Source organism: Mustela erminea, chromosome 6, assembly GCF_009829155.1.
Source record: "Mustela erminea isolate mMusErm1 chromosome 6, mMusErm1.Pri, whole genome shotgun sequence".
In the NCBI taxonomy this organism is placed as follows: Eukaryota; Metazoa; Chordata; class Mammalia; order Carnivora; family Mustelidae; genus Mustela; species Mustela erminea.
The window spans coordinates 63,156,122-63,300,300 of NC_045619.1; the positions used below are offsets into that span (position 1 = coordinate 63,156,122).

A 144,179-nucleotide genomic window follows, 5' to 3' on the forward strand; every position below is an offset into this window, starting at 1 on the left:
TTCTCATTTAGGTTGTGGCAACCATTGAGGGATAATTCATTAAAACCTAAATTCTGGCCTAAATACCATCTCACAACACTGCCAAACATGGTATATTAATGCCTGTTCCCCCACCCTAAAATATATAGACTAACCACTGGATGGATAAGATTAAACAGGATTCAGAAAACTATGCTTTCACGCCACATCTGATCTGTCACTTGCTTTTATAATCAAAGTTTTATTGGAATACTGCCACACTCAACCATTTAAATTTTATCCCTGGCTACAATCAATAAAAGCATTGAATAGATGTAACAGTGATCTTATAGCCTGTGAAGTCTAAAATGTTTAGGTTTAGTCCTTTATAAAATCAAGTTTGCTGACCTAGTATAGAATAATGCTTTTGGTGGCAGCAATGCCAGTGTGGAATCATATCAGCAGAAGTTCTGATAAAACCTGGGACTTACAGCTATCCAGATACCAATGTGAAGTGTCGGAATGAATCTGTGTGTGGCTAGTGACCCACTACCATCCTTGTCTCAAATAACCTTTGAGATCATCGTTACATCACTGTGTCGTAAGGTTCAGAAACTTCCTTCAGAGTCTGTACATCCTGCTCTCTCTGAACTTCAAACACATGATGTGTGTTCTCTTCACTCCATTGCACACATGCATTCCTCTCAATGAGCACTGTTTAGTCAAGTAGCTCCCTCATAACTATTTAAAATCTATTGAAATAGTACTTATTTATTTTTTCAAGTTTTATTTAAGTTTCAGTTAGTTAATCTACAGTGTAACATTAGTTTTGGGTGTACAACTTAGCGATTCAATGCTTACATAACACCCAGTGCTCATCACAAATGCCCTCCTTACTCCCCATCACCTATTAGCCCATCTCCTTACCAACCTCCCCTCTGGTAACCATCAGTTTGTTCTCTATAGTTAAAAGTCTGTTTTTTGGTTTGCCTCTCTCTTTTTCTCCCATATGATTGTTTTGTTTATTGAATTCCACCTACATGTGAAATCACACAGTATTTGTCTTTCTCTCACTGACTTACTTCGCTTACCATAATACTCACCAGCTCCATCTGCATCATTGCAAATGGCAAGATTTCAATCTTCTTTTATGGCTGAGTAATATTCCGTTGTATGTGTATAACACATCTTCTTTATCCATTCATGACCATAGCAATTTATTACTAGATATGTCTCCTGGGGTAAGGAAAACAAAGGCAAAAAAAATAGTGGGACTTCATCAAAATAAAAAGCTTCTGTACAGTGAAGGAAATAATAAAACTGAAAGGTTTTAGGAATGGGAGAAGATATTTGCAAATGACTTCTCTGATAAAAGGTTGGTATCCAAAATATATAAAAACCTTACATAATCCAACACCCAAAAAACAAATAATCCAATTAAAAATGGGCAGATGACATGAAGAGACATTTTTCTGAAGAAGACATACACATGGTCAACAGACATATGAAAACACGCTCAACATCACTCATCATCAGGGAACTATAAATCAAAACCACAGTTAGATGTTACCTCACACCTGTCAGAATGGCTAAAATAAACAACACAAGAAAAAACAGGTTGCAAGGTTGCAGATAAAGGGGAAACCTCTTGCACTGTTGGTGAGAATGCAAACTGGTGAAACCACAGTGGAAAACATGGAGATTCTTAAGGTTAAAAATAGAACGACCTTATGATACAGCAATTACACTATTGGGTATTTATCCAAAGAATAAAAAAAAAAACTAATTAAAAGGGATACATGCATCCTTTATAATTTTTTTTTCTGTGCTCTCTTTTTAAAAGGTGGAAAATAATTCTTTTAGGAAATCATTCATTTAGACAAAAATATATTTTATGGGCCTCAGGAACACAATTACTTTCATCATACCTCTTTATTTACTTGTTTCCATATTTGTCCATGCATGGATGCTTTTATTTGCAAAACCTAAGACCTTATCAATAAACTGCATCTCACTGTCTGATTTTCCCCATCAACCCACATCTCCTGTTTCACCCAGTTCAAAGTAACCATTCACTTAAATCCGGTGTTCACCATGAATCTTTTGTTCATCATTCCTTTACTTTCATTTTTTATGTAGTTTGCATTTGTGCATATTCCTAAAGAGGGAGAGAGTGTGTACATACCCATGCATGCATGTGTGTGTTTAATTGTTTTAAACTTTATAAAGAAAGTTTCAGGCTGTATATAATTTGAAGGGACTCAGTTTTTTCACCTATTACTATGATTCATTTATTTTGTTGGATATATTATTATAGTTAATTTGTTTTTATTGCCAAGTAAAACTCCATTGGGTGGATGTACCACAATTAAGTCATCTACTTTCCCATTAAGGACATGTAGGTTTGTGAAATCATAGAAAATATATATTGGTTTCTGCTCCCTGTTCCTGCCACAGAGCTCCCCAAACCCTTATAATTTCCTAAGTGATAAGAGCACGAAGAGTATCTTGTTATAATTGTTTTTACCCCATCCCTGACACAGGGTTCCTGGATATTCTATCGGGGGAATTCTAGGTGAGCCCCTGGGATGGGTCCTGAATGGGGCCTGGTCACCAGAAAGACTAAACTATGATTAGAAGCTTGGAATTTTCAGTTTCACCCCACACCAACATCTTCCAGTGTGAAGAGAGAGGCTGGAAATGGATTTAACACACCGATCATATTTATGTGAGAAAGCCTCTATAAAATCCTGATAGCATGGGGTCCAGAGAGCATCCAAGTTGGAGAACACATCCTCATACCCGAAGGGTGACATATCACAATTACATGGGGACAGAAGGGCCTGTATTTGAGACCTTCCCAGACCTTGCCATATGTATGTCCTCACCTGGCTGTTCATCTGTGTTCCTTACCATATATTTAACAAACTGATAAATATAAATATAAGTGCTTCCCTGAGTTCTGTGAGCTACTCCAGCAAATTAATCAAACCTGAGGAAGGATTATGCGAACCTGCAATTTGTAGCCAAATTAAATAGAAGTTGTGGATAACCGGGGGTCTACTAATTGTGATTGACATCTGAAGTTGGGGGCAGTCTTGTGGGACTGAGGCCTTAGTGAGATCAGATGCTATCTCTAGGTAGACAGTGTTGAAATTGAGTAAAATTGTAGGACACCCAGCTGGTGTTACAAAGAATTGCTTGATGTGGGGAAAACCTCTCACAACAACAGTGTCAGTCCAGTATTCTATATGCATGTGGTAGTGGTATCAGAGTAAAGGAGACACATAGGGAGAAATATGGGAGGAAAAAACTGGATTTTTTCACAACTCAGAAGGGAGCACTCTAGTTTCCAAACATAGAACTGCTTCTCTGGGTTTTGCTATTAAGAAGAACTCCTGTGGGGCATCTGAGTGGCTCAGTGAAAGCCTCTGCCTTCATTCAGCTCAGGTCATGATCACAGTGTCCTGGGATCAAGCCTCGGATCAGGTGGGCTCTCTGCTCTGTAGGGAGCCTGCTTCCCCCCTCTGTCTACCTGTCTCTCTGCCTACTTGTGATCTCTGTCTGTCAAATAAATAAATAAAATCTTAAAAAAAGAAGAAGAAGAACTCTTGTTATACAAGTGAAAATACTTCTTTTGAAAATAGGCTTACCTGCAGAAGGGTAATGAGGTAACCGGTAACAGGTAACTGAGGGGATGTGAATGTTCAAATTTAGGAGGTAAATCCAAATTCTTTGCTAGTACTTATGTTACTTTATACTCAGCAGAAATGCATGGAAGGAGTTATTGAAGTACAGACTTGGTATTTTCAGACTTTTTCATTTTTCTCGAAAGGATGGGTATAAAAATTATCTCATGATTGTGATGTGTAACTCCTGATTAATAAAGAAAATTGAACATTTTCTTTATATGTTTGTTGGCTATATGTGTATCTTCTGTGATATGCCTGCTCATTTCTCTGGTCTATTTTTCTATTGGGCTGTTTGTGCTCTTCTTACTGATGAGTAGGTCTTCTTTGTATATTATTGATCCTAATCTATTAGTTGTAAGCATTGTAAATATTTTCTCCCACTTTGTTACATGTCATTTCATTCTTTATCTTGGCCTTTGAAGAATAGAAATTTTTACTTTTAGATAGTATAGTCAATTTTTTCAGTTTTTAAAAATGCATTGCCAATGCCTATTTGTGACAAGAAAACCCTGTCCAAAAATATTTTTTATTTAAATTCAATTAATTAACATATAGTGTATTATTAGTTTCAGAAGTAGAGGTCAGTGATTCATCAGTTGCATATAACACCTAGTGCCCATTACATCACATGCCCTCCTTAATTCCCATCACCCAGTTACCCCAACCCCCTCCAAAGTCCCCTCCACAGCCCTCAGTTTGTTTCCTATGATTAAGAGTATTGGGGTGCCTGGGTGGCTTGGTCAGTTAAGTGGCTGCCTTGGGCTCAGGTCAGGACCCCAGGGTCCTGGGATCAAGCCCCATGTCAGGTTCCCTGCTCTGCAGGGAGTCTGGTTCTCTCTCTCCCTCTGCCCTTCCCCCTACTTGTTCTCTCTCTCTCTCTCTCTCTCAAGTAAATAAAAACAATCTTTTTTTAAGAGCCTCTTATGGTTTGTCTTCCTCTCTAATTTCATCTTGTTTTATTTTTCCTTCCCTTCCCTTTGACCCTTTGTTTTGTATCTTAAGTTCCACATATGAGTGAAATCATAAGATAATTGTCTTTCTCTGATTGACTTATTTCAGTTAGCATAATATTTTCTAGTTCATCCACACCATTGCAAATGTTAAGATTTCATTTTTGATGGCTAAGTACAGGGTGGTTCGGTAGCTCTACTTTCAACTTTTTGAGGAAACTCCATGCTCTTTTCCAGAGTGACTGTACAAGCTTACATTCCCACCAACACTGAAAGAAGGTTCCCCTTTCTCTGAATCCTCACCAACATTTATTTTTTCCTTTCTTATTAATTTTAGCCATTCTGACTGGTGTGAGGTGGTACCTCATTGTAGTTTTGATTTGTATTTCCCTGACACCAGTGATGTTGAACATTTTTCATGTGTCTGTTGGCCCTTTGCATGTTTACTTTGGGGAAATGTCTATTCATGTCTTCAGTCCATTTCATGACTGGATTATTTGTTTTTAGGGTGTTGGGTTTGAGAAGTTCTTTATAGATTTTGGATACTAGCTCTTTTTCAAATAAGACATTTGCAAATATCTTCTCCCATTCTGTTGATTGTCTTTTGGTTTTGTTGACTGTTTCTTTTTTTTTTTTTTAAAGATTTTATTTATTTTTCTTGACAGACAGAAATCACAAGTAGGCAGAGAGGCAGGCAGAGAGAGAGGGGGAAGCAGGCTCCCGCTGAGCAGAGAGCCCGATGCGGGGCTCGATCCCAGGACCCTGGGATCATGACCTGAGCCGAAGGCAGAGGCTTTAACCCACTGAGCCACCCAGGCGCCCCTTGTTGACTGTTTCTTTTGCTGTGCAAAAGCTTTTTATCTTGCCCAATAGTTCATTTTTGCTTTGTTTTTCTTGCCATGAGAGATGTGTCTATCAAGAGTTTGCTGTGGCCAAGGTCAAAGAGGTTGCCGCCTATGTTCTTCTCTAGGATTTCAATGAATTCCTGTCTCACATATAGGTCTTTCATCCATTTTGAGTTTATTTTTGTGTCTGGTGTAAGAAAATGGTCTGGTTTCATTCTTCTACATGTGGCTGTCCAAATTTCCCACACCATTTGTTAAAGATACTGTCTTTTTTACATGCTTTGACAAAGATTAGTTGTCTATAGAACTGAGGGTCCATTTCTGGGTTCTCTATTCTGTTCCATTGATCCATATGTCAGATATATGTGTCTAATGATTACAATTTTGTAATATATGAAGTCTGGCGTTGTGATGCTACCAGCTTTGGTTTTCTTTTTCAACAGTCCTCTGGCTATCCAGGGTCTTTTTGGTTCCATACAAATTTTATGATTATTTGTTCCAACTCTGTGAAAAATGATGATGCTATTTTGATAGGGATTGTATTGAGTGTATAGATGGTTATACACATTTTAATAATATTTATATTTATAATATTTAATATATTATATTTATAGTATAAATAAATTTATAATATAATATTTAATAATATTTATTCTTTCAGTCCATGAGCATGGAAACTTTTTCAATCTCTTTGTGTCTTCTTCAATTTCTTTCATAAGTGTTCTATAGTTTTCAGAATGCAGATCCTTTATGTCTTTGGTTAGGTTTATTCCTACATATCTCATATTATCTTTAGTGCGATTATAAATGGGGTCAATTCCTTAATTTCTTTTTCCTCTGTCTCATTGTTAGTGAATATAAATGTAACTGATTTCTGCACTATTTTGTATCCTGCCACTGCTGAATTCCTGTATGAATTCTAGAATATCATGTTATCTGCAAAGAGTGGGAGCTTAATTTCTTCTTTGCCAATTTGGATGCCTTTTGGGTGCCTTTTGTTTCTTTTTGTTGTCTTTTTGCTGAGGCTAGGACTTCAGGTACAGTTACTATGTTAACAATAGTGGTGAGAGTGGACATCCCTGTCATTTTCCTTACTTTAGGGGAAAAGCTCTCAGTGTTTCTCCATTGAAAATAATATTTGCTGTGGGCTCTTCACAAATGGCTTTCACGATATTGAGATATATTTCCTCTATTCCTACACTGTGGATAGTTTAAATCAAGAAAGGATGCTATATTTTTGTCAAACAATTTTTCTGCATCAATTGAGAGGATCATATGTTTTTTGTCCTTTTATTAATGTAGTATATCACAGTGATTGATTTGCAGATGTTGAATCACCCTTGCAGTCCAGGAATAAATCCCACTTGGTCATGGTGAATAATCATTTTAATATATTGTTGGATCCGATTGGCAATCTTGGTGGGAATTTTTGCATCCATGTTCATTAGGTATAGTGGTCTGTAATTCTCCTTTTTGGTAGGGTCTTTGGTTTTGGGATCAAGGTAATGCTGGCCTCATAGAAAGAGTTTGGAAGTTTTCCTTCCATTTCTATTTTTTGAAACAGCTTCAAAAGTATAGTTATTAATTATTAATTATTCCTTAAATATTTGGTAGAATTACACTAGGAGGTCATTTGGTCCTGGGCTCTTGTTTGTTGTGACATTTCTCATTAGTGCATCAATTTCTTTGCTGGTTATGGGTCTGTTCAGGTTTTCCATTTCTTCCTGTTTCAGGTTCCATCTCTTCCAGATTGCCTAATTTGTTGGCATATAGTTGCTCATAATATGTTCTTATAATTGTATTTCTGTGGTGTTGGTTCTGATCTCTCCCCTTTCATTCATGATTTCATTCATTTGTGTCATTTCTCTTTACTTTTTGATAACTCTGGCTAATAGTTTATCAATCTTATGAATTCTTTCAAAGAACCAGCTTCTGGTTTTGTTTATCTGTTCTACTCTTCTTTTGGTTTCTGTATCATTGATTTCTGCCCTAATCTTTATTGTTTCTCTTCTCCTGCTGGATTTAGGCTTTATTTGGTATTCTTTTTCCAGCTCCTTTAGGTGCAAGGTTAGATTGTGTATTTGAGACCATTCTTGTTTCTTGAGGAAGGCTTGTATTGCTATATACTTCACTCTTAAGACTGCCTTTTCTGCATCCCAAAGGTTTTGGAGAGTGATGTTTTCATTTTCACTTGCTTTCATTAATTTTTAAAATTCTTCTTTAATTTCCTGGTTGATTCATTCATTTAGTAGATTGTTCTTTAACCTCCAAGTGTTTGTGTTCCTTCCAAATTTTTTCTTGTAATTGATTTCAAGTTTTAAAGCACTGTGGTTGAAAATATGCATAGTATGATCTTAATCTTTTTGTACTGGTTGAGAACTGATTTGTGACCCAGAACATGATCCATTCTGGAGAATGTACCATATTCACTCAAAAAGAATGTGTATACTGTTTGTTTAAGATGAAATACTCTGAATATATCTGTGAAGTCCATCTGGTCTACTGTGTCGTCCAAATCCCTTTTTTTCTTGTTGGGCTTCTGCTTAGATGATCTGTGCATTGCTGTAAGTAGTGTATTAAAGTCCCCTATTATTGTATTATTATCGATGTGTTTCTTTAATTTACTAATTGGTTTATATAATTGGCTGCTCCCAAGTTAGGGGCATAAATATTTACAATTGTTAGATCTTCTTGTTGGATATATTCTTTAATTATGATTTCAAGTCCCTCTTCATCTCTTATTACAGTCCTTGATTTAAGATCTTACTGGTTTGATATAAGGATTGTGACCCCAGCTTTCTTGTGATGTCCATTAGCATGATAAATTGTTCCTCACCTCCTCACTTTCAATCTGGAGGTGTATTGGGGTCTAAAATGAGTCTCTTGTTGACAAGATATTGATTGGTCTTGTTTTTTTTTTTTATCCAATCTGATGCCCTGTGTCTTTTCATTGTAATAGTTAGCCCATTTATATTCAGAGTAATTATTGAAAAATATGAATTTAGCACCATTTTATTATTTGTAAATTCTGTTTCTGTGTATTATCTCTGTTTTTGTTTTTCTTGTCATTGTTACTTTTAGGCTCTGTCATCCTTTAAATTATCCTCTTTAATACTTCTTAAAGGGCTGGTTCACAAATTGTTTAAGTTTCTGTTTGTCCCAGAAGCTTTTTATTACTTCTATTTTGAATGACATCCTAGCTGGATAAAATATTCTTGGCTGTATATTTTTTGCATTTAGCACCTTGAGTATATAATGCCAGTCCTTTCTGGCCTGCCAGGTCTCTGGGGACAGGTCTGCTGCCAACCTTATGTTGCTTCCCTCATATGTTAAGGTCCTCTTGCTCTGAGCTGCTGCTGCTTTCAGGATGTTCTCTTTATCTCTGAAATTTATAAGCTTGACTATTATATGTTGGGGTGTTGATGTATTTTTATTGATTTTGAGGCATCTTCTCTGTGCCTCCTGGACTGGAATGCCTATTTCCTTCCCCAGATTAGGGAAGTTCTCAGCTATAATTTGTTCAAATAAACCTGCCCCCCCTCCTCCTCTCTCCCTCCTTCTTTAACTCCTCCTCCTTCTCCTTCTTCTTTTTTTTCTTCTTTCCAATTATTCTAATATTGTTTCACCTTATGATATCACTGATCTTTTGAGTCCTCCCCTCATGATCCAGTTGTTTACCTCTCTTTTTCTGAGCTTCCTTACTCTCCATCATTTTGTCTTTTTTATTACTGTCTCTCTCTTCTCCCTCATTAATCTAGCAGTAAGAGCCTCCATTTTTTATTGCATCTCAGTAACACTCTTTTCCATTTCGAACTGATTAAATGTTAGTCCTTTTGTTCCTCTGGTAAGGATGCTCTAGAGTCTTCTAGGTTTTTTGAAAGTCCAGCTAGTAATTTTATAATCATTGTTTTGAATTCTGGTTCTACTTCTAACACCTTATTATATTCATACGGATTAAATCCCTGGCAGTAAGTACTATCTCTTATTCTCTTTTATGGGGTGAGTACTCCCATCTTGTCATTATGCCCAGAAAGGAATAGATGAAAGAGCGAGAAAATACAAAAATAGCAACAATAACACCAGAAAAATATACACAGAGCAAATTGGGAAAGAACAGAACCCCCCCCACCACCAAAAGAGAGAGAGAGAGAGAAACTGAGAATAAAGTCAAACAGAAGGTGAACAGAACAGAACAATAAACTAGATCCTGAGTCTGTATGTTAGAAGAAACTAGATTCCAAAATAAGAAGGAAAGAAAAAACATATATACAAAAATAAAATTGAATAAAATGAAAAGAAACCAAAAATGAAAAAAAAAAACCATAAATGTGAAAATGACAACTTAAAAAAAGATTTGATAGAATAAGAAAAATAGGGGCTGCCTGGGTGGCTCAGTGGGTTAAGCCTCTGCCTTCAGCTCAGGTCATGATCTCAGGGTCCTGGGACCGAGTCCCGCATTGGGCTCTCTGCTGGGCAGGGAGCCTGCTTCCTCCTCCCTCCCTCTCTCTCCCTCTCTCTCTGCTTGCCTCTCTGCCTACTTGTGATCTCTCTCTGTCAAATAAATAAAATCTTTAGAAAAAAAAAAAGAAAGAAAAATAACTGGAAAGGAAAAAAAAAAAACCTGAAACTGAAAGACAGAAGAATCATAAGAAAAATCTACAAATGCGATATACTGTTTTCCCCTAGTACTGGAGTCTTACAGTTCCCTATGACTGGTAAACTTGGCATTAACTGGATATTCCTGCTGGTCTTCTGGGGTAGAGGCCTGTAGCTCTGATTCTCAAGTGTCTTTCCCCTGATTGGAATTGCATCACCTTTCCAGGGGGCCAGGCTAAGTAAGTCGCTCCAGATTGCTCTCTGTGGAAGGATTTCAGCACTGATTTGAAGGATATAAATGGCTGTGCCCTGATATTTAGCCCCAGAGCTGAAAGTTCACACCCCTTACTCTTCAGTATACTCTTGCAGAAAAGCAGTCAATCACTCAGCTCCCTGGTTTTCCTCTGAACTCTATGTTCATCCAGCTGTAACCATGTGTTTCTATCTCAGGCACGCATCCCCACTTTGAGTCTCTACACTTTACAGATTATTATGGTGCACACCCATTTTGCTCTTCCTGAGGCAGGGAAGGGGTTCTCACCATGGTTCTGCCTCTTGGTAGGTCCCTGCTCAGAGAGCGCTTACCCAACCATGTAGCAGTTCACGGTTTGTGGCAACACCAAACAAAAAGACAGCACCTGGACTCACTGTTTGTGAGTGGTGTCCTGGCTCTAATGCTTGGGATCTTTGCTGCACTCAGGCACCCCTGTTCTTTTTGTGATTCCAGGGATCCTGAGATCATGCTGTCCCACCCGGGATTCCACTCCTCTTCACCACCTGAGCACGTTTCAGGCATGGATTCTCCCACCGGAGTAGATTTGAAAGTTCTGATTTTGTGCCCTGTTGCTATATCACTTTCCAGTAGCTGGCTTATGGAGGCTCCCTCCCTCACAGTTTAACTTCCGATATATCACCTTGGATTCACGTCTCCCTACCTCTTACCTTGGTTACTCTTCTATTTGTATAATTGCAGCAATTCTCTTCTCATATCTATGGTCGATTTTGCAGGTGTTCAGAATGATTTGGTAACTATCTAGCTGGATCCCAGGGACCAGACAAAATTAGGGCTCCCTATTCCTCAGCCATCCTAGCTTTAGGTTCCCCAAAATATATATTTTTAAAAAACTAATTTTTTTAAATGAAGCTTTAAAATTCTGGTTTTGATATGTAGATCTTTAACATACCTGGAATTGATTTTTCTATATTATATAAAATACTAACCCAATATATTTATTGGACAATTTCTCATTTCCCCATTGATTTCTCAGATATCACAGTTATATACCAAAATTCCAAACACATTTGGGCCTCTTTCTGGACTCTCCTTTTATTCTGTTTGTCAATTTAGTTCTGTACTATTACCACACTGTGTTTATTACCATGTCTTTATAATAATTATTAGAATAATAAACCCCCCATACCCCACAGGCTTTCCTTAGAAGCACCTGTTTGTAACCTTTTTTTTTTTCTTAAGATTTTATTTATTTATCTGACAGAGAGAGAGATCACAAATAGGCAGAGAGGCAGGCAGAGAGAGAGAAGGAGAAGCAGGCTCCCTGCTGAGCAGAGAGCCCAATGCAGGGCTTGATCCCAGGACCCTGGGATCATGACCTAAGCTGAAGGCAGAGGATTTAATCCACTGATCCACCCAGGCACCCCTGTTTGTAACATTTTACTTGGTCATATAAAATCAGAATAATCATCAAGTTTCATGTCTATGAATTGTATTAAATCTATGGATCAATTTTTAGGGGAAATGTCATCAGCATGGTATTTAACCCTATCTGTGATCATTGTATCTCTATCTGGAACCTTAAAAAAAATTTCTAAATAAAGTTTTGTAATTTTTTCTATAAATATACCAATATATTGTGTTAAATTTAATAATTTTGTAAATAATTTTATAAGTTTAAGATTCTTTTCCTTCCATTCCTAAGTTATTTGAAATATTTACCATGATTACCTGTTGGATTTTTTCAACCATTAATCAAATGATAATATGTTTTTCTCTCTTAATCTGTTAATGAGTTACATTCATGAATTTGTTTTGTTGGTTTTCTAAGAAAATAAATTTTGAACTTTCTCCCTTTTTTTTTTAAGATTTTATTTATTTATTTGACAGACAGAACACAAGTAGGCAGAGAGGCAGGCAGAGAGAGAGGGAGAAACAGGTTCACCACTGAGCAGAGAGCCCGATGTGGGACTCAATCCCAGAACCCTGGGATCATGACCTGAGCCGAGGGCAGCTGCTTAACCAACTGAGCCACCCAGGTGCCCTGAACCTTCTCCCTCTTTAATAAGTTAGAGTTAATTTATCCAAAACTAATTCTCTGTAGCGTATCCTTGCAAAGCTCCACTGGAAACCAGCTATTTTTTTAGTTCATGAGGCAATCATTCTTGGTAGAGTTTTAAGGTGAAGACTCAGGCCCCTAGTTCTGTAAGGTTCGGATCTCAGTCCCTGAGGGCTGGTGCCTTCCCATTAAAAATGCCATAGTAAAGGATTAGGGATAAAGACCAAGATTCTACCATGTTACTTGGTAGCATTTTTTAAAATTCCCAAACATGTGGGGATTTTGTATTAATGTTTTGTTGCCAAGTTCTAACTTCTAATTCATTCTAACTTGTTCATATATTTTAAATCTTTCTAACTTTCTATATGTTTGACTTATCAATAATCAGAAGAGTGTACTGACATTCAGTACTGTTAAAATTAATTTGTATGTCAGGACCCAGAAAATGAAGGTCACCTCAGCGACCTTGACCATGTCACAAATGTAAACTTAAATAAGCCTGCACTCACAGAAAACACCTCTCAAAGTATCCTAACATACACCAATTACAGTTCCTCAGCTTAGCTTTAGTAGGTTACCATATCCTAGAAATTGAGACCTGCTACCCTAAACTCCCAGCCAATCATGCCCGTTTCCAAGTTCCCTCCTCTAAAGTTCTACCAAACTCCCTCTTACCCCAAATCCCTTGGGAGCAGCGTTCCACGGCTTGTGAGTTACTGTAATCCTCCAACACATGAACCGCTTTTTTCCTTGAATACAAGTCATCACTTGTCATTAAATTGTTTGTTTTATCATTTGACAGTACAATACATTTGACAGTACAATGGATATATCAATGTCTCTAATGTCTATTATTTAATGTCTAATGTCTATTATCTAATGTCTCTAATGTCTATTAATTGTGATTCATGTAATTTAAGGTTTAAAATTTCTACATTTTCCAAATGTATTGAAATCTTTTTATCATTATGTGATGATTTATTCTATTCTTTTGCAGGGGCGGGCAGAGGGAGAGGGAGAAAGAGAATTTTAAGCAGGCTTCATGCCCAGTGGGCAGCCCAACACAGGGCTCAATCTCACAGCCCTGAGATCATGACCTGAGTGGAAATTAAGAGTCAGACACTTAACCAACTGAACCACCGAGGCACCCACCTTTCTTAATAGTTTTTTTTTTATCTTGAAGTCTACTTTATCTGATATAAGTAACTATACCAACTTTATCTTGACTAACATTTGCCTGATGTAATTTTTTTTTCATATTTTTACTTTTGATCTTTGCATGTCCTTATATTTGGTGTTTCTTTTGTAAAGATTATACATTTAGATTATTTGCCCTATTGACCACTTCTGTATCTTTTAACTGGGGAGTTCAGTCTAATTGTATTTCTTTTAATTACTTGGACCTGCTTCTACCATCTTAATTCATTATTTCACTTTGTCTCCCTTTTACTAAGTTTCTTTTAATTCAGTTCAACTGGATCAGGGTAAATGAATGGCTCAAAGAGGGAAAATTCTAAGGACAAATAAAACATTACTGATGTGTTTGAAACTACTAAGCTGGAATATTAAGTGTTGAACTTACTGATCTAGGATGTTAACTTCATGAAGACAGTAAGTAGCACATAGTAGGTACTTACTATGTTAATTTGGTATATTCCTGACATATCTTCATTCTTTGGACAGTTTGGGAATAAGGTAGGAATAGGAACAAAGAATACTAAGCAAATAAAAAAGCAAGGCAACTATGAACTCCAGGAAAAACAAAAAACATTGTATAAGACGAGGAATGTAATCATAGTATAAAAGCAGCATTGAATAATATTTATATGGTCATAACTATATAAACATTGAATACATATTTAATGAAAATTATACTTGACTATACTGGGGTGCTATCAAAAGGAGTATTGTGTGTGTAGTTGTATTTATGAGGGATTATTTAAGAGTTGCATCTTTTATAGGAAGCAATAGATAGAAAGTATAAAGCCAGTTACTTAGATTAAAAAAAAAGTGATGCCAGTAAGAAACAAAAAATGATGTTTTTATTAAAAAAAAACCTTCTTTAATGAAGGGTTATTTGGAAATGGGGACAAGTGACAAATACTATTATTTTTGTTGCAAGTTTTGCAAAATTATTGGCATCTATATATACATGATTTTGATATTGATAAAAACAATTTATTAAAAACAATTTATTAAAACAATTCATTAAAAAATTTAAACAAAACATAAAAAAAAACTGTATGAATTAGTATACTTACTCAGCGACTAAAACTATGTGTAAAGATGGGAATTGGTGCATATCAAAGAGAAGTTAAATCATGCTAAATTTCTTGAATTGTTTGGGAGGTTAATGGAAGCATACACATTTTAGAAAAGTACAATGCACATATGTATTGAAATTTAATTGCAGGGGGAGACAAACCATGAGAGACTGTGGACTCTGAGAAACAAACAGAGGGTTTTGGAGGGGAAGGGGGTAGGGGAATGGGTGAGCCTAGTGGTGGGTATTAAGGAGGGCATGTGCTGCACGGAGCACTGGGTGTGGTGCATAAACAATGAATTTTGGAACACACACACACACAAATTAAATTTAATTTTAAAAAAAGAAACTTAAGGATAATCAACAAACTTACAGAATTAGAATGTTAAGCTTTGCTTTGAGCCTTATGTCATATAAGAAAGATGAGAGACTATCCCACTACACAATATCTTCTTCAGAACACCTCCAGCTTCCAGAAAAAAAACATACTTTTTTCCAACATATCATGGGTCTCCACAGAAGTAGGGGAGGGTTTTGCCAAAGAATGGCAAAACTTTATGACCCCACTCCCACTCCCACCCTTTACCTAGATTACTCTAAGGATGAAGACAAGACCAATACTAATATTGGAATGCTATATCTTAGTCCAAAAACAACAGAAAGAAACTAAATATGAGTCTTCTTCATTCAGCCAAAATTCTAGATGAAGGTTCCAAGTCAGTGGTGTCCCTGGGTGTCAGCTGAAGAAGGATATCCTACCTGGAGAAAAAAATGTATCTTAATTTAGTTTCATGATTAAGATAAAATAATTAGGTACACAAACAATGGGAAAGCAGATCTCTTTGAGTGAGAGTCAGAGGAAATAAACAGAATCAGACCACTGAGAACAACAGATACTGGAAATTTCAGTCACAGAATATAGAACACTTATTTATAAAGATTTAAAAAGTAAGGGAGTTTCTATTTAAAACAGAGCACTACCGGGTATCTACCTTCAAGATACAAATATAGTGATCCGAAGGGGCACGTGCACCCGAATGTTTATAGCAGCAATGTCTAAAGACAACTATCATATGATCTCCCTGCTATGAGGAAGTGGAGATGCAACATGGGGCGTTAAAGGGGTAGGAGAAGAATAAATGAAACAAGATGGGATTGGGAGGGAGACAAGCCATAAGTGACTCTTAATCTCACAAAACAAACTGAGGGTTGCTGGGGGGAGGGGGGTTGGGAGAAGGGGGGTGGGGTTATGGACATTGGGGAGGGTATGTGCTATGGTGAGTGCTGTGAAGTGTGTAAACCTGGAGATTCACAGACCTGTACCCCTGGGGATAAAAATATATTATATGTTTATAAAAAATAAAAAATTAAAAAAATTAAAAATTAAAAAAACAGAGCATTTAACTCTTAATACATGGAACAACCTTGTTGATTCTCTGGAGAATTATGCTGAGTGAAAAAAGTGAACCCTAAAATGTTACTTATTGTTTTATTACATTTATATAATATTCTTTAAATAATGAAATTATAGAAGTGGAGAACAGATTAATGGTTACCAGCAATTAAGGAGTAGATGAGGGTGGTCTGGAAGGAGAATGTGGCTATAGAAAGGAAGCATGAGTGATCCTTGCAGTGATGGAAATGTTCTAAATGGTTGTGATAGTGTACTGTAGCTTTTCAAAATACTACCTTTGGGGGAAACTGAGAAAAGGGTACATGGATCTTTCTGTATATTTCCTACAACTGCTTGTGTATCTTCCACTATCTCAATATAAAGTGCATAAATTTTTAAAAAGTATGAAACTACTGGGGCGCCTGGGTGGCTCAGTGGGTTAAGCCTCTGCCTTCGGTTTAGGTCATGGTCTCAAGGTCCTGGGATCGAATCCTGTATCGGGTTCTCTGCTCAGCAGGGAGCTTGCTTCCCACACCCCGCCTGCCTCTCTGCCTACTTGTGATCTCTATCTCTCTCTGTCAAATAAATAAATAAAATCTTTTTTTAAAAGTATGAAACTATTACATGGAATTCAAATTTCTGTGTCCATGAGTAAAGTTGTATGGGAAACAGTCATGCTAATATGTTTACATATTATCTATGGCTGTTTTCAATGACAGAGTCAAGTAGTCATGAGAGAGATCATATGGTCTGCAAAGCCAGTAATTTCTAATTTACTTTTAAATATGAGGAAGACCATTACATTATGATTCCATAAGTCATGGCTATCTGATAATTTACATTAATATTCCTTTTCAGATGGAGCATTGATAAATTTATAAAAAAGATAGTGTTGGATCCTGGGGAAGATGTCTGGGACTTAACAAAAGAGAAAATAAATAGGTGTTCAATTTTCTACAAACACCAGATGCTGTAACTATTCTATAACTGGGAATACATTAGATTACTTCAACATGTCAAAAAATGAATCATTGCACAGCCAGCTAATGTGTCTCTTTAAACACATGTTTCATCCTCCTGAAGAAAAGCTTTTCCCTTTATGAATGCAATTTCATAACCACAATATTTTTTGATGTTATACAAAATGTTTTTTTTTAAACAGTTGCCCTTCAAAATCGTTATTCATACAATAAATAACCTCATCTGAACCAAACCAGAAATTGGTTAAACTTTTATCTCCCAAATCTAATGAAGACATGTGAATTTCCTTATGGAATCATTGTTGCTAGAAAATATTCGGACTGAAGATTATTTTGATGGCTAGAATTCAAAGACCCACGAAAACCTGAAAGTATTTTCAAGACTAAAATGGAGAAATTTGGCTAAATTTTCATATAAATTTGTTTTGGGTTAACGTGAACATAGAAACAAAATTAATAGGAAAGATAAATAGTATTTGCAGTATTATTTGAAACAATTAATTTTTTTCTTTTTCAAACATAAAATTCTTTGATACAACTATTTCTAATGCCAGTATTTTATGTCAACTAAAATAAACTGAATCCATTTGATACTATAATTTAATGTTTTTCTCATTTGGAAGGAAATATGCTAGACCTTCTTTATATTTCCATTTATTTTATGGGATCTACAATTTCAATAAACAAAAGGTAATAATACAGAGTGTTGTTCCTTTCTCTTCCCTTAGTATAATAACTAGCTGTGGGAAATATACTTATTCATCAGAAAACAATCTGAATTTCTCTTGCCTTCAGTATAGCTGATGTTAAAATATTGTCTTATACACTAAAATGGAAAATAGTTAAGTATCAAGATAAGTAAATAATAATTCCATTCCAGAGGCCTTTCATTTCCTCTGAGTTCTAGGCTGTTCTCTTTGCCCTTCCTCAAGGGGATTTGCTTTCATAATACACAGGAGGATCTTGACCCTGGAAAATGAATCTAAAGGTCTTTAGAGGACTTCCTGGCAGTTCCATGCTCCACCTAATTACTAATTCATTCAGGACATCTACACTGAGCACTCACTACTAATTGAAGATTGAGGATATAAAGGGAGACTAGTAATAATCCCTGAGATTAAGGAGTTTATGGTGGTGGGGGGTAGGGTCAGGTGGGATAGTAGGTAGTTTCAAAATAAGGTGTTATAAGTCTAAATTCAGAGGTTGACAAGGTGCTATCAGAGCATATAGAGAGAACACCTAGCTCAGTCTTAGAGACATTTGATAAAGCTTCTTAGGGAGGAAGGTCAGTGAAATCAAAGGTCAGTGAGAATTTAGCTAGGGAAATCAGTCGGAGGAAAAGCATTATAAAAAAAGTTATGTGCAAATGCTCAGAAAAAAAAGAACATGGCAAATCTTGGATGCTGCCAGCATGGTTCAATATAGATAGAGCAAAGTGAGTGAGATCATGTGAAAATAAGAAGCTACAGGAGTAAACAAGACTAGATTTCAATGGGCTTAAAATACTATTTCCTCTTTCTAGAAACGTATTGTTTGGTTGTCTAAGCTGGTAATAAGAATTGGAATCACTATTGAACTCCCTACTATTTACTTTATTAAAACACAGTAATTACTAGGATATCAGTAAATATCTGTAATTACATGGTAGGTTTTCCTATTTATATAGAATGGTTATTTCCAGAATTTAAAGCATTAAGGGGGGGGTCGTAATTACCAGTTTTAGAGTGAGCCATTTAGAGAAATTGTACCTTCTTAATATTATAGTAAAGCACTAAGGGAAAATATTATATGGGATAGTAAAGGTAATATAATTAGCAAAATAATGAAAATAGTGAATACTGTAATGTGAATATAGTAAAAAAATCTTTAAAAAATTTAGTCATTTCTCAAAATAAATGAAACGTATTAGCAGTAAAAATAAGATTGGGCATATTTATAAATTTATTTTTAAATTGTTTTTACTAATACATAATGTATTATTTGCCAAGATTGGGAATATTTAATTCCGCCTTCACACACACTATTTACTAGACATTTTGGAAGAATGTTCATTTATTTTGACAAAATGGCCAGCAATTCTCTATAGTCCTGGAAATTTTCGCTGAGGTCAAAACTGTAAATGGAAATAACTTCTCAGAACAATTCAGTAGTATTGCTTTACTTTGCTTTAATATGCCATGACGAATGTGCTTCTAAAATATAAAATCTTGGATTGCTAGGCGAAAGGTAAGAAAGGATGATACAGCCGGTGACATAAGAGTTTAAAAGCTAAGTCTTTGTCAAGTTTCTCCTAAGAATGAATAGTGAAAACCGGGGCGGTTCACTTATTCTGAGAATGCTCTGTCCTATGAGAACTCTGGTTTGTGTTTAGAGAATTTGCTGAGCTTCTCTTGGCGACCCATCCTCTTTACTTTCTCTTCTTTTATTTTGTTCTGTGTCTTGTCCTTATCAAACTATGTGGAATAACCACATCCAGGCGACTGGCAGTAAAAGAAAACTCTGGAATCAGAGAAACGTCTTTGGATTTGGGAATCGCGATCCGAACCGCAAACTCTAGAGCACTAAGTATGAGCTGCCGGGCACCCGTAGCTCAGTCTCAGGCTCGGCACCGGCACCGGAAGTGGCGGCCCAGCGTGACTTCCGCTCCCGGAGGACCAGGGACGCGGGTCGCCCACTGGTTGTCGGTAAGGCAGTGGGAGTTTGAGAGCATGGAGGCAGCCGGGCCTGTCTCAACGGCTGGGAAGTTTGTGGTGGTCGGCGGTGGTATCGCGGGTGTCACCTGTGCTGAGCAGGTAGGCTGGCGCGCAGAGCCCCGCCGCTTTCCCGACCCCGGAGTCCCTCGTTGGCCGCTTCCCTCCCGCCGCACTCCTCCTTGCTCTCAGGTGTTAGAGGCTGCGTGGTGGTCCCTGCGTGGTGGTCCCTGGTCCCTGCGTGGTGGTCCCTGGTCCCTGTTAGAGCCTCTCAAGCTTCGCCCTGGGCTCAGGGAGGAGTGGGGAGCAAGGTTTTGGGGGGGACCCCAAAGCTGACTGAACCAGATTCTGGTCCTGGTTATGTCAGAGTAGCAAGAGGGCTTAAAACTAGTAAGTACTTGGTCAGAAAATTCAGCCCTTTTTCTTAATTAACTGATTGAATTCAGCTTCCGGGTATATGCCGGATTCTTAGTTCATCGTAAATAACTGATAAACTCTTAACGTTTTCTCTTATACTTTCTCAGACTATACTTCTAGTCTCTACAAGATGGAAGAGATTTCATCTCCAGTAGTGTTTTGTAAAACAACCAGCAAGAGATTAAATGTAACTAGGACTGCTTTTCTGATTCTAGTGAATAATCAGACAAAATAAATACCTGTGTACATTCCAAAAAAGGACTGTTTCGTTGATACAAAGTAAACATTCAGCAATTACTGAAGTCACAGAAGTAGAGCAAGAAATTCAAGAGATTTTTGCAAACTTTTAATTTTTAGGGTTTTTAAAATTTTCCGTTTTTTTTTTTTCACCAAGTAAACACCTATGATCCAGGCATTGTACTAAGGGCTGATTAGTTCTATATAAACAAAGCATGCAACCTTACAGTCTAGTGGAAGACATGTAAATAAATCGTTCCAATTTAGGGGTGCCTGTGGAGTTGGCAGGGTGTAACAGGGAGGGAGTGGCCTTTTGTCTTAGTGTGGAAAATTGAGTAAAAGTTCACCAGAGAGACAAGAAAAACCAGAGGGTTGAAAGGGAGGCAAGGATAAAATCTCAGGTGGAAAAAGTATGGCATTACATTAGAGCAGCAAAGCTTAAAGAACATGGTGTTTGGAGGAGGTGACCAGAGATGAAGGTAGGAAGATTGACAGAGACTAGATCATAAAGGGACATATAAGTCTTGCTAAGAATTTAGCAAGAAGTTGCAGGTAGTGAGATGATTTGGAATAGTGGCCTAATGTGGTCAAATGAAATATTACGAGAGGTGGTTTGTTCCAATGCATTTGGGCCAGGGGCAGCTGGTTAAAATGTGACTGGAAGGCCAATTGAAAGGTGAATTTAGTAGTATAAAGAAATTTTGAGGGCCAGGTGTACCAGTGCAAACAAAGTGGGGAAATAAATTACAGAATATACAAAGAAAAGAAAGATGGAGTGAGTGGTCATATTATCAAGTATTATAGAAAGTTCAAATGAGATGATACTGAAAAGAATCTGGTGAAGTTTAAAGATGTATAGATGAATTGAAGATGTTCTTTTTCCCCCTTATTATTGTTATACAGTATTATCTTAGGTATATGTCATAGTGATTGGATATTTTCATACATTATGAAATGATGACCTCAATAGGCATAGCTACCCTCTATCACTATACAAAGTTATTACAATATGATTGACTATATTCTTTATGGTGTACATTATATCCCTATGACTTACTTATTTTATAACTGGAAGTTTGTTTTTCTTAATTCCTTTAATCTATTTTGCCCAACTCCCCTCCACCCCCAACCCCTTTCCACTCTGGCAGTCAGCAGTTTGTTTCCTATATCTATGAGTTCTGTTTTGCTTTGCTTTATTCTTTTGTTTCCACAAATAAGTGAAATTATATCGTATTTGTCTTTCTCTGACTTACTTCACTTAACATAATTACTCTCTGGGTCCATTGATGTTGTCACAAATGACAAGATTTATTTTATCTTATAGCTGAATAATATTTCATTGATATTTATACCGCATCTTCTTTATTCAGTCATCTATCAGTGGACAGTTAGGTTGCTTCCATATCTTGGCTATTGTAAATAATGCTGCAGTGAACATAGAAATGTATGTATCTCTTTAAACTGGTGTTTCAGTTTTCTTCTCCTAAATACCTAGAAGTGGAATTGCTGAATATATGGTAGTTCTATTTTTAATTTTTTGAGGAACCTCCATACTGTTTTCCATAGGAGATGCACCATTTTACATTCCAAACAACAGTGTACAATGGTTCCCTTTTCTCCACATCCTCACCAACACTTATTATTTCTTATCTTTTTGATAATAGCCAATTAGACAGTAGTGAGGTTTATCTCATAGTTTTGATTTGCATTTCCCTGGTGATTAATGATGTTGAGCATGTTTTCATGTGTTTATTGGCCATCTGTAGGTCTTCTTTGGAAAGAATATCTTTTCAAGTTTTGCCCATTTTTAAATTTTTTTACATTAAGTTGTGTAATTTTTTATTATATTTTGGATAATAACCCCAGTTGGATATGTGACTAGCAAATATCATCTCCCATTCAGTAGATTGTCTGTTTGCTTGTTGATGGTTTCCTTTTTTCTGCAAAAGCTTTTTAGTTTGATTTAATTTCGTTTGTTTGTCTTAGCTTTTTAGCTTTTTGTTTTACCTTGCCTGAGGTGAATGGTTCAAAAAATATTCCTAAGCCTGGTATCAAAGAGCTGATTGCTTATATTTTCTTCTAGGAGTTTTATGGTTTCAAGTCTTATATTCATGTCTTTAATCCATTTTGAATTTATTTTTGTATATGGTATAAGTTAGTGGTCCAGTTTCATTCTTTGGCATGTAAGCTGTTCAGTTTTCCCAACAGTGTTTACGAAGAGAATTTTTTTCCCCGTTACATGCCTCCTTTATCAGAGATTAATTGACCATCATATATGTGGGCTTAGCTCTCTGTGCCATTCCACTGATCTGTGTGCCAGGGCCATACTATTTTGATCACTACAGCTTTGTAGTAGGGTTTGAAATCAGGTAGCATAATACCTCCAGCTTTGTTGTTCTTTCTCAAGATTGCTTTGCTATTTGGGGTCTTCTGCAGTTCCATACAAATTTTAGAATTCTTTCTTCCAATTCTGTGAAAAATGCCACTGGTATTTTGATGGGGATTGCATTGAATTTGTAGATTGCTTTGGGTAGTGTGACATTTTAACAAATCCATGAGCATGATAGATCTTTCCATATATTTATGTCTTCCTAATTTTCTTCTGTCAGTGGCTTATGGTTTTCAGAATGTAGGTCTTTCACATCTTTGGTTAAATTTATTCCTAGATATTTTATTCTTTTTTATTCAGTTGTAAATGGGATGGTTTTCTTAATTTCTCTTTCCAGTAGCTCATTTTTAGCATATAGAAACGACCACTTTTTGTGTATCAGTTTTGTATTTTTTTACTGAAATTTTACTGAATTCATTTTTTCATTCTAAGAGTTTTTTGGTTGAACATACTCAGTTTTAATGGTATAGTAGAGAAAGAGCTAGAAATCGGTAGAGTTTAGGAACCAGAGTGTGATTTAAGAAAAGTCTTCCAAGTTTGGAGAGAGTGATGTTGTAACCAGAGGAAAATGATGAAACAATTAGCAAGTTAAGCCTCTGAATTCTGTTGAAGCTAATACTAAAATGGTTTTGTTTTCCCAGAGTGTATACTGGTTGGGCATTTGGAAGAGGCACAATAGCAATGCCAAAGCACTTGGGAAAAGTCAGGCTAAGATTCTGAGTGTTTATTAGTAAGGATTTGCTGTAATATTATCCTACTGCACGGAAGTGAAAATATTATTTTAAAATAAATAGAAGTTGAGTAAAATGGGTAAGCCTGACAGTTCACAGACCTGTACCCTGGGGCAAATAATACATTATATGTTAATAAAAATAATTAATAAAAAAAAAGTAAATAGAAGTTGGTTTAACTGTTATTTAGGAAAATATTTTCTTCTCATTCTCTGCATGACAACTTTGAATTGGCATTAAGATAGTTTAAGTAAATAAGGAATACATCTTTGTATCATTTTTCTTGTTCAGGAGGCTTTGTTAGTGTTTAGTGTAAATGTATTACTTGTTTTATCAGTATCAGTGTTGAATATTACTCACCACTGCCCCATAAATAAGAAGACAGAATAATGGAGACCTTTAGGTGTGGAAAAATGAGTTTATAGTTTCCTAGGTTAATAACATTATTAAAATTGCATTATCCCCTCTCAGCCTCCATGGTATATATAATAATACCTAAAGTTATTTATCATGTATTTTCTCCCAACTTTTTTTTTTTTTTTTAATAAGTTGGCTATTCAGTTTCCATCAGAAGATATTCTCCTGGTAACAGCTTCTCCTGTTATTAAAGCAGTTACAAATTTCAAGCAGGTAAGAACCTTTGTATAACTTTCTTAGTATTAGTGTTTTTAAATTTCAGTATCTTGCATAGTAGTTAGTGTAATTATAGTTTTTAAATGTTTAAAATGACAAATGTTCTTTTGATAGTCATTTTATTTTTTTATTTTTTTTTTAAAGTTTTTTTTATTTATTTATTGGACACAGAGACCGCAAGTAGGCAGAGAGGCAGGCAGAGAGAGGGGGAAGCAGGCTCCCCGCTGAGCAGAGAGCCCGATGCGGGGCTCGATCCCAGGACCCCGAGATCATGACCTGAGCCGAAGGCAGAGGCTTAACCCCCTGAGCCACCCAGGCGCCCCTTGATAGTCATTTTAAAATCAAAGCTCAAAGTTTAGAATTATATATTGAATATCGAGAGCACCCAAATGATGTTGAATTTCTGGTCCTTTATTTTCTTCCCATCTTTTTCTCCCACTCAGAATTACTTTTGAGAAAATTTTAAATAAAGTGTTTTTGAGGAAAAATGTTATACAGATATGATTACAAATGTATTTGGATATCATTTTATACACACACACACACACACACACACACGCAGTTGTATATATACATACATATACAGTTGTACATGTTTGCAAATCAGAAAAGTGCTTCTCAGCCAAGTTTACATGTGCAGATGTTTCAGATGTGTAATAAGCATCTGAGAACACTTTGTAGTTCCATGAATTTACATTACACACATCATAACATTACATTGAGAGTCTGAGATCATTTGGCTAATAGTATCATAGAAGAGTTAGCTCTAAACATTTTTTTAAAAAAATTTTTTTATTTATTTATCAGAGAGAGAGAGGGGGAGAGAGCGAGCACAGGCAGACAGAATGGCAGGCAGAGGCAGAGGGAGAAGCAGGCTCCCTGCTGAGCAAGGAGCCCGATGTGGGACTCGATCCCAGGACGCTGGGATCATGACCTGAGCTGAAGGCAGCTGCTTAACCAACTGAGCCACCCAGCCGTCCCTCTCTAAACATTTTTGATGTGGTACCTCACATCAAAAAAAGTTTTGATGTATGTCCTAATATACATATATTTATATATTTATAAATTATGCATATATTGTGCTATAATTAGGTTATAATGCCTATGCAAAAAATTAAGTAAGTCTTTTGTTTCCGTACCTCAGTGAAGAATACTACCATAGTCTTTAATACAAATTTTCCCTTACATCCTGATAATAAAATAAAACTTTCTCATGTTGTAAACCGCTAAGACCAAGGATAATTAAGCGCAATATATTGTTTGTTTACAACCTGCTTAGAGATACTTAAGGTATCTTACTACTTAGGTACAGCCAAAGCACTTATGGGCTTGGGAGAGCCAGAGAATAAATTATGACTATTAATCTCTTAAAAGAAAAAAAATATACATTCAGCTATAGGCTTAGAGCACATACATAAGAGAAAGATATATAGCTGGGTCTTATAAGTGTTTTTCCAGAAGACTGAATTTGGTGTAACTATTCCACAGTTGTAAGACTTGAGTTCAATTTTTGCTTATTTTGTAAATTTTGTACACTAGAAGGAAAACAATCTTGGGTTCTAGGCCTAATTTATTTACTGGCTATGTAGCCTTGGCAAATCTGTATCTCAGTTGCTTTACTTGTAATATTAAGGTAATTATATCTTCCTTGCTTAAGAAGTATTAAAGTTGTATAGGTTGGGAGTTTAAGATATACTAATATATGTGAAAGCGTGTTAGAATAACAAATATTATGCAAGTGTTAGTTATTCGTAATATTAAGAAGTAGGAACTTGCATCCTTTTTATCATTTATCAAACACTTATATATCAGCCAGTGTGCTAGGTACCCAGAATACAGAGATTGAAAGAGCTTATACCAAAAAGTCACTAATGGTTATCTCTGGAGTCAGGGGACAGCAGTAGTGGTGATATAGTGTGAGATTCAGAGAAGAGGCACATTTTATTTTATCAGGAATTATTTGTTTAATGTTAAAGAACATGTTTTTGTGGCTTGTGTAATTTTTAAAGGAGAAAATACTAATTTTTACTAATAACTCATAATACTTATGGAGTATTTACTATGTACCACTCATCTAAATGTTTTAAATGTATTAATTTAATCCTTAAATAACTCTGTGAAGTAGCTTCTTATATTATCCCCACTTACAGATGAGGTAAATGAGCCACAGTGAAGTTGGGTAAGTTTCTGAGATATGTATAGATAGGTTTTGAATACAGGCCTTTTGGCTCCATAGCCCTCATGGTTAATGAGTAGCACTTTATTGGAATAATTCCTCTCTATTGGGGTAACAAATCTGTAAGACATAGTTATCATACAGCATGGTAATTATGCTGATAGTGGCAAAAAAAACTGAGGTCATACTACAATATATGCATAATTATTTTTATAAATATATTATGAATGCGTGCCAAAGCCTGACTTTAAGAATCCACAAAGGCTTTACATAGGAGGGTGCATTGAAACTGAGACTGAAAGAATAGTAGGCTTTCCCATGTTTGTAAGAGGTTGAATGGAGGCAGGCATTTGCCAAGGTGCATCAAGTATATTGCTATGTAATACACTCTAACAGGTACCAATTCAGTGCTGCTGGAGTGTGAAGTGTGAGGTCGAACCAGTAGCCAGGAGCCAGACCATGATGGGGTTGTATGCTATGGTACGGAATTGTATTTTATCAAAATTTAGATGTTACTAAACTTTTGGAGCATCTTCAGCAGGCAAGAATGCTGAATTGGAGATAGAAATTTAGTATTCATCATAGTCTCGGTGTCAACTGAGCCATAGGCATGGGGAGCGATCTCCCAGGAAGAATACATACAGTGAGAGAACCCAGCAGCAGTGCCCTGTGGAACACTGATATTTAAAGAAGATCAGAGAGAAAGGAAGACCTGAAAATGGCCACCCTTATTAGTCTAGATTGAAGAGGAGAACTATGAAAGAGGGGTATCCCCTGAATCCACAGAAAACATAAGTTTAAGAGGAGTGGTCACGAGACACCTGGGTGGCTCAGTCAGTTAAACATCTACCTTTGGCTCAGGTCATGATCCTGGGATTATGGGATCAAGTCCAGCATCAGGCTCCTTGTTCAGTGGGGAGCCTGTTTCTCCCCCTGCTTGTGCTTGCTTGCTCTCATTCTCTCTCTGGCAAATAGATAAATAAAATCTTTGTTTAAAAAAAAACGGTCAAAGGTGTCAGATCCAGGGAGTAGTCAGGAAAGACAAGGACTCAGAAGTGCCCCTTTCTAGTAAATCATTGGTGACTTTGAGACAGTTTACACTATCTTCAGAAGTTAATAGGGGGTTAACTCTAAAATGACAGTAAACATAAACTTTTCTCCTTTGACATTTAGCTACGAAGAAAGAAAAGATAGAGTGGCAGCAAATCGAGGACATGAGGACTAGCATTACATTGAGTTTTAATCTTGAATGGTGGAAAACACCGTTTTAGCATGTTTACCTGTTGAGATTAAGAAGCCAGTAGGGAAGGGCACCTGGGCGGCTCAGTTGGTTAGGCCACTGCCTTCAGCTCAGGTCATGATCCTGGAGTGCCAGGATCAGGTCCACATCAGGCTCCCTGCTCAGCAGGGAGTCTGCTTCTCCCTCTAACCTTCTACCCTCTCATGCTTTCTCACTCAATCTCTCTCAAATAAATAAATAAAACCTTAAAAAAAAAAAAAAAAAAGCCTGTAGGGAAGAGGGAAGGCCGAAAATGAAGGAAAACAAGGAATACATAATAAAAGTCCTGAGGAGGTAAGTCACGATGGCATATAGAGCACAGATTACTGGATTCACCTTGAAACAGTAGAAAGGGGTCAAAGAAGGCAGACTATAGCCAAGAATTATATAGATGGTGGGAAAGAAGTAGTAAGAGTTCTTAGTAGTCCCTTTAAACCTAGAGGTAAGGTGATTTGCTGGGAATGCAGAGAATGTAGTGTGTTTGGGAAACATTAGAATAATGAACTTTTGGAAAATTACTTACAGATGGAAGATGTTACTTAGATGTTACTCTTCTCACTATGTTGATGCTTAAACACCGATGATATAAGAGTAACAGTGGCTAAACTGGATTAGAGGTCATTGTATTCTTCACTGCCACACACCCAGTTAAATAAATTAGAGCCAGTAAAAAATGTTAGTTTTATTAAATCCTGGCTTTAAGTGTACATCTTTTTCATACTCTGTATGATGAAATGGGCTGCATGCGTAAAGCACTTGTTCTGTGCACAGGAGTAGTATTGTCTCAAGGAAAAGCAGATGTGCAGTTGCTGAGTTGTGAGAGGAACTAATTTCTCTTTCATGGACACCAGCTTTACTTGAAAGAACAATCGACACATTATAGTAATTCATATTTGGAAAATGAGTGAAGTGAGTCTGTCACTTCCAGGAAAACAAGCGACAGTATTTGCTGCCAATAGGACAAAATTAGAGCTTTCCAGCCAGAATTAGAATTTGGAAAATTCATTTCCTAACTGTGAGTCTCATGGTACTGAAAGCCTTTCCTAATGAGATTGTTGGTGATAGTAATGTGATCTTTTGATACTGTAGTGATATAAAATGTGTTAACATTGGGAAGATCTCCATAACTTAGGGAACCACTATTGTCCACATGATGAACGTGATGTTACGAGATCCATTCCAAGTGTAGGATAGACCAGCGGATTTCACAGTTAGAGAGGATGAAAAATTCTTTGATATGGTTTCAAATTCTACGTTGCAACTAATCTTTAAGAAAATGTGCTTGTTGAGTTTGTGTAACATCAAAGAAGAATATACAGTTCTGAAAGGCTGCATATACTTCAACCAAATTAATATATTGTAATAGTTTGAATGGAGAAGCAGATCTTCTTTTAAGACCAGATATTAAAGATATTTGCAAAAATTTGAAACAATGCCATTCTTCTTAATTTCTTTTGGAAAAATTGTTATTTTTTTGTTGAAAGGATACTGTATCTCTTTAACATGTATTGATTATATTTCTAATTGCATTGAATATTTTACATTTTTCTCATTTTTCATATCTAAGGTAGCAGATATCACTGAGCTTAACTCACATGGATAAAAGTTCTTTGGGGTCCTCAGGTATCTGTAAGTGTGTAAAGGGGTCTTGAGACTAAGTGGTTTGAGAACCACTAGGGCCATGTAATAGGATTTCCCAGTAGTATTTAGGGAGCAGCTGAGGTCAAATGCCAGTCTGCAAGGCCCAGTCCTTCCACAGCAGACTGGGTATATAGGGCTGGAAAAAGTAACAGTAGTTCAATCTTTGTTGGGGGTTTTCAGGGTAATTAATGGTTAAAGATTAGAAAGCAAGGAAGTAAAAGTTTGGGCAAAACATGAAATTATCTACAACAGAGTTATGGCTGCACAGGAAGAGAAGGGAGTCCAAGAAGATACTAATGGGTTTGGACAGCAGGAAAGAGTCTAAAGGCTAAATCACCATAAAGTTAGCTAGTTAGTAGACAGAGAAAACTGTAAGGTTAAGGAGGTCAATAAGCTGTGTGGTCAAAGTATGCAGAAGTGACTAGAGTCGGACCTCATTTTCCAAGAGAGGAGACTAAGCCGTAGTGACCTGACTGACTTGCCGGAGTGGTAGGACTAGTATTTGAGTTCAAGTCTTAAAATGTGGAGTTAGTCCTCTTTACGCTGTTTATAGTACAATTGGCCGACTTCGTTTTATGAATATGAAGTAACTAGTATATAAACACAAATGCAAAGGTTTATTATTTAAAATTCTTGAAATATGGGGCACCTGGATGGCTCAGTGGGTTAAAGCCTCTGCCTTCAGCTCAGGTCATGATCCCAGGGTCCTGGGATTGAGCCCCACATTGGACTCTGCTCAGCAGGGAGCCTGCTTCCTCCTTTCTCTCTCTCTGCCTACTTGTGATCTCTGTCTGTCAAATAATAAGTAAAAATCTTTAAAAATAAATAAATAAATAAATAAAATTCTTGAAATATTTCTTAAACATACATTTTTACCTTTATGATCTATTACAGGTTTCTAAAGTATTGGAGGAGTTTGATGTTGAAGAGCAACCAAAAACCATGTTAGAAAATCGCTTTCCCAACATTAAGATTATAGAATCCGGAGTAAAGGAACTGAAGAGTAAAGAACACGTAAGGGATTTCTTTTTCTTTCTTTCTCTCTCTCTCTCTTTTTTTTTTAAGATTTTATTTATTTGAGAGAGAGCATGAGAGAGGAGAAGCAGACTCCCCGTGGAGCTGGGAGCCCAGTGCAGGACTTGATCCTGGTACTCTAGGATCATGACCTGAGCCGAAGGCAGTTGCTTAACCAGCTGAGCCACCCAGGCGCCCAAGAGGATTTATTTCTTAATGACACCCCCTGTTCAATCTTGACAGGCTTTTGCCTGCTTTCTTTTGACCCCGACTCTACCACCACCACCACTAAGGTCCCTAGTTTAGTGATACTGGTTTATATTATTACTGGGAAAATTTATACTTCTTGTGGGTTATTGGGATTATATGATTAGTTTGATTTAGCATTTTAGGTTTAACATTTTACATGAGCATTAACATTTATACAGTGTCTGCTGTGTTCTGGGCACCCCGCTAAGTGCTGGGATATTACAGGGCACCTGCCCAGGGAGCGTTCAGTGTCATAGCAAATATACACATGCGCACCTCTAACTATAGGAACACAAAAGCATAGTCACTGAAATCTACCAAAGCTCTGATATTAGGGATTTGGGAGGACTTCACAGAGGGAGTAATATTTGAATAGGGTTTAAAAGGTGGGTAAATTAAGAGTTCTTAATTAGGGGCACTGTAGGAAAAGGAGGAGGCTTATTCAAAGGCCCAAAGAAAAGGAAGGGGGCACGTGGGAGAGTGACGCTGTCAGAGGAACTGTGATGGGGACAAGGAAAGAAGATTGGCAGATGAGGCCAAAGAAATGAGACTGTGAAGAGCTGTTTACATCATGCCAAGAAATTTATTTGATAATCAAAGGAGGAATGAAGAGATTTTAGGTCGAGGCAGCGTGATATTGTATAGGATACGCTTTTAGCAAGGTAGATCTGACAGCAGTGTTGAGGAGGAAGTGGGGGGAAGTGAGGGGCTGCTGGCCAGCCGCCAAATCGGAAGGTGGTTGCAGTCCAAAATGGTAGAAGGCCTGAACCAAGACAGGGATAGTGTAAGTTGGGAAGAATGGCCCAGATATGAATGAGATTTCTACTGTAAAGTCAGCAGGACCGAGTAACCCATTGGACATGGGACTTACTAAGGCGGGCTTAGGAAAGGGTATTGTCGGATGATCAGCAGTATCCTCAGATGAGCTTCAGGTAAGATGGGAAGTAGAGTTTGCAGTTGTTTCCCTAGAGTAGCTCTCCCTTAAGTAGAAAAAACACTTATAATACATTCAAAACACAAATAATTTGATAGGAAAAAATAAATAAGTACTGAATTTTATGAGGAAAAAAAATTAAAAATCTGAATCCCAAAACCAGAATAAATTTCTAATGTTTACATAGTACCTATGATATATAATATCCATGTCAATTAATTTTCAAATAGAAGTGTGCTCAGATGTGTAAATAAATTGAGGTAATTTATATTTGGGCATTTGAGTAAATCTGAGTGCCTCCCATTACCATTTGAAGTGTCCTAAATGAGATCATGTCTGTATTATCTGTCCTTTATATTCTTTTTTTTTTTTTTTTAAAGATTTTATTTATTTATTTGACAGAGAGAGATCACAAGTAGGCAGAGAGGCAGGCAGAGAGAGGAAGGGAAGCAGGCTCTCCGCTGAGCAGAGTGCCCGACGCGGGACTCGATCCCAGGACCCTGAGATCATGACCTGAGCCGAAGGCAGCGGCTTAACCCACTGAGCCACCAGATTATGTGTCTTGTCTACTTCCAAAAATTTAACAGTAAACAATGAAAAGAGTTCTTGTGTGTGTTTTTTCAGTAGCTAAGTCCAAATTATTTTTAAAATTTGGTCAGGGTCTATAACTAATGTTCGCTAGATAAAATTCTAACCATATTATCTTCAGGAAGATTTTATAGAATTTCTTATGTATGTTACACTGTGTGGAATTATTGGCTTTGTTTTTGTTAAGCAGCTGAAGAGTTACAACAGGTAACAAATGTCTCCTTGAGTATCAAGTGCTACAGTTATGAGTTGCCATGTTTTATAAATCAAACACATGGCACAGTGTTAACCTCTAAACCACTCTGACAAAGTCTGGCATCTCTCATAGTCATATGTACTTACAGATACATGCTTTCTAAAGGCTACTACTCAGATGTAGGTTTTCATTCAATACTAAGGAACAAAAACAGTGGATCTCAAATATGTATTTTTATTTATTTTTTAAAATTTCTTTTCAGTGTACCAGAATTGTTTATGTACCACACCCAGTGTTCCATGCAATACGTGCCCTCCATAATACCCACCACCGGCCTCACCCAACCTCCTACCCCCCACTGCCCCTTCAAAACCCTCAGATTGTTTTTCAGAGTCCATAGTCTCTCATGTATTTTTAGACTCAATGATGTCATTAAAAATTAATACAAATAACTTTAAAGCCAGTACATGCTAGGAATTAAGGTTAATATATTTTTTACTTTTATGAAAATATCCCCAAAGAGCATGTTTGCTGGTAAAGTGATTGTTATTTGTACTTAAGAATATAAATACTATTTTTTAGCACTTCTAATGTTTTTAGGTAATGTACCCTTTTCTACCACACTCTACCCAGGTAATAAGGTATGATATCATTAGAATTACTACATCTTTCTTATAGTAATTTCCATTGAGATTGGAAATATTCATTAAGGCCTACCCCAGGTATAATAATCAGAATGTTCATTTTTTACAATTTCTGAATGTTTAATTTTTAATCTGAGGTCAACAATACCCCACTGAATATCATGAGTTTTATGTAAAATCTGGTGTGAGTATACCTTTTTTCCCAGGGGAGAAAGACTAGTTTTCACCAGATTCCCAGTATGGCTCATGGCCCTGCAGTGATGGTAATGACGATGGGAGAAGGCATTCTCACATTTACTTTGATTTGTTTACTTTGATTTGCTGTAACAAAGCAGAGTGCCACCAAGAGTTAGCCTTAATGTATTTTTTGCTTTCCTCATATTGAATTTTTTATTTAAAGTGAAGTTGTATCCATGGATGAACATGTTCCTTCTCTCTCCTTTGCTCTATGTTCTTACAGTGCATTGTAACAGGAGATGGCAGTCAGCATGTGTATAAGAAACTCTGTCTGTGCGCTGGAGCTAAGCCAAAGTTGATATGTGAAGGAAATCCTTATGTATTAGGAATCCGTGATACAGACAGTGCTCAGGTAACATTCTTAGGTTGGGTCATAGGAAAGGAATGTGAATATTTCTTAGGCTTTTCTATATTTGAATCAAAGTATTATCCTTAAAGTGTTAATTCTTAAATTATAGAAGAGGTTTGTTTTGGATCCATAAACCAGAAACTAGTTATGTTATTGCCAGTTTCAGTTTAGCTTTGGTTGATAATTTTTGTTTTTTTAGTTCATGCTGATGTTCTGTGTTCTTTCCATTGTGCATTGTATCCCAGGTATAACAACTAAGCTGAGGATTATAACTTATACACACATACATTACTGTAGTTTGGGAATATGTGATTTGTAATCTAAATAATGTAATGATCTTCTTCCAAAAAGGTAAACCATTTCCCGAACTTACTGAACTTACCCCTTAGCAAAGAAATTAATATTGAGAAGATATTTATGGTTAGAATCATGACAGAATCCCTGAACTAAAAAAATCATTTGGTTTGTTGTACTCAGGAACTGTAGTAAACTATCCCAATAAGGTGAAACTCTGTGGAACCTTATACAACTTTTTCTGGTAGTGGATTTAAGGGCTTCCAGAATTCACTGACCCTTTTGCCAAGAAGCTCTTCCTGGTTTCCAATAATAATACTGTCCTACCTCAAGTTTGTTTTACTTCTGTCCCATAGGGTGATAAGTTTTACATTTTTTGATAATATTTTATATTCTTAAAAGGTGATTTTTTTCAGCCTGTTCTTAATTAAATAGGAATTTAGAGAAAACTATAAAACCTTAATTATAAATTATATATATATATTTTTAAAGATTTTATTTATTTATTTGTCAGAGAGCGAGCGAGCGAGAGCGAGCACAGGCAGACAGAGTGGAAGGCAGAGTCAGAGGGAGAAGCAGGCCCCCTGCGGAGCAAGGAGCCCGATGTGGGACTCAATCCCAGGACGCTGGGATCATGACCTGAGCCAAAGGCAGCTGCTTAACCAACTGAGCCACCCAGGCGTCCCTATAAATTATAATTATAATTATAAACATTTCAGGTTCCCATTAGCAAAGATTGAGTGCATAACTATGTGCCAGCGAGGCCCTCTGCAGACATGAACTGCTTATAATAATCCTGTGTGACAGTATTACTCCCATTTTACAAATAGGAAACTCTGGTGGAGAAATTAAGTTTTTATCTGTGCTAAAGTAGTTATTAAGTCTATCAGAAGTACAATTTAAACTCATACCATTTATCTCCATGTCCATTGTTTTTAACAGATTTTTCTTAAATTATTGTCCTCTGTGAAGGACAAACTAAAATTAATTCTTTTTTTTTCTTGTAGCATTTTAAACAAGTCAGTTTCAGTAGTTATTTATTGACTATTACAATAAAGTTTTGGATGAATTTAATAGAAATAGGATTTAATAGAACTTGACATAGTAGGAAGAGGAATTCGGCTATTCAGATGTCACTGTGAAGCAGTGGGACTATTCTGTTACTTTTGAAAGTGCCATAAAAATGACCATGGCATCCCTACAGTCATTGTGATCTTTTTTAGGGGGCAGAGGAGGAAGGTGGTAGAGTCATCAATTAGTTGTCTCATAATAATAAGAGCAAAAATTTTTTTCTGATAAATGTTAGACATTATTATGCCTGCCTCTAACAGCTTTATTTACATTATCTTAATGCTTGCAGAGGCCAAATGAGATAGAGTCACTTCTTGTTTCCCTTTGTAGTTGAAGAACCAGAGGGGCAGAGGGGTTAAGCAACTTGTCTAAGTTACTAATTGCGGGCAGTTACTAACTCCTAGAACCAGGGACTCTTAACTACCAAACTGTTGCACTGCTCATCATGCAAGTTTTGAGTGTTGACTGACTCCAGGGAAAGCGTCAACTGAAGGACTGGGTGAAAAGGAATAACCCTATATGTAAGATACAGATCAGTGTCTTGTTAGTAAACTGATTGGATCAAGGAGTCAGGAATGTGACAATGAACTAGAGGTTGTGCCGCTTTGCTGGAATTCTAAACTATGTAATGATTGTAATGTAATGTTATGACTTGAAATGTAATGACTTGAAAGACAAGGGAAATCAGCAGAGGCACTGCTGTGAAGACAGCCTGGATGAAACAAAGTACTTGTAATATTACAAAGTATTGTAATATTGCGTCTTGGCAGAGTGGGCAAATGATATTTATTTTGTTCCTGTGTAAATCAGATAAAATTCCTATATTTTCAGAATATTATCAGTGAAGCCCCTTGCTTCAAGTTATGCCCACTACTTACAGAACACTGTGTCCTTTTCAATACAGGAATTTCAGAAACAGCTTACTAAAGCTAAAAGAATAATGATCATAGGGAATGGCGGCATTGCACTTGAACTGGTGTAAGTATGTATTTTTAAATACTATTTTTTTTTTAAAGATTTTATTTATTTCTTTGAGAGAGAGATGGTGAGAGAGAGTATGAGAGGGGAGAAGGTCAGAGGGAGAAGCAGACTCCCCTTGGAGCTGGGAGCCTCATGTAGGACTCGATCCCAGGACTCCAGGATCATGACCTGAGCCGAAGGCAGTTGCTTAACCAACTGAGCCACCCAGGTGCCCTAATACTATTTTTTTTTTAAGATTTTTTTTTTAATTTGTTTATTTGACAGAGATCACAAGTAGGGAGAGAGGAAGGGAAGCAGGCTCCCTGCTGAGCAGAGAGCCCGATGCAGGGCTCCATCCCAAGACCCTGAGATCATGACCTGAGCCGAAGACAGAGGCTTTAACCCACTGAGCCACCCAGGTCCCCTAAACACTATTTAAACACTGCTCTGTGATTTGTGTGATTATTGGCAGACTAGAAACATCTTGGTATTCTGAAACTCAAAGATAAACATAATTGTTTTTCATATATTTTTAAGGAAAATATCAACTTTGTATTTTTAGCTTTCATGGAGTTCATAGTTGCAGTGATACCATTGCACAACATGAGTTTAGGGAATGTTTTCTGTCTCAAGGGGTGACACACAGGTGACTGGAGAGATGTGGCCCACAGATATGTTTGGTAAGCATGTACTATCTTGAACAACAATTTGAATGTGCACACTTTTAGAGCTTTCTAATAACAGTCCCCACCACTTACTATTTATACCCATCCTGCTTCACTCATTTATATGGTTACCTGATTGGCCCATGACTCGCTAGTTCAAGATATATGGTACTCCCAGCTCTTGGTTTTTTGGAAGTCGGAAAATGTTGAACACATAAATTAAAATACTATCTTAAGATGATATTTCAGGTTCAGAGAACATTGAGGAATCGATATCCTGCTATGGTCTACAGAGCATTGATTTTCTTTGTAATTTTATCGTCCAACAGATGGCTGACATGGAATTGTCTGGACATTTTCAGGCCAGAAAGTGGAGTCCAACTACAAAGAGGACAAATTTATATCAAAATGAGGAATTTGCTAAAGCCCTATCCATTCTAACTCTTGGACTACGTTTTTGCTCCTTATTCTGACAGGGTGGTGAATCCCAGTGGAAGCTTTTAAGAGTTCCTAAATTGCCTGAGTACTAAGAGTGGCAGTCGTTCTTGAAATGATGAAGTTTGTGTCACTAATGAGAACTGCAGAGAAAAAAAAAAAAACCAAACAGAAAAACTAGAGAGTCAAAACCAAACAGAACAAAGAGGAGGGAGGAGGCACATGACAAATTTTCTCCACTAACGATTACTGAAAGTATAGCTTAACACTATTACTCTTTACATTAGAAAATTTTCCTGTATTCAGAAATGTTTGTAGTCTTACACCATTTAATCCTGTTCCTCATTTTCTTTAGGTTGGAGATAGACTATATAATTTGATAAAACTCCTAAGGAAAGGACACATATAATGCTGTTATCTCAGCTTAGGTCCACTGATGATCAGGTGTTCATCATACCATGATGAGAAATCACACAAACTCTTTCTGCTCTTCAGTAGTCCTCATGATCCCCCAGGGCAAATGCTTATTTTCTTCATTGTACTTTTCTTCTTTACTAGTATAGGTTAATCCTTTGGTTTTTAAAACCTTTTTTTTTTTTAATACTTTCACAAAACGATACTTCACTGTTTAAGGGTGGTCTTAAAAAATAGGATACTTCTGTGGTGATGTATCTTGCTGAGGGCATAGCTCATAGGCTAAGGGGAGTACAGGGTGTCCTATCAGGTGGGGCATATACAGGAGTTCTCATGGTCACTTATTACTGTGGCTTACTAGTCAAGCGTCAGTATTTTAACCTATACTGATATGCGTTGTACTATTATATTACTTTAAAGTTTTTACAAAATGGTAGAGGAATTTCTAATTTGTGAAAGCTAAAGAATTTCATAGTAACTATGTGCCTATATGTATATTGATAAGAAATTTATTACTGAATGTTTGTATATTCTACTTTCTGCTCATCAGCAATCCTGTATGACCTGAGCAGCATATAGAATATTCTCCAAAGAATGAAATTTAGTAACTGTAAATGTTTGTTTCTGCCATAGCGAAGCAGGAATTTATGAATACATAATAAAGGCTCATTAGATGGTGTAAGAGGATCTTTTACCATATTGTCAGAAAGCATGAACATCAGATGACGTGAAGGGAGATGTATTAAACCTTATTTTTTGTATCATCTATTTACTGATTAGCTTCAAAAGTCCACGTGTTATGTTATAGCGTCTGTGACATAAAGATGGTGATACTTTGACCATAAGTCAGCATTAATAGTTCTTAACATGTGATAACCTTAGTACCACTACTGGTTCAAATAAAATCCTAGTACAGTTAGGATGACCATATATCCTGTTTGTGTAGGATTGTCCCAGTGTATCAGTTGTACCAAAACAAGTATTAACAGCAGAAAAACCTAACAGACTTCAGGGACTTGGTGAAATGAATACTAAGCAAACCACATTCTGGGTGACCAGACCAAGAGATAAAATAGCAATGTGCAGGAGCTCTAGCCATCTCATGAATAGTGATGGCCCGTGTATACCACAACCGTTCCTTTCTTCCTTGATTTTCTGTGAGCCGGATCTTTCTTTGGCTGGATGGCTTGGAAGTTTCTGAGACAAAGGGAGAAGACTACAGAGTAGTGGTTTCTTTATAACAGAGTTAAAATTTTAGTTGATAACTCTAATTCTCTCCTTTTCCTATCTCCTCCCATAATGTTGCACTTTGAGTATACAAATTACTTGTTACCAAAGAAGTGAGGTATTCTCAGTATTTTAACTGTATACCATCCATCCATCTATCTGTCCCATCGTTGGTTATACTGTAACCACGTCAAAAAAGCACTGTTCATTCATGGAACCCTGGAGAACATTCATACAATAACTATGTTGGGGAAATTGACCACTTAGAGTGATGCTCACTGTAATGAAATTTCACCTGATACTCAGTTACATATGTTTGTCATTTTTATGTTCTTTCAGTAAACTGGTTAAATTTCTTTTATTACTTGTTCTACTTCAACTCTTTTTATCCTGAAAGAGTATTCCCTTCCTCCTTAAAATCATTCTTGCTCATTTTGTCTTAAACTACTTTCTTTACTTTTGCCTTCAGAGATAATTATTTGCAAATACAGAGATTTCTACTCAGACTTTCAGAATTGCTCTGAGTAACTTTAATATTCCTTTTAGGTATGAAATTGAAGGGTGTGAAGTCATTTGGGCCATTAAAGATAAAGCTATTGGGAATACTTTCTTCGATGCAGGAGCAGCTGAATTCTTGACTTCAAAGCTCACTGCTGAAAAACCAGAGGGCAGAATTGCACATAAAAGAACCAGATATACAACCGAAGGTAAATACAGCATCTTGTTCATTAATTCACAGATGAAACTGTTTAGCTTTTTAGCCATATAGAAAAAGGCTACAAGAAATATAGATAGTATCATTTCTGTATCTTACATGACTTAGATTTTCCAGGATTTTTTAAATGACAAATATGTATAATTAAAACTAGAAATTTAAGGTGAAGTAAATGAACCAGCCTATCTGCATCTTTGCAAACAGTAACTGGACATGACTTAAGGTAATTTTACCAAAACATGCAGTGAATTAAAAAAGAAATACAGGGATGCCTAGGTGGCTCAGTTGGTTAAACACCTGCCTTCAGCTCAGGTCATGATCTCAGGGTCCTCGGGTGGAGCCTTGCATGGGGCTCCCTGCTCAGTGGGGAGTCTGCTTCTCCCTCTCCCTCTCCTCTTCCCCCCAGCTTGTGTTTATGCTTGCATGCTCGCTCTTGCACGTGCACGTGTGTGTAAACAAATCTTTAGGAAAAAAAAAAAAAAATACAAACCTAGTATTTTAAGAGCTTTTTTTAAACTTGGTTTACACAGTTCAAAAAGAATTCTGTAAGTTTTGAGGGTGCTAAAAATTGATAAAATGCTTAAAAACGGATGGCTAATCTTTTTATTGAATTATAACAAACTACAATATAATAGTTTCAGGTGTATAACAGTAGTGATACAGTATTTTTTTTTAACATTTTTTTTTTTTAAGATTTTATTTATTTGACAGAGATCACAAGTAGGCAGAGAGGCAGGCAGAGAGAGGAGGGAGGCAGGCTCCCTGCTGATCAGAGAGCCCGATGTGGGACCTAATCCCAGGACCCTGGGATCATGACCTGAGCCGAAGGCTTCAACCCACTGAGCCACCCAGGCGCCCCATGATTCAGTATTTTTTTTTTTTTTAAAGATTTTATTTATTTATTTGAGAGGGAGAGACAGTGAGAGAGAGCATGAGCGAGGAGAAGGTCAGAGGGAGAAGCAGACTCCCCATGGAGCTGGGAGCCCGATGCAGGACTCGATCCCGGGACTCCGGGATCATGACCTGAGCTGAAGGCAGTCGTCCAACCAACTGAGCCACCCAGGCGTCCCGCCATGATTCAGTATTTTTATACATTATGACATGGTGACCTCAGTAGGTTTAGTTACTCTTATCACTATACAAACTTACTACAGTACCACTGACTGTATTTCCTGTGCTGTATTTTATAGCCCTGTGACTTCTTTGTAACTGGAAGTTCATACTACTTACTACTGTTCACCTGCTTTGCCTGCGTTACCAGTGCCTCCCCGTGGCACTATATATGAGCCTATTGCTTTATTTATTTTGTTGTTTTAAAATATTTTCCCTAGTTTAACTTGCATGTGTTTATTTTAAACAATTTTACTGAAGTATAGTGTTACTGAAATAACTGAATATATAGTTATATATAGTGTTACTGAAATACCAACTATAGTGTCATATTAGTTTCAGGTGTACAATAAAATGATTCAACAATTCTGTGTATTACTCCGTGCTCCTCATGATAGGTGTACTTTTAATCCCATTTCACCCATACTTCCATCCTCTGGCAAACACAAGTTCTCTGTATTTAAGAGTGATTTTTGTCTCGTTTGTTTTTTAAATCCCACATATGAATGAAATCATGTGGCATTTGTCTTTTACTTATTTCACTTAGCATTATATCCTCTAGGTCCATCCATGTTGTTGCACATGGCAAGATCTCATACTTTTTAATGGGAGTGGTATTCCACTTGCATACATACCCCACATCTTCTTTATCCATTCATCAGTTGATGGACACGGGATTGCTTCCATATCTTGTTTGTTGTAACTAATGCTATAGTTAACATAGGGCTTGATATATCTTTTCGAATTAGTGTTTTTCTTTTCCTGGGGTAAATAGCCAGTAGTGGAATTACTGGATCATAGGGTAATTTGGGGGGGGTTTTGTTAATTCTATTTTTAATTTTTTGAGGGAACTCCATACTGTTTTTATACAGTGGCTATAGCAGTTTGTGTTCCCACCACCACTGCTTGAGGGATCTTGTTTTTCCTCATCTTTGCCAAGACTTGTTATTTCTTCTTTTTTTGATTCTAGCCATTCTATAAGTGTAAGGTGATACCTCATTGTGATTTTGATTTGTACTTCTCTGATTAATGATACTGAACATCTTGTCACGTCCCTGTTAGCCAGGTGTCTTTGGAAACATGTCTTTTCGGGTCCTCTGCCCATTTTTTATTTTGATTGTATTTTTGTTACCAAGTTGTAGGAGTTCTTTATATATTTTGGATATCAACCTTTTATCAGATCTCTTACCCTTCACTTTAACATACATTTGGGGATGTATGTATAACATCCCCAAAACACATTGTGTTTAAACTCAAAACTTGATCAAAACATTATCCATTTTAGAGCTCTATATCACAAAATATTAAGATAATATCCATATATCACAAAATATTAAGGTAATAAAATAATCCATACAGATATCTTAGTTTAGTCATGCTGCATATATGTACATATGAAATTATAACATTTCCTAGAAGCTTGAGAATACAAAGCATACTTCTCTGCCTGGCAGTTTTTAGATCATTTGAATTTTGAGTTGAGTTTATTTTTTCAGGAAGGAAAACGGAAACACAAACCACAGCTGGTGCTGGCAGTATGGGCAGTGCTTTGGGACCTGATTGGCATGAAGGCTTGAATCTTAAAGGTACAAAAGAGGTAGGTGTTCATATACGAATTAAACTTAAGATGCAATTTTAAGTTTTAAACTATTCGTTAAAAACTGGTCACAAATACGTCAGACAACTGCTGGGTCACTTTACTTAAAATCCAAAGTGCTAGGACAGACAGGACCAATGACAATTGGTCCAATTCCTTACCAGAGATGAGTATTTCATTCATCTAAAACTGATTCGTGCCCTTCTTTTTAGTTCCCCAGGCAGACAGATTTCCAGACCCAGACTACAGTGACTATAACTGTCCTATTTTTAAATTAATCTTTTCTCAAGTCACTTCACATGCATTATAATATCTTAAAGATTATTTGATGGATTCTAAATAAAATAGGTATTTAACATCCTAATTGGATAAGCAGATGACTTGCTTTTATTCATTTTATTAGATATTTGTTTTTAAATAGTTTAAAAAGGCTGTGATACTTAAATACTGTAAGAAGCATCTCTGGAGTCCTCATCACTGTGTATGATTTCTTTACAGCCTTGGGTAGTTTGGAGGGGAGCTGGCTTCATAGCATATCTAATTTTTGTGATAGAAATTATATAAAATCATTTCTTCCTGCATCTTTAGGAAGATGATTAATTAATATCATTAATATTAATTAATATTAATCCAAAGATTAATAGTATTTTTAACCTGAGAACTTCAGCAGTTTGGTTCAGTAAACATTATCTCCTTTATACTTGGCACTTTACTAAGGTTCTGGATATTACAGTAAGTTGGCAGGGACCTGCCCTCAAGAGGCTTTTATAGTGTCTAGCAGTTGTAATTTTTAAACACTGTATTTGTAATTATCATTCAGACTTAAACGCATCCCCTGCCAGTGCAACTATTTGTTCTCTTATGTTCTGAATGGATTTTTGCTCACTCCCTTCATGCACAGAAATTGAGAGGCTTTTTAATTTGGGGCAGCCAGTGTGTTTTCCTTTATACTGTAAGATTATTTTTTCTATATGTTTCTGCAAGTATATTGTAATTTTTTTAAATTATGAGTAACCTAAGTCATTTTTGTGGAATTTATTTTAGTTTTCTCATAAGATTCACATTGAAACTATGTGTGAAGTAAAGAAAATCTTCCTTCAGGAGGAATTTAGAATTTCTAAGAAAAAGTCCTTGCCTTTTCCTAGAGACCATTGTAATCAGTCAGTCACAACCGATAATGGTAAGTAATAAAATAAGAAAAAATACCAGTAATTTAAAAGGATGAAATCTTACTTAACCTTACTATATTAAAAACTTCAATTTCTATATGAAATTGAAACATAAAAAGTAAAAATGAAACCATTAATTAATAATGTAAGTCATTTCATTTTCATTACTTAAGTCCTCAAGCTTCCTAATAATTTTACATGGGGTTCATGATGCTATAGCCACAACTCTTTGAGTCAGTTATAGATCGAAACAAATATAAACAAAGCCTTTATGCTCTCAGAGGTGAAATAACTTCCCCCAAATCAAACAGATTGAAAATCTATAAATTTGGGATTAAGAAACAGATTTAATCCCTATTCTACACTTCCTGTGAGAACTACTGCCGTTTGAAGAAATAAACTCAGCTAGACTGGCATGAGATATTCCAGTTTTTGAATTCTTTGTATTTTTCCATGGGAAAAGATAGTGTTAGAGTTTGAATATGAGTAATAAGGGAAAACATTGCAAAGTGAGAATTTGGACTAAACTCTTAGTGGAGTATAATAGCTTATTATTTAGAAAATTCGGGGGGTGGGAGGTTGGGGTACCAGGTGGTGGGTATTATAGAGGGCACGGATTGCATGGAGCACGGGGTGTGGTGCAAAAATAATGAATACTGTTATGCTGGAAATAAAAAAAAAAAAAAAAAAAAGAAAATGGCTATTGGCTTAAAATCATTTTGTTGGAAGCAGTCTAAATTTGAAGAAAAGATGTTTAGAATGCCACAATTTTGTAAATCTACTCAAAACAAGAAGACAGTGCTGACTGCATTATAATTGTTTAAGCAAATATGCCTTATAAAGTTATTAAGGGGTATGTTTTAAAGTCCTCTCCTGCCTTTTTCTTTCACTCTTTATTCTAGGCATTACATATACACATGCTAATGACAGCTGGTGGTGATAACATTTGAGAATGAAGGTGGTTTTTTTCTGTTTGTTTTAAAGAGGTATGGCCTGTATATGTGGAATTGACTAATGAAAAGATATACGGCTGTGATTTCATTGTCAGTGCTACAGGAGTTACACCAAATACAGAACCTTTCCTCTGTGGCAACAATGTAAGGTGAAATTTTTTGTCCTGCTATGAGTATTTTTAAAGTAGTATAAGATTTCTAATTCTCAAGTATAAATCAGTGTTCATTGTTTTAATGTAAAACTATAACTTAAAGGAAGCTAAGTTTAGTGTGCAGTTATGTTTTATTTGTAGTATTTCATATTGCCTACCTAAAATCCTTAAGCGGTAAACATCCCAGCATCAGTGTCCTCATAAATGGGACATAATGCACAGTTCATTTGTCTAAAGGTTGATGAGATGAACACCTATGAATTCTTACAAATTATTCTTTTTAGAGAAACTGCCTTTTAGCATTTGAAGTTCACAAAACTGAAGAATATTGTAATTACAAGTCGGGTAGTAACTATGGTTACTGAGTGTTCTTGATGTTGAAAGTCTTAAGAATTTTTGAGTAGGTCTGTCCTAGTAGGATTTTGATTCCCTAATAATTCAGCTGAGTTATCTAAACTTTGTAGCTGTTTTTCACTCTCTCACTAAAGACAGCATACCGAGGTATAAAAATTTGACTTAGTCTTTTACTTTTGAACAAAAAAGACATCTTTCATTTTTCTTCCCATGTATACTTATCAGGAACCTCATTTAGTTTGCTCTAGGAGAAGATGGTGGCCTGAAGGTGGATGCTTATATGCACACATCTCTCTCTGATGTCTACGCCGCTGGTGACATCTGCACTGCATCCTGGCGGCCCAGCCCGGTGTGGCAGCAGGTAAGCCGGCATCCATCATCACACCTTTTATCTGATTTTTCAGATTCCATCTGACGGTAAAGGAGTCACTACCAGCAAATCCAAATTTCCGGTTTTCCCACTTAAGTAGGAAGCTATCCTAGAGTTTCCTGTGAAATTTTAAAAGAATGTTTCCCTTTTGGCAAGTTATTAAATAGAGATGGAACACACTGGGATGTCTTACCTTCATACATTTAGCAGCACTGTCCAATGGAACTCTGTGACAACAGAAACATTCAGTATGTTTGTAGTGTCCACTCAGTAGCTACATATCTCTGTTAAGCCGTTAAAATGTGCTGAATGTGACTGAGGAAATGAATTTTAATTTTACTTACATTACATTTAGTGGCTGCCAGACTGGACAGCGCAGCTTTAGATGAATAAATAACATACTGAAGTATAAACCATATAGATGATGGGGGGATCCTGATGACCCAGTTCTGTCCCTCTGGGAATTATGATTGAAAAAATTTCCTATAGTGAACAGCCTTCCTCAGCCGAACAGCTACATCCAACTGGATGTCCACGTCCTCCTGCCCTCATGGTGCTGCCTGCCTCTTCAGAGTGGAGCAGAAATCCTTCAGGAAGATACTCAGACTGTAGTCATAGAGCAGGTGGTCTTAGCAGGAGTAGAGATGCAGGTAGACGTTACAGATAAAAGAACCAGGTAACACTCAGTGAAAGACCAGCTCCGCAGGTAGATTTTACTCCTTCAGATTAACTATGGAATGTGAAGTAGCAGAAGGGCTAGATGTAGTCTGAGAGGCACCTTCAACACTTACGTGTTTTTACAGAGATAAGTCATAGGAAGAGTGCTTTCAGCCTGTTTCGAAAGTGCTAGCTTGTTTTCAGTTTTTCCTACATTCTTTGACTTCTGTGGCATAGCTGTCTTCAAGTCTGTGGGATTTTTTTAAACACTTTAAACCCTCTAGGGTAAATTATGTCCTTATTATGTGTCATACTTGGCTATAGGCAATATCCAAAAACAAAACAGATGTCTCATTCTGAGTGAATTTAATAGATCTTGTCTCTTAATTTGTAGAAGCAATAAATAAGTATACCAGTTAGTTTTACATGATCCAGGACCCTACATTAGCTTATTCTCTCAATAGCCAGAGAATAGGTGGTGTATATTTATGTTTCAGGTGAGAAATTAAGGCTGTTAATCAACATGTAGAAGAGTTAGTATTTAAATCTCTTGACTTTCACAGTCAGTGTTATATCAAGGATTCCTAAAACTTTGTAGAAATAAACATACAGTAAAGAAGAAATAAATAATTAAGGGAAGAGTTTAAAATTCCCAGCATCAGTTGTTGAAATCTGGTAAGATTTCCTAAGGCTGCACACCCAACTAATACATCAGTTTAACTGCATGAGAGGCCTTAACTATGTAACACCAAAATCTGAGGATTAGGAGAAGAAATGAATTCTTTAGTGATCATCTATTTTCTCTACTTATGCTGATGATGAAACTTACTATGAAAAAGGAGACTAGTTAATTAGTAGTACTCTTACCTGGTACACCCTGAAATGTTTTAGTTATTTGTAATAGTTTATTGAAACAGATTTGGTATCGTCTTTTAATTTGAAAGGCAGTAATTTGGATAGAATTATGAACTAGCAAAATCGGGTTTGGTTAGGATGGATTGGTGACTGCTTCTATAGCAAGGACAATCCAACTAGTCCTCTAACTCACTAGATCTAGCCAGTCTCAAGGACTGTCAACGTTGAAGTCCTTTAAGGAATTCTGTAAGGCATCTTTAAAGTAAGAACAATGAAAAATTTTCTCATGGCATTTTTTTCTTTCAGATGAGGCTGTGGACCCAGGCTAGACAGATGGGATGGTATGCAGCGAAGTGCATGGCTGCAGCTAGTTTAGGAGAATCTGTTGACATGGACTTCAGCTTTGAGCTTTTTGCTCATGTAACCAAATTTTTTAACTATAAGGTAAGATAAGCAAATCAGTGCCTTTTCCTGCTTGTTAGTCTTAAAACGAAAACCATGTAAATACTTACTTAGATGAGAAAATTAGATAATTATTTTACAAAAAATGACACATCTTCTCATTTCCTCATTTCTTGGAAATCAGTACCTGTTAATTATCGCTGGTCTTAATTCCTGTTCATTACCCACCTTTCTGTGCTATACTGTTTTACCCATAAGTGCGGGAAAGTCTCTTTTAGGCTTATTCCCTGTTGGTACATTTTGAGATTCATTCTTTGTGGGGAGAACCAATGGCTGTTATACTCAAGAATGAACCAGGTGCTTTGCCATGCACATTATTTACTCTTCACATTACTCTGAGGCAAGTTTTTTCTTCATGACTCTAAGCTGATGTAGTCCAGATCCTACATATGTTAATTCACCAGGTATTTTTAATGTTCAGAGACTGTGGGGTGGTATCATCCATACAATAAAAGCAATGCCATTCAAATGTTTTCTTTGGGACACTCCCCAATTTTTGTGAATAGATTCTAGGTTAACACAGTATGTGTATATGTATATATACACACACATACATACATACATATACACACATACATACATATACATATATAGTGTTTCCTTGTTGGTACTCATTACAGTAATGTTTTTATCCCTATCTCTATAGGTTGTATTGCTGGGAAAATACAACGCACAGGGCTTAGGTTCAGATCATGAATTAATGCTGAGATGTACCAAAGGACACGAATACGTCAAAGTTGTCATGCAGCATGGGCGAATGATGGGAGCTGTCTTAATTGGTGAAACTGACCTAGAAGAAACATTTGAAAACTTAATTTTAAATCAGACAGATCTTTCATCATATGGAGAAGATCTGCTAGATCCAAATGTTGATTTAGAAGATTATTTTGATTAAAAAAGGCATTTCAAGAACTACGTAAAGTTCCAAACACTAAGTCACAATAAGGTAATACACTGACTTAATGAAGTTAAGAATACAGAAGTAATAATGATTTCAGTGGGAAAATATTAAAATATAACAAAACCACTTACATAAATGAAAGGATTTAGGTTACTCATTTCTGATTAAGCTAGGTTGTTACCTACTTAGCCAACAGTTTGGTCGGATACGCTAGTCATTCTGATTGTGCAATGTCCGGTTATGGTTTCAAGAGGCTTACAGTTTTACATAGAGGTGTAGCAACATCTTACTTGCTAATATCATTTGTATTGATCCCTTATTCTATTTACGTTTGGATTCTACAGCTCTTCTGAGCTGAAATCACTCCCTTTCTGTAATCAGCCTTTGTAAAATATTCCATATAACTTTGCTGTTAAATGTTGGTCATATCAAAAGAAAATAAACATGTCAAGGCACAAGAGTTTAATATAGTTATGTGAACTTGAGTATTTTTCTCATTTTGTACTGTCAGTTTTTATAAATTATCTGAAATGTTCAAGTCCAGTACTTCAGAGATAAGTTCCATATGTATAAAATATTAATAAAATTGTCTCAAACGTTTAACTACAAAATAATGGTGTATACATGCATAAACTGTTTTCTTGGAAAATATATAAACACCCATCTCATGATTGCTGAAGCAGATTCGCACACTTCTGGAAGTTACCCGAGTTTTTTACTTCCTTCTTTTTATCAGCTCCTTTAGAATCCAAGTTTGAGGTGATTCAATCTACAAATAAAGCAAACATTGTGGTCAAAACTCAGCGGTCCCATTTTCTCTTCAGGTTAAATATCAGCTCTTTAGTTAAGTATCTAGTAGTCTGGTTTTTTATCTTCCAAGTATATACTCAAATATGAGCTCTATCCGGAAGGGATGTGCAGTCAGAGACAGTGGTAAGTGGCATGCATTTGCAGGCTTGAGAGTATTTAGTGTGTGAGTCGTTGGTTCTCAACCTCTGCTGCACAGGCCCACTTCTCAACCAGTGTTGATCACAACCAATATTGTGAGGGCAGGGTGCATCGCAAATTACATGAAAATGGATTTTTTCTCTTTTGAAATGTTAGAAACCCTAGTCTTTTATTTTAAAAAGGTAGACTGAATTCCATTCTTTAATATCTCTACAGAAAACAAAGGTATGTTCCACTGGACCCAGGACAGTACTAGTTACAGTATCCCTTAAGCTTTAATATGTTTTTTTCAGTATATAAAAATTAATAGCCAGCTACCCTAAACAGCTCTGCATAGGCTTCTTTATTTTCATGGTAATAAGATATGCATCACTATTCTGGTTAGCTTTAGGTGCTGTTTTGAAATAGCATAATACCTTGTGGAAGGTATAGGCCAACAATCAAATTTATAAAAAAAATACAGTTATTTTAATATACTGATTTAAACTTGCACAAAACATACTTTCTATAAATTATTTATAAATTTTATGTGGTATTTAAAAGTTTACATGAAACAATAGGAAAAAACAATTGTTCTGTTGCAATTATAAGAAACAATTATAAAGACCACACCAAAGGACAGGAAATGGATTTATATATACTTAAGATACTGCTGTAGAAGAAAGTACAATAATTTTTACCAGGTCTTCATTAGAAGAAGGAACAACACCTACCACTCTAGGTTCCCGTGGAGGGTCCTCTGCCTACTTCAGGATCTTGATTAGATCTCTGCAGTTTGCTGTGACAAGCTTTCACATGCCATACTGAGACCTGGCAACTGGAATTTAGAAATTAAGGACACGCTAGTCCACGTGGTTAAACTGGCTTAAAATAAGTCATCAACATGAGCCACCCTCAACACTCATGTAATTTGTTCTGAATCTAAACTAGGCTATTCCTCAGTTTGTTTCCTGAGATTAAGAGTCTCTGCTGGAGGGGAGAGGTGGGGAAGAGGTGGCTGGGGGATGGACACTGGGGAGGGTATGTGCTATGGTAAGTGCTGTGAATTGTGTAAGACTGATGAGTCACAGACCTGTACCCCTGGAATAAATACTACATTATATGGTAATATAAAGCCCAGCAGGGACAAAACAAACTAGGCTATAACTCAAGTCTGTCACTAAGTTATAGTCTGTAAGACACTGTTGAATTTATAGTGATGTAAAGGAAATAAGCTGGTTACCAGAAGGCATTGAGGTATGCTCTACAAACCTGGGTGTTTGCCAGACATGACTGAGAGAGATTTATGAGAGAATCAGTCTGTTCTTCATATTTACCTGATTTGTGCTCATTGGGCAATATTCTGAAAACTATGGCTTCCTCCGTACTCAGATTCAGAGATAAGAACGTCCTGATCAGATATTAATAATTATTGACTCTAGCCCCCTGATTTATATATATTAGACTCCTGTTAATGTGGTCAGTATAATGCAGTGTAATAAACTCCTGTACAAGTTTCTCTAGCTGCAAAGTGAAAATTACAATGATGTCCTTCACCCATCAAGGCATCAGAACTCTGAGGCAGGGAACTAGTTAGTCCAGCTCTTCAGACACAGCATACACATAGGATGAAAAAAGTTAAAATGCAGCATTGAGATATTGTTAAATTAGTGCCTTATGAGTGGTTAGCCATTATCTGGTTCAAAAATGATTGACTACTCAGGCACCTGGGTGGCTCAGTCGTTGAGTGTCTGCCTTTGGCACAGGTCATGATACCGGGGTCCTGGGATTGAGTCCTGGTAGGCTCCCTGCTCCATGGGAAGCCTGCTTCTCCCTCTCCACTGCTGTGCTCTCTCGTGTTCTTTCTCTCTCTCTCTCTCAAATAATAAATATTTTTTAAAAAAACTGACTATAATCTCTCTTGCATGAAATTTCTCTTCCCAGTGACTATAAAGTATTAGAAATTGGCCTTTTCTTATATAGTATTTCTGTTCAGAGGAATGTAAACCTCTCCATTTCTTAAAAATTTAACATGCCCTTAGTATAGCAATATAAAGTAGATGAATACACCTATCCCTTTTCCTTTTATTTATAATTTCTTTTTTAGAGATTTATTTATTCATGAGAAACAGAGAGGCAGGTAGAGGCAGAGGGAGAAGCAGTCTCCCCAAGGAACAGGAAGCCTGATGTGGGACTTGATCCCATGACCTGGGATCATGACCTGAGCCAAAGGCAGACGGTTAACCATCTAAGCTACCTACGCCCTTACCAGTTGTTTTAAAACTTTGAGTTACTTTTGAATCTAGAAAATGCTATTAACAGCTTGCTTAATCCATTCTGGGGCCTACTATTGCCCTCATTGAGTCCTAGCTGGTGTCCATGGGCACACCAAATCTATACCTATTTACAGGGAATTCCTCCTGAAGAAGAACTGAGGGCTGACTGAACAGCTGTATAAGAGAGACTGAGACATGGTAACAAAGGGTGACCCCACCTCTGATGCTGCAGACTGCAGTGCAGAGGATAGTAATGAGATACCAGGAACAGATTCATCTATGTTGGGCCACAGAAAATAAAAGGCATGGCTTAAAAAAACATCCAGAATATAAAGAAAATAGCCCTTGAACCCTGCTAACTGGCAGGGGAGTTGTTCCAATTGTCTCTTGGTTGGAGGGTCTAGTGAGTGCCACAGTTTACATTCCCCCACTACCTTGACAGCATAGATGGGAGCAGGGTCCAGGTACACAAAGCAGCCTACCACTCCAGTGGGCCGTGGGCCCCCAACCCACACCAACCTCGCTGTCCTATAAGAGCAGCTCCATGGTGGCGCACACTGGGACAGCCCTGGTCTACAGGGCTACACTACACTACAGATCTAGCCCTCTCACAAAACTGAGGCAGGCACAAAGTACCCTGGAACACTGCAGGCCTGTACTGTTTGGCTCTCTAGGGTACCCCCGGTTGATGCCTTTTTCAGCTTCAGCTGCCCTGCCAGGACACCCTGGCTTATACCTGCTTCATTTGTCCTTTGAGAGGACCCTATGGCAATCCCAGTCCAAGCCCATATCCGCTATAACTATCCTTCCCAGTTGGTGCTCTACACAAAGCACCCAGGGACCCTCCAGCCAGCAACCACCTTGGCTGTGGGCTAGCCCCACCAGGGGATTTTTCACACACTTCAGAACACCCCAGACCCCCACTTGAGTTTCAGCCATTCTGCCAGGGTGTCCACAGAGAACCCTGGGACTACCCATAGCTTACAACCACTTCAGCTACAGGTGTCCTGTGGTGTATCCACTGCATAGAGCCCAGGGACCACACTAGCTGGCATCCCCTTCAGCATTAGCTGTCCTGTCAAAGCACCCTGTGAGGAGAGACCCCAGCTTGAACACATTTACCCTCAACTGTCCTGCCAGGGCACCCTCTGCAAAAAGCCTCAGGACTCACCCCCAGCCCGTATTCACTTAATCTCCAACCATTCCATTAGTGCAGCTCCAGCAGAGGGTACCCTGCAATCCCTAACCCACGCCAGCCACAGTTCCAGCCAGCCAGTAAAAGTCACCAGGTATATACAGTTTACACAGGGGACAACCACATACCAAGATCATTCCTTCAAGTTTAGGAAAAGTAGCTTTTTTGCCTAATTCATAGAAACAAACAGAAAATCAGTTGAAACAGAGAAAGAAAGGAATGTGCCCCCAGATAACCAGACAAAACCTCAGAAAAAGAAATGAAACAGAAATAAGCAATGTGTCTGATGAAAAATTTACAGTAATGATCGTAAAGATGGACACTGGGCTGGAGAGAAGAGTAGAACTCAGTGAGAACTTCAACAAACACCTGGAAAATATAAAGAACCAGGGCTAAAGAATATACATGAAAAGGAAAAACACTAGAAGGAATCACAAGTAGATTAATGGATACAGATGAATGATATGGAACATGGGATAATGGAAAGCACCCAAGCTGAACAGCAAACATAATTTTTTTATTTTAATTTTATTTTTCTTAAGTAAACTCTATGCCCAAAATAAAAATTGAACTCATGACCCTGAGATCAAGAGTCACAACCTCCATCAGCTGAGCCAGCCAGCCACCACCCCAAAAATAAAGTTTTTAAATGAGGATAGGTTAAGAGATCTGCTGGACAGCATCAAGTAAACAAACATTCATATTATAGGGAAGAAGGTGGTAGAAAATTTATTTGAAGAATTATAGCTAAAAACTTTCCTAATCTAGGGAAGGAAATAGACATTTAAATTCATGAAGCATGCAGAGCCCCTTAAGAAGATAAACTCAAGAAGCTCAATATACCACAACATATAATTAAAATGTCAAAGGCTAAAGAGATCATTGTAAAAGAAGTGAGAGGAAAAACAAAAAAAGTATGTACAAGAGAAGTTCCACAAAGCTATCAGCTGATTTTTCAGAAGAAATTTTGAAGGCCCCAAGGGACTGGCATGATACATTCAAAGTGCTGAAAGGAAAACAAAATAAAATAAAACAAAAACAAAAAACCTACAATCAAGAATACCCAGTAAAACTGTCACTTGGAATTGAAGAGACAAAGAGTTCCCAAAAATAAGTTAAAGGAAATCATCACTACTAAACTGACATCACAAAAAGTGCTAAAGAGGCTTCCACAAGGGAAAAGAAAAGGCTATAATTAGACATAAAGAAATTATGAATAAAAAGATGTAAAACATGGCAACATATATATAAACAATGGAGAAAGAATTTCCTTTAGTATGTGTTCAAACCTAAATGACAATCAACTCAATATGGACTGCTTTAAACTTAGGACGTTATATATGAACCTCATGGTAACCCCAAACCCCAAACCTGTAACAGGTAAAAGAAAAAATTAAAGGGAAAAAGTACAGTGGAATATAGTCAATGGTACTGTAACACTGTGTCAAGGTGACAGATGGCAGCTATACTTGTGATGGGCACAGCATAATATATAAATAGAGTTGCTGAATCATTATGTTGTATATCTGAAATTAATATAATACTATGTGTTAACTATACTCAAAAAAGTAAAAAGAAGAAGAAGAGAAATAAAGTGAACTAAAATACTAGAGGAAGTCAGCAATCACAAAGAGCAAGCGAAGAAACAGAGAACTACAAAGCAACCAAAAAAACAGTCAGCAAAATGGCAGTATATAGCTATCAATAATTCTTTAAATGTAAATGGTCTAAATGTTCAACTCAAAAGACACAGCATGGTGAGATGGATTAAAAAAAAAAGACGCATGTATATGCTGCCTGTAAGAGACTTAATTCAGGCCTGAGATCACATACAGACTGAAGACACATACAGACTAAAAGTGAAGGGATGGAAAAACATATGCAAATGGAACCAAAAGGAAAAGCTAGAGTAGCGGTACATACAACAGACAAAATAGACTTTAAAACAAAGACTGTATCAAGAGTCAAAGAAGAACGTTACATAATGAAAAAGGTACCAATCCAACAAGAGGTTAAAACAATTGTAAATATCAATGCACCCAACATCGGAGCATCTAAATACATAAAGCAAGGGCGCCTGGTGACTCAGTAAGAAGAATATGTGATTCTTGGTCTTGGGATCGTGAGTCTGAACCCCACACTGGGTGTAGAGATTACTTAAATAAATAAAAACTTTAAAAAATACTACAAAAAAACACACAAAGTAAAATAACCAGATAAAAGGAGAAATTGATGGTAACACAATAATGACAGGGAACTTTAACCCCTCACTTATATCAATGGATACCTCATCCAGGCAGAAAGGAAGCTGTCTTTGAATGACACATTAGACTAGCCTAGATGGACATAACAGATATATAAAACATTCCAACCCAAAATAGCAGTTTACATTTCAAAGTGCACATGGAACATTCTCTAGAATAGAGCACATTAAGGAACAAAATCAGTCTCAATAAATTTAAGAGAACTGATTATAGTATGCATCTTTTCCAACCACAACAGTATGAAACTAGAAATCAATCACAAGGAAAAAAATGGGAAAAAACCCACAAACATGCCATTATACAACCAATGGGCTGACAAAGAAAGAATAAAATACATGGAGACAAATGGAAATGAAAACACAATGGTCCAAAATCTTTGGGACACAGCAGAAGCAGTTCTATAACAGGTAAATTCATAGCAATACAAACCTAACTCAACCAACAAGAAAAATCTCAAATAAATAATCTAACCTTGTAACCAAAGGAACTAGAAAAAAAAAAAACCAACATAAGTAGGAAGAAGAATATAATGAAGATCAAAGCAGAAATAAATGAAATAGAGATGAAAGAAAAAAAGATGATCAAGGAAACCAAGAGCTGATTCTTTAAAAAGAAAAATGAAATTGATAAACCTTTACCCAGACTCACCAAGAAAAAATGAGAGGAGCCAAATAAAATAAAAAATGAAAGAGAAGTAACAACTGACACCACAGAAATACAAAGGATTGTAAGAGTCATGAAAAATCATATGCTAACAAATTGGACAACCTAGAATAAATGGATAAATTCTTAGAAACATAATTTTCCAAAAATGAAGAAGAGAGAAACAGAAGCCTGAATAGACCAATTACTAGTAACAAAATCAAGTAATAATCAAAAAATTACCAACAAAGGTCCAATACCAGACAGAGTCATAGATACATGCTACCAAACTCAAAAAAGAGTTAATATCTATTCTCCTCAAAGTATACCAAAAAAATAGAAATGGAAGTAAGGCTTCCAAATACATTCCATGAGGCCAGACCTACCCTGATAGCAAAACCAGATAAAGACAACAGACAAAAGAAAACTACAAGCCAATATCCATGATGCACATAGATGCAAAAATCCTCAACGAAATGTTAGCAAACCACTTCCAACACTACATTAAAAGGGTTACTCAACACAATCAAGTAGAAGTGATTCTGCAGATACATGGATAGTTCCATGTTTGCAAATCAATTACACATTTATAAGAGGAAGGGTAAAAACCATATGATCTCAACAGATGCAGACAAAGCATTTGACAAAATTCAACATCTCTTCATGATAAAAACTCAACAAAGTGAGTTTAGAGGGAACACACGTCAACATACTAAAGGCCATACTTGAAAAATTCGCGGCTTACACTCAATGGTGAAAACCTTGGAGTTTTTACTCTACGATCAGGAGCAAAACAAAGATGCCCACTGTCATCACTTTCGTTCAACATAGTCCTAGAAGTCCTACCCAGAGCAATCAGATAAGAAAAAGAAATAAAAGAAACCAGTATTTGTAAGGAAGACGTTAAAATGCCACTATTTACAGTATAAAAAGAAAACCCTTAAAGACTACAACAAAAAGTATTAGAATTCAATAAAGTTACAGGATATAAAATTAATATAGAGAAATCAGCTACATTTCTATATACTAATAATGAAGTAGCAGAAGAATAAATCAAAAACACAATTCCATTTAAGATTGTGCCGAACATAATGAAATACCCTGAATAAACTTAATCAAGGAGGCAAAAGAACCTATACTCTGAGAACTATAACACACTGATGAAAGAAATTAAAGATTACACAAGCAAATGGAAACACAGGGCTCATAGATTGGAAGAATACTGGTACAATGCCTACTACACAAAGCAATCTACAGATGCAGTACAATCTCTATCAAAATACCTACAGCATTTTTCACAGAACTAGAACAAAAAATCCTAAAATCTGTGTGGAACAACAAAAGACCTCAAACAGCTGAAAGAACAAAGCTGGATTTCAAATCCCACATTTCAAGATATACCAATGTAATAATTAAAACAGTATGTTATTGGCACAAAAATAGACACAGATCAATGGAACAGAATAGAGGGCCCAGAAGTAAACCCATACTTCTATGCTAAATTAATCTCTGACAAAGGATCCAAGAAAATAACATTAAAGAAAAAGGTAGTTTCTTCAGTAAATGGTGCTAGACTACTTTCTTACACCATGTAAAAAACCAAACTCAAAATGGATTAAATATCTAAAAATGTGAGACTTCAAACTATATAATGCCAGAAGAGAACAGGGACAGTAATTTCTTTGACATTGGCCATAGCAACATTTTTCTAGATATGTCTCCTAATACAAGAGAAAAAAAGCAAAAATAAATTATTGGGATCAAACCAAAATAAACAGCTTTTTCACAATGAAGAAAATCATCAACAAGCTTTTGCACAATGAAGAAAATCATCAATAAAACTAAAAGATAACCTACTGAATGGGAAAAGATATTTGCAAATGACATAAGCAATAAAGGATTAGTATCCAATCTAGTACCCAATACTACTGAATTAGTATCCAAAATTGATAAAGAACTTCTACAACTCAACACCAAAAAGGCCCAAACAACCCAAACCCCAAAGATACAGATGTAGTGAAAAGAAGGGCCATCTGTACCCCAATGTTTATAGCAGCAATGGCCACAGTCGCCAAACTGTGGAAACACCAAGATGACCTTCAACGGACGAATGGATAAGGAAGATGTGGTCCATATACACTATAGAGTATTTCGCCTCCATCAGAAAGGATGAATACCCAACTTTTGTAGCAACATGGACGGGACTGGAAGAGATGATGCTGAGTGAAATAAGTCAAGCAGAGAGAGTCAATTATCATATGGTTTCACTTATTTGTGGAGCATAACAAAGAGTATGGAAGACAAAGAGAGATGGAGAGAAGAAGGGAGCTGAGGGAAGTTGGAAGGGGAGGTGAACCATTAGAGACTATGGACTCTGAAAAACAATCTGAAGGTTTTGAAGGGATGGGGGGTGGGAGGTTGGGGGAACCAGGTGGTGGGTATTGGAGAGGGCATGGATTGCATGGAGCACTGGGTGTGGTGCATAAACAATGAATACTGTTACCCTGAAAAGAAATAAAAAATTAAAAAAAAATGGGCAAAGGACCTGAATAGACATTTTTCCAAAGAAGACATAAAAACATCCAACAGAAACATGCTCACTGTCACTAAACATAAGGGAAATACAAATGAAAATCATAGTGAGAGATCACTTCACACTTGTCAGAATGGTTAAAATCCAAAAGACAAGAACAAAGGCCAATAGGTAGAAAAGGGAACACTTGCACAACATTGGTAGGACTACAATTGGTGGAGCCACCCTGGAAAACAGTATGGAGCTTCCTCAAAAAATTAAAAATAGAATTACCATGTGATTCAGTAATTTCTCAACTGGGTATTTACCCAAAGAAATTGAAAACACGAATTTGAAAAGATATATGTACCCCTATTTTCATAGTCAAGATACAGAAGCAACCCACGTGTCCACAGACAGATGAACAGATAAGTGGGGAATATTTTCAAAAAGAATTTGATTCAGCAAGAAGAGGCATGAGCGGCATCCAAAGATGTATAACAAGAATATGTGCCTTCTTCTGGGGACAGGATTAGTTTATATTTGGTTGTACAAGGGACAATTGGGCTTCCTTGGGCAGCCAGAGTTTTGGTGGGCAGAAATGAAACAGTGGGTTTATTTTCCAATTTAAAAAGATTAGTATAAGGTCTGGCCTGGTAACCTCACTGGCATAGGACAGCGCTGGGCCCACAAGTCTGGCTGCTACGACATATCCCTGGGGAAAGAGCAGAGTCTGCAGCTGCTCCAAAGTCTATTGGTTCTCCTTCAGCTTCTCTAAATCCTCAGCCAAGCAGTATGCAACCCCATGGGCAGGTACACCAGCTCTTTGGCAGGTCTCCTGCATCACTCAAATTGGACACTTGAGGCAATGAGACTGATACAGGTTCTGTTAAGAAACAGGACTTTGGTTTGATACCGACCCATCCTTAGTTCCGCCTTTTCTGCTGAGGAAAGGAAATCATTTGATGTAAGCCCTGAAGTGAGTAATGCAGAGGTTTTATCCACCCCTCGTGAAGCTTCAGCAAAGGTCTGCATTCATCCCTTCTATCTCATTCAACAGAAAAGAAGACAAGTCCTATGGCCCAGCCTCAAAAACAAAGGAAATTCCTTATTTCAGGATGAACCTTAAGGAAGGGAGCAAATGCGTTGGTACACCTTGCCTGGATCTTGGTTGATATATTCAACTATATATTCCCTCAAACACCTCTCACCAAATGACTAGGAGGAGGAACACCGAACAAAAGAAAAATACAGAGACTGATCTCTGCCACAGAACTATTGGATATGGACATATAAACAGTATGTCAGAAAAGGAATTCAGGGCAACAATTATCCAGGCAATGGCTAGGTTGGAGAAGACCATAGTGGCAACCTAGAATCTCTAAGGGTGGAAGGGAGGGTAGATCAGGCAGTACTAAAAAATACTATCCATGAAATTCAATCTAATCTAAATACTCAGCTAGATAGAAAAGAAGAATTAGGAGGAGGCCTGGAACAAACAGCTTAGAAGCCATGGAAACAGAATTAGGGAAAAAAATGATGCCATGAAACACTCCAATGTCAGAATTATTTGGATCCCTGAGGGGGTGGAGAAATTGAACAAATTTCAGATGAAAATTTTCCCAATTTGGGGAATCAAACAAGCCTTCTTGTCCTAAAGGGAGAAAGAACACCCACCAAAATCAACAACTCTAGAAAGACCCCCAGACACTTAATTGTGAAATTACAAATCATAATTTCAGACAAGAAGTCTGAAGGGCAGCTAGGGAGAAGAGATTCCTTACATACAAAGGAAAGTCTATCAGAATAACATCAGACCTGTCCACAGAAACCTGGCAAGCCAGAAATGGCTGGCAAGACATATTCAGGACACTAAATGAGAAAAACATGCAGTCAAGAATACTTTATCCAGCAAGGCTGACATTCAAAATGGATAGAGAGATAAAGAGCTTCCAAGACCAGCAAGGTTTAAAAGATTATGTGACCCCTGGGCTGGCACTACAAGAAATATTAAGGGGAGTTCTATAAAAGAAAAAAGAACCCAAGAGGGACATAGAACAGAAATTTACAGAGACAACCCATAGAAACAAGGACTTCACAGGTAACATGATGTCCATAAAAACTTATCTTTGAATAATCACTCTCAATGGGAACACCCTAAATGCTCTGATAAAACAGCACATAGCTGCACACTGGATAAAACGACAGGACCCGTCCATATGCTGTCTACAAGAGACACATTTGGAACCTAAAGATACATCCAGACTGAAAGTGAAGGGATGAAGAACCATCTTTCATGACAATGGGCCTCAAAAGAAAGCTGGGATAGTGATTCTCATGTCAGATAAATTAGACTTTAAGCTAAAGATGGTAGAGATACAGAAGGACACTGCATCATGATTAAAGGGTCTATCCACCAAGAAGATCTAACAATTGTAAATATTTATGCCCCTAATATGGGAGCAACCAACTACATAAGCCAACTGTTAAACAAAATGAAGAGTCATATTGATAGGAATACATTAATTGTAGCAGATTTTAACATGTCACTCTCAGTGACAGATCATCTAAGCAGAAAATCAATAAAGAAACAAGAGCTTTGAATGACACATTGGACCAGATGGGCCTCATAGATATATACGGAACATTCCACCCTAAAACTACAGAACACTCATTCTTCTCGAGCGCACATGGAACTCTCTCCAGAACAGACCACATACTGGGTCAGAAATCAGGGCTCAACTGATACCACCAAAGACTGAGATTATTCCCTACATATTCTCAGGCCACAATGCTCTGAAACAGGAACTCAACCACACACACACACACAAAAAAAAAAGTTTGGAAGGAATTCAAACACTTGGAAGCTAAAGACCATCCTGCTCAAGAATGTTTGGATCAACCAGGAAATCCACGAAGAACTTAATTCATGGAAACCAATGAGAATGAAGACACATCGGTCCAAAACCTGTGGGATATGGCAAAGGTGGTCCTAAGCGGGAAATACATAGCCATCCAAGCCTCACTCAAAAAAATTGAAAAATCCTGAATACACCAACTCTCTTTATACCTTAAAGAACTGGAAAATCAACAACAAATTAAGCCAACCCCACAAAGAAGAAGGGAAATAATTAAGATTAGAGCAGAGATCAATGAGTTAGAAATTAGAGGTACAGTAGAACACATGAATGAAACTAGAAGCTGGTTCTTTGAAAGATTCAATAAGATCAATAAACCACTGTCCAAACTAATCCAAAAGAAAAGAGGACCCAAATTAATAAAATTATGAATGAAAGGGGAGAGATCACAATTAATACCAAGGAAATAGAAACAATCACCAGAAATTATTATCAACAGTTATATGCCAATAAGTTAAGCAAACTAGAAGAAATGGTACATTCCTGGAAACCTATAAATTTCCAAGACTGAAACAGGAAAAAAATTGACAATCTGAATAGTCCAATATCTAGTAATGAGATTGAAGCAGTGATCAAAAACCTCTCAAAAAACAACAGTCCAGGACCTGACGGATTCCCTGGGGAATTTACCAAACACTCAAAGAAGATATAATATATTCTCCTGAAGGTGTTTCAAAAAATAGAAACAGAAGGAAAACTTCCAGACTCTTTCTAGAAGCCAGCATTATCCTGATCCCCAAAACAAGCAAAGATCCCACCAAAAAGGAGAATTTCAGACCAATATCCCTGATGAATATGGATGCCAAGGTTCTCAACAAGATTCTAGCTAATGGATCCAACAGTACATTAAAAAGATTATCGACCAGGGCACCTGGGTGGCTCAGTGGGTTAAAGACTCTGCCTTTGGCTCAAGTCATGATCCCAGGGTTCTGGGATCGAGCCCCGCATCAGGCTCTCTGAGGAGCAGGTGGGATTTATCCCTGGGATATAAAGGTGGTTCAACATTTGCAGATCAATCAATGTGATAGAACAAATCAATAAGAAGAGAGAGAAGAACTACACAGTCCCCTCAATTCATGCAGAAAAAGCATTTGACAAAATACAGCATCTGTTCCTGATTAAAACTCTTCAAAGTATGGGATAGAGTGAACATTCCTCAACTTCATAAAATCTATCTTATGAAAAACCCACAGTGAATATCATTCTCAATGGGGAAAAGTTGACAGCCTTCCCATTGAGATCAGGAACACGACAAGGATGCCCACTCTTGCCACTGTTATTTAACATAGTACTAGAAGTCCTAGCAACAGCAATCAGACAACAAAAAGAAATAAAGGTATTCAAATTGGCAAAGAAGTAGTCAAACTCTCTCTCTTCACAGATGACATGATACTTTATATGGAAAACCCAAAAAACTCCCTCCCCAAATTACTAGAACTCATATAGCAATTCAGTAATGTGGCAGTATACAAAACCAATGCACAGAAATCAGTTGCTTTCTTATACACTAACAATGAAAATATAGAAAGGGAAATTAGAGAATCAATTCCACTTACTATAGCACCTAGAACCATAAGATATCTGGGAATAGACATAACCAAAGAGGTAAAGAATCTGTACTTGAGGAACTACAGAACACTCATGAAAGAAATTGAAGAAGACACAAAAAGATGGAAGAGCATTCCATGCTCATGGATCAGAAGGATAAACATTGTTAAAATGTCTATATTGCCTAGAGCAATCTATACTTTCATTGCCATTCTGATCAAAATTCCACTGGCATTTTTCAAAGTGCTGGAACAAAAAATCCTAAAATTTGTATGGAATTAGAAAAGATACCGAATTGCTAAGGAAATGTTGAAAAAGAAACACAAAGCTGGGGGCATCACATTGCCTGTTTTCAAGTTTTACTACAAAGCTATGATCACCAAGACAGCATGGTACTGGCATAAAAACAGACACATAGACCAATGAAACAGAGTAGAGAGCCCAGATATGGACCCACAAGTCTATGTCAAATAATCTCCAACAAAGCAGGAAAAAATATGCAGTGGAAAAAAGACAGTTTCTTCAATAAATGGTGCTGGGAAAATTGGACAGCTATGTATAGAAGAATCAAACTCGACCAATCTCTCACACCATACACAAAGATAAACTCAAAATGGATAAAAGACCTCAATGTGAGGCAGGAATCTATCAAAATCCTAGAGAACATAGACAGTAACCTCTTCAACATCGGCCACAGCAACTTCTTTCAAAACATGTCTCTAAAGGCAAAGGAAACAAAAGTAAAAATGAACTTTGGGATTTCATCAAGATCAAAAGCTTCTGTACAGCAAAGGGAACACTCAACAAAACAAAGAGGCAACCCACGGAATGGGAGAAGATATTCGCAAATGATACTACAGACAAAAGGCTGATATCCAAGATCTATAAACTCCTCAAACTCAACACCCAAAACCAGATAATCATGTCAAAAAATGGGCAGAAGACATGAACAGATACTTCTCCAAAGAAGACACACAAATGGCTATCAGACACATGAAGAAATGTTCATCATCATAGCCATCAGGGAAATTCAAACCAAAACCACATTGAGATACCACCTTACACCAGTTAGAATGTCCAAAATTACAATCTATTACACTGTTGGTGGGAATGCAAGTTGGTGCAGCCACTTTGGAAACAGTATGGGGAATCCTTAAGAAATTAAAAATAGAGCTACCCTATGAACATGCAATTGCACTACTATTTACACTGCTATTGTACTATGTACCCCAAAGATACAAATGTAGTGAAAACAAGGGCCATATGAACCCTAATGTTCACAGCAGTAATGGCCACAATCGCCAAACCGTGGAAAGAGCCAAGAGGCCCTTCAACAGACAAATGGATAAAGAAGATATGGTCCATATATACAATGGAATATGATGCCTCCATCAGAAAGGATGACTACTCAACTTTTGTGTCAACATGGACAGGACTGGAGGAGATTATGCTGAGTGAAATAAGTCAAGCAGAGAGAGTCAATTATCATATGGTTTCACTTACTTGTGGAGCATAAGGAATAATATGGAGGACATTAGGAAAAGGAAAGGAAAGTGAATTTGGGGAAATCGGAGGGGGAGATGAACCATGAGACACTGTGGACTCTGACCAACCATCTGAGGGTTTGGGAAGGGACAGGGGTGGGGGGATGGGTGAGCCCTGTGGTGGGTATTACGGAGGACACAAACTGCATGGTGGGTATTATGGAGGGCACAAACTGCATGGAGCACTGGGTGTGGTGTATAAACAATGAATCTTGGAACACTGAAAAATATTAAATTAAAAAAAAGAAAGAAAGAAACAGGATTCATCTTCATGGCTGCAGTTTGTTTTTGCATTTCTCACTGTGCATCTGCCTTTTCTTCCTGACTGCTAGCTCTGCTGACTTCAGGCCCAGTGCCAGACACACAGGCAAACATACACCAGGGAAGAGCTTGACCGCTTCACATAATCACATAAGGTTAAATCCCTCTAGTAAATCCCTTATATCACTCAAAGTGCCTCTGCTTCTCTGATCAAGCCCCACCTAACAGAGAGCTCCCAACTCAAAATGGCAACATAGGAACAGCCTGAACTCATCTCCACAGACACAGATTAATAGAGCAATTCCTCCTAAAGAATTGGGGATGGACTGAACAGCTTCAGCACAACAAAAGATACAAAGATCACATAAGAACAAGACCGAAAGACTAACTCTAAGAAAGGATACACCCCCCCGCCACCCCAGAATGCCGTGGAACTGCAGTGGAGGGATAGCACTGAGGGGCTGTGAGCAGATTCATCCACCTTGGGAAGCAGAAAAAAAGCCACAGTTTGAGAGGGAAACTAGAACATAAAGGAACTAGCCTTAGGACAGGGCAAGGCAGGACCAAGGCAGGGCAGCTCTTAGAGCTCTTAGAGCTCTTAGAACTCTCTCCAGATCTGAGGGGCTGGCAAGTGCCATGGTTTCTGTTCCCAGTACACCTTGACAGCACAGACAGGAGCAGGTTTCAGATGCCATTGCTGGCCTGCTGCCTCAGTGAGAGCCCTGGGCCTCTAACCTATATCAAACTTAGATCCCCTAGAGCATTAAAAAAAAAAAATGCTGCAGTTTAAAAGATGAACTAGAATATAAAGTATTCAGCTCTAGAATTCCACCAAATGGTACAGAAGCTGCTGGAGATTTCTCTGGATTGGAGGGCCTGATGAGTGCCAGATTCTATGTTCCCCTCTACCTTCATAGCATGGAGCTATGAAGGGAGCATAGAAGGGAGCACAGCCAGGCCTACTACCTCTGTGAGCACCGGTCCCCTAGCCCACATCATCCCCAGCCATCCTAGCAAGACAGTCCTAACACTGCACACTGTAACACCCCTGGTCAGTGCTCACTACAGCTACAGCTATATTGCCAAAGTGATCAGGCACAAAGCACCCTGGAATAATCCAGACCCGTACCATGTTGGCTCCAGGTAACACGCTAGGCCACCATAAAGCACAGTGCTCTAGGATCTCCTGACTCATGCTCTCTTCAACTCCAGCCACTCAGTGAGAGCATCACTTACAGAGAGCACCACAGGAATCTCTCTGCCTAGAAATCTTTTAATTGTCATTCTGGTTGAATGGGTAACTAAGTATTATTTCAGAGTAAACAATTATTCTATTTGACCAAATGTTTTAAATCTTTTGACATTTTCAACAAACTTCCCCAAACTGACTTTGAATGAAGTAAAAAGAGAAATGTTATTTTATGTAGATTTATTTGATATTTAAATCTACATTGGAAACACTGTCAAAAATGATGTTTTACCTTAGATCATAATTTTTTTTTCCGTTAAGTTGTAGGAATTTATTTTAAATAACCTACAGTTGATTAAAAGGGAATTCATGATAAAAATAGAAGATACTTGAGGAAAGATGTGGGAAATGGACTCTGCACAGTACCCTTCAGATAGCCATCTTTTTCATTTTAAAGCCAGTCTTTCACTTGAAAGATTTTATTGTGTAAAAAGTTCCACAAGTCAATAATTTAGAGGAAAATGAGTATTTGGTCCAAAAAAGGAAAAATAATCAAGAATTTAGGGCTTTTATTTTTTTCTTTTGTAATTGTGTAAAATAGATCATAATTTATATGGGGTATATTATTACATAACTAATTCAAAGATTATATGAAATTCCTAAAAATCTGACATGTCCTGGCATGTTACCTAGTCATAATTTCAGCTATTATGTTAAATATTATAGATCACAAAAATAACCAATTTTATTTCTCAATTCTGTGTGTGTGTGTGTGTGAACACTCACCAGATCTTTAGCCATGACTACTTTTAAATCTTTTTTCATTCACTGGCAGTTATTGCTTTCCTCTGTTATTTTCATAAAAGTGTTCCTACAAAAGTGCTTCAACTCCAAGGAAATTCATGAATAAGACTCTGATAAAGTACAGGTTTGATAACTTTAAGATCATAAGACTGAATGGGTAAGAATTTCTAAAAGTCCAATAGAAAAGTGATTCATAATGTTGCCAACCCAAGCTGAAGCTAATCAAGAATTACAGGACACTAAACTAAAGATGATTATAATTTTATGACTTCATTTAAAACATTGCTAGTTCTTTAATGTTTTGTTTTCCAGATTTAAAGGACCCTATTTTCTCCCCGTTTTAAGCTATCTATAGCTTACAGCACTTCAGTAAAATAAACTTCTGTAAACAAAGGTTGAAACAAGTGTCTTTCTCCCTACTTGATCCCTCCAGAATTCAGAAATTATTTTTGAATATCCTTATTTTTTATGACAATATGTGTATTTACTTAAGCTCTATCTGTTCCCCTTGTAACAGGACACAATTAGACAAGTCCTAACCTTGGCTTCTTAACCGGAAGAGACTTGAAAAGTTCAATATAAGATTCCTTATGAAAAGTTTCAACACAGCAGATTTAGAAGTGCCTATTTGGTCAATCACTGTTCTTGCTGCACTTATGTAAATAATCAGGCCAAATTTTTGAAACTAGACTTAATTTAGAAACAAGTTAGTCTAACTGTGGTTACCTTTAAGAAAAACAGGGACAATTTCAAAGAGAAAAATGATGTTTCAGTAATATACCTTTGTATCATCAGATTCTAGTCCTGTTAACTGTCCTTGAGGTTTTATTTTCAACCCACAAACTGAAGTGGATCCTGAATTCTTCTAACTTCTTCCAATATTTGGCTAGAACTCTCTGAACAAAGATCTCTAATTTTCTCCCACTCTTCTTCTAACTGGAATCACTACGAAAATAAAACTGCACTTTTCCCAAAGCCATGCAAGCTAAAATGGAACAACTTCACATAAACTTCAGAAAAACCACCAAAACAGCTCATATGAGGGCAATCTTCCCGTCTGTTGCCCTGTGGTCATGCAACAAGACCATGGGACCTTCAAATTGCAAAGCAGGAAAATCTGTCAGATACCCATTCTTGCCCTCACTCCATCTAAAATGTCTTAAGCCCGATATTTAGAAATTTTCTCAACTAGCTCATCTCCAAACTCACTGAATTTATAATTTGCTTGAACTATTAACCTTTGTTTTTCTTTTGTTTCTTTAGAAATGCCTCTCATTAAATTACCATACTGCTCACACCATAATAGGGCCCTAATTTGGGTGGAAGTTCATCTGTCACACTGCCTTCTAAAATAAAACACCCCCACATTCAACCAGCCCTATGTAATCATGAAGATGTGATTGTTAAAACATCACGTTATGCTTATGTAAATAACTTTTTAAAAACTGAAGTCCATTTGATTAGTGTAATTGGTTAAATCTTGGCACCTGGGAATCTTGCTTTGGGAATTTTTCAGTCCTTGGCTATTACTCTCCTTTGGTCATCTTAATTACCTAAAACATTTTTTACACCTAAGGGTTTTTTTTTTTTAATTAAAAAAAAGTTTTAATTTTTTTTATAAACATATAATGTATTATTAGCCCCAGGGGTACAGATCTGTAAATTGCCAGGTTAACACACTTCACAGCATTCATGATAGCACATACCCTCCCCAATGTCCATAACCTCACCACCTTACCCCTACCTCCCTCCCCCTGGCCACCCTCAGTTTCTTTTGTGGGATTAAGAGTCTCTTACGGTTTGTCTCCCTCCCGATCCCATCTTGTATCATTTACTCTTTTCCTACCCCTCAAGCCCCCCACGTTGCATCTCCACTTCCTCATATCAAGATTGACTTATTTCGCTAAGCATAATACCCTCTAGTTCCATCCACGTTGTCACAAATGGCAAGATTTCATTTCTTTTGGTGGCTACGTAGTATTCCATTGTATATATATACCACACCTTCTTCATCCATTCATCTGTTGATGGATATCTAGGTTCTTTCCATACTTTGGCTATAGTGGACATTGCTGCTATAAACATTCAGGTGTATGTGCTCCTTCAGAACACTACGTTTGTATTTTTAGGGTAAATACCCAGTAGTGCAATTGCTGCATCATAAGGTAGCTCTATTTTCAACTTTTTGAGGAACCTCCATGCTGTTTTCCAGAATGGTTGCACCAGTTTGCATTCCCACCAACAGTATAGGAGGGTTCCTCTTTCTCCGCATCTTTGCCAGTCATTTCCTGACTTGTTAACTTTAGCCATTCTGACTGGTGTGAGGTGGTATCTCATTGTGGTTTTGATTTGTATTTCCCTGATTGACGAGTGAAGTGGAGCACTTTTTCATGTGTTTGTTGGCCATCTGGATGTCTTCTTTGCAGAACTGTCTGTTCATGTCCCCTGCCCATTTGTTGATTGGATTGTTTGTTCTTTGGGTGTTGAGTTTGCTAAGCTCCTTATAGATTTTGGATATTAGCCCTTGATCTGACATGTCATTTGCAAATACCTTCTCTCATTCTGTCCATTGTCTTTTGGTTTTGTTAACTGTTTCCTTTGCTGTGCAAAAGCTTTTGATCTTGATGAAGTCCCAATAGTTCATTTGTGCCCTTGCTTCCCTTCCCTTTGGCGATGTTCCTAGGAAGTTGATGCAGCTGAGGTCGAAGAGGTTGCTGCCTGTATTCTCCTCAAGGATTTTGATGAATTCCTTTCTAACACTGAGGTCCTTCATCCATTTTGAGTCTAGTTTTGTGTGTGGTGTAAGGGAATGGTCCAAATTCATTTTTTTTGCATGTGGCTGTCCAAGTTTTCCAACACCATTTGTTGAAGGGGCTGACTTTTTTCCATTGGACATTCTTTCCTGCTTTGTTGAAGATCAGTTGACCACAGAGTTGAGGGTCTATTTCTGGGGTCTCTATTCTATTCCATTGATCTATGTGTCTGTTTTTGTGCCAGTACCATACTGTCTTGATGATGACAGCTTTCTAATAGAGCTTGAAGTCTGGAATAGTGATGCCACCAACTTTGGCTTTCTTTTTCAATATTCCTTTGGCTATTCAAGGTCTTTTCTGGTTCCATATAAATTTTAGGATTATTTGTCCCATTTCTTTGAAAAAAAAATGGATGGGATTTTGATAGGGATTGCATTAAATGTGTAGATTGCTTTAGGTAGCACAGACATTTTCACAATATTTGTTCTTCCAATCCATGAGCATGGAACATTTTTCCATTTCTTTCTGTCTTCCTCAATTTCTTTCATGAGTACTTTATAGTTTTCTGAGTATAGACTCTTTGGTTAGGTTTATTCCTAGATACCTTATAGTTTGGGGTGCAGTTGTAAATGGGATTGACTCCTTAATTTCTCTTTCTTCTGTCTTATTGTTGGTGTAAAGAAATACAACTGATTTCTGTGCATTGATTTTATATTTTGACATTTTACTGAATTTCTGTACAAGTTTTAGCAGATTTGGAGTGGAGTCTTTTGGGGTTTCCACATATAGTATCATATCATCTGCAAAGAGTGATAGTTTGACTTCTTCTTTGCTGATTTGGATGTCTTTAATTTCTTTTTGTTGTCTGATTGCTGAGGCTAGGACTTCCAGTACTATGTTGAATAACAGTGGTGGTAATGGACATCCCTGCTGTTTTCCTGACCTTAGCAGAAAAGCTTTCAGTTTTCCTCCATTGAGAATATTTGTGGTGGGTTTTTCATAGATGGCATTGATAATATTGAAGTATGTGCCCTCTATCCCTACACTTTGAAGAGTTTTGATCAGCGAGGAAGCTGTGCTTTGTCAAATGCTTTTTCAGCATCTATTGAGAGTATCATATGGTTTTTGTTCTTTCTTTTATTAATGTATCACATTGATTGATTTGTGGATGTTGAACCAACCTTGCAGCCCTGGAGTAAATCTCACTTGGTCGTGGTGAATCATCCTTTTAATGTACTGTTGGATCCTACTGGCTAGTATTGTGGAGGATATTGTCCTGTAATTCTCTTTTTTGATAGGATCCTTGTCTGGATTTGAGATCAAGGTGATGCTGGCCTCAAAAAATGAGTTTTGGAAGTTTTCCTTCCATTTCTATTTTTTGGAACATTTTCAGAATAGGAATTAATTCTTCTTTACATGTTTCGCAGAATTCCCCTGGGAAGCCATCTGTCCCTGGACTTTTGTTTGTTTGGAGATTTTTGATGACTGTTTCAATCTCCTTATTGGTCATGGGTCTGTTCAGATTTTCTATTTCTTCCTGGTTCGGTTGTGGTAGCTTATATGTCTCTAGGAATGCATCCATTTCTGCCAGATTGTCAAATTTGTTAAGAGTTGCTCATAATATATTCTTATAATTGTATTTCTTTGGTGTTGGTTGTGATCTCTCCTCTTTGATTCATGATTTTATTTATTTGGGTCCTTTCTCTTTCCTTTTTGATAAGTCTGGCCAGGGGTTTATCAATCTTATTGTTTCAAAGAGCCAGCTCTTAGTTTTGTTGATTTGTTCTATTGGGTTTTTTTGTTTGTTTGTTTCTATTTCACTGATTTCTGCTCTGATCTTTATGATTTCTCTTCTCCTGATGGGTTTAGGCTTTCTTTCTTGTTCTTTCTCCAGCTTCTTTAGGTGCAGGGTTAGGTTGTATATTTGAGACCTTTCTTGTTTCTTGAGAAAGGCTTGTATCACTATATATTTTCCTCTCAGGACTGCCTTTGCTGTGTCCCACAGATTTTGAACCATTGTGTTTTCATTATCATTTGTTTCCATGAAGTTTTTCAATTCTTCTTTAATTTCCTGGTTGACTCACTCATTCTTTAGAAGGATGCTATTTAGTCTCTATGTATTTGGGTTCTTTCCAAATTTCCTCTTGTGATTGAGTTCTAGCTTCAGAGCATTGTGGTCTGAAAATATGCAGAGAATGATCCCAGTTTTTTAATACCAGTTGAGACCTGATTTATGACCCAGGATGTGATCTATTCTGGAGATTGTTCCATGTGAACTAGATAAGAATGTGTATTCTGTTGCTTTGGGATGAAATGTTCTGAATATATCTGTGATGTCCATCTGGTCCGGTGTGTCATCTGAGGCCTTTATTTCCTTGATGATCTTTTGCTTGGATGATCTGTCCATTTCAGTGAGGGAAGTATTAAAGTCCCCTACTATTTTATATTTTTGTCAATGTGTTTCTTTGATTTTGTTATTAACCGGTTTATATAGTTGGCTGCTCCCATGTTAGGGGCATAGATATTTAAAATTGTTAGATCTTCTTGTTGAACAGACCCTTTGAGTATGATATAGTGTCCTTCCTCATCTCTTATTATAATCTTTGGCTTAAAATCTTATTGATATGCTATAAGGATTGCACCCCAGCTTTCTTCTGATGTCCATTAGCATGGTAAATTGTTTTCAACCCCCTCACTTTAAATCTGGAGGTGTCTTTGGGTCAAAATGAGTTTCTTGTAGGCAGCATATTGGTCGGTTTTTTTTTTTTTTTAAATCCATTCTGATACCCTGTGTCTTTTGGTTGGGGCATTTATCCCATTTATGTTCAGGGTAACTATTGAGAGAGATGAATTTAGTGCCATTGTATTGCCTGTAAGGTGGCTGTTACTGTATATTGTCTCTGTTCCTTTCTGGTCTACTACTTTTAGGCTCTCTCTTTGCTTAGAGGACCCCTTTCAATATTTCCTGTAGAGCTGGTTTGGTGTTTGCAAATTCTTTCAGTTTTTGTTTGTCATGGAAGCTTTTTATCTCTCCTTCTATTTTCAATGATAGCCTAGCTGGATATAGTATTCTTGGCTGCATGTTTTCTCCTCGTTCAGTGCTCTGAATATATCATGCCAGTTCTTTCTGGCCTGCCAGATCTCTGTGGATAAGTCTGCTGCCAATCTAATATTTTTACCATTGTATGTTACAGACTTCTTGTCCCAGGCTGCTTTCAGGATTTTCTATTTGTCGCTAAGACTTGTAAATTTTACTACTAGGTGACAGTGTGTGGACCTATTCTTATTGATTTTGAGGGGGGTTCTCTGCACCTCCTGGATTTTGATGCTTGTTCCCTTTGCCATATTAGGGAAATTCTCTACAATAATTCTCTTCATTATACCTTCTGCTCCCCTCTCTTTCTTCTTCTTCTGGAATCCCAATTATTCTAATGTTGTTTCATCTTATGGTATCACTTATCTCTTGAATTCTCCCCTCGTGGTCCAGTAGTTGTCTCTTTTGCTCAGCTTCTTTATTCTCTGTCATTTGGTCTTCTGTATCACTAATTTTTTCTTCTCCCTCATTTATCCTAGCAGTAAGATCCTCCATTTTTTATTGTACCCCATTAGTAGCTTTTCTGGTTTCAACTTGGTTAGATTTTAGTTCTTTTATTTCTCCAGAAAGGGCTTTTATTTCTCTGGACAAGGTTTCTCTAATATCTTCCATGCCTTTTTCAAGCTGGGCTAGAACCTTGAGAATCATCATACTGAACTCTAGATCTGACATATTACCAATGTCCCTATTGATTATGTCCCTAGCCTCTTGTTCTTTTTCTTTTTTCTTTTTTTTTTTTTCGTGAGTTTTTCCGCCTTGTAAGAATATATGAAGGAGCAAATAAAATACTAAAAGAGTGGCAAAGACCCCAGGAAAATGTGATTTAACCAGATCAGAAGAGACCCCAAATCATCGGGGGAGAAAGGGGGTAAAAAGAAGTTCAGAGAAAAAAGTAAATAAAGAAAACAAATAAAGAAAAAATATAAAAAATAAAATAAAATATATATGTACTTTAGACTCGTGACTAGAACAGGGTCACCCAATTAATTCTGCGAGTATTTTGGTCTCTTAGAAGAAACTACCTACCAAAATTTTGAAGAACGAAAAACATATATAGGGGTAAACACAATGAAGGGATGGAATAGGACTATAAAGATGAAAAATAATTTTTTTTTAATTTCTAAAAAAGGAGTTGATTAGGTAAGTTGGTTGGGAGAATAAAGAAAAAGCAAGTGGAGAGAATTTGCTTGGGCTGGAGACTAGAACAAGCCCAGTGCTAGTTTTAGGGTGTATTTTGATCTATTAGAAGAAGTTGTGCCCCAGATTTTTTAGAAGAAAAACCCTATGTGTATACAAAAAAAATAAAGTTAGATACAATGAAGGATAAAATATGACTATAATAATGAAGGTTCAAAAAAGATTTTTTTTAAATGAAAGGTATTGTTAAGATACACTAGTTAAGGGGCGCCTGGGTGGCTCAGTGGGTTAAAGCCTCTGCCTTCGGCTAGGGTCATGATCCCAGGGTCCTGGGATCGAGCCCCACATTGGGCTCTCTGCTCCGTGGGAGCCTGCTTCCTGCCTCTCTGCTCCTTGTGATCTCTGTCAAATAAATGAATAAAATCTAAAAAAAAAAAAAAGAAGAAGAAGATACACTAGTTAAAAAAAACTTTAAAAGAGGAAAGGGTTAAAGTTTTTAAAAATTAGCATAAAAAATAAAATAAAAACAATTAACTTTGCAAGACCAAGATTCATAGGGAGAAAGCCATGAACTCCATGCTTTGCCTTCTCCTCCTCTGGAATTCCACTGTTCTCCTTGGTAAGTGAACTTGGTCTTGGCTGGATTTCTTGTTGATCTTCTGGGGGAGGGGCCTGTTGTACTGATTCTCAAGTGTCTTTGCCCCAGGCGGAATTGCACCACCCTTACCAGGGGCTGGGCTAAGTAATTCGTTCAGGTTGGTTTTCGGGAGCTTTTGTTCCCTGAAGGCTTTCCATAGAGTTCCGGAAGACAGGAATGAAAATGGCGGCCTCCCAATCTCTGGCCTGGAGGAGCCGAGAGCTCAGGGCCCCACTCCTCAATGAACCCTCAGAAAAAAGTGCTCAATTACTCCCATCTCCCTAGCCTCCAGTCGCGCTTGGAGAAAAGCGCTCAATCACTTCGATCTCCCTGGCCTCCAGCTGCACTCCGAGCTCACCCAGCCTGTGACCAAGCATCTCTGTCTCTGGCACACAGCTCTGCCTGGTGTCTCTAAACCCCGCAGATCCCTGAGCTCTTCCGGGGGGGGGTCTCCCCCGATCTTGTGGGGACCCCACTCCCATGGATTATGGTTCAAGGTAACCCAGAGTTGAGAGCTCACTCCTTGGCTCTGTCTCACCCCAGCCCAGCCGCGTGGCTCTCCGACCTCAAGGCGCCAGCCCTCAGGACCACTGCTTACGGTTTTCAGCTGCTCTCCCGTGAAAACTTCCCACCACAGAACTTTCCTTCTCCACCTACGAGCACCTGCCTTTCTGGGTAGGTCTCCTCAATCAATTACAAGTGACACCCTTCTCTAATTGGTGAAGAGATGTGACCACTATGGGCGTCATCAAACTAGACTACAGGTAATTGGTTCACATTGGGGGTGGGCTTACCCAATGGGAAGTGGTCTTTGAGCTGGGGTGGGGGCAGCTGCATGTTTCCAGAAAAAGCAGGGGCTCTCCCCTGGGCTGTTTCCCCCACATCTTTTCTCTCGACTTTGCTTCCCGCCCTTGGTGCTCCTTGGTGCTGTAGCCGCTGCCCTCACTGCTGCAGCCATGATCTCCTTAACAGAAACCCAGAGTAAGGACTCGCAGGGGATCCTCACACACCCATTGCTCAAGCTGGTCTCCCCCGCCCCTCTGTCTGGGTCAATGAATGAAGTTCGCTGTACTGGGGATAGCAACCTGCGGGACCTAGCAAGGGAAGCAGGACCAGGAGGGCTGCCTGCAGGAGGCTGGAGCTGGATTTGCAGTGGCTGACTTGGGAGGAGGGTCAGTGGGATCTGAGGAGGTGGAAGTCTTTGCTGAGCATCGGTCTTGAACCAGTTTCCCGCTGCTCTCACTCCCAGTGAGATGGGGGCTTTGTTTCTGCAGGTAGTCACAAGAGAAAGTTTGATGCTGGGTGCCCTTGATTGACTCTTGGGATCATTTGTGCACATGACAAACCCGGGTCCTCGACAAGTTACTGGCCTGTTGTCTGGGAGTGGGTATTTTAAATGTCACCTATTATAGTTTTGAAGCCAATGGCCAAGAAAGAATTTGTGAGACATCATTGGCGCAAAAGGGTGATTTTATTAAAGCATGGGGACCGGACCTGTGAGCAGATGAGCTGCAGTGGGGTTATGAGGAGTGGCCCATTATATACTCTCAAGTTGGGAGGAGTGTTGGAGATAGTGTAAATCTAAGGAATTTTAGAAGCAAGGTTTCCAGGACCTCGAGGGAGGCTGGCTGTTGTTGAAAAAAGGTCATTTATTACCATCTAATAAAATCTTAGTCATGAGACCCTTCAGATGCATATCGGGGGTCCATATGCTTGGGGGATGATTGCCAATAGTGGATAATAATCTTTATAATAACCCCTTTTCTTCCAAATTGCTCCATGAACATGTACTAGGAAAGCATATTTGGAGTCAGTATAAATATTAATTTTTAAGGCTTTGGCAATTACAAAGCACGAATGAGCACTATAGCATACCCAACTTTTCGTATTCCTTTTTCCATGAAACTATTGTCATCAGTAAGCCAACTGTCATTTGTATTGTCAATAAGGGCATCTTTTGGGATGCCTTGGTGGCTCATTCATTAAAGGTTTGTCTTGGGTTCAGGTCATGATCCCAGAGTCCTGGGAGTGAGCCCTGCATCCTTATCCCCTGTCTGCTGCTCCCCTTACTTGTTCTCCCTCTCTCTGTGAAATAAATAAATAAAATCTTAAAATTAAAAAGAAAGGGGGGGCATCTTTTAAGTCTGGTTGACTAGCATAAATAAAGTCAATAACCTCTGAACAGTTATAGAAATATAAAAGTGGGGTCATCCATTTTCTCCACAAGCCCATAGTTAACCCTACAGGGTGGGCTTTTATTTTGTCGTCCCAGCCACATAGAATTGGTCAAGGTGCTCACTGAGTTACACAGTTATTGGGGAGTTAATCCCATTTTCCAGCTGTTTAAAAGAAACATGTGTCCATTGGGTCCTTTTATTAACCCCACAGAATAAAAAGCACAAAGGTTGTCTATATAAGCTATTGTACAATTTCTCCAAAGTTAACCTTAAGTTGTCTAGCTTATGTAAACAACAACCATTTAAAGACAAATCTAGATGGGGTGCCTGGATGGCTCAGTGGGTTAAAGCCTCTGCCTTTGGCTCAGGTCATGATCCCAGAGTCCTGGGATCGAGCCCCACATCAGGCTCTCTGCTCAGCAGGAAGCCTGCTTCCCTTCCTATCTCTCTGTGTGTGCCTCTTTGCCTACTTGTGATCTCTATCAAATAAATACATAAATGAATAGAATCTTTAAAAAAAAAGACAAATCAAGAATTAAACATCCACAAAGGTATATTATTGAAACATATTTTTTCTCTCTAAAATAACCCTCATTTTTATTCAGAGATAGACAAATCAGGACTAATTTATTTGAAAAACAAGTCCAGTTTTAACAAACTTGGCCTAATTATTTACATAAGCTCAGCCAGAATAATGATTGCTCATATAGACCTTTTAGAATCTGCTTTGCTAGAACTTTGATAAGGAATCTCTAGGTTGAACTTTCAATAGCCTCTCCCAGCCAGAAGCTAAGCCAAGTACTTGCCATTAGACATGCCTGCAAAACCTGTAGATTTGGGTGGATTCCTCTTCCTGAGGTCCCCAGTATATCCTGAGGTTCCAGTACCACCCAGGAAGTGACATTCTTTACTCACCTAGTGAGGTTGCTGGGAACTCTGTAAGCAAGGTGGCAAGCCAACATTTCCATGAGGCTTTATGGCTCCAGATTTCATAAAGTCAGCCTTGGTTCCTTAAAGCTGATGGATCATCTCTGAGTCTATGCATGTCTTTCTCAAATATGACTTTCTAGTCAAAGCATTGGTAAAATAACCAATGTTTCCAATATCTTGTTACAAGGAGAACAGATTCCTATTGAACTTATGCAAATGACTATGATTGCCATAGAAGAAAGAAAACTTACTGAGACCTTTTGAATTTGAGGGTTCAGGTAGAGAGAAAAGTTAAATGCTTCAATTTGTTCACAAATGAATACCTTATCATGTTTTTGTATGTCATAGATACCTTTAGAGAAACTTTCCTTAATCTGGAAGAGCAAAAGCAGCAACAGTTTTAGAAAACCAGCAATATTTCAAACAAAAGTCGCAAAAATATAATCATCTTTTTAGTTCATTAAGTCTCATGTTATTAATTCTTGTTCAGTTTGAATGCAGGTTTTAGTTCTGGAAATTCTTACTCCTTTTCAGTTATGATCTTAAAGATATTGAATACCTGTTTTTGTCCTAAAAGTCCTTTATATGAACCTCCTTTAAGATGAAACTCATTTTGCAAGAGAGTAAGAATAATTATAAATGACAAAAACTCAGAACTGGACATTGTTAATGATCTGATATTATGATGCAATTGACTCAGGCATTTCTTTTTTTTTTAATTTTATTTATTTATTTGACAGAGAGAGATCACAAATAGGCAGAGAGGCAGGCAGAGAGCAGGGGAGGGAAGCAGGACCCCCGCTGAGCAGAGAGCCTGATGTGGGACTCGATCCCAGGACCCTGAGATCATGACCTGAGCCGAAGGCAGCGGCTTAACCCACTGAGCCAACCAGGCATTTCTGTGACACATAACACTTCAACAGCTAGAATATCAATAGATGATAACCATATACCAGAAGATAACATACCAAACAGTCCTAATTAGTCGATGAGACTTTGTTCACAACTTAAATCTTGGGAAAGTTTGTTAAAACTTTAGGAAGTTTTAAAGCACATGCCTAAATAGGATTAGGGGTGTTAAAGACCTGATAAAGGCAAAACATAGAAAGTGGTTTTTCTGGGCAGGCAAAGAGAAAACAGCTGTTTACATTTTCTTAGCAAAAGCAGACCAACAATTCAAGAAAACTTGCCTTTTTGAACAGAGAGAAAGCAAACTTCCAATCTTACACCAGTCTACTTTAAAATCCATTCATTTCAATCTGAGTCTGTCCTAACCACCCCTAAAATTCCTTTCCAAAGATTTCCCATCACAAACCTTCTACAGCTTTCCTTTGCATTCAGATTTTGTCCTAAGCCATTTCTTTCCAAACAATCAGTCTCGTTTAGGACAAACTTAGCTTCTTTTTTTTTTTTTTTTAAAGATTTTATTTATTTGACAGAGAGAGATCACAAGTAGGCAGAGAGGCAAGCAGAGAGAGAAAGAGAGAGAGAGGAGGAAGCAGGCTCCCTGCCGAGCAGAGAGCCCGATGCGGGGCTCGGTCCCAGGACCCGAGATCACGACCCGAGCTGAAGGCAGAGGCTCAACCCACTGAGCCACCCAGGAGCCCCCAAATTAGCTTCTTTTACCTTCAACAAAAATGCATTCCCATTCCTTATATCTTTCTTACATATCTTCTACTTTTCTACATACAGAGTTGTTTCCCTTATTTCCATCAGTCTTAGTTACATTTAGCAGGATTTTGCACTCTTAGAAACCTTAGTCTCCAGTAAAAACCAATTGTGAATTGTTTGACCAGAATTCTCTAGACGGCAAATTTATGAATTAAGCAAAAGCATGTTTACCACCAGATTTAAATACACTTAGTTTCTTTGCAGCAAGAAGTCAGAAGCACAACCTATGTCAAATTATCAATGATTGAGCATTTTATCCTATTTGGAAAAGACCAAGATGTCCAACAAATTTAATTCCATTTATCATCCAAACAAAACTTTGAAGCTTTGGGTTACCAAAGACTATGAAGGCTATCTTAATAATTATCCATGAAAACTCTGATGAGATAGACAATTAAACATCATTTTAGTCATCTTTTTGCTAACAAATTTTAACAGAGAGAACATGAGCTTATTTGACCTTCAGTAAACCTCAATAGAATAAAATTTCATGTTTACTGCTGATAACTTAAAAGACACATCTATCTTAATTAAACCAACAAGGTTAACTTAGCTTTAATACTAAATTATGTTCTACCTGGATCCTTCCTATTGTCAATTTTTACCTGAGACACTGGTGGGGAAATCTGGAATAGGTGGTGTTAGGTCCGGGGGTGCTCTTCTTGCTCCTTGACAGTGAAGGGAGAAGGAACCATGGTGCTGAGGCACTGAGGATGGTCTAGAAGCAGGTTATGCAGGTCACACCCTAGGTGGTGAAGAAATGGGAAGGGGGAAAGGGAGACAGAAGAGGTAAAGTGCTGTGGGAAGGCAGAGAAAGCCTTCCTGGTTTTAGAGCTCATCAGCTCCAACAGAGGAGCAGATGCCACGTTTTCTTGCCAACAAGGAGGGAATAGGCAGTCCATGTCAGGCCAGAGAAGACAGGGCCTAATTTTCCCGGAATAGGGAGTTTCAGTAGCTGCTTGGGAATATTCCTTAAAGCCCCCATCCTGAGTAGACTAATCACAGTTGGCTCCAGTTACAGCCATTAACCCAGGAAATGAGTGAGAGAAAAGCCCCCACATCTATTAGGAGGAACAGTGAATGAGAGAGAATCCCCTTTGCTAGGGATGGCCTGTATTTCCTCCAGCAGCCCGGGTTTGGTCAGAAGAGCCCTATTTAGGTAATCATCATCCAGTATGTCTGGAGGGAGTTTACAGCCCACCCCCATTCAGTCAAACACATTCTGCAAAAGCCCTTAAGTCGGAGTCCTGGTGTAGAGTAATGAAGGCCTAGGTACAAACAATGAAGGTACCCTGGGTCCATTTGCCCTATTTCCTGCAAAGGAGATCTAAATGATAGATCTCGCTAAGGCCATGCAGTGTTACAGGAGCTCAGTCCTTTCCTAAGTTTTGCAATCTGAATTGTTTCCAATGGTTTAAAAGGCACCCCAAGGGAGAGTCCTTGGGAACTGAAGAGAAGTTCCATTACCCAAAAAATACCCCCCTAACTCCCAGGTGGCATCCCACACAGGATAATTCGAGGTTTCTGGTGTCAAAGTGACCCAAGCTGTCCCCCCAAAGAAAATCACTATGACCACCACTGCCAATTAAGGTCCCTATAGGAGGATGCTAACATCCCCCTGCTTCCCCATTGCATCCTAGGCTACAATTAATGCCTGGCAGATGGACCAAAATACTGTGCCTTGAAGTTCAGGCCATGAAGGTCACACCTTATTTTACCTTGCCTTGAAGGTCATGCCATAGAAGGTCATGCCTCATTTTACCTTGCCTTAAAGAACCCATCATTTTAACCCATGGGGAACACTAGAAAAGTTTTACAAGGGAAATTTACCAAATTTTGTAGCTAAAGTAATAAAGGACAGTGATGGAAAACAGTAAAGATGGAAATCCATCATGGTCTAAGTGACATTCCAACACATGTGGTCTTTACAGCCAACTTCCCTAGGAAGTAATCAGATACTGTTTCAGCAGGCTCCAAGTGGAGGTCCTGCTGCCAGAAATGGCTAGACCAGGGATATGGAGGGGATCATATTAGATTAGTCAGGTGGAAACCTCATTTGGCAGTCTTATGATTGGCAGTTGTCCTGGTGACTTAGGTGGCTGTCCTGTGTCCAAGACAGACAATGTTGTATAAGGACAGGAATAAAGAGAGGATGTCAAATTTCTGGGTCTTATTACCAGTTCGGCCACAGTACTAACTTCCAACCAAAAGGCAGACTTTTTCCTCTCAAAGAGTAGCCACGAGCTAGAGGACTGCAGCCTGAGCAATTGGCATGAAAATGTTCCAATAAGACCATACTCCTTGAAGAGCCCTTGGAATGAGAATAAAGGGAGAGGAGAGAAAGAACTTACCAAGTTTGCATCACGGCTCAGAGTCCAGATGAGATTCTGGACTCAAAGGCCCACATTCCAGTGCCATATGATGTAGGAAAGATGACATTAGGAATTAAAGCCAATGGCCAAGAAAGAATTCTTGAGACATCTTTGGGGCAAAAAGGTGATTTTATTAAAGCATGGGGATAGGACCTGTGGGCAGAACAAGCTGCAATGGGGTCATAAGGAGTGGCCCATTATATACCCTCAAGTTGGGAGGGGGTTAGGGAGAGTGTAAGTCTCTAAGGAATTTAGAAAACAAGGTTTCCAGGACCTTGAGGGGGCTAGCTGTTGTTAGGAAAAGGTCATTTATTACCGTCTAATAAAACCTGAGTCACGAGACTCTTCAGATGTATTTCGGGGGTCCACATGCTTAGGGGATGATTGCCAACATGTATCTTGGGTGTTTTGAGATAAAGGAAATTTCCAAAGGAATTTCTATAGGTTAAAGTAGGCTTACTGGATCCTGGGGTGGTGGGGGGTAGGGGGGACAGTCAGGCTAGGATTGCCTTTTGCCCTTAGCAGAGTATTAACATTGAGGCAGTTGAGTCCCTAGAGAAATGTCACTCAGCCTGTTTCAAGGACTTGTCAGGGGCTCTAGGTGGTAAGCAAATCTAATAATTTTTCCTCTGCCTTTATTTCCCACATCACTATCTGTTACCATTTCTTTCATTATTAACACTTCTACATTTCTGCCATTTTGTCAATCTTAAGAATTTATGTATTTACATATCTGCCCAACCATCTGGGTCCTATCCTTTTTAATGATCATGATAGTCTTTTTCTCTTCGCTTTATCTGCCATGCTTTGAGTTTCTTATTCTGCTTAACTTTGATTTTCAAAGATTTTAACTTGTTTTTCAAGATTTTAAGAATTAAACAGTCTTGATTTTAAACACTTGATTTAAAATGTCATATTTTAAAGTGTAGTCTTAAGATTTAGATTCAAGATGAGTCTGTTTGGGATTCCCTCCATCATCCCCTGCCCTCCCCCTGCTCATGTGTGCTCTTACTCTCTATCTTGCAGATAAATGCATTTAAAATAAGAAGCAGCAGCAGCAAAACAAAACAAAAAACAAAGGGAGCTTGTTTCGAGAGCTGGAAGGGAGACTGCTCCTATCTAAACAAAGAAAGAGTTTTTAACCAAAGAAAAGAGTGGCCCAATTTTTCTTTTTCTTTTTTTTGAGTATGCATCTGCAAGGGGGATGCACTTGATGGGAGAGGGAGGTAGGGACAACCTTCCATCCAGTCAACTCTGGAAGTTGATGCAGTAAGAGATGCCATGACACTTGGCCTTTGCATCTGAGACAGGGCAGCAGAAATGAAGGCCAGAGAGGCTGTCCAGAATGGCCTCTAAACTAAATGATGTGGTTATGTTGTGCTTACTGTCAGGAAGTTTTTTACTAAGTTTAACCTCAGCACCTCCAGCTTTAAACAATCTCTTTTCCTGTTATTTGGAAAAAAAAGAAAAAGAAAGACTCTTATCCTTCATTTATATACCTCAGAAACTGGCTGCAAAATCCCCAAGCCACATTATCAAGTCTCTGAGCCCTCTCTCAGCACTCTTATTCTTTGCCAAGTGAGGAACTTTGTAGACAAGAAACCCAGAAGGGTTTATTTACGTCTCTCTTTCAAAATATGCATCCACTATATCTCCTTGGAGGGCTCACCCCATAAAAAACAATACAAATACTGTAGGACAGCTCACTCCTACTATCTGTGCCTCAACAGAGAGGACAAATACTTGCTTTAGGTTCACTAAACTTATCTGTAACAGGTTGGGAACTTTGTAAAGGTCTGGTCTAAAAGGGATCTAGGAGACTTAAGCGAGGACCTCTCTCCATAGGGATAACAACAAGGTCACTGCAGAAAGCAGAGAGCAGAACTGTATCCCCAAACAGTAATGAATGGAAAAATCTTCTACCTCTAGCTTCCTCCAAACTGTCAAACCCCTTAAATGGGATCAGAAATAGCCAAGACGGGCGCCTGGGTGGCTCAGTTGGTTGAGCAACTGCCTTCGGCTCAGGTCACGGTCCTGGAGTCCCGGGATCAAGTCTTGCATCGGGCTCCCAGCTCCATGGGGAGTCTGCTTCTCCCTCTGACCTTCTCGCCGCTCATGTTCTCTCTCACTGTCTCTCTCTCAAATAAATAAATAAAAACTTTAAAAAAAAAAAAAAAAAGAAATAGCCAAGACAGTAATGCAGCATAAATCCCTCTTTAAGATTCCACTTCTGCCCTGGATTATGAATTCCTATATTCTGTGACTACTGGGAATGGAGAACAGCACAGACAATCCAAAACTGTTGATAAATTTTCTAAAATCCATTTTGGTCTAAAATGTATTATGTGAAATTTTTATACAAGATTTATCTGTGTTATTGAGGCAGACATTAGATTCTTTTCCTTAACATGTGCTTGTTTGGAGCTGTGTGGAAGAAACAAATTTAAGAATACAGATTCCTTGCAAAGATGCCCTAGAATGGGAACTAAATAACTGAGCATGTGTAAATGGCAGTTGTTTCCTAACAAACTCTCAGTCGCTAGGCACAGAAACCCAGATCTATCATGGGGCTGGACAGTCATTAGTCTTCCCCTGCAGAAAACACAGGGCTTCAGAGAAATTAGGTATTATTACTAACCCCTGCAGGCTCTGAGAGAACTAGAGAGTCTACTCTTACCTATTAATGGTGGAATCAATTCTGTCCTTCAATTGGCTTCAATTGACTAATTGATTGGAAGTGCAGAGGCAATCAGACCATACAGAGTGGAAAACTTCCAAACAGGAGTGTGGGCCTATTAGCTTCTAGGATATCTTTCACTGGTTCCTATAAAAGCATAGAATCTGTTTCCATTTTTAAGCTAGGTTGTAGGAGAGTCTGTGCTGAGGCAGCAGGCCTGGCAAGATGACTATCCTTCTTGCTCAGTGTCTTCTTAAATCTTCTCTCCTAGGGGAAGCCAGGTCCAGTATCCAAAAGGTGAGGGCTGCAGTGTTATTTTAAAAAGAAGCCCTCTCTGTATCAACGTCACTTGTACTAGGAGCCAGAGTTAAGTAAACCACTAGTGAAATGCATCAAGGGCTTATTGAATATTGATTCCTATTTACATGATGGCAAAACAGCCCAAGAAACCTCTGGATGCTTTAGCCTCTTGATAAAGAGGGTGTTAGTTTGTTTTATGAAGCCGGATCCAGGCCAATCACATCTCACAGCTCCACTTTTATTTAATGAAAACAAGAGATGGTATGAGTGAGGCAGGGACTGTGTGGTGTCATGTTGATTTTCAAGAGGACTTGATCTGTTGGCCAAGCAAGAGGAGCAGGAGTTAGACTTCGGAAAGGATTTTGGCATCAGACCATGGGCCAAAGAAGCGAATACAGAAGTCCTCAAATGGGCAGCCCCCAAAGCAGGTTTAGCTTTTTTTTCTTAAAAAAAAAAAAAAAAAAAAGAACCCTACCTGGGTGAAATAGGGAAGCAATTTTGCCGGCCAGCAACTGCCACACCAGCAAACAATGGAAGAGACTACTTTTGGCTGCGAGAGCAGAGTCATAGAGTCTCTCTTTAGGGAAGCAGGGATCCAAAGGTTGCCTTGTCCTTGCCCATATGCCAGATTTCTCCTAACCCAGCCCTTCATCTGTATGGGAATTTCTCCTCTGAATTTTCCAGAAAAAAGACATTACACTAGCTTCCCCACCCCATCCCCCAGTCTCTAGCAGAGGAAATTCCTTAATATTAAATCTTAGTTCAATTCACCAATTTCTTCAAAATGTTCCCCCTGGAAAATAAGCTCAAATATTTTTGTGAAGGGGAACTGACAGCTCCCTCCCAGAACAGCATGAGGGGAAATGCGGGCCATGAAGAACAGAGGTGAGGCTTAGGTGAATCCTCTCCTGGATCTTCATCTGCACTCCACTCAGCCTCCACTCTTCAGGTTAGACACATGACAGTACCTCAGTATGGAGGGCCACAGAAGCCATTTCCCTCTAGCCTAACTAGACGGGGTGCCAACGGATGCCAAGATGGGAGAGGTGGCAACAAGGGAGGGTGAACAGAGGAGCTACGAAATGTCCAGAAATTAGTCAGCCTGCCAGACCACTGACCCTGTTTTAATATAACAGAGGTTAGAGGCAAGAATAGAAATCCCAGGATCCAGAAAAAAACAATCTTTGAAAGAAAATTGCCGTTGCAGTCAGAGATACATGACGGTGTTATCATCGCTGGGAGTGATGGTAAAACTACCCGTGGTTATTACACTGACTGGCTGATGCCATGATGTTTTTGCACTCCAAATAGTTGTGTTCAAAATGAAAAATCCCTCTGACCTTGCATAACTATGATGGTGCAGTCTGAGATACATGGACTAGCACAGAGCAGGGCTGCTCAAGCCTCAAGGTAGAGCCAGATCTGTGATTATCACATTGCACGGAAGTGCATGCAGGAGGGGGACCGGGACCGGGAACTTGAGTCCCCCAGTGGCAAAGGGCAAGAAGAAAGCAGGTTATGTTCTTGGTCCTGGGATCTTACTGCCAGCTTCTACAGATGACCCATCCACTTCGGTCCTCTGACAGTCTTGCTTGGCTCTTACTTATGTCTTTGCCTTTCCCTCTGACTTTCTCTCTCTTCTTCATTCTCTTCCCTTTCACTGCCTCTCTCTCCATGTCCATCTGCATATCTTTCATGTTCTCTCTGCCTCTACCTCGTTTTCATTATCTGTTCCTCAAACTCTAGCTGTGTTTGTGTCTCTGTCCATGGTATCTGTCCTTCTTGTTATCCTTATGTTGTTGTTTTGTTTTATTTTGTTTTACAGTCAGCTTCTTATATCCATCTCCTTGAGTATCACTCTTTCTCTCTGATTTTCTACCAAAAAGTGCTCAGGGAGCACAGAGATGGAAATTCTCTTATTTAACCCTTACAACTCGTCTGAGAAGTAGGTCTTAGTATCCCCATTTTACAGATGAAAATAAGATGGAAGAGTCTAAATAATATAGCCCTAAATGGTAGAGCCAGTATTCAAACTTAGACTGCTGGCCCTTAAATATCCAACCCGTATCTTTAAGGACCTATTTAGCCAGAGGCTTCCATCAAGGTTAAAACAATAACGTTGTTTAACCCTTAAAATATCCCTGCTTCCCTCCCCCAGGGGACTTACTTAAAAACAAGTCCCAGAAACTAGCTCCAGGTAACAAAGCCCAGATACAAGGGTGGGTCAGGCCAGGTGGAAACATCCAATCAGTGGAGAGATGCATACTGTCTCCCTAGTTACCAAGGAGCATGGGCCCTGACCTTTGGGAGCCTTTTGGATGCCAATTCTGACCAAGATGATAGACTAGGTCAAATGTCTACTATAGGGTAGATTGTAATTCAACTGGTCACTTATGTGTGACCTGGCATGACTGTGGAGCTTTCTTTGTGTGTTACAATCTCATTGGCCACCTGTGTGTGGCCAGGCCCAACCACATGGCCTTTGTCCTTAAAAGCTAGTCTGTGAAACAGACAAGTGTCACCCTCTCTTGTAAGAGGTGCGGCCCTGAACGTTAGGTCTGATTCTTTTTTTATTTTTTTAAAGATTTTTATTTATTTGACACAGAGAGAGAGAAACCACAGGTAGGCAGAGGGGCAGGCAGAGAGAGAGGAAGAAGCAGGCTCCCCGCTGAGCAGAGAGCCCGATGCGGGACTCGATCCCAGGACCTTGAGATCATGACCTGAGCCGAAGGCAGAGGATTAACCACTGAGCCACCCAGGCGCCCCTAGGTCTGATTCTTGATGCTTGGCGTGGAATAAAGCTTTGCTTGACCTTCGCTTTATATCACTCTTCCTCCTTTAATCACGGGCCCATTTTGGGGGAGGCATAACAGTAAAAAATGATAAGGAAGAAAAAAAATAGTAAGAGGGCAGGTAGATGGGAAAGATTCTGGAGAAACGAGGGAAGTAGGAGCGAGTAAGTGTTCCAGACCAATCGGTAGGAACAACTAGATGTCAGTCCTTGTCAGTCATTAATGACAGTCATTAATGACTTAATGAGAGTCCTGTATGACTTAAAAAGGTCCAATGGACCAATTACCAGGTCTGTCAAGGAGATTATTGGCCCTGTCTTGACTTGAAAGTTGGGTAGAAGGGAAAAGAACCCCACTAGGCCCAAGTGGGAAGCCCCACTCTCCCCCCTCCCCCAGTCTGGGCATAGTCTTTCTAAATCTCCTACCACACAAGAAGGTGCAGTGTCACGTGTGTGGCCAGACGCCAAGCACAGCTTCTGTTTCCAACTATATGCAGGTGTGCTACCAGGACGTCACCATGTCTGTGAGCTCTGCCCTCGGACAGCCGTGGTGACAGTGGCCTGGCAGACCTGACCCACACACACCCATCCCCTCCGTTGCCAAACCCCCTTGGACAGTGGGTGGGGATGTCAGAGGACAGGAGGGGCCACTGCCCTCACCCCTCTCCTCTCTGTACCCCTGCATTGCCCCTCCAGATCTGTGAGCCTTCTCCTTGATGCTCCTTGCTCCCCGCTTTGTCACCCCTCCCACTACTGTCTGCTGCTCCCTTCCTGCCAGCTCCCCACTCCACCGCACCCTTACCACCCTGGAGTTACCAATTTTATTTTTTACCAAGGAGAGGGAGGGGAAGGAGGAGGAGAGTCACAGATTCCGCCCCAACGTGCAGAAAATGTAAGATTGGAGAAGGGGAGAAGCAGGGAAGATAAGGGTACTACCTTCATTAGGTGGAGTTGTTTGGATTCAGGCTCTAAATATCAACCTATGTAAGATCCATCAGGGTAAAACAAGTCAAGGGAGCAAAATAAGGAGCCACTAGGGCCAGAGGCAGGATAAGAGATGCAATTTTAAGGCACCAGGGTAAACGGAAGGATCCAGTCACTACAGGAGCTTCCTAGGAGTAGGAGGATTGGAGACACAATGACCCCATCCCTCATCTACCCTACTCCATCCCTGACCTTTTCTTCTCATCCCACTGCTCCAAAAGAGAAGCTGTAGCCCTGGCCATGTCATCTTGTTCCTGTGCCCCCTGCATATTCCCACCCTTTACTCCCTTCTTTTGCATGGATCTATTATAATAACTGGGCCAGGGCTGGGAGAATGCAGAGGATACAGAGTTGGGGCCATTCATCTCTTCTGGAGGAGGGGGACAGAATGGGGGGGAACTGGCAGGTGGAGCCCATCCAGGTGACATCAGAGGAAGTGTCTGAACCTTGAGGATGGGAGGAAGGAAAAGGCGAGGAGGCAGGGGTGTGAGGCAGAGACAGGGAAGAGGCTGAGAGACACAGAAATAAGAGAAGCAGGGAAAGAGCTGGAGGGAGGGCAGAGAGGGACCAGGGATGGGGGAGGGAGGCAGCACAGGACACAGACAGGAGATGCAGGGCAGACACTGACAGGCTCACAGGGTCAGACTCAGACAGATGTGATGAGAAGAGAGACCCTCAGACTCTGAGGGAGGGATGCAGGGAGACAGACAGCCAGAAGGGAGAGCTGAGGGCAGACCCAGTCCTGGGACATCTCAGACCACAGACTATCTGCAGTCAGACAGACAAACAGGCCCCAAGACAGACAGATGTGCTGACAGAGATGAAGATGAAGGAGGCCAAGATGGAAGGAAGCAGACAGGGCTGCAGGGAGGAGCAGGGGAGGAGCAGATAGAGGGGGAGGGGGGAGCAGAGCGGAGGAAGCAGGGGTGCAGTAGGAGTGGGGAGCCAGGCAGGGAAGGGGCTGCCTCTTCCCTCTCATCTTCCCTCTCATCTGGCTTGTCCTGAGCCTCTTCCCTCTCATCTGGCTCCTCCTGAGCCTGGGCCCCTCTCAGGAGCTGCTGCTGCTGGAAGGGTCCAGAAAGCTGAGAGGGTGGGGCTGCCTCCCAGTGCCCACCTGGGGGTCCCAGAGGCCCTACATGGGTATAGACCCCGCCTCTCCTCCCCCCACAGTGCTGCCAGACTAAAGAGGCCTGAGCTCAGCCCTCATTTCTTAGGATTCATGCAGGTTGGCTCACCCAGTGCAGGGGAGTGGGGGCCAAGGAGAAAGAGAAACTGAGGCAGGCAGGCAAGAGGCCAACAAGCTCTGTAAAAGGTGCTGGGACAGTCTGGTTAGGGATCCCATGGAGGAGAGGGAGGAGAGGTGGAGGTCTGGGACTGGGTCTGCATGAAGAGCTGAAGAAGCAACACACACAATATGAGGAAAATAACCTACTAGTGACTGTCCATTAATTTGGGGTCAACAGAGTAGACAACGGTGTAGACCACCTTCTGAGCAGTTATCATCCATGACCTCAAGCAGCTCCTCACTAAAGAGCCCCCACAAATATGAAACCCACAAAAGAAAAAGCTGAGGCAGAGAATAGAGACTTGGAAATCAGTGTACATGCTGGAATCTTGGTGTTAAGAGACCAGTGATGAAGCAACCAGCCAAGTGTGAAGACCTAAGACAGCATGTGAAGCTGGACCCTGCCTTTTCCCCAAGGCTTTCTTGGTATTCTGCAAAGACTGGCTCCCCCAGCTCCTCTCTCCTCTCTGGGAGAGACCCTAAGAACATTAACTCAAGCAATCTAAAAGGAGATTGTTCTTCCCACCCCCTTCCCTGCAGCAGTATTTGAAGGTCCCAGAGGGCAGATGTCTGGTGATACCTAGAGCCCAAGGAGTCTGTAGCAGCAAGAGGGAGGATAGAGAAGGAACCTTCCAGAGAAGTCCTGCAGAGACAACCTGGGAGCAAAACCCACCAGTTCATCCCACTCCCATGGGCACAGAGAAGTGTAATAAAGTTCAGAATGTCCAGGGCTTACATGTAATTAAATCCAGGAGCTGCATAATTACATTTCTTCTCCAAGTTTTACCAGTTACTCTCCTCCCCCAAGTACATACATCTTTTATGAAACACACTGAACCACCTGGACTTTAGAAACTACCTCCACTAGAGCAATGGACTTAATTTTAGTAATAAAATTTAGAGTACACCTTCGAGATGATTTCCTTAGAGGTATTTTTGATAATGTTAAAACCAGAGAAAAACATAAGCACACACACTTATCATACCCACACAGGAAAAGGCAGGCTATTTCTTTGCCTGTGGGCTGGGTTTCTTGATGACATGACCCCCATCAGGGAAGAAAATGTAGGATCTCTGAATGCCACTGTTTCCCTCCCTGAGTCATGGCAAGCATTCTGAGGAATGATGACAAAGCTTAGAGACCAGTTTGCTGTTCTCTACCCCAAGGCCTCCCTCTTCTGGTAGATCTCCAGGTCTCTGCACCTCCTAGGGTCCATTCTTTGGACTCCCTCTGTGACCCCAGCCTGGAGGGAAGGAAAGCATCCCAATGGAAGAAGACAGAGCCCTGATCTCTGGGATCTGAGAAGAGACACACAAGAAACCCCAAGTTTAAAAAAGAAAAAAAAAAAGGCATGTGAGTTAACAGATTGTAGCGAGATCCTCCAGTGCTGACTGTGGAAAGGAGGATGGGAGCAAAGATGGGAGAATACCAAGCAGGATCAGAGGGAAGGAGAAGCCAGATTGAGAGGCTGGGGGTGCAAAGTGCTGGGAGACAGGAGGCTGGTGTGCTCAGCAAGTCTGCAGAGGAGAAGCTGAGAAGACTCAAAGATGAGGATGAGATTAGGTTTAAAATGCCTAAGGCACTAGGATTTATAAATCTTTAGTACTGTGCACAGTTCTTTGGCATGAGTCTCATTTTCTCCTCAGTAACAGGCTACAGAATCAGGAGTTAGTGATGTTATTTTCCCAATAATGAGACTAAGGCACAGAGAGGTAAGTAACTCAGCTCAAGTCACACAGCAGTTGAGGGGCAGAGCAGATAATCACATGACTGCACTGTGGGGCCCCCTCCTGCAGGTTCGGCCCTAGGAAGCAGCTAGGCTTGGGGCCCAGGTGTGGGAGAAGGGACTCCCCAGAGGGTCAAAGACCTGCCCACTTTCTCAGCTTGTCCTGCCCAGGAGAGCTCTGCCATGTCTAGACCTCAGCTGGGCAGGGGGGAAGGAATATTTTCCCTCTGAAGATGAGGGGCTGAACCACATCATATATGGAAGATCTTTGACCTTTAAACACAGAATTCAGTCCTTGGAAGGGGTGGGTGAAGAGGAGAGCCAGGAGAAAGAGGTCAGGTTTCCATGACCTCTCCCCACCCCATCCCTGACTCCTTCTGCCTCTGTCTGTCTCCTCACCCTCAGGAGCCTCTTACCCACCTGGCCACAGTGTAACCCCATGCCAGGCCCAGGCCACAGTGTTCCCCGCCCCCCTAACCCCAGCCTTGGCTCACCAGGCTGTTCAGTCCAGGCTCAGCTGTCCTCACAGCTTAGGAGGGCCCATCAAGTCCAGGAAGTTATCCTTGCTCCCAACGTCCTGCCTGACCAGCCAAAGGTCACCGTGGAGCTAGTACCCTAGCACATTTTACACTGTGATCCCACATCCAGCGGACACTGCCTCCTGTTACCTCTTTGCCTCCCACACACACATTTCCCAACACACACACAAACACACACACACACACGCCTCTCCCACCAGAGTCCCAGGTCCTGAGAGGCCAGCAGAGACCCTGACCCAGAGCCTGCACCCCACCTCTGCCACCTCTACCTGCCCCTTCTCCCTGCCTCCCCTGCTGCCCCCACTTCCTCCATTCCCTTCTCTGTCCCTGTCTCCCTCCCTCTCTGTACATACTTCTCTGGCTGTCTCCTCACCCTGGCCCTGTGTTCATGGATCTGTCTTTGGCTCTGGGTCCAATTCCTGTTTCAGAGTCCATGTTTGTCTCTGCTATCTCTGGCCTCTGGGTGTCTCTCTGTGTCTATCTTGGATCTTTAGCTCTGCTCTCTGGATGCTCCTCTCTTTCCTCTCTCCTGTGTCTGCATTGGTCTCCGTCTGTTCCACTGCCCACTGTCTGTCTCTGTTGATGTGTTGTCTGGGTCTTTTGGACTCTCCAGGTCCTTGGACTGGCTCCATCTGGATCCTTGTACCCCTCAGACAGGCACATGTGGAGCCACATGTTCAGGGAGGAGATGCAGCAGGTCTGCAAATACAGGAAGGGGAACAGAAAATACATATGTCCCTCTTCTATCCCCTCACAGCACCTGTAACCCTTCCTTGCACACAGGAAGTTCTCCATAAAGTCACTTGCTCCTATTTCACCACCATTTCCCAAAATAAGCCCCTAAGTCAGTGGAACCCAGCCCCTTCCAATATTCCTCTCCATCCAACCCCACTTCCTCAACCTCAGCACCTCAGTATCTGCCCCTAGGACACTGTGCCCTGTCAAGGCCTTCCCAGCACCTCAGTGATCATGGAAACCCAGCTCAAATCCAATCATCCAACCCCTTCATCCTCACTCATTTACCTAGCGTCTCTCCACCCTATTACCCTCCTTGCCCACTCCAGGGTAACTTGACACCCTGGGGGTCTCCCCAAAGACAGGCAGTCACTAATGAGCACTGAGCACTAGAAGGGGATGCCAAAGGCAGCCTGGTGAGAAAAGGGGACTCCAGAGCTGGAGATAAGAGTCCTGCCAGCATCTGTCACACAGGCCATCTCTCTCCAGCATCCCTGTCTTCTCCCTCCTGGCTCCTGCCAATCGATCTCCTGCTGAGGCTGATGGACTGAGCTCAGGTGCAAATTCAGAGAAGCCTAGACTCATAATGCCTGGTCTGCTCCAGATGCATTTTCTCCAGGAATGTCACTGCCCTTGCTGTCTTTCTTTGAAAACTCCTGATGACCCTGAGAGGCTGAGGTTGTAGATGGAGCCCAAGGGGAAGAGAAATCGCTCTCTCTGCTCAGTACCTTTCTCTCAACCCTTTGTCTCCTTCCCTCCAGGCTGGAAATCACAATTTAACACTCCAGGATATGGCAAAGAGGGTGAAATCTCAAGAAGACTTTTCCAGCCTTCAGGAGATGCTGACGCCTCCAGAAACCAGAGGAAATGGGGGAAAAGATGGACTTGGGAGGCCAAAGATCTCTTTTCCTGATAAATGCACCAGGGTACAAGATCAAGGCCCTGAGGACTTGCTTCTCAGCAGTGACCTGCGAAGGGCTCGGCGGCACAAGAGGGTGGCAGAGAATGGCGCTCCCTGCAGAGCCAGCCCTGGGCCCTAGGCCCTGAGACAGGGCTGGGCTGCCCAGGCTAGGGGGTCTGGATCTCTTGCAAGATCCCAGGAATTTCTAAATGTAGGAATCCCCTCCCACTGTCTTCCAACTGGTATCTCTTATTCCATTTGGGCCCTGAAATGCCATCCCCCACGCCAGTCCCCTTCCCTTTTCAGGAGACATCCCAGCTTCCACAGCTGATGCCTCACAGGGCCCCAGCTGAGAACTAGAGCCAGAGCTGGAGCCCACATGTTCTTGATTCCTAGGCCAGGGTCTTTCCATTGGTGCTGACCTCAGCTCCTAAAAGAAAGCAAACTTCATAGGCCCCAGGGGAAGCCAGCTCACAGCCCTGGGTTTAAACACCCATGTCACAGCTCCCCCTTCTCTACGTGATGTATGCTTACACCCAGAACTGGGGCACAGAGGACTGTCAACCACAGAGTGGACATGTCGGCCACACACACTGTGCTCTGCACACACCCACAAACAGCTCACCCCCTCTGCTCCTCAGAGCCCCCCAGCCCTGCCCCTCTCCTCAGACCTGAGCTGCAAAAGGAACTTCTCCTCCTTAATCATCTGCTCTTTGCCTTGTGTTTCCAGAGGCTCCTCCCAGCTGCAGACAGGGAAGCCCTTTCCCTGTTCTAATCTGCTCCCTCCTACCATAGCCCTGTACACATGGAGGCGAGGGGCCACCCAGGATCCTCATCTCTCTCTTCCCGGGGATTCTCTCCCTCATTCCTTTCACAGCTTCTTGCCTCTCCTGTCCCTCTGTTGACCCACCTACTCCTCCAGATCTTTCTTGCTGCCACGGCCGCTCCTTTCACTTCAATAGCTGGGTCCCCTAGGGAGGTGAGCACTGAGAGAGAAGGAAGGAGGGACAGGGAAGAAATCCTAACTGCAAAGCAGGTGATGGCTCTGTCCTGTTCCCTTAACTCTCCTCTGGGTGGTTCTGGTTTGAATATGACCCTATGTTCTGGCTAGTCCTTTTCTCTTTCTCTCTCTGTGGAGCTAAAGAACTAAGGAAGGTGATATTAACTGGACTGAATGCACTGATTCAGTGCAGTGGAATCGAACCAGGTAGGGGGTGAGGCTGGGCACAGGTGTAAACGCAGGAGCTGAAGGGCTGAATGCATTCAGGGGAAACCTGAACGGACAAGCGCCCCTCCCTTTTCCTTCCCTCTCTCCATGTGCCTCTTCGTCCACTCTAGCATTTGCAATTTCTGCCTAGATCCTCTAGGTACAGCCCCCACATACCTTCCCCAGAATGGAAGAGGCACCAGACTCTGCCCCTCCCTGCAAGAATGGGACAAATAAATGCCAGCCACCTTGTGGTGTCTCACAGTGCCCATTCTGCTATAAACTCTCAAGATCAAAACCATCCTGAAGTTATTAAAAACATAATGCTGCATACCAAGTAGCAGGGGAAAAAATTATAAGGCAAGCAGATGAAAGTGACACTGAGGGGCCAGTAATTGTCTTCACCTTCCCAGAGTCAACCTCCGGGGGCGAGAGCTATACACAAAACACTGATTTTTTATTTAACTCAGCGGGAGGCGGGGGTGCTGCAGGAAATGAGGCAGGGGAGGAATAGCAACTCAGAAGGAGGGCGCTACGACACAGCTTTCACCCTGAGCCAGCAGAATCAGGGCTCCTGGCCGATTTCCAAGCAGAGACACGGGAAACAGAGGGAAGTGGCAGGGATTTTGGACTCTTAGCCCACCAAAACAGGGTGCCAGACAAGGAGTGGGATGGAGGGGGAGGTATGATCATGCGGGCTTCTGAGGAACTGGCATATGGGGGCCAGGAAGGAAAAAGGGCTTCAAAGGGACTCAGAGAAGGACTCAGGGTGATGGACACAAACACCACCCCCATCTTCCCTCTCCATGATACCCACTCCACAAAAGAGAGTATCAAGGACCATGATTGGAACTCAGCTGCATTTCCTCAGGGACCTATGAATCCTTAAGTCCAAACAGAGACAGTTCTCCAATGTGTGAACCACTCTGTCCCATCACCTTCATCTCCACAGATCTAGTGGGGCAGAGGAGAGGAGGGTACAGGAGAAACTGAGGGAGATCTGCCCTCCCCCAGAACTTTCCTCACAGGCTCCTTCCTCTGGCCACCTTCCCATCTGCAGGCCTTCTAGCTATAGAGCAGATCCTTCTATTCTGGTGTCATAGGAAGGGCTGCAGTTAGACCAGAGAAGGGACTTCCCACATTAGCATCTTGGCCAGAGCCACAGACAGGCTGCACTAGGGAAGGGGAGGGACCTGGGCTTCTCTGTATAGGCCCAAGGAACTAATAAGCTTGAGACCAGGGCACCTAGAGGAGGGGGGGCAACTCATTGGGCAAGGGGGGGAAGCTGTGAAAATCCGCACCTGTCAGAAGCTGTGGCATCCAAATGCACTGCGGGATTGCTTGGAAAGTTCTCAGGTCAGATGTCAACTCCTCCTGCTATAGTTTCAGACTTTTCGCTTTTAGGGTTCTTTTGAGGAGGGAGAATTTGATTAGTATGTGAGACTTGAAAACAGAGCTTCAATGTTCTCTCCATTAGACCTGTCCTGGTTACTTGGCTCTCCCCCCAGGTTTCTACTTCCCCCCCTCAGTTAGGAATTCAAAGACTCCCTGAGGAAGCCTCCAGTGTCAGTGAGGCCTGCTCCCCTCCTAAAATACACCCAGAGGGCATTCCCCATCCTTCTCCCCTCTCAGCTCAAGGACCCCACCCTGCAATTCTCAGAATATCCACAAGGTGGCAGCCAACACACAGTCCTAGGCCTGGTGCCTGCTCAGAGCCAGGACCCCTCTCCTCCACCCACCTACCCTCCTCACCAGGCAGGATGCCAATCCAAAGGTCTCAAGAAAGGCAGAACTTGCTGAAAGAACTCAGGCAGTGGAGAGAAGTGAGCTGTGTGTGGAGAGAGTAGAAGAGGCAAGGGAGGGGGAAGAGGAGCCTGGGAAAGAAAACAGGTGGTAGAGACCCAACCAGGAGGAAGGTGGTCAGGGTGTGAAGGCCAAGTTGAGAAATCTTAGTGGACTGCCAACAACTCCCCATACCAGGCCCAGCATCCCTGGGGCTCCAGCGACCTGGGCACTGGGTCAGAGACCACAAGGAATGGAGGAGGATGGGGGGCTGGGGTGAGGCCTAAACCTGAATAAAACACTAGGATAGAGATAGGGGAAGGGTATGCACTGCCACCTCTCTCCTCTGGATGAGACCCAGTTGGACACCATAATCTCTGCTATTCCCAGAACACAGAAAATGGGAAGAGGCTCAGGAAATTCTCCAGTGCAGTTCTCACTCTCCCAGTGCATGGAGGGGGTCCTGGCAGGGAGGGGAAACCCAAACCCTGTATGTGAGGGGCACAGCCAGGAAAGAGAAGACAGAAGAACAAGGCTAGGCCTGCAGGTACCTTGGCAGTCGTTTAGAAACAGTATAGGATCCAAAACTGGAATTAATCACAGAAGACTTCCCAGAGGTGGACAGTATGGGGTGATATTGTAAAGGACTGAGAGGCTCAACTGCATGGAGAAGGTGAGAGAAGATGGTTCGAACTGGGGACAGATTATAAGGCTAGGAGCAGGACACAGAGGTGAATACTGGGCCGGCTACCTATGTGGAGCTGAGACCAGATCCAGGGAGGCTGAGAGAAGGACCAGGAACAGGTGTCAGTGAATGGGAGGCCCTGAAGCCCAGCTAGGAAGGCTGGAAAGGAGTCAATAAAGAGGAAGGCAGGGAGAGCAGAAAGGTGGCAGAGGAATAGGAGATCTAAATTTCACTGGATCCCAGGAATTAAGCTAGATAATTATCAAACCATTCTGAACACCTAGAAACTCAACAGGAGATCAAAGAAAATAGTAGCAATTTTACAAACAGAAAAGTGACCACTTTCTGGAAGGTAGGACGTGCAGAGAAATGAATCTGAGGCGATATACGGGAAGATAGATCGTGGTGGGGAGGGGCTGGCTCCCGGCAAGCAGTAGAGCCACAGAGCACAAAATTGAAACTTTTAGAAGTATGCTCTGCTGAGGCTCCAGAGGCTAAGCAGTGGTGGAGCCCTTGCTGGGACAGTGTGGTCTCAGGTCCCTTGAGGTACCAGAAAGACCAGGGGTGCCTGAGTGTGGCAGAGCTCCCAGGTATCAGAGCTGGGAGGCCGGCTTCTAAGACAGAGCCAAGGAATGGGCTCTCAGCTCGGGATTACCTTAAATCATGATCCAAGGCACGGTCGGGACACTACTCTTTGAGCAGGGAACCCACAGGTGGCAGATCTGGGAAGGACCCCCCCACCGCTTCCTCCACCAGAAGGAGTGGTGTGAGAGGCGTGGGAGTGCACTGCAGGAATTTGCTGGGGTTGGAGACTCCAAACATGGCTGTGCACCAGAGAAAGAAATGATCAGTCACAGGCCAGGTGAGCACAAAGCGTGGCCAGAGACTAGGGAGATGGGAGGGATTAACTGCTTTTCTCTGCAGTCAAACTGAGGAGTGGGGCTTCAAGCTCTTGGCTCCTCCTAGCCGGAGACTTGGAGATCACCATCTTCATTCCCGTCCTCCAAAGCTGTATAGAAAGCATTCAGGGAACAAAAGCTACAGAAAGCAAAACAGATTATTTAGCCTCACCCCTCGCAAGGGTGGTGCAATTCCACCGCTGGCAAAGACATTTGAGAATCATAGCAACAGGCCCTTAGCCCAGAGGATCAGTAAGAACATCCAGCCAAGACCAAGTTTACCAATCAATGAGAAGTGCAAAGCCCCAGAGCTAGGGGGAATACAGCATATAGAATTCACGGCTTTTCTCCCATGATTTTTTAGTTTCAAAGTTAAGTTTAAATTTTTTTTTCTTATTCTATTCTTTTCCTTCTTTCCTATTTTAAACCTTTTTTAAACTATTTATCTTAACAATACCATTTTAAAAATCTTTTTTAATCTTTATAGTCATATGCTATCCCTTCATTGTATTTAGCCTTATTTTTTGTATAAATATAAGTTTTTCTTTCTTTAAAATTTTGGGACACACTTTCTTCTAACAGATCAAAATATACCCCGAATCTAGCATATGGCTTTGTTCTAGTCTCCAGCCTGATCACATTCCTTTTTTTTTTTTTTTTTTTGGTCTTTTCTTTTCTCAACCTACTTCTTATCAATTCCTTTTTTAAAAATGTTTTTTAATTTTTATCTTTATAGTCATATTCTAACACTTCATCGTGTTTACCCTTAATTTTGAATATATGTAAGTTCTTCTTTCTTTAAAATTTTGGGAGGGAGTTTCTTCTAACAGACCAAGATACACCCAAAATCAAGTGTGTGGCTCTGTCCTATTCACTGTGTGTATGTGTGTGTGTGTGTTTCTTCTCCCCCCAGTTTTGGGTCTACTGATTTGGTTAGTGTATATTTTTCTGGGATTGTTGCTAGCCTTTTAGTATTCTGTTCTCACATTTATCTATTCTTCTCTGGATAAAATGACAAAGCAAAAAACACCTCAAAAAAAAAAAAAGAAGAACAAGAGGCAGTACTGATAGCTAGGGTAATCAATCAACACAGACATTAGTAAGATGTCAGAACTAGAGATCAAAATTACAATTATCAAGATGCTTGCTGGGCTTAAAAAAAGTATGGGGCACCTGGGTGGCTCAGTGGGTTGGGAACTCTGCCTTTGGGTTGGCTCATGATCCCAGGGTCCTTGGATCGACCCTGCATCAGGCTCTCTGCTCAGTGGGAAGCCTGCTTCCTCCTCTCTCTCTACCTGCCTCTCTGCCTACTTGTGATCTCTGTCAAATAAATAAATAAAATCCTTAAAAAAAAAAAAGTATAGAAGACACTAGAGAATCCCCTTCTGGAGAAATAAAGTCCCTTTCTAAAGAAATAAAAGAACTAAAATCTAACCAAGTTGAAACCAAAAAAGATATTAATGAGGTGCAATAAAAAATGGAGGCTCTTATGCTAGGACAAGTGAGTCAGAAGAGAGAATTAGTGATATAGAACAACAAAAGATAGAGAATAAAGAGCTGAGAAAAAGTGAGAAAAGCAACTACTAAACCACAAGGGGAGAATCCCAGAGATAAGTGATACCATAAGACGAAACAATATTAGATTAATTGGGATCCCAGAAGAAGAAGAGAGAGGGGGACAGAAGGGACATTGGAGCAAAGTATAGCAGAAAATGTCCCTAATTTGGGGAAGGGAACAAGCATCAAAATCCAGGAGACAGAGAGAAACCCCCTCAAATCAATAAAAATAGATCAACACCTCATCATCTAATAGTAAAATTTACAGTTCTAAGAGACGAAGAGAAAATCCTGAAAGCACCATGGGATAAGAGGTCTGTAACCTATGTCAGCAGAAATATTAGACTGGGAGCAGATCTAACCACAGAGACCTGGAAGGCCAGAAAAGACTGGTGTGATATAATCAGAGCATTAAATGAGAAAAATATGCAGCCAAGAATACTATATCCAGCTAGGCTGTCATTGAAAATAGGAGAGATAAAAAGCTTCCAGGACAAACAAAAACTAAAGGAATTTGCGAACACCAAATCAGTCCTACAGGAAATATTGAAAGGTGTCCTCTAAGCAAAAGAGAGCCTAAAAGAAACAGATCAGAAAGGAACAGAGACAATATACAGTAACAGTCAATACAATCAGGCAATACAATGGCACTAAATTCATATCTTTCAATAGTTTCCCAAATGTAAATGCGCTAAATGCCCCAATCAAAAGACAGGTATCAGAATGGATTTAAAAACAAAACAAAACAAAACAACAACAACAACAACAAAAACCTAGACCCATATGCCATCTTCAAGAAACTCATTTTAGACCCAAAGATACCTCGAGATTTAAAGTGAGGAGATGGAAAACAATTTATCCTAATGAACATCAAAAGAAAACTGGGGTGGCAACCCTTATACCTATAAATTAGCTTATTTTTTAAAAGATTTTACTTATTTATTTGAGAGACAGAGATCACAAGTAGGCAGAGAGTGAGGCAGAGAGAGAGGGGGAAAGCAGGCTCCCTGCTGAGCAGAGAGCCTGATGTGGGGCTCCATCCCAGGATGATGAGATCATGACTTGAGCTGAAGACAGAGGCTTAACCCACTGAGCCACCCAGGTGCCCCCAGATAAATTGAATTTTAAGCCAAAGACTATAATAAGAGATGAGGAAGGATACTATATCATACTCAAAGGGTCTGTCCAACAAGAAGATCTAACAATTTTAAATATCTATGCCCCTAACATGGGAGCAGCCAATTATATAAACCAATTAATAACAAAATCAAAGAAACACATCAACAATAATACAATAGTAGTAGGGGACTTTAACAACCCCCTCACTGAAATGGACAGATCATCCAAGCAAAAGATCAACCAATCAAAAGGAAATAAAGGCCTTAAATGACACACTGGACCAGATGGACATCACAGATATATTCAGAACATTCCATCCCAAAGCAACAGAATACACACTCTTCTCTAGTGCACATGGAACATTCTCTAGAACAGATCACACCCTCGGTCACAAATCAGCTGGTACCAAAATACTGGAATCATTCCCTGCATATTTTCAGACCACAGGCCTTGGAAACTAGAACTCAACCACAAGAGGAAAGTTGGAAGGAACTCAACTACATGGAGGCTAAAGAGCATTCTACTAAAGAATGAATGAGTCAACCAGAAAATTATAGAAGAATTAAAAAATTTCCTGGAAACAAATGAAAATGAAAACAAAACTATTCAAAATCTGTGGGACACAGCAAAGGCAGTCCTGAGAGGAAAGTATATAGCAATACAAGCCTTTCTCAAGAAGCAAGAAAGGTCTAAAGTATACAACCTAATCCTACACCTAAAGGAGCTGGACAAAAAACAGCAAATAAAGCCCAGTAGGAGGAGAGAAATAATAAAGATCAGAACAGAAATCAATGAAATAGAAACCAAAATAGCAGAACAGATCAATGAATCTAGGAGTTGGTTCTTTGAAAGAATTAATAAGATTGATAAACCCTGGCCATACTTATCAAAAAGAAAAGAAAAAGGACCCAAATTATAAAATCACGAATGAAAGAGGAGAGATCACAAACAACACCAAAGAAATACAAACAATTATAAGAACAGATTATGAGCAACTATACACCAGCAAGTCTGACAATGTGGAAGAAATTGATGCATTCTTAGAGATGTATAAACTACCAAAACTGAACCAAAAAGAAATGGAAAACCTGAACAGAACCATAACCAGTAAGGGGATTGAAGCAGTCATCAAAAATCTCCCAACAAACAAGAGCCCAGGGCCAGACGGCTTCCCAGGGGAATTCTACCAAACATTTAAAGAAGAATTAATACCTATTCTCCTGAAAGTGTTCAAAAAAATAGAAATGTAAAGAAAACTTCTAAACTCATTTTATAAGGCCAGCATTACCTTGATCCCCAAACCGACAAAGACCCCATAAAAAAGAGAATTATAGACCCAATATCCCTGATGAACATGGATGCAAAAATTCTCACCAAGATACTAGCCAATAGGATCCAACAGTACATTAAAAGGATTATTCACCACGACCAAGTGGGATTTAATCCTGGGCTGCAAGGTTGGTTCAACATCCTCAAATCAACCAATGAGATACAACACATAAATAAAAGAAAGATTAAGAACTATATGATTCCTCTCAACAGATGCTGAAAAAGCATCTAAACAGTTCAGCATCCTTTCTTGATCAAAATTCTTCAGAGTGTAGGGATAGAGGGCACATACCTCAGTGTCATCAAAGCCATCTATGAAAGCCATCTATGAGGAACCCACAGCGACTATCACTCTCGGTTGGGAAAAACAGAGCTTTTCCCCTAAGGTCAGGAACACGGCACTATCACCACTGCTATTCAACATAGTGCTAGAAGGCCCAGCCTCAGCAATCAGACAACAAAAAGAAATAAAAGGCATCCAAATCAGCGAAGAAGTCAAACTCTCAATCTTTAGAGATGATAAGATACTTTTTGTGGGAAACCCAAAAGACTCTACTCCAAAACTGCTAGAACTCATACAGGAATTCAGTAAAGTGTCAGGATATAAAATCAAAGCACAGAAATCAGTTGCATTTCTATACACCAACAACAAGACAGAAGAAAGAGAAATTAAGGAGTCAATCCCATTTACAATTGCACCCAAAACCATAAGATACCTAGGAATAAATCTAACCAGAAAAGCAAAGAATCTGTACTCAGAAAACTATAAAGCACTCATGAAAGAAAGTGAGGAAGACGCAAAGAAAATGGAAAAACGTTCCATGCTCATGGGTGGGAAGAACAAATATTGTGAAGATGCCTATGCTACCTGGAACAATTTACACATTTAATATAATCCCTATCAAAATACCATCAACTTTTTTCACAGAAACGGAACAAATATTTTTAAAATTTATATGGAACCAGAAAAGACCCCGAATAGCCAGAAGAATGTTGAAAAAGAAAACCAAAGTTGGCGGCATCACAATTTCAGGCTTCAAGCTCTATTACAAAGCTGTAATCATCAAGACAGTATGGTACTGGCACAAAAAAAGACACACAGATCAATGTAACAGAATGGAGAGCCTAGAAATGGACCCTCAACTCTATGGTCAACTCACCTTTGACAAAGCAGGAAAGAATGTCCAATGGAAAAAAGACAGTCTCTTCAACAAATGGTGTTGGGAAAATTGGACAGCCACAAGCCGAAGAATGAAACTGGACCATTTCCTTACACCACACACAAAAATAGACTCAAAATGGATGAAGGACCTCACTATGAGAAAGGAATCCATCAAAATCCTTGCAGAGAACACAGGCAGCAACCTCTTTGACCTCAGCTGCAGCAACATCTTCCTAGAAACATCACCAAAGGAAAGGGAGGCAAGAGCAAAAATGAATTATTGGAACTTCATCAAGATAAAAAGCTTTTTTTAAAAAATATTTTTATTTATTTAGTTGACAGAAGTAGGCAGAAAGGTAGGCAGAGAGAGGGAGGAAGCAGGCTCCCCACTGAGCAGAGAGCCCAATGCGGGGCTTGATCCCAGGACCCTGGGATCATGACCTGAGCTGAAGGCAGAGGCTTTAACCCACTGAGCCACCCAGATGCCCCAAGATAAAAAGCTTTTGCACAGCAAAGGAAGCAGTCAACAAAACCAAAAGACAATGGACAGAATGGGAGAAGATATTTGCAAATGACGTATCAGATAAAGGGCTAGTATCCAAAATCTAGAAAGAACTTATCAAACTCAACACACAAAGAACAAATAATCCAATCAAGAAATGGGCAGAGGACATGAACAGACATTGCTGCAAAGAAGACATCCAAATGGCCCAAAGACACATGAAAAATGCTCAATATCACTCAGCATTAGAGAAATAGAAATCAAAACCACAGTGAGATACCACCTCACACCAGTCAGAATGGCTAAAATTAAGAAGTCAGGAAACAACGGATGTTGATGAGGATACACCTTTGTTGGTGGGAATGCAAGCTGGTACAGCCACTCTGGAAAACAGCATGGAGGTTCCTCAAAAAGTTGAAAACAATCCAGCGATTGCACTACTGGGTATTTACACTAAAGATATAAATGTAATGATCTAAAGGGGCACATGCATCCAAACATTTATAGCAGCAATGTCCACAATAGCCAAACTATGGAAAGAGGCTAGATGCCCATCAACGGATGAATGGATAAAGATGTGGTACACACACACACACACGCACACACACACACACACACACACACACACACACTGGAATACTATGCAACCATCAAAAAACCCTCAAAGCTTGCCATTTGCAATGACATAGATGTTACTAGGGCATGGGGTTGTCGGGGGAAAGGAGAGAAAAATGAAACAAGATGGGACCGGAGAGGGAGACAAATCATGAGAGACTCTTAATTTCATGAAACAAACTGAGGGTTGCTGGAGGGGACGGGGATGGGAGGGATAGGGTAGCTGGGAGATGGACACTGGAGAGGGTATGTGCTATGGTGAATGCTGTGATTGTTTAAGACTGATGATTCACAGACCTGTACTCCTGAAACAAATAATACCTTGTATGTTAATTTTTAAAAAAGGAAGGGGACAGTGCCCCAGTCTAGCTTAAGTTTCTTCTCTACTCCCCATCCCATAAGGCCAAGAGAATAGGAGCAGAGTGGAGGGGCCTCCAAATGGGGCACAAGAAAGACTTCTAGACCAAGAATCAGGGGTTGCATTTCCAGAGGCAGCCATCACAGAGTAGGGGACACTGACTGTTCCCACCCCCCGAGGGCCTCTGGCTCCAGTTTGTAAAGTAGAAGTGTTTAACTGGTGGTCTCTGAGCTCTCTTCCCTGAATCTGCCCTGCTGATCACTGCCCTCCTGCCCGGGAAAGGTCTGACCATCTATGATCCATCAGGCTTTACCCCACATCCTCTCAGTGTCCCTACACTCTGACCCTCTTCTCTATCCAGAAGACACTACTTCCATGCTTGTGGATGTCAGTGTGAGTACAATTATCAAAAAGTCAGTCTGGGGTTTTACAGCATGAAGTCCACAGCAGGATCTGAGTTAGACTCAGTAAGAACTTCCCTGCACAATGGGTCTGAAAGCCTCAGCTTATGTGAAATTCAGCTTATGTGTTCATGACCTCACCAGAGGCCTCTAAGAGACAAGGACTCGTTTTGGACCTATTTGGGTAGGAATGACTAGAGACAGAAGTCTTCACTGTGATCAGGTCATCCCAGCCTCAGAAGGAGGCTTAGACCCTTAAGGCCCTTAGGCAGAATGGGTGGAGCCTAGAGTTAGGAGAGCAGCCTGGTTACATCACTCCCAAATCTCTTAGGAGGAGCCAGGACCTGAACGGACCTGAACCCTCCACTGTCTGGCCTCCCTTCTACTCACCCCTTACTCCCCTTTATGGCCCTCCCTGGTCAGAGCAGGGCCTCTCATCTCTTCCTGAGCTCAGACCTGAGTATAGGCCTCAGGACCCAGTCTCCACCCAGCCTCAGACCTGGGACACTGATTGCCATTCCCCTGTCCTCCAAAAGTGTACAGCTGAGTAAGGGAGAAAGAAAAGCCACAGGGTAACTACAGCTGAAGACAGTGTGCAGAGAGGAGATCAAAGGAAATAAATTTCTTCAAAGGCAGATAATCCAGGAAGGTATACACAGAGCTAACATTTAAAATGGATCAGGATGATTATTTAGGATTTAAGTAGTCAGAGATTTGGACAACAGAGTTCCAAGGAAACACACAGCTACTAGGAAGGATTTCCTGACTTTGGGCATCATTTGATATTAAACTTCTGTTCATCGCAAGAGAATGAAATGCAAGAACCAGTAAAATTTAAGACAAAACTACAGAAACTGGAGGATTTGAATATGGAAGACAGAAGGTAGAACCTCTGTCCCAGCTCAGAACCCATTTATCCCCACTTTTCTACTTGATCTTCTTGAAGAGGTAAAGTTTCAAATGGAAGAGGGTACCCATCATGCTTCCATCTATATTATCTCTCTCACCTCTTTCTCCCCACTGAGTTCTTTAATAAGAATGAAAGGATTTCTTAATCTCATTACTGAGAAGAGCAAGAAGAAAAGCATATCCTATACAAATTAAATCAGGTAATTTGCATACCTGGGGAAAGAGAGAAACTCCTCCTCCTTCCATCCTCATAGTTCATTTTCCTAGATATTCTGACAATACATGTTAATAAATATCCACACTTCCTCCTTCTGTGGACAGAGATGCTGTTACATGTCAGAAGCAAAGTTTTTCATAAAAATCCCTCATAAAACAGTCTCCCAAGCACTGGTGTTAGAAGGCGGAGGAGGCGCTTCCCATGCTGTGTCTGCCTTCAAACCACATGCAGGTCGTCCTGCCTCCTGCTTTCAGGAGCTTTGCCTCAAGTTTTCTAAAGAAGTAAACAGAGACATTCAACTCTTTTTACCATTCCTGGTCCTGTCAAAGCCCATTGCTTTCTATGAATTTAGTTACACAAATGGCTAGTTTCTCATAATCTCCACTCTAGCTTCTTTAATTAGTATAATTTTTAATTCTTCTCTTTCTAGGATGGCTCAAATAGAGAGTCCCATTTGGAAGCAAAGACGTAAATAAAATGGCTTCTCCTAGTACCCTCCCTGAGGGGGTTCTAGGAGAGAGACCATGGTTATGTGGGTGGTATACCTATAACTGCAGCTGTATACCAGGCTAATGTGTAAAAAACACGAGGGGATTTCCTTTTGGCTGTTCTCTTTCTCTGCAAAGCTCTTCTAATTGTAGCAGATGTACAAGGACTCCACAGCAGCCCAGCGTCTTAGCCATAAACTTCCCAGAAACAAAATTCATTGAGGTTCCCTTGAGTTGGGACGGAAAATAAATATCAGGGGTTGGTACCAACACACCACCCAAGGCCAGGGATGGAGGGCAGCCAGTTCCTTGGAGCTGGCTGAATTCCTACAGGTTTTGTGTACATAGACATACACACAAACACACACATACGCACGCACAAAATACAAAAACTCTAACAAACATGCTTATGTTTAGGGATCTACTGAGATAAACATACACCACTCCTTAGACCAAATTTCCACTCATTTCAAACACATATGTCCATATAGTATGCACACACACGACTTTCAACGAGGCATTTTATGAATCTATGCACCCAGCCTCACCCCTTTCCCAGCTCCTAACTGCAGAGTGGGACACAGTGAAGGTGAAGGAGAGACTGAGTATGAGCTGCAAGTGTCACTAAGTGTGTGTCTGACTACATGCCACAAAATAAATTGGTTTTTCATTATTCATTATTGGGGATTACCCACTGCCCTTCAATTACCTCTATGCCATGAAGATTCAACAAGCATCTAATCCTTCCTGAGCCACTCCCTGCAGATAGCTCAGGGGTTACAGGCATGAGATTTTGAATCAAACTTGGTACAAATCTGAGCATCACTACTCACTCTGTACAAATGACTTAATCTCTCTGAGCCTCAGTTTCAACTTTTGTAAAATGAGCATAACTACACTCATCTCATTCAACTTTGTATTAAGTAGGTGATTATGTAAAGTGTTTGGAGTACTCAGCAAATGGTAGCTCTTATAAGTTCATCATCATCATTTTGGGGCTATGGACATAGAAGTAATACGTAAGAGAGGTGTTCCTTTCCCACTGAAGTTTTTAAATTTTCCTATGACATGAGATAAATAAGTGAAAATAGATGGGACCTGTAAACCTAAAATTCTATTTGAGCCTTAATGTCTAATATATTCTCCGAAGTCCAAGGAGATTTAGGAGATTTCATAGATTTCAGTGCTCTAATAAGATTGTGTTTTTTCTTCTGTCATTCATCATCCCCATGCCTCAGCACCTACATACACCACACATTCTCATGCCAGCCTCTCATTTAAGAAGTTGACTGGAGGGTGCCTGGGTGGCTCACTGGGTTAAGCCTCTGCCTTCAGCTCAGGTCATGATCTCAGGGTCCTGGGATCGAGTCCCACATCGGGCTCTCTGCTCAGCAGGGAGCCTGCTTCCTCCTCTCTCTCTCTCTGCCTGCCTCTCTACCTACTTGTGATCTCTGTCTGTCAAACAAATAAATAAAATCTTTAAAAAAAAAAAAAGAAGAAGTTGACTGGAGTATTCCTGGGATAACAAAGATTTTGAGAGCCCATTTTATACATTTCCTTTTTTCTGGGCAGAAGCCCATTTGAGCCTTTCAACACCAAGTGAGCCAGCCATGCACATGGCCAAAGAGCCTGCACCCTCCCATCTCCCATCTACCTCTGATCTCAGAAAATTCTTTGTCATCTTCAATCTCCATCAATTTCCCTTTAATTTTGGCCTCTATTTATCATCCATTCTTATAAGGGATGAGGCACACAAACCCTCAAAAGCCTAAGAAAATTCTCCAATGCCCACCTGGTAATATTGTTGCACTGCCTATCACTCCAGGTCTCTGGAATTATTGGTCTCATATAGTTTGTTACTGACCCATTAAAAATCATCTAAAAGATCTCTTAAAAAGCATTAATTTGGCCCCTACTGGGGTAAAACCCTTTATGTAGACATTTGGTCTTTTCTGAAGGCATCTGAAACATGAAAGTATCCTAATGTCCAGGACAGATAGTTAAGAACTCCTATTTCATCCCCCAACCTCCAAAGTTTCCTCAATTAGCATCATGTTATCACTCATCTGGTTAAGGAACAGTACAACACTGAGCTGGGGCATAACTATTATGACTTTCCCAGTCCCTTAAAGGGCATGATATGAAAAAGGGGTATGAGAATGGGCAGCAGTCTCCACCCATAAAATTCTTGCCCCAGGGGAGCCCCTGAAGACCAAGCAGACTCCTGGGAGGGCACAACAGGCACTGTCCCAAAGTGGGCAGAGTGCCAAAACCTGCCACAGTGACCGGTGTGGGAGGCATGGAGACAGAAGGGCAGCTGGGGCCCACACTTCTCCCTCTTCCCCAAATTCAACTTCCCTCCACCTAAGCCCCTCCCCTACTACTCCCAATTTGAAAGTTTTCACACCTTCCCTAGTGCTTATTTGAGGCCAGACACCTATCATCAATCACCTAAGGTTTCTCAAATCTAAAAGAGCATACAAATCACTTGGGAGCCTGTTAAAAATGTATATTCTGATTCAGCACCGCTGCATTGGGGCTTGAGATTCTGTATTTCTAAGAAGTTCCCACGTGACACCCTCGCTGCTGGTCCATAGTTTGAAGAGAAGGATCAACAGGACTGTAGCAGTTGCTACAGTGGTCTCCCAGGAAGAGTCTATCTGTCTACATCCTTCTATCTATCCTCCAGATGGCAATGAGAATCATCTCTCACCCTTTCCTGATTCAGAAATCTCACACCATGGCACAATATACAATACAAACCTGGCTCATAAATTCCCTTTAAATGTAAAAACACATCCCTCACACAAGTCTCTTTCATGACTCTTAAAGGCCTGTATAACTTTCTGTATAACCAGAAACACAAACAATCCAAGACAGGCAGAGACCTGAATAGATATTTATCCAAAGAAGACATACAGATGGCCAACAGACACATGAAAAGATGCTTACCATCACTAAGCATCATAGAAATACAAATTAAAACTTCAATCAGATATCACTTTATATCTGTCAGGATAGCTAAAATAAAAAAGATAAGAAAAACAAGTGTTGCCAAAGATACAGAGGCAAAGGAACCCTCATGTCCTGCTGGTGGGAATGTCAACTGGTGTAACCACTATGGAAAACAGTATGGAGGTTCCTCAAAAAGTTTAAAACAGCACTACCATATGATCCACTAATTCTGCTACTGGATATTTTCTTAAGTGATCTCTACAGCCAATGTGGGGCTCAACTAACCAGCCTGAGAGCAAGAATCATTCTCTACTAATTTCATCAGCAAGGTACCGCCTTCATTAGTGGATATTTAACCAAAGAAAAGGAAAACACCTTTTCAAGTCTTTTTTTTTTTAATATTAATTTTGTAAAAGCCAGTAAGTAGCTATAGACAAAACTGAAAAGCAAAATAAAAATTTTTTTTAAAAATGGAGAAAAAGCAAAGACACATCCTACACCTCACCATAAATACAGTGCTCTAGTAGTGTTCCCCCACCAGTACCTCATGAGAGGCCTACATTTTCATGAGCTCAGGACTACTCCCCATTCTCCTCCTGCACCTGTGTAGGAGGTCAGACTATATTCAGGTGTGATGTCAAGCCTAATATGTACTGGTACTGCTTAAATTCAAAGTCTAGAGTTTGGGTTCAGTGACAGGCATTGCTGAATCCCAGAGCTGAAGTACAAAAACAACCCAAGCAGCATCAAGACACCAAACCGAGTCCAAATGACAGATGTCATCTGCATCATAAGGTAAACATTCACAAAGATGCTCAGGAGTGGGAGGAGAGGCACAGCAGGGACCTTAAAGTGAAGGGGAGTGGAGCTCTGTGGCTGTCTCCAGATGACCCCAGTAGTCCCAGTGATGAGAACAAGGAGCAGCACAACCACTGTGATCACCCCTGCATCTCCAGAAAGCAGACCTGGCCAGTGGGCCAGCACCAGGCAGAGGAGAATCAGCAGCAGAGCAAGCAGTGAGGAGCAAACATAGACAACCCAGCCAGAGAGTGGAGTGGGGGTGGGGCTGCCTGGAAAAAATAGTCTCCTTAGAGTCAGCTTCTCTGCTGCAGGTGTAGTCTCCTCCTGCATTTGCACTTCATTTGCCTCTTTCTCCTCCTGCATCTGCGCTTCATTTTCCTCTTTCTCCTCCTGCATCTGCACTTCATTTGCCTCATTCTCCTCCTGCACTTGTGTTTCATTTTCCCAATCTTCCTCCTGCACCTGTGCTTCATTTTCCTCTTTCCTCCTCTCAGGCTGATACCTGATGATGAGAACACAAAACGCTACCACAAAATAAGATATCAGGGTCCCAAGTGACCTGACGTACACCAAAAAAGTAAATCCAAAAAAGAATACCGAGAGTGCTACACAAATGCCAAATAACACAGTAGAAAAGAGGTGAGTATCTGTACACATCCTGACAAAGGAAGGACTCAGGAGGCCACCCTTTGCCATCATGTATATCATCCACCTTATGGGGACCATAAAGCCCCGATAGATGCTGACAAAAATACTACAAAAAATTGCAAAAGCTACAGCATAGTAGGCAGGGGCCCAGCCAATATAGAGAAATACCTCAGGCAAGGTGCTCCCGGGTCGAAGCTGGTAGTAAGGCATCATAAGCGTAAGCGCCACAGACACACCAAAATACAGCAAACAGCAGATGAGCAGTGAAACCACAATGCCTTTGGGGATGGAACGCTGGGGATTCTTGGCTCTCTCAACTCTGAAACCAATACTATCAAAACCAATATATGCATAGAAACAGGTAGCTGATCCATGGAGAATCCCCTGGAAGCCAAAAGGAAAAAATCCTCCAGAGCCCAGAGGGCGCAAGCTAGAGGTGTCATTGAGTCCAGCCTGTATGTAGTCCTCTTCTGTGAGCTTCCAGTTGTGCAGGTCCCCCTTTATGAAGCCAGAGATGATGACAAAACTGAGAACCAAAAGTTTCACCAATGTGAACAGTTTGAAAACTATGAAGAACCAACGATCATTCACACTTTGAATTTCTATAAACAACAACAGAAGGACCACAGCAAAGCAGCCCACATTATCTGCAAAGACTTGGGGAACATGCTGTGAGATGCTCTCATGCAGGGTCTCAGAGATCCGTTTCCCAATTAGGTCATCAAAAATTAATTTCCAGGTGTGGATCATAATGAATGCATCACTAACAAAGTTAATGATGAGGTTCCAGCCAGTGATGAAGGCCCAGATTTCACCTACAGTGACATAGGAGTAGAGATATGCAGAGCCAGAATGGGGAATCCGGGCACTAAACTCTGCATAGCACAGACCAGCCAACAACGCTGTGAGGCCAGCCACCAAAAAGCAGATCACAGTGGATGGTCCTGCTTGATTGCCGGCTACTTCATTAGCCAGGAAATATACACCTACACCCACTGTGCGGCCCACACCCAGGGCCACTAAATCCAGAGTGCTCAGGATTCTGTCAGGGGCCATCTCAGGTACCAGTTGCTCCAGTGCACGTCTGTGTACCAGCTTTTGACCAAGTCTGCGAAGTTTCTGACATAGCATTCTGGCAGGCATTGAAGAAGATTTTAAGGATTAAATAGTTGTAGCAAGCTCAGAATGCTAGAGTGCTGGATCTGGATCAGTGAAGCTAAGTTAAGCCAAGTCGCATTGGGGCTACGGAGGTCTGTTGCTCAGGCTTCAAAGCTGCTGCTTCATACTTCTTCTGGTAAATGCCATCCTTTCATAGTGCCTAGGGAAACAGTAAATATTTACTGAACAATGGTGTTCAACCAACTGAAACTCAGAGGTCTCATATAACTTGTTGCAGCCCACGTAATAAAGAAATGACATCAAAAGACATAAAAGAAAAATCAATCCTGCTTTCCCACTAGAAAAAGTACCAAATATCTCCCAACATTCTGCCTTTTCTTTCTTTCTTTTTTTTTTTAATTTTTCAGTAGGCTCAATGTCCAGCATGGAGCCCAACCTTACAACCCTGAGATCAAGACCTGAGCTGATATCAAGTGTCAGGGTCTCAACTGACTAAGCCACCCAGATACTCCAACATTTTCCTTTTTTACATACCACATAACATAATCCCATTTGAGTTCATAAGTCATGTTGCTGACTAGGCAGTAAGACACAACAGGACATGAATGTATTGTGCAAGAATTCACACCAGGGATGTGTACATGGTATTTGTGCATGAGTTATGACACATTAATTCATGGATGAGTGGGCCTTGTTGCTATTACAGACCCATTTTTTATATATTATCAAAGCTTAAAATACAAATATTGGTCTCTCAGTCTTAACACTGTTAGCCCCCAAATCTGCTACCCAAGGTCAGATGTCACTTTTGCCCTGTTTTTCCTCATTCTGCATCATTCATTTAGCTGTGCTGATGGCCAAGAATGTATAGTTCACCCCTTCCCTTTAGTCACCTAGATCCACAGGGGCGCTGTGAACAGAGAAGAGGAGGGAAAGGGGCAGGGCCTTAATAACCACCTGCAAGAAGGAGAGGACCAGGCTGCCTGGGAAGTAAACACTGAAGAAATGAGGGCAGCAATCAACCCAAGGTCCATGACTAAAAAGGGTGAGGAGCCAGGAAGATGGTTCTGTAAATTCTGACATTCAATAAACCTCACCCAAAGGAACCAGATAAAAATTCACTACTTTTTTCTATGTCCATAGTTATGACAGTGTGATAAGTAGGCAGAAAAGAAGTATGTCACCCACCCCAGTAGTTCATGACCAGAAAATTCCTTCTGTCTCCTCCCTCTCTGGATTCCAGGAGAGAAGGTGAATTCAGTTCTGCAGACAGTCTCCTCACTGGCCACACTGTGCTTTCTACACACCTGTGCCATTTGTGATATCAGCTGCCAGGGTCCTGGAGAATCTGCTCTGCTCTGGCAGCTTGTTTTAAAACACTCACTTGTAACTCCCTATGAATTTTTCACAAGGAGTAATTTTTAACTTAAACTTTTGCTGAATACTTTCTTAATGAAGGAATTTTGCATGTGGTTTCCTCTTCCTCCTTCTCTGCTGCTACTCAAAAGACCCTCTCCCCAAGAGAAGAAAGGCTCTGGATGAACAATTCACAGCAATGCCCAGGAAAGGAATAGTGGAGATCAGAGAGAACAAAGTCATGCAGCCCCCACTCTCCTCCTTACTCAGGCTTTGCTTTTGAGAATATTAGGAAATGCTGTCAGAGGTTTTTAAAGACAGAAAGATCAAGTAAAAATTGGAAAGGCTACTCTACAGATGCTCAAAAGGAACACTTGTGTTATGGGTTATGGGTTATGGGCCAGACCTTCTGTCTACAAATCCATCTAGACTCCTTATTTGCCACTCACCAGCTCCAATGTTATGATTTACCAACAAGCACATGAGATAGATAAGGAGGGTGAATTCTTAACTCATGGAATCTTTTTATTTTGAGGTGTCCCCGACATCCGACCAGGCTTCAAACCCTTCCAGGGTTCCTCACTGCCCTTCCTTCACAATCCTTCCTTCCTTCATAATCGGACCTGTGCTTATTCCTCCAGCCTCATCTTCTGCCCAGTTCCTGCTCCAGCTGTGAAATTTTACACTCACACTGCTCCCCTGCCTCTAATGTCTTCTCGGCCCCTTCACTTAGCTAATCCCCACTTCTTTTTCAGTTCCCACTTCAGAAGACATTTCCCCAGGAAGCCTCTCCTGATGTTTATGTTGCCCTTCCTATGTGCTCTCCTAGTACTGGGCTTCCCCCATGTGCCACCGATCCTAATGTGTCAGAATTCCAGGTCAGCTACTGATCTCCTCCATCAGACTAAGTTAGGTGCTCAATAAATACTTCTTCAACAAATAACCATGTTGAGAAGAGAAACCTGAAAGAGGTCATAATCCAGAATTCCTATCTACTGGACATGGATATACATACTTTGTAGCCAAGCAACCTTTATAAACCTGGATCAGGTAAAGGTATACATGGTATTGCCCTTCTTGCAGAAGGTAAGCAAAATGGACAGTGTAAGGGGGAAACCAACAGTGATAAAACCTTGACCACACATCATTGAGGGCAGGTAAGAACCACACATAAGTGTTAAGAATTGTTTGCCTTTGAGGACACTCGTTTAAAATTATCAGCCAATGAACCACCCATGCCCAGTTAGAGAATTTCTACTTTTTTCAATGCATCATGCTCAGGCCCTATAATCCAGGTAGGATGTCCTAAGGCAGAGGTTCTCACCTGGGGGACAGAAGCAGGCATAAGGAAGACACCTGAGGACATTTTCAAACTTCAGATCCTCTCCCTTGGAGATTCTTGTCCAATAGTCCTATACTTCCCAGGACTGCTCTAAACCACCCCAACTGATAAGAAATTGTCCTCAAATTTAAAGGGAAGAGATTCTAAAAATCTTCCTTCACAGAAAGGCAGCACATCCAGTACCTAGGACTAAGACTCTGTAGGTAGACTGTTCAGGTTTAAAATCAGACCTCAACCTCACACTCAGCTACTCTGGTTAAATTAGTTTACCTCTTGGGGCTTTAGTTTCCACAACAGTCAAATGGGAGTAAAAGTAAATACCTCACAGGACAGCTGTGAGGAGTAAGTGAAATGACGTCTGTAAGTACATACCTCAGTGCCTAGCAAACAATATGGGCTTAATATCATCTACTATTACTTAAATTAAAATCTGGTCCAAAGCAACCAAACACTGAAATTCAATCAGTCTTTATAAATGTGCAGGCTGAAAATCATCCATTAAAACTCGAGCTTGGGGCACCTGGGTGGCTCAGTGGGTTAAAGCCTCTGCCGTCGGCTCGGGTCATGATCCCAGGGTCCTGGGATCGAGCCCCACATCAGGCTCTCTGCTCACCAGGGAGCCTGCTTCCTCCTCTCTCTCTGCCTGCTTCTCTGTGATCTCTGTCAAATAAGTTAAAAAACAAACAAACAAACAAACAAAAAACCCTTGAGCTTGTTAGTTAGCTCTCATTAAACAAGTTTTATTCCATATGATTCACCTTGAAATGCTAAGGACTCTAATTAGACACCCTCATCCATACTCATGTTAACACATGGGGGTTCCTAGGCTTACTAAGCTGGACCAGGCATCAAGAAATGCAAGGCTCTAAAGAAGAAGAAGTAATATAATAATAATATCTTTGTCTACAGATGCCTCATCTGGAACAGGCAGTGCTAGGTACTATAAAGAACAATGAATATTATGTCAGAAGTTCTGGGTGTGAGTGTTGCCCTTCCCTGTTACTACATGAACTCGGGTAATTTTGCTCACTCTCTCTAAGCCTCAGTCTTCTCATCCACTAGAAACCTTAACCACCCTCACTGGGTCAACATGAGAATTCGATAATAAGATACAAATTACCACATGCTGGTGGTAGGAGAATCACTGGGGGGCCATACTGAAGCACAAGCACAATCTTAGTGGAATTCAGAATGCACACACAATTGGGCTCTGTAGTTGATTAATGGGTGAATGTATCTAAAACAAATATAGAACACGGAATGGAAGAGCATTTGTTAAATACATTGAAGCAAGTGCCCCCTGTGAGTAAGGAGAATGAGAAGAGAGGTAAAGATGAAAGGGGAAAATATAATACATTGAAAAGGGGCCCGACTGAAAGCAATGATGCAAACACACCATGACTGAGGAAGAGACTGACTCTGGTCTGTGAAAAGTAGGTACAACACAGGACTGCAGGAGAGGACCTGGGACAGAGCCTAATAAATGGCAGGCTTTCAGTAGATTTAAACTGCATTTGTTAGGATGTGGAGAATACAAAGAAGGAACACCTGCTGGAGAGTGAAGAACAGGAAAGATGGAGCACCCTTCCTACTAGTTTCCTCTGAATACATTTCCCTTTTCCCAATTCCTCTTTCTCCTTCAGCCCCTTCAACTGTATTTGGAGGCTCCTGTAGTTGGCACTAAGAATGTTTGTACCATGTTTCTCTCTCTGGGGAACTGTCCCCAGCTACCATCTCTCAACAAAGACACAACAGTGGCTCTTAACATTTGTTGAATCACAGACCCCTCTGAGGTTAGTCACCTCAAAAAAATGTCATACACTCTTCTGAAGCCATCCATGGAACCTGAGCAGGAATCCCAGAGGAGGACAATCTGAATGGCAGGATCAGAGATGGGTAATGCTTGATAATTTCTGTTTCCCTCAACTGGATTGTGCAGGATGGTCCTTATGCTCTTTCCACTTTTACTGAAGATGAGGGAAAGTGGACCTACAGACAAAGTAGAAAGATACCAGAGAAGCAATCCAAAGAAAAAAAAAAATTGGAAATTAAATTGTCATATTTTATTACTCCAAAAGGAATAGGCAGAACAAAAAAAATGAACAACCAAACATATAGAAGGTAAAGCAAATCCATGATTGGGAATCCTTAGAGAGCCTACCACAAATCAACCTTATAACAACACAGAGAAACATCATCCTCAAACACCATGTTCAGAAACATTGCCCTTTTTCTGTGCAATAATCTGTAATTATTCCAATGGTTTATATTCAATCCAGACTCTGACCCAGTGGTCAGAGCCCCACCCTAATTCTCCCCTACCCTCAGGCCTATTACCTTCTTCGTAAGTCAGCTCCTCACATCCTGACTTACACTTCCTGGAATGACCCTTGGGCCTGGGTAAGTAACCTGACCTGCAAGGGACGCCCTTCTGTGCAGTCTTGACACTCTAGCTCTTCGCAGCCCTATTCTATAATCTTTCCCTACCCTGCATCTAGGAAGCCTTTCCTAAGCCATTCTGACTGATCCCCATCTCTAACCTTCCTCCCCTTCCCACCAGCACTTACAGTCTGTCCTGATGGTCAGCTAAAACTAATTTTGCCTATTTGTCAGCTAGTATCCTGAGTGTGTCACTTAAATTCATTTATATTCTAAAAATTTCCAGATGCCTCCTCATTCTGGATTCCACACTTTCATCTCTAACCCTTACTACACAGGATAAGGATCTGCTCATAATTATAGCAGCAACCAAAAGAGGCACTTAGGACAGAGAAAACAAATATATAGTTATACTGATTAACTATTCTATATTGAGATTCCTAGAAGCACAATTGTTTTGTTTTGGTTTTTTGGAAAGAGAGAATGAACTACTGGGACTTCATCAAAATAAAAGGCTTCTGCACACCAAAGGAAACAATCAACAAAACTAAAAGACATAAGTTGCCTAGGTGGCTCAGTAGATTAAGCAGCTGCCTTCTGATCTGGTCAGGATCTCAGGGTCCTAGGATCAAGCCTTGCATCAGGCTCCCTGCTCAAGGGAAGTTTGCTTCTTCCTCTGCCCCTCCCCCCACTTGTATGCTCTCTCTCTCAAAAAAAAAAAAAAAAAATGAATAATATATTAAAAAAAAAAACTAAACTAAAGGACAACTACAGAATGGGAGAAGATATTTACAAAGGACATATCTGGTAATTGGGTTAGTATCCAAAATCTACAAAGAACTAATCAAACTCAACACCCCAAAAATAAATAATCCAATCAAGAAATGGGCAGAAGACATAAACAGACATGGTTCCAAAGATGACATGTGGATGGCTAATGGACACATGTAATGATGTTCACCATCACTCATCATCAGGGAACAAATCAAAACCATGATGAAATACCACCTCACACATGTCAGAATGGCTAAAAATAACACAGAAAATGGTGTTGCCTAGGATATGGAGAAAAGACAACCCTCTTGCACGGTTGGTGGGAATGCAAGCTGGTGTAGCCACTCTGGAGAAGAGTAAGGAGGTTCCTCAAAAAGTTTAAAATAGAACTACACCCTTCTATCCAGCACAGTATTACTAGGTATTTACCAAAGGATACAAAAATACTGATTTGAAGACAGGCACATGCACCCTGATGTTTATAGCAGCATTATCAACAATAGCCTAAATTATAAAAATAAATCAGAGAAAGACAAATACCATGATTTCACTCATTTGTGGGATTTAAAAAACAAAACAGATAAACATAGGAGAAGGAAAGGAAAAATAAAATAAGATGAAAACACAGAGAGAGGCAAACCATAAAAGACTCTTAATAATAGAGAACAAACTGAGGGTTGCTATAGGGGGGTGTGTGGGAGATGGGCTAACCGGATGATGGGTTTTAAGGAGGACACTTGTGATGAGCACTGGGATTAGGTGTAAGGGTGTAAGTGAGGAATCACTAAATTCTACACCTGAAACCAATTTTACCATATGTGTTAACTACCTAGAATTTAAATAAAAACTTGAAATAAAAAAATGATCAGTATAAGAAACAGTTTTCCACAGAAAAATAGTCAACTATAGAAAGTTGACTTTCTATAAAACAACTGACCTGTGCTGTTAAAAACTGTCAATGTAAGGAATGGAACCGTTGCAGATTAAAGGAGAATAAAGAGACATAAAAGATGAATACCCAACTTTTGTAGCAACATGGACAGGATTGGAAGAGATTATGCTGAGTGACATAAGTCAAGCAGAGAGAGTCAATTATGGTTTCACTTATTTGTGGAGCATAACAAATAACATGGAGGACAAGGGGAGATGGAAAGGAGAAGGGAGTTGAGGGAAATTGGAAGGGGAGGTGAACCATGAGAGACTATGGACTCTGAAAAACAACCTGAGGGTTTTGAAGGGGCGGGGAGTGGGAGGTTGGGGGAACCAGGTGGTGGGTATTAGAGAGGGCACGGACTGCAGGGAGCACTGGGTGTGGTACAAAAACAATTAATACTGTTACACTGAAAAAATTAAAAAAAATTTTTTTTTAATTTTAAAAAGAGACATAAAAATGAGATGCAACACAGAACCCTGGATTGCAACACAGAACCCTGGATTGCACCTGGATCAGGAAGAAACATTTTACTATAAAAAACTGAATAATTAATAAACTTTGAATATGGCCCATATTTCATTACACACACATAAACACACACACACAGAGATACACACATTGGAGAGAGCAAGAAACTGTGCCAAAATATTAATGGCTAAAACTCAATGAAAGATAAAGGAGTGTTAATGCTACTATTCTTACAAATTTCTGTAGATTTAGTATTTGTCGATCTACAAGGGTAGGAGGAAAACAACAATGTCCCAGTAGTAAAGGTTATGGTTTCTCCTTCTGTAATGGTCCTTTTTAAAGAAGCTTGCCATCACTTTTGGTTGGAATCAAATTCCACCCAGAATGATCTGGCCCCAAATCAGGAACTCTATATCAGAAGATTGGGTGGAAAGAGAAAATGCCTTTGTCTTTGATTTACAACCAAAATTTTCAGGAAGAAAACTGCCTGGAAAGAAAGCACAATGTTGGCTCATGTTATTACGGTTATAATAACTGCATAATTTTGTCATTTTGTGGGACTACCACAAATTAACATACCAGGGCCCTAGGCTTGAACTCTAAAGGCAGCAGGATGAAAGAGAAGAATTTGATAAGTGCAAGTAATGCACAGATGTTATTTCACTTAACTCCCATTAACAACCGAATGATGAAAGTATTATTATTCCCTTTACAAACTGAAAGGTTAGATAACTGCCCCAAGCTCATAAAGCCAGTACAAAGAAAAGCTGGAATTTCAGCTTTGTTTCAGCAAAGACCACGTTATTTCTCCCCTAGCACCCTATCTCCACAAAAAGTAAGACTTTAGGATATGGCTAACAAAGGACTATTTGAACCAATTCTCATATTAGGTCATTTTCTGCCAATGTCATCCATATCTTCCCAAAGAGATACTGGCCAGAGCTAGAATAGATACTAGCCGGAGCTGGAAGTACTGTGATCATTAAATCTGAAAGCGCCATCTAAACAGTTTCCTGCTAAAATCCAAACCTACTCTAGGGCCTAAATGTCTCCAGAACAACCCTTTAGATGCCAAGAAAGATTCCAAAGCATTCCTGCACCTATTCCAGTAGTTCCCAGATATGGTTTTATATGTAACTGTTAATTCCTGCCCAAAACTTTAGCCCATTTCCTTTTGCTTGGCTTTTAGTGTAAATACAGGATAAAAGATCTCTAGGCTCACAAAGAAAGAAAACCCATGTTCAGTGCATTTAAGGAGTGCTAGAGTAGAAAATGAAACCTTAATTCTCACTGTGTAAAGGAAGATGGAAGTGGGGAGCACATATTTTCTAAAATGGGAGCCCAATGGCAGGAAGATGATTGCGATTTCCCAGACAATGTGAGTGCCTCCAGGTTTGACCTTCCCAAATCTCAGATATCATCCGAGGCTTCCTGATGCTGCCTGCACATACCATTAGGAAACATCTGCCACAATGGACAGCCCCACCTAGGACAAAAGAAGGTAGGAAGGCAGATGGTGCCAGCTTAACGAGGATAGTTTAACAAAACATTTTTTTTAAAAGATTATTTATTTACTTATTTGACAGAGAGAGAGAGTACGAGAGAGAGAGAGAGCACAAGCAGGGAGAGCAGCAGAGAGGCTGAAGAAGCAGACTCCCCACTGAGCAGGGAGACTGAGGTGGGGCTGGATACCAGGACCCTGAGATCATGATCTGAGAAGAAAGCAGACCCTTAATGGAGTGAGCCACCCAGGCACCCCAACAAAATACCATTTAAGCTTTCTAATTCCCTTGACCATTTGCTCCCTAGACTTGGCTGCCAATCAGGAGCAGACTGGGAATGTCCAGAGAATGGCAGTGTCCTTGATATCCTTAACTAAGAAAAATCAGTACCAGAAAAATGTTAGCTCACCAATCATCCAAAATATGATTAACTCCTTTCCAGAGCTAAAATGGCAGAGTGATGCTAGTAATAGAAGTTCAGCTATGTCAGAATAATCATCCTGGCTTGGTTATTGTTAACAATCAGAGACCTGGCTAGTAGAATAAATAAAATGGGCATCAGTGTTGCACACTATGGTCACATCATGACCAGCTCAGAGCTCACAGCACCTAGAGCATTTTTTCCAAATATTTCATTTATTTATTTTACAGAGAGAGAGATAAAAAGTAGGCAGAGAGGCAGACAGAGAGAGAGAAGGAAGCAGGCTCCCTGCTGAGCAGAGAGCCCGATGCAGGGCTCGATCCCAGGGCCCTGAGATCATGACCCAAGCCGAAGGCAGAGGCCTAACCCACTGAGCCACCCAGGCACCCACACCTAGAGCATTTTTAATATTTAATTCACCCATGAATATAAAAGCACAAAGACCAATGGATATCAGGCATCAGTATAGACCTCTTGGTCTATTTTTGGATCTCCTCATCACTATTTTTTTAAGTGGGCTCCATGCTGGAAGGCTCCCACATGAAGCTTGAAATTAATGACTGAGATCAAGACCTGAACTGAGATCAGGTGTTGGACACAACCAAATGAGCCACCAAGGCTCCCCTCCTTATTTTTTTAAAGTTACTAATGAATATGGACATGAGAAAGGAATAATGGATATTCTGAACATGTTATCACTATAGGAAGATCAACAGAGAAGATAAAGGATTGCCTTTCTGTTTTAATTTCAAAAAGACAAAACCCCAAATGTGTTCAGAAAAAAAAGGGGGATTGACAAAGCTACCTCTGAGGATCCCGACTTTATTTAGGGAAATTGCATATAAATTTGGAACAAATCTAAGAAACTACAACTGAACTCACTGATATCAGATATTAAGGGATCACCACCTTAGCCCTCAATTCAAATCAGTTGACATGAAATCACTTAGACACTTAGCACTGTGTCCACACTAGACCTCTATCTAGCAGGTGCCTAAGGTTACAAATACTGTATATCCATGGTCAGCCTCATGCCATACTTACTGGTCCACCTCCTGATCCATAAAATTGTTAACTCAGAAAAATGAGATCCTCTCAGCTCTCACTTACATTCACCCAACTGTTATATGCTGCCCTTCCTTGAAACAGGATAAAGCCCTAAATCTCATTCTTCCTGACTACTACATAGCACCAGATAACTGAAGTATGAGTGCTCTCTACCTTCCTTCTGGAAAACGACACTTTCCTCAAGTCTTAAAAAGAATCACACACGCACACCACCCCCTCCACCTCAAACACATACACACTCTCAATCAATCGGTAGTTTCCTGCTCTCAGTCAAAACTTTAAAGATTATATTTGTTTTTCTTTTTGTGGTTCTTCTACCACTTACTCCTTCCATTATCCTTTTCTGTGGCTCCTGTTTCAATAGGACAAATCTTGCTGGCATTAACATCAACCCTCAAACAGACTGAACCTCTGTGTCTAGAACACACTCTTTCCAAACCCTGTTCCACAAGACCCTCCCCCTCCCCCTTCTCTGGCCATACCTAAAGAGAAATACCTGATTTCTCTAGTAGGCTCTCCTTGCCCCCTCTTCTCCCTCTCATTAATGTTGTGGTATAACTCAGGGCCTAGAAATTTGTGCTGGGAGAAACTGCAATTAGGGAAGAGGGCAGGGATAGTAGGTGATGAGGTGGAGCACAGGAACAGAGCTTCTGTCTGATGACACTCTCAGCTTGCCCTTCCTTTCCCAGCTGAAGACTGAGGTACAAAGGGTTAACTGACCACAGCTAAGGAAGTACCCCAAGTTCCACAGCCCAGTTTGGAAAACTCAGTCTGACACAGGAACTGAGGTCCAAGTCTATTTCACCAAAACAAAGTGAAAGTACAAGGGAAGTAACCTGTCAGCTGAGATAAAAGTGCAGTATCTATGACATTTATGATTTGCTCCAGTGTCATCCCCTTGATGTGTGACAACTGAACAGACAGACAACACAGAGTTTTATTACTTTCACTGCTTTACTTTTTTGGAAAATAAGTCACCTAATGCTTTGGCATTTGGCAACACGAAATGATTCTCAAACTGCAATAACTACATGTAAGGCTAAAGCGCAAAAAGGAGTATATGGTTTCAGGAGAATAGGGAAAAGTCCATGAAATGCTCTTTTTTAGGCACATGGGTGGATCAGTCAGTCGATAATCTGACTCTTGATTTTGACAGGGATTGTGATCTCAGGGTCATGGGATTAAGCACCCGTCGGGTCCACACTCAGCATGGAGTCTGCTTGGGACTCTCTCCCTCTCCTCTGCCCACTCCCCCACTGGTGTTTGCCCTCTGTCCCTCATTCTCAAATAAATAAATAAATTCTTAAAAGAAGAAAAGGAAAGAAAAGAAAAAAGATGCCCTTATAAAGTAAGTTCCCAGAAGGGGAAAATTCTCTATTTGCTATCATTTTTCCTTACTCTCTTTAGATACCTACACAGATGGGTTCAGTGTACTTTGGGTGTGTCCAAAGTGAGAAAATGGATGGTCCCTCAGGTAGAAACCACAAAAAGTTTCTAAGTGAGAAAGACTGAATCCAATCTATTAAAGATCAGATTTAACTAAGTATAAGCGAATACAAAGGCATCCCACTGATTTTTTGTGCAAAAGAACTCAACCAAAAGCAACATCTGATTTCCTCTAAATTATCAACACTACCAAATTACCCCCAAATCATCACACTTAGTTACACATAGTCCAAGACAATTGTGGCAAATAGACAATTCCCCTCTCTGAGAAATACAAGTAAGGGCATTTCATGAACTCCTGCCCACCTGCCAAAATAAATAAAAGATACATGAACTATGAACAAGGAAGTGTATTCCTCAATCAGAAATGGTCAAGCAAAGGCATGTCAAGATCCCAGATGACTTCCAACTTGATGGAAAATAAGAGTAGAAAGGACCTCATTTTCATTGAAAAAAGTACTGAGTATCTCTGTGCACTGAGGGTCAGCCTAGGAGTGCCATATCAAACAAGGGGGAATTACCCCCACCCTGACTTTCTGTTTAACTGTTCCCAGGAAAATCAGTTCAAGTTGCATCTTCAGCTTGGGCCATGATCCAATAACAGAGCCTCTTTTGGGCCTTCCTCCCATGCTCCCCACCAAAAACATAAACTCCACCACACTTTAAACCAGTAAATCCAGGTTGCCCAGCTAGAGAGATCCAGGTAAATATACGCTAGAGACACTGATACAGATCTAGATAATTAGATATAAATAATAATTAATACAATAATTCTCAGTCTTGGTCTGTGCAGAAAAGGAAAAGAAAGAGAAACCATTACAGGAGTATTAAGTGTGTAACTTCTCCCCTGGAGGAAGGAGAAGGAAAGGTCAGAGAGCTTCCGTGAAAGGTGGAAAGAAAGCTGAAATACCAAATTCAGCTCATACAAAAGAATATAAATATCCCAATTTATCTCCCAGGAGTCTTCTGAGAACAACTTCACCAAATGGATCACTTACCAGGCATCCTCCCACCTATGATCTTCCTTTGTACTGTATTGTTTGCATGTTACTTTGAAGAAGCCTTTGCCTCCCTTTCTAAAATAAAACCTTAAGGTAGAAGCTGCACCGTGTTTTCTCAACAAAGAGAGAAACCCTAATTCTGCAAATAAATATTACTAGATGCAACCAAGACTTGAACTTGAAGTCATGGCAGTCCCCCTGCCTAACTTCTCATTAGGCCAAGAGGAAACACAGCCACCTACCGGCCCCAGCACTACACCTCTCCAATTCCATCCCAGTCTGGCAGAGACTGAATTCCAAGTCCATGAAAACCCATCCTGATGCAGACTAATACAAACCAGATCAACTGTATGTAGACCCAATCCATCCAGCCAAATGTAGACCAATAAAGACCAAAACTATTTTGCTTCCTTCCCAAGGTATCTATGGAGCCCTAGCAACACACACACACACTACACTAGTAAAATGACGCCGTAATATTACTTCAGTAAACAAGAAGATAGCCAGAACTTCTCTAGAGGCTGTATAGATTGCATAGTATCTAATATCATTCTGGGATGGTTGTGAACAGGTACCTTTTCTTAGTCCCTTGGGATAACTGCAGAGAATACAGAGTTAAACGCAACCTTCCTCAATCATGATGCGACACGTTGACAGGTTTAGTTTCAGTCTGATTCTGGTTTTGGAAATTCTTAACATTTCTATCACACCAAATCAAGATAATCAATCTGACAAATCAGAAAAGCCTGAACTGCTTCTGGAGGTTGTCAGAAACTAGATGGGCTACCAGGAATAATCAGAATAAGAATTTACAAACAGGAATCAGAAAGATAACTGGGAAAACCAAGGAAGGTATGCAATTAGGGATTAGAAATTGATGTGATACATTGATGTCAATAGTTAAAATCGATTTCTTTTCTACTTTCCCATACAACTCTCCACTCTCCTTTACTCAACCCTGAATCCTATCAACACAGAACACCTAAGAAAAGTCCTCAGGAAATAGGTGCCTGGGTGGCTCAGTTAGTTAAGCATCTAACTCTTGGTTTTGGCTCAGGTCACTTTCCCAGGGTCATGGAACAGAGTCCTGTGTTCAGGCCCACCCTGGGCACAGAGACTACTTAAGATCTTCTCTCTCTCTCTCTCTCTCTCTCTCTCACTCTCCCCAGCAGCCTCTCTCCCTTTCCCAATTCCTGTGGACTTTCTCTCTTAAAAAAAAAAAAAAAAAATCCTCAAGAAAAAGCAGCAGAAAGAAATCCATATGCCTGTCCACTGCAATTTCCAAACTATAACTATGATATAGAATGGCCCTTGTCGGGGCGCCTGGATGGCTCAGTGGGTTAAGCCTCTGCCTTCAGCTCGGGTCATGATCTCAGGGTCCTGGGATCAAGCCCCGAATCGGGCTCTCTGCTCAGTGGGGAGCCTGCTTATCCCTCTCTCTCTGCCTGCCTCTCTGCCTGCTTGTGCTCTCTCTCTCCGTCAAATAAATAAATAAAATCTTTAAAAAAAAAAAAAAAAGAAAAAAAAAAAGAATGGCCCTTATCTAAAATGAGCACTGATCCACACCCACTTTTTCCAAGAATCTTTACTAAATAGTTTCCCTTCCTCTTAAATCTTTCCTTTCCTTGTAAGCATAGAATCTAGAAATTCATCCAGCAGTCCCATTTATCACTATAGTGTCTCCACTTTAGACTAGCCATTGGAGTGGTCAGAGCCCATGGCTCCTTCTTCCATGAACCTCTTCCCAACAGACACCCTCAGTAATACACTGCACACTAGGTGGCTTAGGAAAGACCAACTGTCTCTATGGTTATCTTCCTTCACTCCTTTAAATGTGTCCTTCTGTCCTCTCATGTAAGTACATGGCTGTCTCTCTTTCCTTTCTTATCAGACTGATGTGGTTCCTCTTATAGCCCTAGTTGGCTGCTCCACACTGCTACCATCTCACTTGGAAAGTTAATTGGTTTTGCTTTGTTCATTACATTTGTATATCTGGGGAAACACCCAGGAAACACTCCTGGGTGTTTTTCTGCATCTATTAAGAGGATCATATGGACCTTGTCATATGGGTCATTGGGTAACTCTGTTTTCAACTTTCATACTGTTTTCCAGAGTAGTTGCACCAGTTTAAATTCCCACCAACAGTATAGTAGAGTACCACTTTCTCCACATCCTGACCAACAACTGCTGCTTCCTTCTTTGCTAATTTTAGCCATTCTGACTGGTGTGAGGTGGTATCCCATTGTGGTCTTGGTTTGTATTTCCCTGATGCTGAGTGATGTTGAGCACTTTTTCAAGTGTCTGTTGGCCATTTGGATGTCTTCTTAGGAGAAATGTCTGTTCATGTCTTCTGCCCATTTTTTGACTGGATTATTTGTTCTTTGGTGTTGAGTTTGATTCATTCTTTATAGATCTTGGATACTAACTCTTTATCTGATAAGACATTTATTTGCAAGTATCTTCTCCCATTCTGTAAGTTGCCTTTTTGGTTTTGTCAACTATTTCCTCTGTCAACTATTTCCTTTGCTGTGACAGAGCTTTTTATCTTGATGAAGTCCCAATACTTAATTTCTGCCTTTGTTTCCCTTGCCTTTGAAGACATGGCTAGGAAGAAGGTGCTGTGGCTGAGGGCACAGAGGTTACTGCCTGTGTTCTCCTTGAGGATTTTGATGGATTCCTGTTTCACATTTAGGTCCTTCCTCCACTCTGAGTCTATTTTTGTGAATGGTGTAAGGAAATGGTCCAATTTCATTCTTTTGCATGTGGCTGTCCAATTTTCCCAACACCATTTGTTAAAGAGACTGTTCCCCCCACCCCCGCAATTGGCTATTCTTTCCTGCTTTGTCAAAGATTAGTTGGCCATAGAGTTGACAGTCCCATTTCTGGGTTTTCTACTCTGTTCCATTGATCGATGTGTCTGTTTTTATGCCAGTACCATATTTTCTTGATGATTACAGCTTTGTAATAGATCTTAAAGTCTGAATTGTGATCCGAGCAGTTTTGGTTTCTTTTTCAATATTCCTTTGGCTATTGGGGGTCTTTTCTGGTTCCAAACAAATTTTAGGATTATTTGTTCCAGCTCTGTGTAAAAAGTTGATGGTATTTTGATAAGGAATGCATTAGATGTGTAGATTGCTCCATGTACCATAGATATTTTAACAATATTTGTTCTTCCAATCCATGAGCATGGAATGCTTTTCCATTTCTTTGTGTCTTCCTCGATTTCTTTCATGAGTATTCTATAGTTTTCTGAGTACAGATCCTTTGCCTCTTTCGTTAGGTTTATTCCTAGGTATCTGATGGTTTGGGGTGCAATTATAAATGGGATTGATTCCTTAATTTGTTTCTTCTGTCTCATTGTTAGTGTATAGAAATGCAACTGATTTCTATGCACTAATTTTATATCCTGCCACTTTACTGAATTCTTCTATGAGTATTAGCAATTCTGGGGTGGAGTCTTTTGGGTTTTGCATATAGACTACTGTCACCTGCAAAGAGGGAGAGTTTGACTAGTTCTTTGCCAATTCAGATGCCTTTTATTTCTTTTTGTTGTCTGACTGCTGAGGTTAGTGCTTCTAGTACTATGGTGAACAGCAGTAATCAGAGTGGACATCCCTGCTGTATTCTTGACACTAGTGGAAAAGCTCTGTTTTTCCCCATAGAGAATGATATTTGCCATAGGCTTTTCATAGATGGCTTTTATGATATTAAGGTATGTTCCCTCTTTTCCTACACTGTGAAGAGTTTTAATCAAGAAAGAATGCTGTACTTTGTCAAATGCTTTTTCTGCATCTATTGAGAGGATCATATGGACCTTGTCCTTTCTTTTATTTATGCAGTGTATCACACTGATTCGTTTGAGGATGCTGAACCATCTTTGTAGCCCAGGAATAAATCCCATTTGGTCATGGTGAGTAAGCCTTTTAATGTACAGTTGGGTCCTGTGGGCTTGAATTTTAAAGAAAATTTTATTGAATCAGGAATCAAAAATCTCCCAACAAACAAGAGCCCAGGACCAGGTGACTTCCCATGGGACTTCTACCAAACATTTAAAGAAGAAATAATACCTATTCTACTGAACTGTTTCAAAAAATAGAAATGGAAGGGAAACTTCCAGACTCTTTCTGAGGCCAGCATTATCTTGATCCCCAAAACCAGAAAAAGACCAAACCAAAAAGGAGATTTACAGATCAATATCCCTGATTGCACATTTCTTAATTTTTCTGAGCTGCAATTCCTTCATTTATATATGAAAAATTTCCATTCTACAGAGATAAAAGGATAGAAATAATGCATGGAAAACACTTACTATATAATTATCCCTGATTATACTACACTTAGCAACTTTTAGCTGTGATTATTATTAACTCAATTCCAGAATATGGCCTTGACCAGAGCATCAGGTATTATAACTTATACAGCTTTCCTGTTCATATCTAGCTGCACCTTGATTCTAAGACTTCTGAATAAAAAATAAGAAAAAAAGTAAACCTATGTCAGGATGCCCAGAAGATTCTAATAGCTACAACTTGTAAAATATTGGAAGTGTAGGACTGGTCTTCTAGAGCCTGTTTGAATGTAGAGAAGACCCTTTTGTTCATCGTCATGAACACCTTCATATAACAATCTAATGAAATCTTAATATGCTGAGGCTTCTCACTACCCTTTCAGTCTCACACATCTCTAGTTCATGTTGCTCTTTCGGTATATTTGAGTTTAGGATCTTAGTCATTTACAACAGATAATGTGTTGTACTAACATCAAAAATGAGCTTGATCACTATGATCAAAAATTTCTATATTTTCAAGGTGTATTAAATCTTTATCAATGTGTGATGATCTATTTTATTCTCAAAAATTATTTTTTTACCTTAAGGTCTATTTTATCTGATATAAATAACTACACCAACTTTATCTTGGCTAACATTCGCGTGATGTAAATTTTTTTCATTATTTACTTTTTTTTTAAAGATTTTATTTATTTCTTTGTCAGAGACAGGTCACAAGTAGGCAGAGAGGCAGGCAGAGAGAGAGGAGGAAGCAGGCTCTCTACCGAGCAGAGAGCCTGATGTGGGGCTTGATCCCAGGACCCCGGGATCATACCTGAGCCGAATGCAGAGGATTAACCCACTGAGCCACCCAGGTGCCCCCATTATTTACTTTTGATCTTCACAGTTCTTTGTGTTTCTTTTGTAAACATTATACATTTAGATTATTTGCCCTATTTATCAATCTATCTTTTAACTGATGAGTTCATCTAATTGTTTTTCTTTTCATTATTGATATACTTGGACCTGCTTTTACCATCTTATTCTATTTCAGTTTTTTTCCTCCTTTTACTAAGTTTCTTATTAATTCAGTTCAACTGGATCAGGGGAATGAAGGGTTCAAGGAGGGAAAATTCTAAGGAAAAACCAAACCCAGTATGTCATTGAAGTGTTGGAAGTTATTGAGTTGGAACATTAAGTTTTTGAACTTACTGATCCAGAATGTTAACTCCATGAGAGCAGTATATAGCACATAGCACTCACTATATTAATTTTCCACTTTCCTGTTGTATCTTCAATTTTTGGAGAGTTTGGGAAGAAAGTAAGTAATAAGAACAAAGAAAACTAAGCAAATAAGAAAGCAAGGCAAGTATTAACTCCAGGGAAAACAAAAACATAGCACAAGACAAAAAATGTAACCAGAGTGTAATAGCTGCTATGAGCAATATTTATAATCATAATTATATAAACAATGAATACATAGTTAAAATTATAATTGACTATATTGTGATGTTATCAAAAGGACTTTTATAAGTATAGATATATGTGTAATGGAGAGTTACATCTTTCATAGAAGTAGACAGAAATCATAAAGTCAGTTATTGGTTTAAAAAAAAAAAGAGGTGAGGGATGCCTGGGTGGCTCGGTCAGTTAAAGCCTCTGCCTTCAGCTCAGGTCATCATCCCAGGATCCTGGGATCAAGTCCCGCATCAGGCTCTCTGCTCAGCAGAGAGCCTGCTTCCCCCTCTCTCTCTCTGCCTGCCTCTCTGCCTACTTGTGATCTCTCTCTCTGTCAAATAAATAAATAAATAAAATGTTTAAAAAAAAAGCAGTGAAAAATGTTACAAATAGCTTTCTCTAATAAGGGGTATTTGGAAGTGGGAAAAAGTGACAAATGCTATTATATTTGTTCTAAGTTTTGTAAAACTATTGACACGCATCATGTGTAATTTGATACCTTTAATTTATTAAAATTTTAAACAAAAATCTAAAGCAAAACATAAAAAATAAAAACTGCATGAATTAGTATACTTATTCAATGACCAAAACTATGAGTAAGACAGGTATTGATGACTATCAAAGAGAAGTTAAATCATGCTAAATGTCCTGACTTGTTTGGGAAGATGATAGAAACATACACAATTTAGAAAAGTACAATGTACATATATACTGAAATGTAAGGATCATCAATAAACTGACAGAAATAGAATACTGAGCTTTGTTTCCAGCATTATGTCAGAGGAGAGCACTTAGAGACTGTCTTACTACACAATATCTTTTCAAGAACACCTCCAGTGTCTGGAAAGAAAACAGTTTTTTTACATGCTATGAATCTCCACAGAAGTAGAGGAGGTCTGCAAGAATGGTGAAACTTTATAACCCCATGCACTCCCAACCTGCACCTGGGTTGCTCTAAGAATGAAGACAAGGGCAATACTAGTATTGGGATTCTACACCTTAGTCCAGAAGCAACAAAGGGTAGGTAAACATAAGTCTTCTTCATTGAGCCAAAAATCTATATAGAGGAAGGTTCCAAGTCAGTGGTGTCTGTCACTGCATGCTAGCAGAAAGAGAAGGAAATCCTACCTAGAGAAAAATGTTCCTCAATTTAGTTTCATGATTAAGATAAAATAATTAGCTCCATAAACAACGGAAAGGCAGATCCCTTTGAGTGAGAGTCAGAAGAAGTAACAAATAGAATCAGACTATTGAGACCTGTAGTTACTGGAAATTTCAGACACAGAATATAGAATAGTCATGTATAAAAATTTAAAGAGATAAGGGGGTTTCAACTTAAAACAGAACATTTAACTATCGACACATGCACCAACCTGAATTAATCTCTAGAAAATTATGCTGAGTGAAAAAAGTCAATCCTAAAAGATTACTCTTATTGTCTTATTCCACTTATTTAACATTTTTTAATGAAACCACAGAAGTAGAGAACAAATTAGTGGTTACTGGGGGCTAAGGAGTCATGAGGGTGGTAGAGAAGTGGATGCGAGTATAAAAAGGAAGCATGAACAATCGTGTAGCAATGGAAATGTTCCATATGGTTGTATTATATTGTACTACAGTTTTTAAAGATGCTACCATTGTGGGAAACTGGGTAAGGTGTACATGGATATTCCTGTAGTATTTCCTACAACTGCATGTGAATCTTCCATTACCTCAATATAAAATACTTAGTTTTTTAAAAGTAAGAAAACATCACATGAAATTCAAATTTCAGTGTCCACAAATGGGAGAAGATATTCACAAATGACATATCAGATAAAGGGCTAGTATCCAAAATCTATAAAGAACATATCAAACTCAACACCCAAAGAACAAATAATCCAATCAAGAAATGGGCAGAGGACATGAACAGACATTGCTGCAAAGAAGACATCCAGGGGCGCCTGGGTGGCTCAACGGGTTAAAGCCTCTGCCTTTGGCTCAGGTCATGATCCCAGGGTCCTGAGATAGAGCCCCACATCAGGCTCTCTGCTCGGCAGGGAGCCTGCTTCCTCCTCTCTCTCTGCCTACTTGTGATCTCTGTCAAATAAATAAGTAAAATCTTTAAAAAAACAAAAAGAAAGACATCCAAATGGCCGACAGACACATGAAAAAGTGACGTCACTCGGCATCAGGGAAATACAAATCAAAACCACAATGAGATACCACCTCATGCCAGTCAGAATGGTTAAAATTAACAAGTCAGGAAATGACAGATGTTGGTGAGGATGCAGAGAAAGGGGAACCCTCCTACACTGTTGGTAGGAATGCAAACTGGTGCAGCCACTCCTGGAAAACAGCATGGGGGTTCCTCAAAAAGTTGAAAATAGAGCTACCCTACAACCCAGCAATTGCACTACTGGGTATTTACCTTAAAGATACAAATGTAAAAAAAGGAAAAAAAAAAAAGATAGAAATGTAGTGACCTGAAGGGGCATGTGCACCCGAATGTTCATAGCAACAATGGCCACAATAGCCAAATTATGGAAAGAACCTAGATGTCCATCAACAGATGAATGGATAAAGAATATGTGGTGTATATATACACAACAGAACACTAAGGAACCATCAAAAGGAATGAAATCTTGCCATTTGCAATGACATGGATAGAACTAGAGGGTATTATGCAGAGCAAAATAAGTCAATCAGAGAATGACAATTATCATATGATCTCCCTGATATAAGGAATTTGAGAGGAAAAGTGGGGGGTTGGGGAGGTAGGGAAGGAAAAAATGAAACAAGATGCGATCAGGAGGGAGACAAACTATAAGAGACTCTTAATCTCACAAAACAAAATGAGGGTTGCTAGGGGGAGAGGGCTATGGGGAGGGTGGCTGGGTTATGGACATGGAGGGTATGTGATATGGTGAGTACTATGAAATGTGTAAGCCTGACGATTCACAGACCTGTACTCCTGGTGCAAATAATACATTATATGTTAATAAAAATAATAATAAATAAAATTAAGAGGAAAAAAAATTTCAGTGTTCACAAATAAAGTTATATGGGAAGATAGTTATGCTAATTTGTTTACATATTTTCTATGGCTGCTTTCATGCTTCAGTGACACAGTAGTTATGAGAGAGACTACATTCTGCAAAGGCAAAGTATCTCTCTGGCCCTTTACAAGGAAAGTTGCTGACTCTTGATCTAAATAAATCAGATTAACCTACACATTGAAATAAATTTATCTACTAAAATCAAAATCTAGAAGATAAAATGTGTAATGTAATCTATAACCATCCCTCAGAATAATATACTGCTCAAAATATAATTTTAACTAATGAGGACTTGTACTGGTCACGCAAGCAAGCTTCAAGATGACCCTGAGAAAAACATGTACTAGCAACAGGCCTCTGGTGGAGGGGATGATACCCGTCCTTGAAGCCGAGCAGCTGGGGATGCCTGTCTTGCTCAGGGCAGGACACCTTCTGCTTCATGGAAGCCAAGCAGCTGAGAATGCCTGGCTGATCAGGGTGGAATGCCACCCACTTTCCTTTTTCCTTGTCTCCCCTGCCTCACAGAAAGCCTCCTGTTAAGGCAATCCCTTTAAATGTGCTTGCACAACTACAAATCCAGACTGCTGGACCAGACACACCTTTCTCTTCTTCTTGTTTACCTCCATTACCTCTAAGACTTGTGACCAACATAAGACTCACATTCCTTCTTGTTTACCTACTAGACATATGGGTATTATATAACTTTTTCTTCTCCTTTGTTGCTATCTTGTATCTAATAAATACTGGATTGAAGAGTTATTAGGGCTACAGTCCCTCCAGCTGTCCTCCCCTGCTCCCTCTCTCTTACAGCTGACTTGTTTGTGCCTCATTCTTCTCCCCTATGCCATTAGGAAAGCAGCAATAATCCCAGCATTAAGTCATTCAGTGATGTTTTTGTCCAGAAGATACGTTTTTGATCTAGAATAAAAAATTGCAAAACTGATCTATTACTATAAAATGTAGCTACAAAAGCCTGACTGGAGCAGATTTAAGAGTAAATGAGAAAAGATGTAGTATTTCTGTAAAGGGGTCATAAATCATTGGGGTGAACTTATATCCAGTCTTCCCAGGTCAGTTCTGACTTTTGCCTGCTGTCATTCAATCATAATATCCACCCTTCCGTTTGGTTTTAGAAAAGTCAAGTTTGAATGATACTCCAGTGACCTCTCCATCACTAAAGCTAAAGTATATTTTTCAGTTTTCTCTTATTTGACTTATCAGTGGCATTTGACAGTCATTCATTCTTTCTCCTGGGGACGCTCTCTGTTTGGCTTCCAGGACACCACATTTCTTGGTTTTCCTATCTTAGAGGTGATCTATCTCTGATGGATGCTCCTCTTCTTCGTGATTTTCTAACATTGGAATACTTCATGGCTCAGTCCTTGGTCCTCTTCTCTACTTCATTTGTATTCAACTTTCTCAGTGATCTCATCTAGTTTAATGGCTTGTAAACACTCCCTACAAGCTGAGGATTCCCAAACGGATAAATCCAGCCTGGATATTACTACCAAACTTCAGATATATGTCTACTCATCATCTCTACTGGATTTCCAAGGCACATATCAAACTTAACATACACAAAATAGAGTTGATCTTCTCTTCCCCCCTTCTCTATAAATATATAAATAACCCTATTCTTTGTGCAGATTTCCCCATCTCAGTGGACAGCATTATTATCCCAACATCCTTCTAGCTACTTTTTTTTTTTTTAAGATTTTATTTATTCATTTGACACAGAGATATCACAAGTAGGCAGAGAGGCAGGCAGAGAGAGAGAGAGAGGAGGAAGCAGGCTCCCCGCGGAGCAGAGAACCCAATGCGGGACTCGATCCCAGGACCCTGAGATCATGACCCGAGCCGAAGGCAGCGTCTTAACCCACTGAGCCACCCAGGCGCCCCATCCTTCTAGCTACTTAAGCCAAAAACTCTGGAGCAATATTTGCTTCTCTTTATCTTCTAGCACATCTCTCCCAGCAGAGAGATGATCTTTCCCAGCGGACACTTTTTCAACCCAGGATAAACAACTGTAAAATGACCAATTTGTGTGGATTATAGAGCAAAGTCTAACTGGAGGGGGTTTAAGAGGAAAGATGAAAAGAATTTGTTATTCAAAGGAAGGGAGGAAAAAAAGCTTTTTCAAGATCACTAATATCTATAATGATTTTCTGACCAGTTTTATCCAGGAGAGTTCTGTTTTATGTCTCTTGTCTTTGTGTAATACTTAATCGTATCACTTTTCTGTTTTAGAAATGCATACGTTATAAAAACAAAAAAAAAAAGTCTACATTTTTGTATACTTTTCGGGAGTTAGTCAACCTCCCAACTCCTGTTAATTCTTCCTTCAAAATATATCCAGAATCCAAATACTTCTTCCCAGTGCAAGCCACCAACTCCTCACTTCCTGCATTTTGTCTCTCTTCTTTTGACCTTGCCTTCAGAGCATGTCACTTTCATGTTTAAAGCCCTGCAATTACTTCTCAGTTCATTAAATATGCCGAAGTTATCACATGGCCTACAAAGAAGCTCTACTTCTTCTTTCTACCTGTTTGCTGAGTCTCCCTTACTCTTTCCCCCTCAGGGCTCTGGTCCAGACAGACTGGCCTCATGGCAATCCCTTGTTCATGCTAGACAATGTATCTATTTCAGGGCTGTCGCACTTCCTGCCCACTACATTGTCCTTGCCCCATCACTTACAACGCTCTTCCCAGACATCTGCATGGCTCTTTCATCACCTTCATGTCTTAGCTCAAATATCATCTTTTCAATGAGACTGCCCTATTGACTTTAATGCAAATTGCAAAAGCACACCTTTACCCATATTACTGATCCCATTTTCCTGCTCTGTTTTCCATGCACTTAGAACTTTTAAACATACAACCCTATATATTTTATTTATTTTATTGTCTGTCTTTCCCTGGTAGGACAGAAATTTTTGTTTGTTTTATTCATAGATATCTCACAGGGACCTGAAACAATGTCTGGCTCATAGCATATGCTCAGTAAATATTTGTTAAATGAATAAGTCAGTAAAAGTGTAATGATGTTTAAAACTTTTAAGTGACATTAGAATGATCATGCTGATTTGTATTTGCATAACTTAAATGTACTTCTGTTAACTCACTTTATTAGGTTTTTCATTACAGTAGTAAAAATTATTGAGATTATTGAGTTTATTTAGTTAATTAATTAATACAAACTTTTATGAAACTGAAGAAATATATTCAGACTCAGAAATTTGCTATATTAAATTATCAAATAAAATCCATGATGATCAGGAGGAAAAAAAGTCACTGCCCTGGAAATAGTTGCACCTATGTTTATGTAACATAAACAGTATATATCAAATACAACTATTTGATATCTCAATCAGATCTAGACATAAATATAGACATTCCCATATAAATCCAGATATGGACATACATATGAATACATACAGGTGTTAATTATAAGTTGGTCTGCATAGAGGCCTACTTCTTGCTCACCACTAAGCAACTGCAATATAGAAAGGGTAACAAATTGAAATCTGTGTCTAATAAATTATGTCATGCCCTCTCACAAAGTAAATTCACAAAAAGATAAATCTGGATTGGATTTGCAGAAACGATAAATATGAATTGATGTCAGCTGTGGTCAGGAAGGGCATAAGAAAATCAAACTATTAGCAGGTCCCCAAATAATAAATCACATCATGCCTACAGCAAAATGTTGCAAATAAATTACAGTGAAAGATTCCACAATAAATCACTAAACTTTTCTGAAATAAAAACAGTTTGACTTTGCAAATCGTATAAAATATTGCCTTCATTTTTTTTTTTTTAAAGATTTTATTTTTTTATTTGACAGACAGAAATCACAAGTAGGCAGAGAGGCAGGCAGAGAGAGAGGAGGAAGCAGGCTTCCTGCTGAGCAGAGAGCTTGATCCCAGGACCCTGGGATCATGACCTGAGCTGAAGGCAGAGGTTTTAACCCACTGAGCCACCCAGGTGCCCCTCATCCAAGTCTCTTAAGCAAATTTGGCCTGCGGGTGTCCTCTGAAATCTTTGCATGAACCCTGTGGGGAGCCATGCTCTTCCCATCTCCTTTGTGTGTCTTTACCAGTCCCAGCCTCACAGGTTAGGCAGAGTTCACCTCTGCATTTCCTTCTTCTCCTGGACCTTGGCCCTGTCCTTTTTCACTTGCTTGTAGCTTTTCAGTACCTTCAAATAAAGTTGATTTTTTTTTTTTATTTCCAGCATAACAGTATTCATTATTTTTGCACCACACCCCGTGCTCCATGCAATCCGTGCCCTCTATAATACCCACCACCTGGTACCCCAACCTCCCACCCCCCGTCCCTTCAAAACCCTCAGATTGTTTTTCAGAGTCCATAGTCTCTCATGGTTCACCTCCCCTTCCAATTTCCCCCAACTCCCTTCTCCACTCTAAGTCCCCATGTCCTCCATGCTATTTGTTATGCTCCACAAATAAGTGAAACCATATGATAATTGACTCTCTCTGCTTGACTTATTTCACTCAGCATAATCTCTTCCAGTCCCGTCCATGTTGCTACAAAAGTTGGGTATTCATCCTTTCTGATGGAGGCATAGGATGCCTTCATTTTTTGTACACTTTCAAATAGCACTTTGAAAGGAAATCCAGAATAAGCAATAGGAATAAATACAGTTTGAAGACACAATAAGAATGAGTCAAATGTTTCTGTCCTTAGGTAATAAATAAAGTAAAAGGGGACTAGGTCAGGATTATTTTCAGCAAGAAGCACAGAAAACTAACAGTGGCTTAAACATACAGAGATTTATTTGTCTCAGGCAACAAAAGGCCTGGAGGTAGGCAACCCAGAGTTTTAAAAGGGGCTCAATTAAATCTTAGAGAAGGGTCTTTCCATCTCTCCCCTGCCCATCATTAGTGAATATATCTTCCATCTTCACACTTCTGATATCATGGTTGTAAGATGGTTGCTCCACCCCCAATCTCACATCCGCATTCCAGACAGGAAGAAGGATGAAGGGAAGAACTAAATAGTACCTGTATCAGGAGGACAAAGATTTCCTAAATCCCTGACTGATTTCTACTTACTCAGTGGCCACCAGAACAGTGTTACCTGGCCACCTCAGCAGCAAAAATATTGGAAAGACCAATACTTTAGGGTAGCATATTGTCAACTTAAAATAAGAATTCGGTTAGTAAGAGGAAGGGAAGAACGGATATTCAATAGGCAACAAAGAGAACATGTGTTATAAAGGCAGTTCAGAAAGGGAAGAGAACTTCACAGACAAGAGAATTTTGAGAAACAAGTGCATTTAGGAGCAGGCAAAAGAAAGTAAATCATCATAGGACAGAGGACAAGAGATGTAAAAGGAAAATAGGAATATTGTTAAAAGAGTTATTTGTTTTTCAATAGGATTAGGTTTATATAATATTTTGACACATTTCTAAATTTTTTTTTAAAGATTTTATTTATGTGACAGAGAGAGAAAGATCACAAGTAGGCAGAGAAGCAGGAAGAGAGAGAGGGGGAAGCAGGCTCCCCACTGAGCAGGACCCTGGGATCATGACCTGAGCCAAAGGCAGAGGCTTAACCCACTGAACCACCCAGGCGCCCTGTCTGCGCTATTTCTTATATTCCACATATTAATGAAACCATATGATGACTGTCCTTTTCTGATTGATGTATCGCACTTAGCATAATACCTATTTCTAATGTCTGTATTTTATGTCAACTAAAATAAATGAGCCATATCCGTTTGATACAATGGTTTAGTCTATTTTTCATTTGGAAGAAAATATGCTTTACCTTCTTTATACCTTCATTTATTTTATGGAACTACAAGGGATTTCAATAAGCAAAAGGTATAAATACAAAGTGTTATTACTTTCTCTTCCCCTAGTATAATAACTAGATGTGGGGAATTTTTATTTATCAGAAAATAATCTGAATTTCTCTTATCTTCAATGTAGTTGATGTTAAAACGTTGCCTTAGACACTAAAATGGAAAACAGTTAAACACTGATATAATTAAACAATGATTACATTCCAATGGTCTTTCTTTGGGAGCTTGAGTTCCATTCTGTTCTAGTTGCCCTCCCTAAAGGGGTAGCTTTCATAATGCATAGGAAGAGCCTGACCCTGGAAAATGAATCCAAAGGTCCTTAGGGGACTTCTGGACAATCTCATGCTCTATAGAATTACTAATCCATTCAGGACATCTACAGTGAGCACTCACTACTAATTGAAGATTGTGGATACAAAGGGAGTCTAGTAACAATTCCTGAGATTAAGGGGTCTACAGCACTGGTGGTGAGGGTAGGCTGAGGTAGTAGGTAATTTTAAAATAAGGTGTTATAAATCGAAATTCAGGGGATGACAAAGTGCTATTGAAACATAAGGAAAGGACACTTAACTCAGTCTTAAGGATAGTCTATAAAGCATCTTAGGGAAGGTGCTGGCTCATGGAAACCAAAGGTCAGTGAGAATTTAGCTAAGGAACATTAGCTGCTGGAAGAGGATCATAGACAAAATTATGTGCAAATACTCAGAAAAGAAAAAGCATGCTATGTCATAATAGAGACCAGCCCTGGAAATTCCCTGAGCCGACAAAACCAGTTTAGTCATAAACTTAATTTAGTTTATTTTGTAAGACTAACTTCACCTGGATAATTACTGGTGTATACCTCTGGAAAACACAAGTAAAAACCGTTTCCCAAGGTTGACATGAGTAACCACTAACCGATTCCCTGTCACCTCGGGAAATGTTCCTATTCTAATCACCGCGGAGACTGCTTACTCTCTAAGCTGCTTGGCAACAACATACCCCCGATCCTCCTTCCCGTTTTGGCTTGAGCGCTCCCGGTTCCCCAGCTGTTCTGTGGTGGGTGCACCACAGACGTTTACTAATGACCACTTCAGGGACCCACTGGTGTTCCGTCTGCTACTTCCGAACTCGCGACAGCACCACAGTAAATACTTCACGGAGTCACAGCCCGTCATTGGGCCTGGAGCAAACTCCGCTGAGGAACCACAGGCTAGAGCAGACGCCCGCCCCGCCCCGTCCCCAGCACCGGCCTTTAAAAAACAACAGCTCCCCTATGCTCGTGCGTCCCCCGGTGGTGCTGCCCGTATACAGACTCCGGTAACCTAGCTTCCTGCGTGGACAAGGCTAGAGATGGCAGGGGGCGAAGGTAGGGGGAGGCAGTCCGACGCGCCCCTCAAGGACCAAGTTCCATCAGAGATGGGCGAGGACTAACGCCGGTCTCTCTCCTGTGTATCAGTGAAAGGAAGTGTCCTGCGACACACCGGCCTCACCCTCAGGAAGGGAAAGATAAAATGAGCCCTTTCAGAGCAGATTTACCCCGAACCTCTCCCCAAGGGTTAAAGGACCCCTTCACCGCCCCCTTCCCCGCCCCGGACCAACCGCCTGGCTCTCCCACCTCAAGGCGCCAACGTCGGGACCTCTGCTTACGGTTTTCAGGCGCTCTCCAGTGAGAACTTCCCGCCGCCAGCTTTCCATCTCTTGCTGCGAGTACCCTCCTTTTCAGGTAGGTCTCCTCAACCAATCACAAGGGACACCCTTCTCTAATTGGTGAAGAGGTGCGACCACTACGTGCGTCATCGAACTAGTTGGGGGCGGGCTTACCCAATGAGAAACGGTCTTGGAGCTGGGGTGGGGGCGGCTGCATGTTTCCGGAAGAGGCTGGGGCTCTCCCGTGGTTGTTTCCCCCACATCTTTTCTCCCAACTTTGTTTCCCGCCCTTGGCGCTCTTTGGTGCTGTAGCCGCTGCCCTCACTGCTGCAGCCATGATCTCCTTAACAGACACCCAGAGTAAGGACTCGCACGGGATCCTCACACACCCGTTGCTCGAGCTCGTCTCGCCCGCCCCTCTGTCCCGGTCAATGAATGAAGTTCGCCGCGTTGGGGACGGCGATCTGCGGGACTGAGCAAGGGAAGCAGGATCAGGAGGGCTGCCTGGAAGGGGCGGGAGTTGGATTTGCTGTGGCCCACTGGAGAGGAGGGTCAGTGAGATCGGGGGAGGGCGAAGTCTTTGCAGAGCGTCTGCCCTGAACCAGGGTCCCGCTGCTCTCACTCCCAGTGAGATGGGGGCTTTGTTCCTGCAGATAGTCGGAAGAGAAAAGTTTGATGCGGGGTGCCCTTGATTCACTCTTGGGATCGTTTGTGCACATGAGAAATTCGGGGTCCTCCACTGCCCCGATGTTCGGGAAGCGATATTTTAAGCGTCACCTAGTAGAGATTTGGGTTTTTTGGTGTTTTTAAAAATATGCTTGCACTTAAATATTTTGATTATTTCGCTTTTCCACCTCTGGAAACAGCTTTCCAAAAATTCCCTGTAACGACTTCACTTTTCTACCACCTGTTTCCTCAATAGTAAAATGCCACTTCGTGTTCAGTTTAACGATTTCTTTCCTCAATGTTGTATATTGTTCTTTGTGCCTTGTTTTATTATTTTAGCATCTTTCTGCCTACCACACGCTTCTCCGGGACTGTCTTATATCTAAGGTTAGCATTGCTATCTGTTACCATTTCTTTCAATATAACACTCCTATTTTTCCTACCATTTTGTCAGTCTTAGGAATTTTTGTATTTATATATCTGTCCAACCTTGTGGTTCCTATCCGTTTTAATGGTCATGAAAGTGTTTTTCTTTTCGCTTTATTTGCCACGCTTTGAGTTCTTATTCTCCTTAACTAACTCTTATTTTCAAGATTTTTATTAAACAGTCCATTGAAAACACTTGATTTAAAATGTCATATTTTAAACTGTAGTCTTAAGGTTTGGATTCAAGTTGAGTCTCTTTGGGATTCCCTTCCTCATTCCCTGCCCTTCCATCTGTTTTTGTGTGCTCTCCCTCTCTATCTCTCAGATAAATATATTTTAAAAAAGAAGCAGAAAAAAAAGAACAAAAACAAAAACAAAACAGGGAGCTTGTTTGGAGGCTTGGCAGGGAAGGTTGCTCCTATCTAACCAAAGAAAGGATTTTTAACCAAAGAAGGGCGTGTCCCAGTGATGGTGTTTTGTTTTGTTTTGTTTTGGTATGCAGCTGCAAGAGGGATAGACTTGAAGAGAGAGGGAGGTAGGGACACCCGTCCTGTCAACTCTGGAAGTTGATGTGGTAAAAAATGCCACAGTGTCACTTGGCCTTTGCACCCGATGCAGGGCAGCAGAAATGAAGGCTAGGGAGGAAGTCCAGAATGGCCTCTAAACTAAATGAGGTGGTCATGTTGTGCTGCTTACTGTCAGGAAGTTTTTACTAAGTTTTTTCCTCAGCACCTCCAGCTTTAAATGATCTCTTTCCTTGTTTTTTGGAAAAAAAGAAAAGAAGGACCCTTCTACATCATTTATGTACCCCAGAAACTGCCTGCAAAATCCCCAAGCCACATTATCAAGTCTCTGAGCCCCTTCTAAACTCAGCATTCTGAGTAGTCTTTGCCAAGTGAGGAACTTTGAAAGCAAAAAACCCAGAAGAGTTCATTTACATCTCTCATTTAGGGATAATTTCTATAGTTTGTTATATTTCAGCTTCAAACATGCATCCACTAAATATCTTTGGAGAGCTCACCCCATAAAAAACAATTTAAGCAAACACTAGGATAGCTCACTCTCACTATCTGTGCCTCAATAGAGAGGCCAAATACCAGTCTCTTGCTTTAGGTTCACTAAACTTATCTGCAACAGGTTGGGATCTTTCTAAAGGTCTGGTCTAAAATGGCTCTAAGAGACTTAAGCCAGGACCTCTCTCTGTAGGGACAACAAGAGGGTCACTGCAGAGAGTGGAGAGCAGGTCTGTATCCCCAAACAGTAATGAATGGAAAAATCTATCCCTAGCTTCCTCCAAACTCTCAAAACCCTTAAATGGGATCAGAAATGGCCAAGACCATAATGCAGCTTAAATCCCTCTGTAAGATTCCATTTCTACCCTGGATTGTAAATTCCTGTATTCTGTGACTACTGGGAATGGAATATAACAGCACAGACAATCCAAAACTGTTGATAAATTTTCTAAAATCCATTTTGGTCTAAAATGTGTTTATGAAATTTTTTAAAAAGATTTTATTTATTTATTTGACAGACAGAGATTACAAGTAGGCAGAGAGGAGGAAGCAGGCTCCCTGCTGAGCAGAGAGCCTGATTCGGGGCTCGATCCCAGGACCCTGGAATCATGACCTGAGCCAAAGGCAGAGGCTTTAACCCACTGAGCCACCCAGGCACCCCAATGTGAAATTTTTATATAGACGAGATCAGGCGTGTTCAGGGTGATATGGCCATAGACGAAATTTTTATATAGGATTTATCTGTGTTATTGAGGCAGACATTAGATTATTTTCCTTAACACGTGCTTGTTTGGAGCTGTGTGAGAGAAACAAATCTAAGGATACTGGTTCCTTGCAAAGATGCCCTAGAATGGGAACTAAATAACTGAGCATGTTTAAATCGGCAGTTTCCTACCAAACTCATTCGCTAGGCACAGGGAAACCCAGATCTACCATGCATCCACTGGGGGTCAGGGGGCAGGTGGCCATCAGTCTTCTCTTGCAGCAAACACAGGGGCTCAGAGAAATGAGGTATTATTACTAACCCCTGCAGGCTCTGAGAGCACTGGAGAGTCTACTCTACTCTTAACTCTACTGGGGAGTTAATGGTGGAATCAATTCTGTCCTTCAATCAGCTTCAATTGGCTAATTGATTGGAAGTGCAGAGGCAATCAGACCATACGGAGTGGAAAACTTCCAAACAGGAGTGAAAATTTCCAAAAGAAATTTATTTTTACCTATTATATATTCCCACAATTCATATGACATTGTTTTTATTTGGTGGTATAATAAAACTATCATCTTCATTGTCCTTTTAAAACAGATGAACACTTTGAACACACTAAAGTTGATATCTTGATCTAGTATGTATCTCCTAGTGATCTGGATGGAAATTCATTAAAACTGAATAATCTTTTGAAAAAAAAAAAATCTCTTGTTTGGAGCTGTGTGAGAGATATCCTAACTTCTAGGATATCCTGTGTGAGAGATATCTCACTGTGTGAGAAGATATCCTAACTTCTAGGATATCTTAAACTGGTTGCTATAAAAGCATAGAATCTGTTTTCTTTTATAAGCTAGGTTGTAGGAGAGTCCGTGCCGAGGCAGTAGGCCTGGCAAGATGACTATCCTCCTTGCTCAGTGTCTTCTTGTGTCTTCTCTCTTAGGAGAAGCCAGGTCCAGTATCCAGAAGGTGTGGACTGCAGTGTTATTTTAAAAACAAGCCCTTCCTATATCAATGCCACTTACTACACTAGGACCTGGTATTAAGTAAACCACTAGTGAAATGCATCAAGGGCTTATTGAATACTGATTCCCATTTACATGATGGCAAAACAGTCAAAGAAACCTCTGGATGCTTCAACCTCTTGACAAAGAGTATGTTAGTTTGTTTTATGAAGCTGGATC

The 144,179-nt window shown here is 39.9% G+C and overlaps 2 protein-coding genes and 1 long non-coding RNA gene across 7 annotated transcripts; 1 reads left to right on the forward strand and 2 right to left on the reverse strand.

Annotated features, from left to right (window-relative positions):
* The first annotated feature begins 19,588 nt into the window (after positions 1–19,588).
* Positions 19,589–49,139, forward strand: LOC116593354 (pyridine nucleotide-disulfide oxidoreductase domain-containing protein 1). 5 transcript variants are annotated; one of them, XM_032347496.1, is made up of 12 exons: positions 19,589–19,760; positions 23,982–24,062; positions 30,056–30,175; positions 33,247–33,375; positions 35,642–35,715; positions 38,985–39,145; positions 41,760–41,860; positions 42,905–43,040; positions 44,014–44,126; positions 44,727–44,849; positions 46,677–46,814; positions 47,479–49,139. In XM_032347496.1, the coding sequence occupies exons 1-12, from the start codon at positions 19,677–19,679 to the stop codon at positions 47,725–47,727; spliced, it is 1,509 nt and encodes a 502-aa protein (XP_032203387.1). In that variant the 5' UTR covers positions 19,589–19,676; the 3' UTR covers positions 47,728–49,139. The 5 variants fall into 5 exon arrangements, with proteins under 5 accessions (XP_032203387.1, XP_032203391.1, XP_032203389.1 ...); XM_032347500.1 differs by having other exon boundaries at positions 19,589–19,652; XM_032347501.1 differs by lacking the exon at positions 19,589–19,760 and adding an exon at positions 20,300–20,407.
* LOC116593355 lies at positions 30,588–65,819 on the reverse strand. The gene is made up of 3 exons (XR_004286870.1): positions 65,796–65,819; positions 49,395–49,498; positions 30,588–31,404 (listed from the first exon to the last, which is right to left on the reverse strand). It is a non-coding gene; the product is annotated as an uncharacterized LOC116593355 (long non-coding RNA).
* Positions 65,820–109,377: 43,558 nt separating this feature from the next.
* Positions 109,378–111,288, reverse strand: LOC116593499 (cationic amino acid transporter 3-like). Its single transcript, XM_032347775.1, has 2 exons — positions 109,972–111,288; positions 109,378–109,860 (listed from the first exon to the last, which is right to left on the reverse strand). Exons 1-2 carry the CDS (start codon positions 111,286–111,288, stop codon positions 109,378–109,380), a joined length of 1,800 nt encoding a protein of 599 aa, XP_032203666.1.
* Between the last annotated feature and the right edge of the window lie 32,891 nt (positions 111,289–144,179).

Coding starts and splice junctions, on each gene's coding strand:
- LOC116593354 (XM_032347496.1), top strand. CDS start 19,677: ATGGAGGCAGCCGGGCCTGTCTCAACGGCTGGGAAGTTTGTGGTGGTC. Junction 19,761..23,981: donor GTGTCACCTGTGCTGAGCAG/GTAGGCTGGCGC, acceptor TTTTTTAATAAG/TTGGCTATTCAGTTTCCATC. Junction 46,815..47,478: donor CCAAATTTTTTAACTATAAG/GTAAGATAAGCA, acceptor CTATCTCTATAG/GTTGTATTGCTGGGAAAATA.
- LOC116593499 (XM_032347775.1), bottom strand. CDS start 111,288: ATGCTATGTCAGAAACTTCGCAGACTTGGTCAAAAGCTGGTACACAGA. Junction 109,861..109,971: donor AAGAGGAAAATGAAGCACAG/GTGCAGGAGGAA, acceptor ATGCAGGAGGAG/AAAGAGGCAAATGAAGTGCA.